We start from the raw sequence: 124649 nt of genomic DNA on the forward strand, positions 1-124649 counted from the left end.
ATGCGCATAATGCATTCCAGCAAATCATTTAGACTGCTATGCACCACTTCTGGAAGCTTTATTTTTAAAAGAACAAAAAGCAGACACCACTAGCATGTCCTCTCTGCTTTTCGTGCCACTGAATAAAATGTGCAGAACGGCAAGAAGCCATCTCTTGCAAAACTGCCAACATCTTACCTTGAAAGTAACACTCAATCTTAAGATTTCTGGCAGGAAGATAGGATTTCAATACTGCTGAGCTTCATGTCTGCAACTGAATCATGGAATTGTTTATACTTGGGTATAAAGCTTTGAAGATCACAGCACGTCTTCCCACATTCAGCTACAAATACTTTCTCAATAATCTATTAGGGCACAGGAATAATGATTGGGTGCAGCCAGCAGCTGTTGTGCACTATGGTGCAGGTGATTTCTTAGCGCCATAGTTAACAACAGCTGCTGGCTGCATCCAATCATTATTCCTGTGCCCTAATAGTTGAAACATTTCACACTGTTTTTTCACTCAATGGTTGCACAAGAGTTGACCACGCACATGGCTTACTACGTTTAAACACAGTACTGGTGTATCAAAAACAGATCTGATTTGCCTGAATCATGAGCGACCTCTGAAACACAGCATTCATTTCCCAAGAGGATTTTCCTGCAGCACCCCTGCTGACAGCTTGGGGTACAAGCAGGTGTTCAGCACGACTGAAATAGTAATGGCCCGAATCTGCTATTGCTTAATAATAGTAAGTACTACTAGACAATATAATTGAGACAATGCTTATGTCCATCTGCCGAGACTTTATGAAGCAAGGTGCATTGTTGGTGCTACGCTAGCATGTAGAGCCATAGTCCACAATTAAGCCTTTGGTGCTCGACAAACCAATACCTCAGAATGAGCAACACGTGCCGTCATTGCCAGTGCTGGTGGTTCTTATATGCATTGTACTCTAAAGCCAAGCAAAAAAATTCGAAAAAAAACTGTATGCTTGTTTGTTAGCGCATGCATGAGCAGTATGAGTTATCTTCCAGCACCCATTGCCTGATTATATTAATGAGTACCTTATTGCAGATCGTAATGTTGAACAAACACATAATTGTTTATTCATGTATTGTTTACTAAGCTGTTTTTATGGTGGAACACCCCAGAAGCTAGCCTAAATCTGCATTTTAGGGCCTGTCAAGCTAACACAGACAGTGAAGCAGATAAACATAATTTCTTCAATCCATCTGCACCTCAGCAATAACCTAGATACTGGTCCATACCAGAGATAGAGGCAGATGCATTGCACCTAATATGGTCATGTACAGCCTAGCGATTGGAACGCTCCCTAAGCCTACTGCAAGCTGGCCTCCGCTACAGTGTCATGACCATAGGTCGGCAAAAAAATTGGAGCTCACTCAGACTCACTCAAGAAATATATTTTGGTCTGAGAGCTCACTTGGACTCAGACTCGCCAAAACTTTTCTCAACCAGACTCTTTCGGACTCAGACTCAATTAACTTTTTTCTCAGCTGGACTCAGTCAGACTGAAACTCACCAACATATTACTCAGACAGACTCGCTCAGACTCAGACTCACGGCTTCACCTGAGTCTGAGTGAGCCTGAGTGAGTCGACTCATGAGTCCGTCGGAATAAAATTAGCTTTTTCGATCATGGTGTCTATCCTCTCGGTGCTCTACGACATGCCAGTGCTCTACGATATGCCTTTAGATTTTGCACCTTCAAATACGAGTTGTGATCATAAATTATATATCATCATTATCATATATCGATCAAGTAAGGATATTTCTGAAATACGCGGCTCACACGAGATAGTTTGATAAAGAACTTCCCATGAAAGGGCTTGCAGGGGGAAGTCATGGCACCGCTTCCCCTAACTCACACCTCTGATCAATAAATATTGAAGTGGCACGTGAATGCTGGTGTGCTGAGATATGCGTGAATAGACTTGAGTATAAACGTAAGCCTATATAAGGCTTATAGTAATGCTGAGGATGAGTAGGTGGGACCATAAGTCGGCAACAAAAAGTGGAGCTCACTCGGACTCACTCAAAAAATATATTTTCCACCTAGGGCTTACTCGGACTCAGACCCACTAAAATTTTCTTGAACCGGACTCACTCGGACTCAAACTCCACCAAAATATTACTCACCCGGACTCACTCGAACTCAGACTCACGGCCAGATCTGAGTACAAGTGAGTCTCAGTGAGTCGACTCATGAGTGAGTTTGCCGGCCTATGGTCATGACCAGCTATGACCGCTGGGTACATGATAACAGATTCCACAAAACACATGTTCAACCCATACGCAACACAGCCCTTATAGCACCCACATATAATACACATGCACACCAAGAATTATGCCTTACAAAGGCCCCTGCAATACTTTTCTAATGTAATCATCAAACTACCTCACTGTCCGAGTTTATTGCCTCACAAACCAACCACAAACCAAACCAACCGCAATTGCCTCACAAACCAATCGCAAAAGCAAAATCGTTGATGGGAGTGTGTCAAAGTGCATGAAACAATCATGCACACAGCTTAGTAAAGTGGCAACATTTTTCAGTGTTGCGCTTTCTTATACGGCTAGGCATTTAGTTCATTACTGTGTGACTGTGGGCCGTTGTTTTGTATTACATACAAGCTACTACGTTTGTGCATGTGTAAGAAAGAATTGTTTTCCACACTGCAACCAAGCAGAAACACTTGAGGCATATCTCATTAACAGTGGTGTGCTTTCATTAGCTTCCTTCGATTATTGGACAAGAAGCAGCAAAAGGTTAAGATAGCCACTATACTGCCTTTCTTTTTGGTTCTACATTTCTTGGTCACTGAGTAAGGAAAGCGAAAATGAGATACAGTAAAAGCTCGTTGAGTTGACACACGTTAATTCGGAAAATCAGACAATTCGGACGTGTTCTCTGTTCCCGGCCAGCGTATGCATTGTTTAATTGCACGAGACTCTCGTGAATTCGGTCATATTTGGCCGCAACCCAGTTAATTTGGACGATCCTCGGAGCAAGCCGACCGCGAAGCGCCGCGATAGTGTGACGTAACGGAATGAAAACAGCGTTAGCGGATAGCCAAAACAGCCACGGGCTTTCAGAAAGGTGTGGTCGCCACCCACAATCGTGTTGTTGGTACGTAATAAGGTATGGGATCAGAGCATGTTTCGTATTAAGACACAGGGGTCAATTGAGACGCGTTCACACTGTGAACGAAGCGCAAATGGCGAAAATTACAGCTTTTGCACTGCTGTTATGCAAAGTAATTATTGTTTTTACATATTCATTAAAAAAAGACAGTGCAGAGATGTAATATACATATTTATCATTTTCTTGATATTTTCGATAATTCGACATTCGGTCAATTCGGGCAGTTTTTCCAGTCCCGTGAGATCCAAATTAACGAGCTTTTACTGTAATGGGTCGCCTCAATAAAAAGAGCACAGCACACAGGTGGGGATACAACTACTCCAGGATAGGTGAAGCTCAGGGTACGATTACTTTCTGCGCATTTGAGGCTCAGAATAATGCGAGTGGTGTTCTGGACGTGGATGGTGCTAATCTGAGGCTGGGTACATAAGCAGCCATATGTGTGGCCGAACCCTTTCCTTTTGTTTCAATTGAGTCTGCCAGCCAATGTCTCCGAAGAGTGAGAGGGCACTTCAGAAATGGAAAGCACACTTGAAAAGCATACTTCAAGAATGTCTGAAAACGTAATGTCAACTGTTTCCCCAATTACGGTGTGGCTGGTTCACAAAGAAGCTGTTTGCATCTGTGAATATTGTCAAGCCATTTAAAGGGGTACTGACACAAATATTTTCAGTTGTCGTTTTTTTGCGTCAAATGAAAGGTCAAGCCCTCAAGAGCCTAGAGAAGTAGTGCTAAGCGCGAGTGCACCCTGAAAATGTCATTACAGTATGTTTTTAAAAGCTAGTTTCGGTTCCTACTGTACCCTGACGTCACAACACGGTATGAGCGTCTCGTCACGTGCTCGCACAATATATAGTGACGTTTCCACGGCTGCTCCGCACCGTGGCTCCGTTGGTGACGCACAAGTGGCCATTTTGGAAGTTTTGATGACGCACAAGCGGCCATCTTGGAAATTTTGGTACCTAACGTCATCACAACTAGCCAGACTGCTGCGTGAAGTCATCAGAATTTGTACTGTAGCCTGACGTCAAGCTAGTGGCGATGTCAGTAGGTGCGCCATGAAAAAATTGACTTTAATATCAAATTAAAATATTTTATCAACATTTGCTGAGCTTCACACTTGCTCAGGGCCGTCTCCGCAAACAGGAGATTTGTATTGCAGAGTAAACTCCCCTTCGAAAAAAGGTGTCAGTACCCCTTTTATAGATATGGATAGTTAGGAATATGTCACGTAAAGGCCAAAGACAAGATCGGCCTTTTGACTTTTTTGGTCTGTCTTTTGCAATATTTTATTCTTAGCACTGTGTACCAAGTAGCCCTGTGGCAAGCTCTTCTGAAATATCTGTACTCAATATCGCTGAACATTAGTGAAAAGCACCCAATAGCTTGCATTATTGGAGCCTGCCTGCAACAACGGACGCTGTAGGCACATGGTCAATCAGCTGTGTCATGTGTAAGCCAGAACTGAGCAGGCGTGACCTATTTAAGGTATTCAGAAATTGTGCATAATGAGTTCAGTGGTGCACTGCACAATGCACGCTGGCACAGCACAACACCTTATGTTTTGTACGCCTAACGTGCACTGTCCACATAACTTTGAGGCATCGCAAAACAGAGTTTTCAAGGTGTAAATGCATCCAATGTCGCATGGAAGCAGCAGAAACACATACTTGAACTAGAAGGCCAAGAAAACGATGCAAGAATGAAAAAAAAAAGCACCACACAAGCACTGAACTTATTCTGAAGTTTTTGCACTTGTCTGGTGGTGTTTTTCCTTCTTGTGTTGTTGTTGTTTTCTCGCACATCTAGTTCAGGTATGAAATCCAAGAAGCTTGCCCAAATTTTAGTTCATGTAAGCAGAAATGCGTGAAATTTCAATAGTACCTACACATGTGCTAGGCAGTCTGCTGCTTCACGCCTGCACATCTGCAACCAAGCCAGCACTGTCATCAGGTAAAGTGCATAGAAATATCGATCCAGACCTGCATCTTTAAAAAAACTGGCATGATTCAGAGGCCACTGCCGCACTGCTACAACGAACTTTGTGTACAGGTTTGGGTGGTGCAAGCGAATCAAACTGCCCTCACACAAAAACTCTTAGCCAGGCTGGTCAGTTTTTGGCAAGGAGGTTGCGTATTTCGAATCCTAGTTTTGATGATATGCGCCTACTTGGCACGCGTTTGTTGTTTCTTATTGTTTATTGAGGACTGCAGCATTGCTGAGACATGCTTACAGACCTTCTTCGTTGATTCACGAGACACTCTACAACTGTCGTTATCGTTATTTTAGGCTACTTCTAGGGCTGTTACAGGTAATGTCTATTACCAAGGATTACCTGTTCAACATAATCTAAAGGATTTCAGGGCTGGTTGGCCGAGTCATCCAGACAACGTTGTTCTCCCCTTTGTTACAATTGCTCCTTGTTGTTCTGACTAAATACAGTTTAAAAAAAAAAAAGAAAAGAATCAGTTGGTGACCACCGCTTCGTCCATCACTTCATTTACCCCTTCGTTTACGCTCTTTCGCCATAATGGACCTTACATTTTCGGGACATCCACGCTCGCAAAAACTCAACCACGCCAGCTCCGTGCCGAATGATGCTGGCACTGCGCATTTTATGCGGTCTCGGACTCCCGCAGCGCATGTGCCGTGAACGAAGTGGGTGCCCGCTTGGCGTCGTGATACACAGCAGCAGCATGCCGTTGCGGTTGCAGGCAAGAGTATCGCCTCCCCTTCGCCACTGCGCATTTGGAAGCTTGCGAAGAACCAACGCACATCGCCACGACAAGCACACCACACACAAAACGCAGTACACACTAGCAGTTAAGCTGAAAAGTCAGGGCTACAAACTTGGTCGTTTGGAAACAGTGCACTGAGAACTCGGTTAGCCCTGTCGCACGGCATCTGGAGCAACACTGTAGTTACACTGTACCGACTGTACCGGCGTTGGATACAGTGTAGTACCGAGCAGCCACGTCGCAGGCCGCCATTTTGAGCGCTCAGCTGATGATGAGAATGTCGAAAACGAAAGTGGGATGTTTGGGCGGGTTTCGGCACTGGTACGACACGACGATAACGGGGAAACGTCATTTCATGCTGTCACACAGCGTTCATCTCGCCACTCCGATGGAAATTAAAACGTACTGTACGTGCATTAATGGCGTAAGTTGGTATAATGCCTTCAAATACCTTCACTGTGCAATGTCCCTAGCTGGGTTCAACAAAGCATAAATCTGAGAACGACAAAAAAAAAAAAAAGTGAGTGGTGTGCACATTATAACTGCACTTTCCCATGCGGTATTACCACAAAACAGCCACAACGACATGGGCAACATGTTTTTTTTTTATGTTCTGTACCATAAGTATAGTACACTCTACCACAATACCATAACCATAAGTAGGAATTCCTGCAAAAGGCGCCTGCACTTGTGTTAGTGCAACACAGCCTCGTGGTGGTGAAATGGTCGAAAGAAATCACGAACGTCGTCAGCGAGAAATTTTTTTCCGGGGGTGTACGACACCCCTCTTGCGTGTTCGTGCATGTATCTGTGTGTGGGCGCGCGCATATGCGCATGAAAAGTGTAAAAATTTCGGGGCGGGTTTGAACCCCCCAAAACGTACCCCACTGCCACTGAACGTCATGCATAATCACGGGAACCGTTTAGAGCAGTGTATCGACCAAGTTCTCTCATCTGTGCAGCTCACGTGGAATATGCATGCGTGCCCAGCTGCACTGACAATCTCAGATATGTGGCGCAAATGTTCGCTTAGTGTCGACGTCACAACACCACTTTAATTCATAATTCACCATAAATGATTATTTTCCCGAATGTTGGAAATAAATGAGCGCTATCGAGCGTTGCCTCGTCGAAACTACAGCCATGCACGACGGGACGCGAAACCCGAACTCTCGCCGAACGCGAAACTTGGCGAAACAATTCGCACGAAATCGGTTTCGTGCGGACCGAGTTCGGCAACCCTCAATGGGCTTCTGCTCGAGTCCGTAATTTTCCTTTTCAGAAATGAAAAACGACGTGGAACGATCTTAAAATTTTCCCAATGACGCTTTCGTGTCCACAGATCATGCGGAGGAGTCGGAGACAATTTTGGAGGCGCTAAAAATCACGTAAATCCACGTTTTTCCAAGCTCGTCTGTCAACCGCTCAGATGTTGCACAAACTCGTCGCTAGAAAAGGTTTGCGACGGTTCTCTGAACCTTTATTCAACACTAATAAATTTCACCAGGCACTGTAACACACGCTTGACACTGGGGAACGCGTGGGCTCAGGCTCTGCATCTCAAGAGCTTTTAGTGGCGTTTAATTTTCCCTCCTTTTTTACTGTTTGTGTTCTGCTAGCGCGGTGGCTGCGGACGCTCTCGGAAAACGGCGCGTTTATTCTTAAAAAACGGGCATTTCACGCCGTTATTTCGCATCCGCGTGTTAGCAAGAAGGCCAACTTACTGGCGTATTCATGCGGAAGATATCGGAGACGTTTAACGCGAGCGATTATTCAAACATTGCAACTCTGGAACCACCGCAGAGCAGCCGCACGAAATTCGAACACGAGGCGAAATCATCGAGTTCGCTCCTCAAAGGTTCGCCCGGACGTGGCCTGACCGGTAGCAGCTTGTGGCCGCATGCGGGCGCATTCGATGGTTTGTAGCCAGGCTGCCTCCAAGACGCCTCGTAAAAATTGTCTCAAGTAATATGAGCTCGCATTTGTGAAAATCACATTTTTCGAGACTGCAGCGTGGCCACTTTCCCGCGTTCACCAATAGATGGCTGCACCATCGTCCCGAGTTCCTATAAAAACCCTGCGCGTTTCTTGGGCCGGGCTTTGCTCAAAATTCAAGAACTAGGGAGCGCGCACTTATTCAGGTCGAGAAATTGGATACAGCTATGGGGATTATTAGCAAGGCACTTATGGGACGGCAATTCTGCGCGCTGCTCTTCAGGGCTCAATTTGCATCGCCGCATAAATGCACGACCCGCAATGCGTCGACTGCTCTGGACGGTACGTATGATGCGTTATCTACCACCTCGTGATAATTGTGGGTTCCTCAAATACATGCTCGGCAGAGAATGCAGGTACGTGACAAAATTTTAACGCTTTCCGATCGGTGCCGTTAATTAAGGAAATATATCATTTCTGTTTCCCCTTATCAGTTGCACAGCTATAGCGCGTGGCTCGACCGTCATACGTCAAATTTTTTCCCGAGAAATGTGCAGAACATTTCTTGCTTCTAAAGTTATCAGCGAAGATTTTCACGTGCGCATTACTTGCCATTCGCAATCAAATACTTTTAATTAGCCTGTGATGGGTAACGAGCCGGTCAAGCACCCTAATTGTGATAACTGTACTGGCGCATAAATGAAGACAAAAATAATAATCGTGATCAGCCTTGACAGCCACACGGAGCTCGTCGCCGTCCAATCCAGAGCGCAAATTGGCACGCGTATTTATGTGCGTGTAATCAGCTAGCCCACCTTTGAACTGCAAGGCCATCAGCACCGTGCGAATAATGCGCGTGATAAGTGTTTATTTATTCCGTATAATATGGCGAAAAAACACTCGATCATGATTCGCAGAACTTTTGCTTGGCCCAATTTGCTTGCACCTTTATTGTTCTCGCCCGAGTCTCCTCAGTACCTTCCTTGCTTTTACCGGCCGGGAAAGATAAGACTGAGATGACTGAGACTGAGATGACTCCTGTCTTCCGTGCGAAACACGATTCAAGTGCCGTGCCGTCGTGCTTGTGTTACCCTAACTGCCGAAGTTGCATATTATATATATATATATATATATATATATATATATATATATATATATATATATATATATATATATATATATATATATATATATATATAATTTCAGGTTGGTTCCTTTGAGCTTCTATTTTGGCGCATTTACGAGCCATTTTTCTTATTATTTGCAGATAAACTAGCAAGCAAGCCTAAAGAATAAACATTGTTTGCAAGCTTCCTGTCGAGCGGGCTAGTGCAAACTATGCATGTAAGGAAACGCACACTGCTTATGATGCACAGCACGTGAAAGAGATGTCCGCAAGCTGAACTGTTGATATTCGATCAGGTTTCGATACTTGAAGCTCTACTGGTACTATCAGGGGATAACTCTACATAGGCGCATCTACCAGGGGGGGGAGGGGCAAGGGGGACGCTAGCCCCCCCCCCCCCCCTACCCACTGAGAAAAGTTAGGGGGGAGGAGCCCCCCCCCCCCCCCCCCCCAACTTTCGACAGTGGTCATTGTCGGCTGCACACTGGGAAACCATCAACTGAGGCGAAGTTTTACTTCTACACATCAAACACTTATTTATATAATGAAATTTACCCTGTGCTTCTGCTGTGGAGATCGTTGTCCGTGTCTCACGACCACGCACTGTAGGTTCTCTGCGCCTATGCGAAGCTTTCGCGCTTTGCGCTACAGCATTGCAGAGAAGGCTATATATATACCGCTGAGTAGGGGCTCTTAACGTTATAGAGCACTCCGTCATCATTTTATTCTGCCCTGCCTGAAATTTACATAATCGACGACGCAAATACGGGCAGCAGTAAACGTTTTACGGACCGATGAAACGGTCTTCCTGTTTCCGGAAATTCATTTTCTTTCATCGGAAAGGAATAGCATCACCGCTGCTGTATATCCAATTTGCTGTGAGTCGATGAGTTTGCAGAACTGTTGAGTGTTTTAGTTGCGCTGCGTTGGGGGATCTAAAGAATGTTTCCGCTTGAGTTGCCGATTACCTGCGTCGCCTTGCCAACGTTTTTAGATTAACCTAAAAACGTTGGCCTTGCTTATAATCATATGGTAGCTTGCAGCGAACGCGGCGGCTTGGAACAAGGTGAGAAATAAAGCAGTGGATTCGAGTACATCGAGAAGCCCAGCTTTCAAGCTTGTCCCGCAACTCATAGGCGGAGAGTACGGGGGGGCTGCGAGGCCCTCCACCGGACTGCTTCATGGGGAGCAGAGCCCCCCCCCCCCCCCCCCCCCCCCTGGCGCCGGCCCAGGATATTTTTTAAGAGCCCATGGCTTCGGTCCCCAACCACTGACGACGAACTTTTGGCCGTCCTGTCTGGCAGCTAATTCACAGGGGGCTGTTTATGGCCACTTTTTTTTTTTTCATTTCGGGCTTTTAAAATTCGGGTCATGGTCCATTGACAAGACAAACATTCACTGCGAAATTCCCCTCGAACGAATTTGTAGGTGCAGGATATGCAAGGGCGTCCGCAGAACTTTTTGCAGGGGGGTGCATACGCAGGGGGGGGGGGGGGCATTCAGCACTGGCAGCGTTTCTTTAACTGCCGTGACATGAAAGGCAAGATTAGTCCAAGAAGGATCCGTTGATGGGCGAGTTGGTACATGTCTTGAAATATACTGAGTATGTGCAGCGCAATGGTACGAAGACAAGAGAAGACACACAAACGACATAGACTGGCGCTGACTTCCAACTGATTTATTGAAAAGCACGAAGCCCGCTTTTATGCATGCGCACATGTTAGCAACAACTCAAACGCATCATGGGTGACCATACAAAACCTGCATCTCTTTGTCACTTAGATACACACTTGGCGTACTTACACACTTGCTACCAGACTTCTTAATATGAGCTGCCTCGATTATTTCTCTTTCTGTTTTCGTTTTTGCATGCTTGATAAACGTCGCGTGATCAAAGTGCGGAGTGCATTTACACTTGCTGCAGTGATCTGCAAGATGTCCGCCTGATTCGTTTTTTACATTCAAAAAATGCTCCCGTGCTCTGATGTTGAAACATCGGCCCGTCTGGCCAATGTACTCTTTTCCACAGCTGAGTGGTATCTTATATACCACTTGAGTCACACAATCAGTGTTACGATGAACATGCTTCTTCGTGCAGGATTTTTTCTTTTCTTTGGTGAGCATAGGGCAAATCTGGCCTAACTTACATGGCGCAGAAAACACCACTTTGACATCATACCTTTGGGCAATCTTTTTAAGATTGTGGGAGAATCTATGGATGTATGGTATCACCTGCGGTCTTCGTCGATCTTTTTCTTTGTGCTGGTCAGGTTCCTTTTTCTTTATGCTCTGTAAAACTGATTCACAGACAGCATTGACAAGCGACGACGGAAAGCCCGCAGCGCCTAAACGTCGCAACTGATTGTTCAGACTGTCCGAAGTGGTGTGTAGGCAGCTTTTTGCTAGTGCTGATTTCACACATGACGTCGCGATCCCCCTTTTTACAAGTTTAGTGTGCGCGCTGTCATAAGGCAGAAGGCTCTTCTTTGTCCTGGGGTTATACATATAGCAAACATGGTCATTGTTGAAGGTTAGCTTGAGATCTAAAAATTGCATACTGTTGTCACTTAGCCTCTCACAAGTAAAGGTTAAACCACGTGATTCAAAGGTAAAAACACTGGTAATCATCCCGACAATGTTTTCAAAATCTGTGGGACTCAAATCTGGTAAAAAGACTAAGTAGTCGTCTACGTATCTAAAAATACTAATGACTTCTGAATCAGCAACCCGCGCATTTACACGCCTGTCAACAGAGGCTAAAAATATGTCACAAAGTATCGGTGCGACTGATGACCCTATGCATATGCCACTTTTCTGCACGTACTGTTGTCCATTAAGAGAGATGGCGGTTGACTGGAGGTAAAATTGTAAAAGTTCTAAGAAGTTTCCACTGTTTAAGCCGGTAGAATTCTGGAAGCTGAGCTCCCCCGAATGTTCGATGATTACCAGTGTTTTTACCTTTGAATCACGTGGTTTAACCTTTACTTGTGAGAGGCTAAGTGACAACAGTATGCAATTTTTAGATCTCAAGCTAACCTTCAACAATGACCATGTTTGCTATATGTATAACCCCAGGACAAAGAAGAGCCTTCTGCCTTATGACAGCGCGCACACTAAACTTGTAAAAAGGGGGATCGCGACGTCATGTGTGAAATCAGCACTAGCAAAAAGCTGCCTACACACCACTTCGGACAGTCTGAACAATCAGTTGCGACGTTTAGGCGCTGCGGGCTTTCCGTCGTCGCTTGTCAATGCTGTCTGTGAATCAGTTTTACAGAGCATAAAGAAAAAGGAACCTGACCAGCACAAAGAAAAAGATCGACGAAGACCGCAGGTGATACCATACATCCATAGATTCTCCCACAATCTTAAAAAGATTGCCCAAAGGTATGATGTCAAAGTGGTGTTTTCTGCGCCATGTAAGTTAGGCCAGATTTGCCCTATGCTCACCAAAGAAAAGAAAAAATCCTGCACGAAGAAGCATGTTCATCGTAACACTGATTGTGTGACTCAAGTGGTATATAAGATACCACTCAGCTGTGGAAAAGAGTACATTGGCCAGACGGGCCGATGTTTCAACATCAGAGCACGGGAGCATTTTTTGAATGTAAAAAACGAATCAGGCGGACATCTTGCAGATCACTGCAGCAAGTGTAAATGCACTCCGCACTTTGATCACGCGACGTTTATCAAGCATGCAAAAACGAAAACAGAAAGAGAAATAATCGAGGCAGCTCATATTAAGAAGTCTGGTAGCAAGTGTGTAAGTACGCCAAGTGTGTATCTAAGTGACAAAGAGATGCAGGTTTTGTATGGTCACCCATGATGCGTTTGAGTTGTTGCTAACATGTGCGCATGCATAAAAGCGGGCTTCGTGCTTTTCAACAAATCAGTTGGAAGTCAGCGCCAGTCTATGTCGTTTGTGTGTCTTCTCTTGTCTTCGTACCATTGCGCTGCACATACTCAGTATATTTCAAAAAAAAAGATTAGTCAGTAGTTTGTAAGCTGCGAAATTGAATGGCAAACCTGAAGGCCAGGACCTGAGTGCGCTAATCCAGCTGTGTAGCTTATCGCAACTGCATAGAAAAATATTATCCGAAATTCCAAGGGGGGGCAGCTGCCCCCCCTTGCACCCCCCTCCGGACGCCCATGAGGATATGTTGTGTTGATGAACAACTAAAGAGATCATTTAAGCAATGACAAGTTAAAAAGTGTTTAACCGCGTAGCGACTGGTTTTCCTAACACGAAAATGCTAATAAGAATACAAGGCAATCCGACACAGTCAGTTAATGCTTTCGCGCACACCTGCCTTCCAATAAAAAAAACAAAGGGTAATTTCTTGGTCCTCTACAAATGGGTACCCTTAGACATGACTGCCTATAAAAAGTGCCGAGAAAATACGGTACGCATTTATTATTTATCAGCAGAGGGTCTTACTACCTGATCGGTGACCGAAGAGCAGCTCAAATACTCGTCCAGAAAACAACCTTTGGCGTAAGAAGTCGTAACCCCAGCTTCGCACAAGGTGTAGTGGTAGCAAATGGTATTTGCTTCCTCCTGAGAATTATTGTTGGTCATCTTAAATTGAATTCAGTGGCATAGCTAAAACTTCCTGCGCCAGCATACTCTGTCTTGTTCGGTGCGTGTTTTAACAAAATATAAGCCTGCCAGTAAAAAAATTCGTGAGATCCCACGCATTGTGGGAATCGATTTTATGCGATGCAGTCAGCGAGTAGCAGCCTATGCGCCCTTTTTCGCTATGAGCCAAGCGTTGCGAGGTCGATTGATGTCCACGTGTAAATTGAAAAATGAATCTGGAGTTTCCACTAGAGATCTTCATAATGTCATCTCAGTGTCGGTACCTAAGCGACTAGTTATATAGAATCCTTTAATTTGAAAGTCGGTCTCTATCTCTATATGTACCGGCTGTGCCAGCTAACTTGGACTAGGAGGAGGAGGAATAAACTTTATTAATTGAATAAACTTTATTATTTTAATAAACTTTAGATTAAAAAAAAAACCATGCGCTCTAGGAAAGTTCTACCTGTTGTATATTAGCGGTAGTCATGTGCACATACAACCTTACTTTTTCATGCTAAGCCTAATTATTTAGCTTTAATTAGCCAACTTTTTTATTCTTGCTCGAATCGGTAAAATATTAACTTTACGTTGTACCTCCCCTCAAATAACCCCAGAATCAAGCATTTATTTTTTGCTGAAATCTGCCTTGTTGATTTTTTCGAGAAAAAACAAAAGCGCACGAAAAAAAAATCGGCAGATCCCACCCAATGTGGGAATCGATGTAATGCGAAGCAGCCAGCAAAGAGCTCCATACATCGTCTTGTTTGTCATTGAGGCTAATGAAGTCATTCATGTCATGACATCTAGTTCGCTATATATCGCGAGATTGTCATACATGCATGCGTACACAATCTGGTATAGGCCATGCTAATGAAACATATATTCTGCTACATATATACGATGCGTGACCTGCTATTTATGTTCGTCACGCACTCCTGTCATGCCATACCAATTTTGGTACATATTCAGTTAACAAAACGGCCGCGAGTGCACCATGAGCGTGGCGTCTAAATCATGCCCTACATGACATGCATGTCATGATTTTCGTGTTACCACCCCTTATTTATGTTCGTCAGACAGTCACGTCGCGCAATACCAATTTTGGTGTATATCAAGCTGGTGAAACGGCCGTCAGCGCACCATGAGCGTGGCACGTAAGTCATGCTTTACATGACATGCGTGTCACGATTTTCATGTTAACTCCTGTTATTTGTGTTCGTCACATAGTCATGTTGCACAATACCAATTTTGATGTCGGTCAATCTAGCGAAACGGCCGAAAGCGCACCATGAGCATGGCGCGTAAGTCATGCTGTGCATGACATGCGTGTCATGGTTTTGATGTTAACTCCCGTTATTTGTGTTCGTTACACAATCCCGTCGCGCAATACCAATTTTGGTGTATATCAAGCTAACGAAACAGCCGCCAGGGCACCATGAGCGTGGAATGTAAATCATGCTGTACATGACATGCGTGTCATGATTTGCACGTTTGGACCTGTCACCTATGTTCGTCATACACTCTTGTCCCGCCATACCAATTTTGGTATATATGAAATTAGCGAAACGGCCGCAAGAGCACCAAGACAGTGGCATGTAAATCATGTCGTTCATGACATGGATATCACGATTTTCATGTTATGTCCTGTCATTTATGTTCACCATAGAGCCATGTTACGCCATACCAATTTTGGTGTACATCCTATTAACGAAACGGCCAGGAGAGCACAAAGTCGTAGGCGGCTGGATGGATGGATGGATGGATGGATGGACGGATAGATAGATAGATAGATAGATAGATAGATAGATAGATAGATAGATAGATAGATAGATAGATAGATAGATAGATAGATAGATAGATAGATAGATAGATAGATAGATAGATAGATAGATAGATAGATAGATAGATAGATAGATAGATAGATAGATACGCTCAAAGTCGCAGAAGTTCGCTAAGAAATGCTTCGCATTTAATATGCAAAATATAAAATAGACGCGCGCTCGAGCGGCGCTACTCCAGCGCTTTCAAGCGTTCTTTATTTGATACACGGCTGCATTCGTTCATCACCGCACTGTACAGGGCTTCACGCTTTATGATGGACGTGTCAGCAGCATGTTTTGATGCGCGTCCATCAAATAGCGTGAAGCCCTGTACAATGAACGAATGCAGCCGTGTATGAAACAAAGAACGCATGGAAACGGTTGAGTGGCGCACGAGCACGAGTCTAGGTGTTTCATATTTGGCGTGTTTCACGCGCTTCTGTTTTTTCTAGGAAAAATGAACCAGGTAAATTTCAGCAAAAAATAAGTGCTTGATTCTAGGGTTATTTGAAGTGAGGTATACAACATAAAGTTAATATTTTTCCGATTAGAGCAAAAATGAAAGGACTGGCTAATTAAGCCTAATTAATTAGCACTTCATAGTGAAAAAAATACAGGTTGTATGTACACACGGCTACAACAGGTAGAACTATTCTAGGGCGCAAGTGTTGTTTTTTTTAAGTCTTGGTCCAACTTAGCTAGGACAGCCGGTAGATATATATACCGGGTGTCCCAGCTCTCTTTAGCCACAGGTTAAAAAATACAATATTTGAGGCAGGCGAGTGAAATCAGTTGCAAATTGCTGACAGTCACTTTGCGCACTACATATTTTTTGTTTTGTAACTAATTAATTAATTAATTAATTTGTGAATTAGTGTTATTTGACTAAATTGCTAAATATTGACTTTAGGCAAGAAATGCGACTTGCAAAGTTTGAGAGGAGCGTTTTCTGAAACCCCCACTGCATTATTTGCGATAAAGAAAATCTCACGTATATATACCATTTTTTTCCAAGCTGCAAAGAAAGCCCGCGAAATACAAAATGAACCACGTGACCAGCGCATTTGCGCGCAGCGAACCTGCTGCTCTCAGCCGTGGTTTGAGCGACCGAAATTAGCTGCTGCCGCGACTCGCCGGCTCTGCTGCATCGGTAGGCCGATAAGTTAACGGTGGTTTCTTGGCCCGCGTCAGCCAGCTGGCGCGCGTGACGGTGCAAGTTGCGAACGCGGGCCAAGAAACCACCGTTAACTTAACGGCCTACCGCTGCAACGGAGCCGGCGAGTCGCAGCCGGAGCTGATTTCGTTCGCTCAAACCACGGCTCAGAGAAGCATTTTCGCTATGCGCGAATGCGCTAGTCACGTGGTTCTCTTTGTATTTCGCGGGCTTTCTTTGCAGCTTGGAAAAAATGGTATACGTGAGACTTTCTTTACTGCAAATAATCCATTTGGGGTTTCTGAAGACACTCTCGCACTTTGCAGGTCGCATTTCTTGCCTAAAGTCAATATTTAGCAATTTAATGAAATAGTCCCAATTAACAAATTAATTAATTGCAAAACAAAAAATTGGCTGTAGTGCGCAAGGTGGCTGTCAGCATTTTGCAACTGATTTCACTGAATATCTGTCTGTTAACAGTGAATGCCTCTGTGTAAAAATTTGTTAGCAGTGAATATGCACAATGGGGGCGCCCCCTGCCATGTCCTTGTTTAAGACGTACGCATTAAAGTCATATGCATGTGTGCCCTGACGAAGGCCGGTCCCCGGCCGCAACGTTGGCAATAAAGCATCGTTTTTCGTTCGTTCGTCCACTTCACTTCAGCATCTATAATTCTACCGAATCCAGGAAGACCTTCTATATATATATATATATATATATATATATATATATATATATATATATATATATATATATATATATATATATATATATAGTTCAGAAAGGAAGACAAAACGTGCGAAACAAGTTTTACTAACGTTTCGGCAGGAGGGCCTGCCATCGTCAGAGTGAAGGCAGGCCCTCCTGCCGAAACGTTAGCAAAACTTGTTTCGCACGTTTTATCTTCCTTTCTGGATCCACTTAACTTCATCCTCGCATGTATACATATATATATATATATATATATATATATATATATATATATATATATATATATATATATATATATTATACAGAAACATTCTGATGGGTGTGTCCAGATAAGATCGAACACGAGGTCCCGGTCACCATTCCCAATTGTGATAAAATTTACTGTAGGTCTAGGCATTACACCCAGAACATTGGTTTCGCAGTTAGTTTTGCGAGAAAAAATTTTGTTCGCCTGAAAAAAAAAATATACAAATTTTGGCCGCAAAAAACACTTTTCCGCCAATTTTGCGATTTCTCAATTTTGAGCGCACCTAGGGAAAAAACGGTGCACTTCTTCGTCACAATATTTATTCCCCTTAAAGAACAAGTGAAATACAATCTTATGAGTCTATTATTTCCCTTGCTTGTCGAAGCACGTTTGAAGAAAAAAATCACAAACTTGGCAAATCGCACAAAATACCTCTATTTGAGGAATTTATTGCTGCAAGCAAGTTAAAGTGAGGATAATAAAAATCGGTACATATTAACTTTCATACTTTCGCTCTCTTTTAAAATAATTTGCGTGGTTTTATCGCGCTCCGTTTTACTTGATAATTGGGATGAAACGTAAGTGATTTACCAAAAACGCCGAACTTTGAAAATGATTTTCTCAAAAAGGCCATTTTTAATTTTTTTTAAAGTCCCTCTGATTGTAGTCAAGGACGTCATCTACCATTGTGCAGAAAAAAACGTTGCATTATTTTGGTTGCTAACAAGTTATAGTGCGTCAAATGTGACCATGCCAGCCTAGCGGCCGCGTCGTTCGTTATGGGCTGAAACTCGCATATAAGTTGCTAAAAATACTTCTACGTGACATAATCACGAATCAGCAGCTCCATACCAACAAACCAACATACCAACGGCCTTTAACTTTCACAGTGATGCATTACTTCTCTCGTTTGTCCTCTGAGCGTAGTTTGGCGCGCAAGCGGAGCTCATCCGCAGTCGAAGCGGTACTCGTGTAATGCGAGTGCCCGCAGCATCGAGCGGCCGCTGCTGCAGGTTTGTCAAGCGGCTGATCCCAAGACAAAGCTTGATTAACCATGGCACCGGCTGCGCATTTGTTGGTATGGAGCTGCTGATTCGTGATTATGTCACGTACAAGTATTTTTAGCAACTTATATCCGAGTTTCAGCCCATAACGAACGACGCGGCCGCTAGGCTGGCATGGTCACATTTGACGCACTATAACTTGTGAGCAACCAAAATAATGCAACGTTTTTTTTTCTGCACAATGGTAGATGACGTCCTTGACTTCAATCAGAGGGACTTTAAAAAAAATTAAAAATGGCCTTTTTGAGAAAATCATTTTCAAAGTTCGGCGTCTTTTGGTAAATCACTTACGTTTCAGCCCAATTATCGAGTAAAACCGAGCACGATAAAACCACGCAAATTATTTTAAAAGTGAGCGAAGGTATCAAAGTTAATATGTACCGTTTTTTATTATCCTCACTTTAATAACTTGCTTGCAGCAATAAATTCCTGAAATAGAGATATTTTGTGCGATTTGCCAAGTTTGGGATTTTTTTCTTCAAAAGTGCTTCGACAAGCAAGGGAAATAATAGACTCATAACATTGTATTTCACTTGTTCTTTAAGGGGAATAAATATTGTGGCGATTAAGTGCACAGTTTTTTCCCTAGGTGTGCTCAAAATTCAGAAATCGCGAAATTGGCGGAAAAGCGTTTTTTGCGGCCAAAAGTTGTATATTTTTTTTTCAGGCGAACAAATTTTTTTTCCACAAAACTAACTGCGAAACCATTGTTCTGGGTGTAATACCTAGACCTACAGTAAATTTCATCACAATCGGGAATGGTGACCCGGACCTCGTGTTCGATCTTATCTGGACACACCCTGATGAAGCTCGGACCCCGTGCGAAACGTAAATAAAAAATTGCTTCGCTGCGCGTCTGTTTGCTGTTTCTGTGAATATTTCACCGGACCTAGAAGCCCTTTGTTGTTTTGGTATATATATATATATATATATACCACATGGGGAGAGTGAGAGAGAAATGTGGAAGAGCCCCCTCCGGGAAACTGATGATTTTTTGGTATTTGTTAAACCGGGTGATTTTGAAGAAAGAGTAGCAGAAGTTTTAGAAATATTTAGTAACAATAGTCAAGGGCTGGAATTCATGGTTGAGTTACCAAATAGTGACAAGCTGCAGTTTTTGGATGTTGAAATAGCTGCCACAGCTGGACATGTATGCTGGTCGTACAATCCACGAACGGAAAAACCGTTACTTAGCTATAGTTCGGCTCATTCTAAGGTCGTAAAGAGTGGCATAGCATTTTCATGTCTGAGAGCAGCACTGACGAAGTCGTGCCCAGAAAAGATTAGCGAAAGCTTCAGTCAACAAATTAGCAGGTTAAAAAATGCAGGGTATGAAAAACACGTGCTGTGTAGATCAGCAAACAAGCTGATTAGTTACGTACGAGATAACTCCAGGAACAAAATGACAACAAAAATTCGGCAGATCCCACGCACTGTGGGAATCGATGTAATGCGAAGCAGCCAGCAAAGAACTGCATACATCGCCTTGTTTGTCTTTGAGCCAAATGAAATCATTCATGCCATGGCATCTAGTCCACTATATATCGCATGTTTGTCATGCACGCATGCGTGCACAATCTAGTGTATACCATGCCAATGAAACGCATATTCTGGTATATAAATGCATGACCTGTCGTTTATGTTCATCACGCACTCGTGTCATGCCATACCAATTTTGGTATATATCACGTTAACTAAACGGCCGGAAGCGCACCATGACAGTGGCATGTAAATCATACCGTACGTGACATGCATAACATGATTCGCATGATAAGACCTCTCATTTATGTTCGTCATACAGTCACATCGCGCAATACCAATTTTGGTGTATATCAAGGAGCAAAATGGCCGCGAGTGCACCATGAGTAGAGCATGTAAATCATGCCATACATTACATGAATATTATGGTTTTTCATGTTACCACCTGTCACTAATGTTCATCATACAGTCACATCGCGTAACACCAATTTTGGTGTATATCACGCAAGCGAAACGGCCGCGAATGCACCATGAGCGTGGCATGTAAGTCATGACATTCATGGAATCCATGTCATAGTTTTCATGTTACCACCTGTTATTCATGTTCTTCATACAGTCACATCGCGCAATACCAATTTTGGTGTATACCAAGCTAGCGAAACGGCCGGGAATGCACAATGAGCGCGGCATGTAAATCATGACATACATAACCTGCATGTCATGATTTCCATGTTACCACCTCTCATTTACGTTCGTCATGCAGTCGCGTCGCGCAATACCAATTTTGGTGTGCCAAGCAAGCGAAACGGCACGAGTGCGTCATGAGCATGACACGTAAATCATGTGCATGTCATGCATGTCATGATTTTCATGTTACCACGTCTCATTTACCGTCGTCGTACAGTCGCTTCGCGCAATAGCAATTTTGGTGTACATCGAGCTAGCGAAGTGGCCGCGAATGCATCATGAGCGTGGCAATTAAATCATGACATACATGACATGCATGTCATGGTTTTCATCGTACCAACTGTCATTCATGTTCTTCATACAGTCACATCACGCAAAACCAATTTTGGTGTATATGAATCTACTGAAACTGCCGCTAGCGCATCATGAGTGTGGCATGTAAATCAGGTCGTACATGACTTGCACGTCATGATTTTTATGTTACCACGTCTCACGTTCGTCATACAGTCGTGTCGCGTAACACCAATTTTGGTGTATATCACGCAAGCGAAACGGACGCGAATGCACCATGAGCGTGGCATGTAAATCATGACATACATGTCATGGATGTCATGGTTTTCGTGCTACCACCTGTTATTCGTGTTCTTCATAAAGTCACATCGCACAATACCAATTTTGGTGTATATCAATCTAGCGAAACGGCCGCGAGTGCGCCGAGCGTGGCACGTAAATCATGTCATACATGACATGCATATCATGATTTTCATGTTACCACGTGTCAGTTATCTTCGTCATACAGAAATGTCTCGTCATACCAGTTTTCGTATGTATCCCTTCATTTAAACGGCCGCGAGCGCCCCGAGACTATGTCATGTAAATCATGCTGCACAGACATGCGCGTCATGATTTGCATGTTAGGACCTGTCATTATGTTCGTCATGAACTCTTGTTACGCCGTACCAATTTTGGTATATATGAAATTAACGGAACGGCCGCAAGAGCCCAAAGGCCGTGGAATGTAAATCATGCTGTTCATGACATGCGTGTCATGATTTTCATGATATCACCTGTCATTTATGTTCGTGATAAGGCCATGTTATGACACACCAATTTTGGTATACATCCGATTAACGGAACGGCCAGGGAGCCCAAAGGCCGTGGAATGTAAATCATGCTGTTCATGACATGCGTGTCATGATTTTCATGATATGACCTGTCATTTATGTTCGTAATAAGGCCATGTTATGACAAACCAATTTTGGTATACATCCGATTAACGAAACGGCCAGGAGAGCACAAAGTCGTAGGCGGCTAGATAGATAGATAGATAGATAGATGGATAGATGGATAGATAGATAGATAGATAGATAGATAGATAGATAGATAGATAGATAGATAGATAGATAGATAGATAGATAGATAGATAGATAGATAGATAGATAGATAGATAGATAGATAGATAGATAGATACGCTCAAAGTCGCAGAAGTTCGCTAAGAAATGCTTCGCATTTAAAAATGATAACAGGAAAAAGATGGTGTCTATACCATATGCGCACAAAATTGCACATAACTTAAATGTAGGCAATAGGTTTGACCTAGAAGTAGTGTTCTCGGCGCCCAACAGGCTTGGTAAAATATGTGCAAGATTAGACCGTAAGCTTTCCTCAGCAGAAAAGACTAACAACAACAGATGCACGATAAATCACAAAATTCACAGCATATCCACGGGGTGAATGATGATGAGTGGGGCGAAGCTACGGAGGGAATCATCTGTAAACCGTGAAACTCTTCCGTGAAATGCGCCCAGTACATAATATAAAGAGTGTGAAACATCGTGTATATATTAAACATCAAACTTTTATTGTACTGTTGGTTTACGTGGTCCCTTCATTATCACTTGTGATCGGTGAAATGCAAGAAAGAAGTCCGCTCCCGAGCGAAAGAGCGCCAAGAGCGACCGCATTCCCCGCTCGCCCTGTGCGAATTAAAGGCAAGGCTAGAGGGAAGACAGGACGCGCGTTCCACGACGCGAGGTCGGTAGCATGCCCAACGAAAGCCAACGGAACGCGATCGTGCAAGTGCTCCGGCTTCGCAACGCCTCATGGTTCCATTAGCGTCCCAAAACCAAACATATTGCTCAAGGTGTGCCTTGCGTTTTTCGTAGAAATAATTTCTTTATCATGTACACTAAGACGAAAAGTTGAAAGCTCACTAGAGTGTATCGCCCGCAAAGTATGTCTTTTAGTGTGATTTAACTCTCGTACGGCAGGGTCCTCGCGCCGTTGCCGGTCCACCTCGCCCGTTGACGATCGGGCGAGGTGGCTACATAGAACTACTACTACTACACTTTAAGAAAAACATCTGGCGTTCTTTCGTTCTGCTTTTACAAAACATCTGGCGTCTTTCGTTGGTTTATTTCATCAATCAACGGCGTTTTGAACAAAATTTTTATTGTTTAATCACGCACAGGAGAAATCTCACCAGGCACTACCTTGGAGGTAAACAATGGCTGCTAATGGCAATGAGAGACAGAAGAAGTCGGCTTTTAGCTAACACTTACACTTCTACTTCTACTAACGTTTCCTACTGGAACATGCCAATGGCTGCTAATGGGGAATGAGAGACAGAAGAATTCGGCTTTTAGTTAACGCGCACGCTGCGAATTTTTTATTGTTCAACAACGCACAGGAGAAATCTCCCACCGGCACCACCTTGGAGGTCAAAGCGTAAGACTTGTTACTCACTACTACGAGCACGACGACTACGAGGGACGAACGGGTGCCGCCTTAAGGAGCTTCGCCCCTAAAAGTAGGTTTGTTAGATGTAAATTGTCCGTTGTATATTGTTTACCCCTATCTTGTGGAAAAGTATACATCGGGCAAACGGGTCGGTGTTTGAACACCAGGCTGTCAGAGCATAAGAGGGCCTTGGAAAAAAATGATCATTCCCACATAAAGGGACACTGTTCTCAATGTGGCTGTCTGCCACTGTTTGATGACACCTCCGTCGTTTTCCATCATGTGAACCAACAGTTATGTTTTTTTTTGTTCGTTTTCTCCTTGATGTGGATTGAAGTCCCGTCAAGGAGATGATCGACGTCGATGAAGCAGGAGGCAGGTTGGAGGTAATAAAAACTTGAAGGTATATTGTAGCGAAATATTTACAGTCACATGTACATCTTGCCGAAGCACACTGATGATAAAATAGACATCAACAGCGTCTTACTCTTCTACTTAACTTTTCTTAAGTTAGAGCCTAGAACACTGTTGCTACATACGAAGAACCGAGTCTCACTGTTCGACCACCGAGTGGTTACGGCCCAGACGAAAGTTGCATCGTACGGAGTCTTACTGATCGATCAGTTAAGTGATTACAGCCTAGACTGAAGGGAAACGAATTCCGTCCAGTCTTAAGTACCTTGCGGTAACAAAGAAAAAGGGGAGGTGGCCACTGGTGGTCCGCCTCGACATTCCCTTATCCAATCCGTTTATCCTCATGTTAAGCTACTCCCTACTGGGCTGTCCCTAATCTCGACAGCAGTGTCTTTACAGTGCAGACAGGCGTTTTGGCACTCTTTCCCATCATGGCTCTCTCTTTACCCCACGCTCTCAGGAGTTCCCACGGTTGCAATACATCTGTATCGCACACCTGAGGCACTCGCGCAGTTTCTCACGCTCATCGAGTCGAACCCCCGGTGACCGTCGTCAAGACTGTTCCGGGAAGACAATTTGCGTGTCCTCGCGTTCCCGCGTTCGGACCGTGCATTGTTGCGTCTCAACCCTTCTTTGCCGTCGGCGCGCCTAAAGCGCTTGGGGGTCAAGCAGAAGATGCTTGCTCTCCTCATTTTCCCACCCGTTCGGGCTATAATCCCGAAGCCGACCTCTGAGAACGGTCGCGTACTCGGAACTCGTGGAGGAAGGAGGAGGAGGAAGGAAATGGAGGAAAGGCAGGGAGGTTAACCAGACGCGCGTCCGGTTTGCTACCCTACGCTGGGGGGAAGGGATGAAGGGATTAAAAGAAAGAAAGAAGAGGGAAGAAGGCACTGTCAGGGTACATATGCACCTGTCCATTGAATGCCTACAAGCGGTCGTTTAAGCCGGTCGATTTTAAAAACAGCAGTAATGCTCGCGTCGCTTTGGGCGCCAGCGTGGGAGCGAGCTGCCTCAATGGAAGCCGTTTGCTTTCCGTTGATAATTGCACAGTCAAAGACCATGCCGAGAGAGCCGCGAAAGAAGTTTTGTATAATGCATAGTGCCGCGCCGTCTCTTGGTACGATCGACTTATGAGCGGCAGACATAACACGTCCCCCCTAAAGAGTACGCTGGGCTGTTCTACGCTCAGTGGTACGATAAATCACTGCCGCGATTAGGTCACTGGACTTTCTAACCATACAACCGTCTACACAAACATCAAACACAATTGCGAGACAACACAACAATAAAATACAAGAAACGTAAACAAGTACATGCTAAACCATCAAGCACACCATTGCTGCTTCAAGCAGTATGATCACTAATGTCTGTTTCTTGAATTGACAATCACACAGTCCACAATATACAGCAGCAAGTGGGCAGGAACATTCCCGTCCCCCCCAGTTGGCATGGCACTTATTCTGGTGGCTTCCATAAACTATTCTGGAGTCTTGATAATGCATCAGCATTACCGTTACATACGCCCTTCCGATGTTGTACTGACACATGATATCGCTGTAACGCCAGCGCCCATCTTGTCAATTTCGCCCCGTGCGGAGTCGAAGTTGTAAGGTACGACAGCGGATTGTGGTCGGAAACGACGTTTACTATGGCACCAAAAAGCCAGTAGTCAAACTTCTTCAAGGCCCATATTATTGCGAACGCTTCCCTCTCAATGGTCGACCAGCGCATCTGGGTCGGTGAGAAGCGGTGGCTTGCAAAGGCGATAGGCTTCTCTTGCCCCTCGGCTGACATTTGCGCCAAACATGCTCCCGCCGCCGTAGCTGATGCGTCTGTGAAAAGCCAGTAGGGCTGAGATGGCTCTGGAGTGTTAAGCGCCACGGCCTCGCACAAAGATCGTTTGAGAATCTCAAATGCCGCCTGGGCTTCCTCCGGCCAGGGTATCTTATTAGGTACCGCTTTCTTTGTTAACAGCGTGAGCGGGCTCGTCACCTCTGCGTATCCTCGGACGTACTCGCGATAGTAGCCGCAAAGTCCTAACAGGCTGCGTAGTTCCTTTTTGGTGCGCGGTGGTACCAGGTTCTTAATCGCTGCTATTTTTTCAGGGTCTGGTGCATGTGTCCCTGAACCGACAATATGCCCCAGGTAATGTATGTGGGATTGCGCAATCTGACACTTCTCCGGACTGGCTTTCAGTCCCGCCTTATCTAAGGCCTTAAGAATAATGTCGAGATGCTTTAAGTGCTCCTCCCAAGTACTAGAAAAAATAGCGATATCATCAAGGTATGCCGTGGCATACATTTGATGTTGTGACAAGAGTTTATTCACCATTCTTTGAAAGGTTGCCGCGGAATTTTTTAGCCCGAAAGGCATCACTTTCCATGCGTACTGACCCTCATGCGTTACAAACGCGGTGAATTTCTGACTCTTCTCTGCCATCGGTACCTGCCAGTACCCGCGCCTAAGGTCCACTACCGTAATGAACTGCGCTCTACCTACTCGGAAAATCAATTCCTGAGGATTCATCATAGGGAACGCATCTGCTTTGGTGACAGCATTTAACGCCCTGTAGTCCACACACATGCGGATAGTCCCATCTTTTTTTCCAACGCATACCACCGGGTGTGCGAACTCACTCTCCGTGGGGTAGATCAACTTCGAAGTCAAAAGTTCGTCAACTTGCCGGCTGACTTCCTTCTTTAATAGTTCCGGCACCCGATAAGGAAACACCTTTTTTGGCTGGTGGCCCGGTTCTATTTCTATCTTATGTTCGTCTACCTTCGCTATACTCGGGGTGCCGTCAAAGAGTGTGCAATGTCTTTGGAACACCGCCTGTACTTCCGCCTGTGCGTCAGCATCAAGGTGAGCAACCTTCTCGCTCGTTAGCACTAGCTCTTCCCGCTTTATAGTGGTTGGTTGTGGAGCATATTCCACCTCCCCAAAATCATGGTCCCCAATATGACTGACCCTTGCATAGTAAGGTCGAATGTTGTTGGCGTGGACACTTTTCACCTTTCCCTCAGATGTTTCAACGCGGTAAGAGTGTTCGCGCTCACGTCCAACCACTGTGAATGGGCCTAGCCATTTAGGTGACATCTTACAATTCCGATCATTGTCGAAAACCACAACTTGGTCGCCAACGTTAAAAGCTTTGAGCCTGGTGCTGCGATTATACGCACTGGCGTAACTCTCCTGATGAGTTGCACTCATTAGCTCAGCAATATTAGCGGCAGTCTCGAGCTGCTCCTTAAGTTGCTGTAAATACTTAGCGGGGCTTTCTCTCAATATTGCCGGCACCGGCATTTCTCCCGTCCTCGTCCTCTGCAGTATTAGAAGCGGTCCCGTGGGATTCCTTCCATACAATAGACGAAACGGAGCTACTCCTGTTACCTCATGGGGAACTTCCCGATAAGCCCATAAAACCATTGGGATCAATTTGTCCCAATTCTTAGAGTCTCTGAATGACATGATACAACATGTTTTTCAGTACTCGATTCCACCTCTCTACAACTCCATTACTCTCTGGGTGTTCTGGGGTTGAGAATCTTGGTGTGCAGCCTAATTTCTCCAGCATCGTTTGCGTGAGCTGAGATTTAAAATTAGTGCCTTGATCGGAGCAGATCATCTCCGGAACGCCTGTGCGACTGAAGATCTCAATCAGTGCATCACAAGTTGCCTTAGCTGTCAAAGAGCGCAGTGGGACCACCTCTGGCCACCTCGTGCAAAGGTCCACTAAGCATAGCGCGTACTTATGCCCTCTCGCTGACGGTGTGTCCAGGGGTCCGATTACATCTACATTGACAACTTGGAAAGGGTGTTCGGGTCTAGTGAGCGGAGTTATAGGCACCCTATCCGTGCGACGCTTGTCTGAACGAATTTGACATTCATGGCACGAACGACAATGCTCTAATATCTCCTTCGCCATACCTGGCCAAAAGAAGTTATACTTAATGCAAGCTTTTGTTTTCTTTGGCCCTAAATGCCCCCCGCATAGTGACTCATGGGCTAAGTGCATTACCTCAGTACGCTTATCTTTGGGGACAATTAGCTGACTCACTCGAGTGCCTGCTATTGAGTCGCAGTGGTATAATAGTCCGTCTGAAATGAACATGCCGGATTTCCCACTACGAGCATCTTCCCAACATTTTTTTAGCGTAGTGTCGCCCAACTGCACTTTGCGGAACTCTTCTCTTTGGCCTAACGACGCCTCCCTTTCTTCATCAATTTGCGCATCTTCCCCGGAAACGTCTTTTTCCTCCAAGGTAAGATTGCAGGCCACTACTTTTGGTTTCTCTACTGCTTGTTCTGCCTCATGAGCAGGCTCGGCCGGTGCTCGACAGGGTGCCAGAGGGCTGCTGGCCTTCAACAAAAGTTTCCAATCTTCCTCGGTCAACAAACAATCTGTGCCCTCGACGAGCTCATCAGTTAACGCGCAGAGTAGGTCGACGCTCTGAGGCTCCGTAACCTCTCGCGGGCTATTTAATTTGACCGGCAACGTAGCTAGCCTTGCCTCGATCGTTTTACCAAAAGCAGACACCAATCTCACCTTGCCACGCGACTCTATTAGACTACGCGGAAGCAGACTCTCCCGAATGACGGTTATCTCACTCCCCGTATCCAAAATCGCATCTGCGGCTATACCTGCACATGATACAGGAATTAACTGCAGTTTATTTGTGCCTTCACCCTCGTGTTTCAGAGACTTCACCTTTGCGCTAAGTACTCCATCAGGTGTTTCAGTTTCCGTCTCGTGGGATAACGTTACCTTTTGTACCTTCCGCTTTGGCTCGATAGCCTTTTTGGGGTTGCTCTCCTGATCACTAGACTTCGGGCATTCTCTAGCGAAATGGCCTGAGCCGTGACATAAGTGGCACTTCAGAGCCCCTTTCTCTACTCGTGTCGCCGGCTTCTGCCCCATTTCTACAGTTGGTTGCTTTGAAGCACGCCCTTTCCCTTTCGCTTGCTCGAAAGTTTGGAGCACTTTAGCGATCTCGGTTGGCCTAAGCCATCCCTCGCCTTCCCTTAATCTCACATACTCAAGACCCTCCGTACTGAGTCCCGATTTTATACGGTCAGCAACCATGAGTTCGGCCATCACTTCTACCGTGTCGGCCTCTCTCACTTGGAGGTAGTATGAGAAATACGTTTTCACGCGGGACGCGAACTGCGCCCACGTCTCTTCCTTTCGCTTTACTGCTCTTTCAAACCTCTGCAGATACTCTGCCGGAGAAAGCTTCAGTTCCGTCAGTACTGCTGCTTTAACTGCCTCGTAATCTGCACTCTCTTCAGGGTTGAGGTTACGCAGTAGGTAACGAACTCGTTCGGTTAGTGCTGGCAAAACCAAATGCACGCGACTCTCATACGGTACTTGGTAAGTAGCAAACAGTTTTTCTACTTCCTCAAACCATAATGGCACATCCGCGTCACTCGGCAGGCGAAACCCTTTCAGCACTTTTGCACATTGCTGGACAGAATCGAAACACCGTCGCCTCTGATCACCCGTCTCCGACCCAGAGTTGGACAACGTGCCATTGAGACGTTCCGCGTTCATTCTAGTTTGCAATAGCTTTTCGTACTCAATCTGTAGATTGAGCCTTTGGATTTCAAGTTCGAGCGTTCTCGTTTCACTTGAATTCGGCAAAAACTGAGATGCCTGCTGCATCGATTCTTGCCTTTGAGCAGGCACTCTCGCCTCAGCTGATTTACCGGAATTTAGACTACCATCATTTGATGGCTCTCGATTCCGATCCACTTCCGCCACACTCGTACCCTTATCTCCGTTAAACTCCATTGTTTCAGCACCCCCGCGTGTTCTCACCCTGTGCTCTACACATAAACGGCCATGCCAACTTGAGAAAGACGTAAGAAATTCTGCTCACCCTTTGCTGAATGCTCTGTCGTTCCTGGATCTCCTCCACGGCACCGGAGTTGACTGCTGTGGGATCGTCTCGACGTTGCCGCTGGTGGCTGTTGGATGCCTTGCCCCTCGGGTCTTCTCAGCGCTGGTCCAGTGTATGGTGCTGTAGAGCTCGCCGATCCCTGTCAGACTGCGCCAGTTATGTTTTTTTTTTTGTTCGTTTTCTCCTTGATGTGGATTGAAGTCCCGTCAAGGAGATGATCGACGTCGATGAAGCAGGAGGCAGGTTGGAGGTAATAAAAACTTGAAGGTATATTGTAGCGAAATATTTACAGTCACATGTACATCTTGCCGAAGCACACTGATGATAACATAGACATCAACAGCGTCTTACTCTTCTACTTAACTTTTCTTAAGTTAGAGCCTAGAACACTGTTGCTACATACGAAGAACCGAGTCTCACTGTTCGACCACCGAGTGGTTACGGCCCAGACGAAAGTTGCATCGTACGGAGTCTTACTGATCGATCAGTTAAGTGATTACAGCCTAGACTGAAGGGAAACGAATTCCGTCCAGTCTTAAGTACCTTGCGGTAACAAAGAAAAAGGGGAGGTGGCACTGGTGGTCCGCCTCGACATTCCCTTATCCAATCCGTTTATCCTCATGTTAAGCCACTCCCTACTGGGCTGTCCCTAATCTCGACAGCAGTGTCTTTACCGTGCAGACAGGCGTTTTGGCACTCTTTCCCATCATGGCTCTCTCTTTACCCCACGCTCTCAGGAGTTCCCACGGTTGCAATACATCTGTATCGCACACCTGAGGCACTCGCGCAGTTTCTCACGCTCATCGAGTCGAACCCCCGGTGACCGTCGTCAAGACTGTTCCGGGAAGACAATTTGCGTGTCCTCGCGTTCCCGCGTTCGGACCGTGCATTGTTGCGTCTCAACCCTTCTTTGCCGTCGGCGCGCCTAAAGCGCTTGGGGGTCAAGCAGGAGATGCTTGCTCTCCTCATTTTCCCACCCGTTCGGGCTATAATCCCGAAGCCGACCTCTGAGAACGGTCGCGTACTCGGAACTCGTGGGCGCCAGCGTGGGAGCGAGCTGCCTCAATGGAAGCCGTTTACTTTCCGTTGATAATTGCACAGTCAAAGACCATGCCGAGAGAGCCGCGAAAGAAGTTTTGTATAATGCATAGTGCCGCGCCGTCTCTTGGTACGATCGACTTATGAGCGGCAGACATAACACCAACTAACCAGGGAAATAGTTGAAGCGTTTCACATTAACAAGCGAAAAGACTGCTGCATTAGTCAACCATCAGTTTCATTAAGTCATCGGGAAGTCACGTTCCTGGAAGGGCCTTAAATTGTAGGAATGCTTCTGTTGCGCCCTCATTCTTGCTCCTATTTCCGTTTTAAGCGAGTGTTGATTTCTTGTTGAACGTCTTGCAATAACCCTAGATTGTGCATGGTTTTTTATAGTGTACAAGCTGCTCGTGTTTCGTTAACTTTTGGTTTTTGTATCGCTTGAGTGTGCGCAGATAGTTTGGTCCTAGATAAGAATACATTGACTGTCGGTTTATCTTCACACGTGCATAACTTATCCTTTCACAGGAGTGTGCAAAATTTTGTCTTTAATCAGGTGATATTGAGGGTTGGTTCATTTCTGTGTCACTCGGGGGTGCTTGGGTGCATATATATTGAAGTATTTTTCCTGAAATAAATTCAGTTGCGAGTGTAGCGAGTGTCGTGTCCTTTCTGTTTCTTTTGTCCCCGTCGAAAGTGCGCTACCTAACCATATAGGCATAATGTTCTCCTGTGGTACTTGTCAAAAAGGAGGATGGAACATGGCGCTTTTTAACACGAAAGTGTTTTATGCTGGGGTTCACCAAGACTTTCATGACGCATTTCCGTCATGGAAATACGTCAGCAAAATGAACGCGATCGGATGGCAAAGAAAAAAAACTATAAGAAAAAGTTCCGCTGACAGGAGTCGAACTACCTCACCACGACCTCCCAGTCCGTGGTGATGGCTAGCGGGCGTTTAACTCATTGCGCAACCACCAAACACATGAAGGAGGTTACACGAACGTGCCTTTTATCTCTCGCACATTCCTCTCACAGTGTTCTTAATTCTCTGGGTGGTGTCGCCGTATGGAAGCGGTAGAGTGAGGTAATGTTTGGTCTCCGCGCGCCGTTGCTACGTCAGTTCTATTCAGCGCGTTTCCAATAGACCTTGTCAACGAAGGTTCCCTGGGAGCCGCCATAAGCCTCTCTGGGCTGTTAACATGCGTGACCCCCCAAAAATGCACTGCCGAGGCTGTGACATCAGCTTTTGTACTCCCGTGCAACAGTTCAGAAAAGAGGGGAGCCTTCTCTCCGTTGAAAAGGTGTATAGGAGAAGCGTAATTTTGTCAATGCTTTAACACACCGCGAGGTGGCGGCTTTAGTCCAAGCCTCATGTCACTGCCCCGTTATAAAGAGGACACTCACAGCATCCATCCATCCGTCCGTCCGTCCATCGCTCATAGCACCGATCCATATCTAAAAAAAAAAAAGAGATAGCTCTCCGACGCTCGCCTGGCTGTCGTGCCGCGTTCCCCGCTCGCCCTGTAGAATATCACGGCCAGGCTAGAAGGAAGAACGTGTTGTTGGGCGAGTTGGTGCTTGCTGAATGACATAATGCAGCGCTAAAAACACACACACCACAAAGTAAGGAACACAAACCGACGGGACAGAAGGAAGACACGCCTCGCGTCGCGTTTCTCTCCGCGTTTCAAGACGCTTTGAAGGAGTGTATATTGAGTATCAGTGTTTAATATGTGCTTGTTCATGCCACCTTTGTGCGAGATTCACCATATGCAGTGTCCAGGTATATGTTAACAACTTCAGCTACCGCAAGGATTTTAAATCATGATCATGGGCGTAAGTCGTCGGGACGGAAATGAGCCACTATGCGTCAACGTGGGTGCGTCCACATCAAGCTATGCTATATCTGCCAAACACTAAGAGACATTGTACAAGCTCTCATATTTCAAAGCTCTATAAACATTCAACTAATACAATGACACCCTTGACTTTCGTGTTATACCAATTCATGTGACAGAGGGATGAGCCATTTTTGTTTTTTGTAGATTATCGGCACCTCAACAAAATTACAAAAAATATGTTTACCCTTTGCCCCGTATTGACGACGCCCTAGACTGCTGTGCTACCTATTTTTTCAACTATCGACCTTCGTTCCGGCTACTGGCAGATAGCCGTCGACGAGATGGACCGCAAGAAGACCGCATTCGTCACTCCTAACGGTCTTTATCAGTTCAAGGTGATGCCCTTCGGTCTGCGCCGGCCACTTTCGAACGAATGAAGGCTTCAAATGCTACACCTGCTTGTGTTATCTCGACGACGTCATTGTTTTTTCGCCCACATTCGACTCACATCTCGATCGTCTATCGGCACTTCTTGGTATGCGCTTTCCGTAGGGCCGGACTTCAACTGAACTCCCCCAAATGCCACTTCGCCCGTCGTCAAATCACCATACTTGGACACCTCGTCGATGCCACACCGCCCAGATCCAGAGAAAATTGACGCCGTTACAAACTTTCCTGTTCCGAAGTCCACAAAGGATGTTCGCTGTTTTGTCGTGCTGTGCTCCTATTTTCGATGCTTTGTTAAGGACTTTGCGACCATTGCAAGCCCCCTCAGAGACCTCTTGAAGAAAGACGCCCCGTTTTACCGGGTCCCTGATCGAGCCTTATTTTTTTTCTCAACTTACGACCCTGCTTACAACGCCGCCAACCTTGGCCCACTTCGACCCAAGGAGGTTAAAGAAAAAAATTTTTGAACCTCCTTGCTTCGACCCAGCAGCTTCAACCGAGGCTCGCACTGACGCCAGTGGTCACGTTATTGCAACACCAACGTGAACATGACCGTGTTATAGTCCATGCAGGCCGACTTCTGTTTCCCGCCGAGCGCAATTATTCCATCACACAGCGCGAATGCCTCGCTCTTGTGCGGGCGGTCGCCAAGTTTCGTCCATACTTATACGGGTGCCCATTTCGTGTCGTCACCGATCATCACGGGCTCAGCTGGCTAGCCTCACTGAAGGATCCCACAGGAGTCAGGACGACTCGTTCGCTGGGTCCTACGCCTGCAAGAATACACGTTCTCTGTAATGAATAAGACAGGGCGACTGCATCAGGATGTGAATGGCTGATCCAGCTACCCTGTTGAAGAAGCAGCCGTTACTGACTCCATCGCAGACGTTTTTAATGAAGCTGCTAGTCGAACCATGAAGGCGGCAGTGGTGTTGCAGAAAACTATCAACATAAACGGGCATGTGCCACAGAATTCGGGCAAATCCCACTGCTCACCGCTCCGGCGTGGCCTGTAATAACCCTGATGTCTGATGTCTGAGAGAACGAGTACAGAGAGAGAGAAAGAAAGATATATAGCACGCGCTCTGCGATGGAGACCGTCAAACCATAAAAACTGACAAAAAAAAACTCGTCGCGCCGTTGCCTCGCAACCGCCGAGCACAGCGCGCTCTGCGACCGATGGAGACGCCGCACATAGCGCCCCACGACATTTTAAAGCCATGGGACGAAAAGACCACAGCTGGTGTGACGCCATGTAAAGCCGCGCTCTTGGGGACCGCCGCGCATAGCGTCCCATGGCAGTTTAAAGCCATGGGATGCAACGAGCACAGCTGGTGTGACGTCATGCAAAGCCGCGCTCTGCGATGGAAACCACCGCGCGTAGCGACTGATGGAGACGCCGCGCATAGAGTCCCATAGTAGAGTGTACTATTCTAGTACACTCTACTCATAGTAAAGTGATGGGACGTAAGGAGCATAGAGTTTCCTAAAATTAATTAGAGGGGACTCTGGCGCTGCGATCGTTCAGCCACCATGGGAATGATGGTATAGTACACAAATTTGCCTAGTCTTCGTACTTGCGGGCTTCAAACTCACATGTGGCTTTGTGTATTGCTGTGTTTTGGTTTTCTTTCGGATAAAACAATAGACCGTTGTGAACTTCGTGACCAGATTTGAATTGGTAAGCCTAAAAAAGTTAAAGCGGTGAAGCTGGACTGCTTACTTTTGCTGAACGTTGTTTTGCGACAAAGCGGCTGCAGGCGACGCGGAGCCAAACGGAGCCGAAAGAACGAAGTTTAGACAAATTCGTGTACTACCCATCATTCCCATGCTGGCTGAAGCGTCATGCGTTGCAGCTCCCATAGACACTAGCGCCAGAGTTCCCTCTACGGTATCTATATGAAACTCTATGGTAAGGAGTACAGCTGGTGTGACATCATGCAAAGCCGCGCTCTGCGATGGACACCGCCGCGCGTAGCGACCGATGGAGACGCCGCGCATAGCGTCCCATGGCAGTTTAAAGGGACACTAAAGGCAAATATTAAGTCGACGTTGATTGTTGAAATAGCGGTCCAGAAACCTCATAGTGCTACTTTTATGCCAAGGAAGTGCTTATTTTGAAATAAAATCACGTTTTAGTGGTCCGCATCGCGTTAGCGCACGTCAAGTCACCCGCCTGAAATCCGACTTTCATACGTCACTGCTGCCGTGCCCAACGTTGCCCGCCTTTACTGCGCGGCCGCCGACACTAGTAGCAGCAGAGCGACAGTAGCGGGACCCACAGCAGCAACAACGGCCATCGAAGCCATCGAAGCTTGCCGCCATCGCCGCAATAGATTTGGACGGAGAATTTGACAACGAGACAATGGCTCGCGACGCTGGGCTCCAATTCAGCGACTTGAGCCCCGATGAACGCGGTACGCTGCTGAGGGCTCGTAGTGCCGGCCTCGTTGCATGCGGCATTTTGTCGAACTTTCTGTCGGAGCGACTTTCACGAGCGCGCAAAACACACGCGGTAGTACGCGATACCGAAACTATTACTGAGACGCGACCGCGTGAGCGAAGCAGGGCGCCGGGCGAAGCGCAGTTCGGCGAAAACAGAACCTTTGAACCACGCCCGCCGTTCCCCATGGCAACGCCAAAGAGGTTCTTTTTTCTATGAATCAAACGGAAACGAACAAACAGCATTGTATTACGTCTTTTGATGCACGGAAGGTTCTTTTTTTATTGCTGCTAGTTTGTTTACTAGTGATTTATTGTAGGCAGACTCTCATACGTCATCGGGATCACTTCGAAAATGTCCCACTTGTGGCGCTCATCATGTGATACACTTAGCTTAATTTCTCGGTAAGTAGGGCACTGCTGTTGATAATATTGCCATCTTAGAAGCCGAGGCTCAAGTCCTATCACCCACCCCTTCGACCACTGTTGGGTGGTTATGAACAGAACAGCCGCCGCAGCGTGGCTGCATGAAAGAGGAGGCAGAGGACGTCGCTTGTGGTTGTTACTGGACTGGCACCATCTTGTACACCCTGCGCGGTCGGTGTGAAACTGCAGTGTAAATAGTTGAGTAAATGAGCTACTCGTAACAATATGAACACGTTGTACGCAAAACAAATGGAACGCTTCCTGTGAAGACTTGGCCGACTCTCGTGGTGGCGGAACAAAAGCCCTCTGCAGGACTGCGTGTGACGCCGACATGGACAGTTGCGCAGACCAGGAAAATTGATCCTTTGCTTAAAAATGTCATGCCAAACATGCATTCCTTAATTGCGATGCATTTCTTAACGAACTTCTGCGACTTTGAGCGTATCTATCCATCCATCTATCCATCTATCCATCCATCTATCCATCTATCCATCTATCCATCCATCTATCCATCTGTCCATTCATCCATCCATCTATCCGTCCATCTATCCGTCCATCTATCCGTCCATCTATCCATCTATCCATCTATCCATCCATTCGTCCATTCGTCCGTTCGTCCGTTCGTCCGGCCATTCGTCCGTTCGTCCGTCCGTCCGTCTGTCTGTCTGTCTGTCTGTCTGTCTGTCTGTCTGTCTGTCTGTCTGTCTGTCTGTCTGTCTGTCTGTCTGTCTGTCTGTCTGTCTGTCTGTCTGTCTGTCTGTCTGTCTGTCTGTCTAGCCGTCTACGACTTTGTGCTCTCCTGGCCGTTTCGTTAGAGTGTACTATCGAGTACACTCTAGTTTCGTTAACAGGACCTATACCAAAATTGATATGACGACACATTTCTGTATGACGAACATAAATGACACGCGGTAACATGAAAATTATGATATGCATGTCATGTACGGCATGACTTACATGCCACGCTCATGGTGCGCTCGCGGCCGGTTCGCTAGCTTGATATACACCAAAATTGGTATTGCGCGAGGTGACCGTATGAAGAACATAAGTGACAGGAGGTAACATGAAAATCATGACATGCATGTCATGTACAGCATGACTTACATGACATGGTCTCGGGGCGCTCACGGCCGGTTCGCTAGCTGGATATACACCAAAATTGTTACTGCGCGACGTGACTGTATGGCTAACATAATTGACAGGTGGTAACATGAAAATAATGACATGCATGCCATGTGTGGCGTGACTTACATGACATTGTATTCGTGCGCTTCCGGTCATTTTGTTAATTGGATATATACCAAAATTGGTACGGTATGACATGAGTGCGTGACGATCATAAATGACAGGTCATGTGTCGTATATACCAGAATATACATTTAATTGGCATAGTATATACAGAGTGTACATGCGTGCATGCATGACAAACATGCGATATATAGTGAAGTAGATGTCATGACAAGAATGACTTCATTTGCCTCAAAGTCAAACTAGGCGATGTATGCAGCTCTTTGCTGGCTGCTCCGCATTACATCGATTCCCACAGTGCGTGGGATCTGCAGGATCTTCTATGCGCCTGTTAAGGGGCTGTTCAAAATACCGACTAACGTTGCAAAGAAAACGCCGATGCCGACCGTAAGCAGCGTTCTGGGGAAGGCCGCAGCCTACAATGAAACTTCTTACCCACGTTATACTCCGTTTCATACGTCATGTGCAATGCTGTGGAAGCTATGCAGGAAGCTCGGTCAGCAAAATGTGTAAGTCCGCGCGTCTCGCGCTTGGATTTCGTCGTTGTAAACGCGGCCTCCGCGAGTGGCCACCGGTAGCGCGCTGCCGGAACTAGTCGCGGAGGCCGCCATACGAAAACAAAGCCGCTAAGCGATCCACAACAACCTAGTGGCAACCTTGTAAATAATGTGATTTGTATATTTCTAAGCCACAACGCTTCTTCATTTATTACTATTTGCAGAACTGCTTAACCTCTTTGAGTTTTTCAGACCCTTTTCGTATGCGTAATTCTCAGGCGCTAGTTCAGTTCCTCTCAGAGGAGAACCCCGGCTGTTGTAAAGCTTTTAGTATGGATATTGAAGACCTGTATTATTCTTTGCCGCATGAGGACTTGTTAAATTGTGTTAATGAATGTATTAACGAACAAGCGCACCAGACGGTTTTCACCGATAGATGTGGTGTTTCTACCGGGGCATTTCTAGAAATCCTTTCCATGTATTTAAAGTCGACGCTTGTAGGTTGGAAGGAAGGCGTTTATGTGCAGAAATCAGGGATATGTATTGGTTCTAAGGTTGCTCCGGTTCTTAGTGATTTATACCTTAGCAAGATTGACAATCTTTTGGAAGGCGCCTTAGGTAAATCGGTTATTAAGGTTTTTCGTTATGTGGACGATTACTTGATCTTTTGTAGCGGTGAGGACTTCGTAAAGGTGGTAACTTCCGTGAGCGAAAAATTTGAATTAAATGGAGGTGGGCTCAGCTTTACTAAAGAGGTGCCTCAGAATAATAGAATACAATTTCTAGACATTTCCTTAACGTTCCAGAAGAACCACGTGTGCTGGCAGTATTCTCCTAGATCTTCGAAACCGCTGTTAAATTTTTCGTCGAAGCACTCGAAGGTTGTAAAAAACGGCATCGCCATGTCTTGCCTTAAATCAGCCCTCACCAAGCCGTGTGAGCACAGAATGAGTGATAGCTTTAACGCACAGGTTACGCGTCTTTTAGATGTAGGGTATCCTCGTGATGCAGTGGCCACGGTTGCTGAACGTTTAAAGAAGTATATTGTGTTAAGTCCAAGCATGGTTGCAGAAAGCGATAGGAAGAAACGTGTCGTAGGTATACCGTACATTCATTGCGTATCTCACAGGCTAAAGAAAGTAGGAAGCAGATACGGCGTTAATGTTGTTTTCACGGCGGCCAATAAGCTAGGTAAGATTTGTGCCGCTGTGCAGAGGAAGAATGAGCGAGTAAAAGACAAGAAGCGAACCGATATTTGTTTCGTAAAACACACCAACAAATTCACTGATTGCCGTACGAGTGTGGTGTATAAGGTCCCTTTAGGCTGCGGTCGCTTCTACGTAGGACAAACGGGCCGATGCATTAACCAGAGATTGTTGGAACATAAGAGATCGCTAACCGGAGGCTCACCTTCTAATCTATCTTTACATTGTCGAGATTGTAAGTGCACGCCAAAATTCGATGAATGCGCAGTGTTGTACCGTCATAGAAATGAAGAAACGCGCCTGATGATTGAAGCATGGCATATCGAGAATAGTGGTAGCGCATGCGTGAGCCAACCGTCGATTAACTTGCATAAAGATGAAATAAAATGCCTTAACAGTTACCTTCCACGTAGAACGCCACGCGTGCCGGATTGATAGGATCGCCTGTTGCATGGGCATGCGCAGATAAGTTTTCGTGTCTTCTTTCTTTTCAGCCGTTGTGCGTCTCTTCAGTTGTTAGTCGGCGTTTGTGGTGTCCTGACTTCTTTCTTGTGTCCGTGTTTGCACGCCCTGTCTTTTTAGAATGAATACTTACCAACTAGCTCAGCTCTCTGTTATTCTAAGTAAAGTAGTCTTCCACGATACCAAAAACACCACGCTTTCTGCGCGAAGACGCCTAATAAGCGAGAAAACGCGCCGAAAGAAAATACAGGTGGCGACGCCACCTTCGAATTCCCGCACCATTTGCCGTGACGTCACATATTTTTGACGGCGCCTGCTTGGGCCTACGTAGTTCCTAATCGGTTAAATCGAAGTACATTGTCCTCTGAGGGGGACAGAGACTTGACATAATGAGTTTGTGGAAATTTCGTCGAGCCAGTGGTGCCAAAATACGTTAAATGCTCTTTGAAGTCTTTTACGTCACGAATTACAAAGTTCGGCGCGAAATAACTTGGTTTTCTCCGCTAATAATAAACCTATGGTGGTGAAATAAACTACGCAAGAGTTCTCCGAGCACACTTTATCAATCTAAACCAATTCATTGTTTCTCTTTAGTGTCCCTTTAAACTTTGGCCGGATGGCTGAATCGTGTGACAGACAGACGGACAGACAGACGGACAGACAGACAGACAGACAGACAGACAGACAGACAGACAGACAGACAGACAGACAGACAGACAGACAGACAGACAGACAGACAGACAGACAGACAGACAGACAGACCAAAATTTCTGCGTTCAAGTATCCAAAGAAAGACTATCGTCCTTAAAGGGGTACTGACACCTTTTTTTGAAGGCGAGTTTACTCTGCCATACCAACCTCCTGCATGCAGAGACGGCTCTGAGCAAGTGTGAAGCTCAGCAAATGCTGATAAGATATTTTAATTTGGAATTAAAGTGAATTTTTCCATGGCGCACCTACTGACATCGACACTAGCTTGACGTCAGGCTACAGTACAAGTTCTGGTGACTTCACATAGCAGTCTGGCTAGTTGTGGTGACGTCAGGTACCAAAACTTCCAAGATGGCCGCTTGTGCGTCATCAAAACTTCCAAAATGGCCGCTTGTACGTCCCCAACGGAGCCACGGCGCGGAGCAGCCGTGGAAACGTCACTATATATTGTGCGAGCACGTGACGAGAAGCTCATATTGTGTTGTGACGTCAGGGTACAGTAGGAACCGAAACTAGCTTTTAAAAACAAACTGTAATTACTTTTCCAGGGCGCAGTCGCGCTTATCACTACCTTTTCTAGGCTCTTGGAGGCTTGACCTTTCATTTGACGCAAAAAAACGACAACTGAAAATATTCGTGTCAGTACCCCTTTAAAGGCCAACTCCGGCGATTTTTCGAGGTCGATGGATCTCAATGAAATTCGCTGGGTACGTTCCTTTGCACGTTTCCGTGATTTATGCCAAATTACAGGCTTGAGACATGCGCAGATTGCTTGCAAATGAATTTTAAAGATTGTCTGCAAACGCCCTCCTGGCTTCCCACAATTATTGGCAACATTGCGTCTGTGACGTCAGTATTGGGAAGGCGGCGGAAGTGACGCAGCCGAGGGCACCGCTAACTTCGGCCGCTACAGCAAGCATCTGCTGTGCTGGCCGAGACACTGTCATTATCAGACGCGGCACTGTCAGTCGCAGACATTACAGCTGATGCGCGGCGCGCTCACCTCTCCACTGTGCGCCTGCTCGTCCCGGCTGTCACAGTTTTCATACTCCGCGCCGGCGTGACCGGCATGCCTTGCACGACTTCTGGTTCGTTTGTAACAACGCCTACGTCATACGTAGACAGTACACTCGGTTGGGTTTTGGTTTCGGTATTGCGCTTTTTTGCTTATTTAAAATTATTCTTCAATTTGCCGAGTATTTCTGCTATCGTGCCCGTAACAGGAGCGTCTCAGGAACATAAAAGCACCATTACTTTGACATGGCCAAAAAATCGCCGGAGTTGGTCTTTAAGGCCCGAACACACGTACGCGTTGCAGTGCGTCAACGCGTGGCTTTTTGACGCGGCGCCGCGCCCTCTCCCTATGGGGAGAGAGGGCGCGCGGCTACGCGAAGCTGCGCGCCCTCCCTCTCCATAGGGGGAGGGCGCGGCGACGCGTCAAAAAGTCACGCGTTGACGCGCTGCAACGTGTACGTGTGTTCGGGCCTTTAAAAAACTTGGAGGACGCTTCAGCTTCGCCTTCAACTGTAGAACGCGACAGTGCAATCGGGTGCCGTGCGCATCGCTTTCTCAACTGCTAGCCTGGCTTCAGTTCTCGGTGCATGCCTCAACCCTGCCGCAAGGAAACGAACGTCTGTGCGCGTAACATTGGTCGTTTCATGCTATACTAGAATGCCTGTGAGTATAGTTACGCAGAGCCCACTACGCCATAATTCTTCCTTTTGCGAATCAGCGAAGGGCCCACTACGCGTCCGTAAGGCAACACGCGAACCTACGCAACTGCTCACTTTGGTGATGCTTTTGCTGCTGACGATGATTAAATATGTCTGAGCGCTTTGTAATGGGTGCGCCTTTAAAACACCCACTCGTTGCGCAATTCACATTTGACGCTTGGCGCGATTCTACGCTTCTGCCACGCAATATTACATAGTGTTTGTTTTTTTCCAAAGCGGTTTCAAGAAATAGCGTGGCTCTATGGTAGAACACCTGCTTGCCACGCAGCCGGCCTGGGTTCGATTATTACTTGAACCCGAAGATTTTACTTATTTTATTTGCAACTTTCTCGATTTTTCGGTCATGGACAAGACGATGATTTTTCGCTCACAACCAACGACGCCGTCACCGACGCCGACACCGAAATTGCTGCGAAACGAGCTCGTTAACGCTATCGCGTTAAAATTGGAGAGGGGCGAAGCATGTAGAGAAGGGTGTTTCAGCTCCACTAACGTGAAATCTGGGGGAGAAGCGAAGCATGCAGTGTGCGCCGGTGCTTCGCACAGCAAAATCACTGCTAATGGGCAATGAGAGACAGAAGAAGGGCCTGTCAGATGTAATTCGCCACATTGTTTTGAGAGAGATTTCTTTGATGAGGCATTAGTGGTGCCAGGCCTGAAAGCGGGCAAGTGGGGAAGTGTGTTTTAACTCCACCAACGTCGTCGGAAAACTGCATCAGAATGCAGCTTACCCTAAGGTGCTTCTTCTTCTTCTTCTTCTTCTTCTTCTTCTTCTTCTTCTTATTATTATTATTATTATTATTATTATTATTATTATTATTATTATTATTATTATTATTATTATTATTATTATTGTTTTTTCTGTCTCTCATATTGCCCATTAGCAGCGATTTTGCCGTAAGTTGTCTTCGTGTTAGACATCGCAACATGTTACGAAGTCTGCTTTACAGGAGAAAACTTGGCACTGGAAACCAATTTTAAGATGGAATTTAACAAATTTCTGTTAATTAATGCGATTAAATCCTGGTACGTCGTCGGCTATTTGTTGGGCTAACTTTTGCCTTCTTCACGTTTAGTGGACCGGTGGCGAGTAGTGGGATTTACCCAATTTTTGTGGCGCATATCCGTTTATGATGGACCGTGACGACGAAATGACACGCCGACAAGCCGAGACCCTAAGGTGCTACGCCCCCGAAAAGATTCCTCGAACAAGTGCGCGAGAGCGTCATGCAGTCGATCCGCTATGTTTCCCCTGCTAGGCTGCCATGTGAAATCTGATTTGGCAGAAATTAAGGGGACGTTACGTGGCGATTAAGTTATTCGGATTAATTAAGAAACTAATTGCTATAACCTTCATGCATTATACGAGGTTACATGATTTTTCAGCTTTTGATTGGGAGACTCTGCAAAAATGAACATGGAGAGTATAACCTCAATCTCGTGGAAAAGAAAAACCGATAAGATTCGTCCGCTTGGAGCTTTTTCGCCGACAGCGAAGCGTTTTTGCTATCTGGTCTGAAGCGTAGCAATTTGTTTATCGCTCCTCTATACACTCGTGACAGGCGCGTGACAATCAGGCGGTTTCGTGCTGTTTTTTGTGAGAGCAGTCATTCCACTCGAGTATTAGGCACAACAGAAAAGTTCCGGCAGAGCACAGGCGTCAGTTTTATCGAGAACGAAGAGTGCGCTACGGTGCGATGATGCGGATATCACAATCAGCTATCGTCGGCGTATTCCTCTGGGGCTGAGTCATAGGAGTACATATTGCCACGTGCGTGCTATGAGAAAGACGAAGACGACAGCGAAAAGGCTCATACGCGTTTTACAGGAGCCAGAATGAAGAAAGAAGAGGAACTCGCTTGCGCGCGGTATTAAAAAGACCGACCTGCTGTTCTCTCGATCTTGGCGTTACGACCTCTCTCTTGACGTCGCGACACTGGTGGAGGTGCTGGGTACTGCAACCTGATGCAGGAAAGCCTTATTCGGACACGTACCCCCAGTCCGGAGACTCAGCCTCTCGTCACGACTCCAGTCCACCGATTCAGCCGGCGTCCCCTAGGCCTAAGTCCGGAGTTCTCGACTGTTCCTCCTCTTCCCAGCACGGCCGTTCGCCCAAATTGGAATGGATTTCCTGGGCCCATTCCCAACTTCTACTGCAGGGAACCGATGGATCATTGTCGCCACTGATTACCTTTCTCGCTACGCGGAGACTAAAGCTATGCAGAAGGGCACAGCAGCAGAAGCGGCTCACTTCTTCATCGAAAACGTCGTCCTTCGGCACGGCGCCCCGAGAGTGGTCATCACCGACAGAGGAACTGCCTTCACGGCGGAACTTTTGGAGTCGGTTCTCAGGCTCAGCGGTACAGCTCACCGGAGAACGACTGCGTACCATCCCCAAACAAACGGACTAACGGAGCGCCTTAATAAGACCCTCGCAGACATGCTCTCCATGTACATCGACACGGAACATAAAACCTGGGACGAAATCTTGCCTTACGTGACCTTCGCCTATAATACCGCTCGACAGGAAACTACTGGAATGACACCGTTCAGTTTAATCCATGGTCGCGAGGTCACGACAACGTTGGACGCTATGCTGCCGCACGAGGGTGACGACATTGATACCGACGCCGAAGAATTTACTCAGCGCGCCGAGGAAGCCAGACAGCTTGCCCGCGTACGCATCTGTCATCAGCAACATAAAGATGCGAAACGGTACGACCTGCGACACAAATTCGTTACTTACACACCCGGCGACAAGGTATGGGTCTGGATCCCAATACGTCGACGCGGACTTTCTGAAAAACTGCTGAGACGATACTTTGGTCCCTACAGAGTCATCCGACGCTTGAACGACGTGAACTTCGAGGTCGTTCCCGACAGTGATTGCGGTTCCAGTCGCCGGAAGCATTCACCCGAAGTCGTGCATGTCGAGCGGATGAAACCGTACCTGTCCAGCTAACTCTGGTTGGGTTTCAGTGCATATGTGCGCGCTTTTCTAAGTAGAGCGCCTGGGCTGCGCATCGGGACGATGCGTCTTTCGGAGGGAGGCAAATGCCACGTGCGTGCTATGAGAAAGACGAAGACGACAGCGAAAAGGCTCATACGCGTTTTACAGGAGCCAGAATGAAGAAAGAAGAGGAACTCGCTTGCGCGCGGTATTAAAAAGACCGACCTGCTGTTCTCTCGATCTTGGCGTTACGACCTCTCTCTTGACGTCGCGACAATATTCATCACATATGCGGTCTCGTGCTCGTGTGGTCACCTTCTCGTCATGTGGTACTTTTCGCAGAAGCTTCTTTCTGAATACACAGGGCCCTACCGCGTCATCCGCCAATTGACTCCCCCTATGGTCAGTCACCTTCACCCTCTGCCATGGCGCCAAGTGACATCGTACGCGTCAGTAGGATCAAGGATTACTGCAGCGATTCTGAATCATTATTTCGAAAGCGTTGCTTTTACCGCCGGGGTAGCGTTTTACCGCTAGGCGTAAAGTTAATCTCAATATCCGCCCTGTCTTTTCCTTCTTCTGGTTGGGAGAGAGTGCATGCACACACGCGCGCTAAGGTACCTGGAAGAAGACGAGGCCACTTGTATGACATTTTTTAGCGCAAGAGAAGAAGAACACGAGCGCTAACTACGCTAAATGTCGTACGTGATAGAACACCATCTGCCCAACAGGAAGTTTTATTCAAGTACACTCGTATAATTGCTGGCACTCCGTGTTCAAGGATTTTTGAAAATTGCTATGACGTGACCCGAGTGCACCAAATACCTTCATCAAGGCGCTCGAAGAGGAAGAAAACTTCTCTTTGGCGCGCTCAGATGGCTGTGCATTGCCTGCGTTACGCCAAGCTACGACGACAGCATACGATCACAGCCCGGTCCCCAAAAGTGCTCCGCACTTAAAGCATAAAAAACAGGTCGTAACTTGAACATAAAGACATGAATGTTTATGTATGGTATGATTCACATTACACGGTTTTGGTGCCCTCGCGGCATATACGAAAATTGGTATGGCATGGCATGAACGTATGACGAACATAAATGACAGGCCATGCGTTGTACATAGCAGCATATACGTTTCTTTAGCATGGTTATACCAGACTGTACGTGCATGCATGCATGACAAACATGCGATAGCGAACGACATGTGATGACAGGAATACCTCGATTTGTCTCAAAGCCAGACAGTGCGGTTTATGCAGCTTCTCGCTGATTGCTTCGCATTACATCGATTTCCGCAGTGCGTGGGATCTTTAGCACAGCCAAGCTGCATTGGCTTCTGGCGGATCGCGTTCGTGGACAGTAGAACAGCTTCGGCGAACTTATATTGTCTCGACTAATCCGGCGTTTTACAGTCGAAAAATGGACATGGCGTACAAGTAAACATACGGGTGTATGATTTCGCCGACGTGGCAGAATGACGCGAACAATTGTGCCTCAAAGGTAAGACCACTTGCATAACAAACGAACGTTTGCACTATCGAAACAACGGGCTTCTTATGCACAACAGGATTTTATTCTGAGACCGCCATTGTGTGAAATGCGCAAGGCAAACACCGGGATCTTGGAGTCCGTCTCTTCATTCGCGCAATATAGTCAATAATGATAATATATGAATTCACTATAGCAACATTCATTACACCATAGTGGCAGCTTCGCTGTCGTGTGCAAGGTAGCTAGCTTACCACGTACTGGCTAACCTTCCTGTCTCCCTCTCTCCACAGGGGCTCTAATTTTTTTTTTTAGGTTGGTCTCTACCATTTTCTCACTGACACTTTTGCGCTAACCGTAACATTTGACAAGTCGGTAGTTAACATTAGCTATGCATTTGGCAAAATGCAAAAATTGATCTGATCTGCTCCAAGCGACAGCATTGCCTTGGCTATTTCTATAGCTTCGAAACAGTCGCTTGCTTTCAAACGATGGCACAAGTTACTTGGAACACCCTGTATATTATATTAAAAAAATTATGGAGGCACTGCTTTACACTGCATGTATACCATAGCTGCACATTCACGCTGCCTTTGGCTGCATGAACCAGCATGATGTGGCAAAGTACCGCTACAGTACTTGCAGTGTGTTCGCTGAGATCCATAGTAACGTGAATTACTCACTGCTTTTCTGCCATGCGCAGCAACCATTGGTCTCAGCGAGGAACAGATCCAAATGCAAAAAACTGCGTCCGACTTTGCCGAAAAGGAATTCCTGCCACACATGCAAGAATGGGACGAAAAAGTGAGTTTAGTCGTATTTTTACAAAGTCTATTATGTAAATAATATGGTGTTTATAGGTTTCTCCTACCGGTTAATGACTGATTTAATGATAGCTCGAGATGATCGATTGTATATAGAAAGAGTTTTACGTACGAAGCATTTACTGAGAGCCAGACACTTTGACCATGTACACACACACACGTATATATATATATATATATATATATATATATATATATATATATATATATATATATATATATATATATATAATGAGAACTAACAGACAGTAATTCCCAGGAAAGTTCCTGCCGGCGGCGAGTTATCTTTTCGTCCGCTTTACTTCACATTTACATCCTAATTACTACAAATAACATCCCCTATACCTTCCTTGGCATTATTGTCTGTTAGTTCTCATTAATATTGCGTCTAACAAAAAAAGACCAGCCCTTGTCATATATATATATATATATATATATATATATATATATATATATATATATATATATATATATATATGCGTATACATACAGTGAAGCTTCACTTCAACGAACTTCAAGGGACTCCAGGAAAAAAGCTCGTTAAAGTGAAAGTTCGCTGAACTGAAATAGCTTTGTTGCAACTTGTTATGAGGAGCTAAAGAAAACATCAGTTGTTGAAATGTAATTTGAACCCTTTTACTTTCAATGCTGCTTACTTGAATATGAATTCCTGCTTATTTAGTACGTTTTGAAAAATGTAGTAATCTTTTGCTGCACTTGTGCGTTTAGGACTGCAGTGTGTCCAAGCTCTCATAAACCTTCTCTGGCACTCTGCTGGGCACCGAAGGATTTCGCTTTGTCCAAGTACATTCTTTAGCTGAAATTCTTGGTGCTTCCTCTACAAGGGGTGCTCCTTCCTGAGGTAGTGTTTTGCAACGTGTTTTGTTAAGTGATCCTTCCTGAGGTAGGGCGCTCATCTCTTCTGTAGACAGAGTGGAGCATGTCGCAACGCGAGAGTCACGGGTGACATAGTCCTCAAAACGCAAAGCGCATGTATTTACCCAGTCTTGATGAGGTTTTGCGTGAAATTACTACGATATGAGCGCAAGGCACGCCGTCTGGATTAATTTTCATTATCTAGGTTCTTTAACGCGAAAATCAATCAAAGTACACAGTTGTTTTTGTATACATTTCGCCCCAAGTTAACATAGCGCCCGGTAACTCAGTTTGGTCACTTCCGTTTTCTGTTCTTTTGGGGGGCCGATTTAAGCACGGAAGTGTCAGACTTCTCTTGACAGAAATATTTCTCTGCAGTGGGACCAGGACCGTGCTATAAAAGGCCATCTTAAGCACAACCGATAAACGACCGTCACGCACAACAAGTGTGGTGCGCATTTTGAAGTGCATGACTTAGAGCCCTGTTTCTGTTTATAACTGAGTCGTTAAAACGGTGAATTCATGCGATATTTAATACTCCTCGTGTTTAGGACGACGCTAAGTGGACTTTGCGATGTGCTTGATTCACAAAAATTCGGCATATCCCACGTACCGTGGGAATCGATGTTTTGCGAAGCATGCGCGGGATGGTGAGTGTGGTTAATTTTTCACATTGAGCGAAACGTTACGGAATGACGCTAGAGAAATGTGGAAGTGGCATACGCACACTCATATGGTGAAGAGTCGCATATGTATTTTATAACCAGTTGTTTACGTGCAGTTACGTAACGATGCCAACAGCAACATGGGTGTTACCAACACCAGACGCGGTAAGATGATATGTAGTGCTTACATTCTTCAATACTGGATAGCGCGAATCCGAAGAAGACAAAGAAGGAACACAGATGCAGAGGACAGGCGTTACTCGCAACTAAGCTTCATTCCGGAAGGTTTCCCTAGATATATACACAGCCGAGTGGCGCGCGCAGGCGCACTGCAAGTACGTTACATTCACAGTTGCAGTTGCTACAGTTGTTATCCTTATACTTGTCGGTTATGACGGAGAACGCGCGCACGTTTCACGAACCCGCGTGCATGTGTGAAATGGGTTCCTGACAGTTCTTGAACAAGGTCATCATCACCGTGATCAGTGAGCCCCAGCAGCTGGACCGGACTTGTTAATCGGATCCGTTCGTGATCGCGGCTACGAGGGGTCTAAGTGCAGTGAAGTGCGAGGTATAGTACAATTAGTGTAAATTCTGGATGCCTCTTACGATGAAATCATCTATGATGTCTCCTGTCCTACATGTGGCAGCGAGGTCTTTTGATGTTCTGTCCACATCCAAGCCGTCTGTCACGCAGTATAAGGACCAGGCGTTGTTGGGTCATGATAAATCAATGTTGAAGCCACCAGTAATGATAAGAGGCCTGGTTCTCTCGGCATATTTATTATAGGAAGCATTGATCCCGGTTTTTGCGTAATGCTCGTGGTCCACGTTCCGGACCATGTGGACTAGTGGATGGCAGATGAGCGTCTTCCAGGGGTGTTCTGTCTTCAGCTTCCTCGCTTTCCTTGAGTCCGCCGCGGTGGTGTAGCGGTTACGGTGCGCGGCTGCTGACCCGAAGGTCGCGGGTTCGATCCCGGCCGTGGCGGTCGAATTTCGATGGAGACAAAATGCTAGATGCCCGTGTACTCTGCGATCTCGGTACAGGTTAAAGAATACCAGACGGTCAAAATTTCCGGAGCCCTTCGCTACAGCGTCTCTCATAATCATATCGTAGTTTTGGGACATAAACCCCAAGAATTATTATTAGCACTTTCCTTGCGTGTCAGTGTGTGTGTCTTCGTGGTTACTGTGTTGGTTGAGACCCTGTATCACCTGTGGCACATACCCGCACAACATGAACTCTGGTATGCGGGTATGTGCCACACGTGACTGAGAGAAAAGGTTTCATGACGTACGCGACAGGTATGTTGCGTTATTCATGTCATGACCAGTGAATCGTGTTCGTCATACACTGATCCCCGGCTATGCCAATTGTGGTATATTACAAGTTATGGAGACGACCAGGAGAGCGCCCAGATGTAGGCGGCTAGATAGATAGATAGATACGTAGATAGAAACGGCCAAAGTGCCTGAGGTTCGCTAAGAAATGCTTTGCATTTAACAAACTTGGAGGACGCTTGAGCTTCGCCTTCAAGAGTAGGACGCGATAGCGTAATCGGGCCCCGTGCGCATCGCCTTCTCAACTGCTAGCCCGGCTTCGGTTCTCGGTCCATGCCTACACCGTGCCGCGAGGAAACGAGCTTCTGTGCGGGTAACATTGGCTCTTTCAAGATATCCTAGAATGCCTATGTACTGCAAGTACAGTTGCGCAGCGTCCACTACGCCGTAAGTATTCGTCTTGCGAATCAGCGAAGGGCCCACTACGCGTCCGTAAGGCAACGCGCGAACCTACGCAACTGCTCACTTTGTTGGTGCTTTTGCTGCTGATGATGATTAAATATGTCTGAGTGCTTTGTAATGGGTCTTTAAAACCCCCACTGGCTGCGCAATTCACATGTTTTGACGTCTGGCGCAATTGTATGCTTCTGTGACACAATTTTTTAATGCGTTAAGGAGACTCCTCCCACTACAAGACATTCATATCGTGTTTTTTTTTTTCGACGCTGTCTAAAGAAACTGCTGTCTCTGTGATGTATCTGAGACAATAGATCATTGCTTCGTCAGCTACAAAGACGCCATTCTATTCAGGGATGTCTTTCAACGAAATCTGCAGACAAATTTTGCAATTAATGCGTACACTGTTCGCTATCCTATGCCAACATCTCTTGATGAAGTGCCCTATCATATGTTTTTCCTTATTGGTATGCACGGTTTGTGGAAGACGCGTATGCAAGACCATCAAGCAGAGCCGACCGCCTCTTCACACATTTCATCCGAATGGATATTAATAATAATAATATCTAGGGTTTAACGTCCCAAGACCACGATATGATTATGAGAGACGCCGTAGTGGAGGGCTCCGGAAATTTCGACCACCTGGGGTTCTTTAACGTGCACCTAAATCTAAGTACACGGGCCTCAGACATTTTCGCCTCCATCGAAAATGCAGCCGCCGCGGCCGGGATTCGATCCCGCGACCTTCGGGTCCCGAATGGATATTCGTTAAAGGATGTTTACGATGAACTTGACAACAGACCGCACTGGTTCTTGGTGAGGTGCTTAGCCTGGCAAACTTTCCTGTGCAGCACGTTATGAAGAACTCTCCCTCGAATATAGAACTTTAAATTAGCCTTCGAGTTTCTTTTTTAGCAATGCTTGTATACGCTTATCGTCGCTATGTAACTGCAACACTAACTTTGTGTGATACTGCATGTGCTATTTCCTCTATGCGCATTCTATTAAATACCATGATCAAAAAAGATCCCTCTGTCAGATGAATCGGTATAACACGAAAGTGAAACGTGTCGTCACAGAAGTAGTTGATTGCTTTAGTGCATTGGTATATGAGAGCTTGTATAATGCCCATTGTTGTTTGGCAGATGTAGCACCGCCTGATGTGGACGCACTCACGTTGACGCCTAGTGGCACATCTCCGTACCGACGACTAACGCCCATGATCACGATTTAACCCTTGCGGTAGCTGAAGTTCTTCACATATACGTGAACACCGCATATGGTGAATCCCGCGCAAATATGGCATCAACAAGCACATAATAAACACTGATACTCGGTATGCACTCCTCCGAAGCGCCGTGAAACGCGAAGACTTCCCTCTAGCCTGGCAGTTAATTCTCGCAGGGCGAGCGGGGAACGCGGTGCGACAGCCCGGCCAGCGTCGGAGAGCTATTTTTTTTTATATGGATGGACGCTATGAACGAGGCTTGGGCTGAAGCCACCACCTCGCGGTGTGTTAACCGAAATTACACTTCTAGTGGAAACGCGTCGAATGGGACGGTCGCAGCAACGGCGCGTTTTTGTTTTGTTTTTCGAGCCTGGTGGCACAAATGTCACCACCCCGTTATAAAGGGGACGCTCACAGCATCCATCCATCCATCCATCCATCCATCCATCCATGCAAGAGCACTGTGATAGGAAAGTGTGAAAGATAAAAGGCGCGTTCATGTCGCCTCCGCTGTGTGTTTGGCGGTAGCTCAGGGGGCTAAAAGCCCGCCAGCCATCGTCGCTGACCAAGAGGTCATGGGTTCGACTCCTGTCAACGGAACTTTTTCTTATAGTTTTCTTTGCCGTTTGATGGTGTTCATTTTGCTGACCTATTTCCGTCACGGAAATACGTCATGAAAATCTTGGTGGACCCCGGCATAAAACACTTTCGTGTTAAAAAAAATGGCATGGGTCTGGGGGTAGAACACCTGCTTGCCACGCAGAAGGCCTGGGTTCGATTGTCACTCGAACCAAATGTTTTTATTCTTTGTTTTATTTGCATCTTTCTCGATTATTCGGTCACGGACGACGCTGATTTTTTGCTCACAAACAACGACGCCGACACCGCCGCTGACACCGGAATTTCCGCGAAACGAGCTCTTTAGTGCTACCGACTTAAAGGGACACTAGAGCGAAACAATGAATGATCGATAAACTGCGCTTTCAGAACTCTAATGTCGTTAATTTCACCATCATAGCTTTATTAATAAAGGAGAAAATCTAGGTCAAAGTCTCATTTTTAAATCTCGCGCCGAAATCTCCCCGCATGACGTCACGGATTTCAAAGTGTATTTATCGTATTTTGGTGCCAATGGCTCAACAAAATTAGCCCAAACTTGGTATGTTAAGTCTATGGCCCCCTCAGAGGGCAATGTACTTCATTTTTACCGATTAGGAACTACGTAGTCCAGTAGGCGCCGTCAAAACATGTGACGTCATTGCGAATGGTGCGGAAACTTCAAGGTGGCGTCGCCACCCACATTTTGTTTTTGCGTGTTTTCTCGCTTACTAAGCGTCTTCTCGCAGCGAGCGTGGTGTTTTTGGTATCGTGAAAGAGTACTTTACTCATATGAGGAAAATCGTTTTGCTCTTCAGTGTCCCTTTAAAACGGCACCCACAATGAAATGATTCTAGCGAATGATGCTGTGTACGACAACCGCACCCAGCATTCTCGACAACCACACTCACTGATGTTATTACAGTGTGTATACAACCTAGCAAGTCCACATGCTTCTGTATACATCATGACAGGTATATACGTACAAGCAGTTAAGGTTGGGCTAACACCACGGAAGAAGCCACCCTCGGAGGACGTGCACGACGTAGAGCACTGGCAGGGGCCCGGCCCGGCCCGGCCCGTGGGCCGGGCCGGTCCGTCCGAAGCGTTTTCCGGCGGGCCCGGGCTGGGCTCGGGCTTGAAAGTGCGGGCCTGGGCCGTGCCCGGGCTTGAGGCTGTGGGCCGCGCCGGACTCGGTCCCGCTCATTAAAATGCCTATATAAGTAGGGCCTTCGAGCACACGCGAACGTTATGCATTGCATGGTCTAAGGCATTCTGTGCCAAGCTGAAGTGACACTTGCAAAGAGCTGGCTCTTAGTAAAGCTTAGCAAATAAAATAGAAAAATAGTTGAAGTTCTTTTTTTTTTCACCAGTACAGATATATTACATCTATACTGGTGCGTTTATTATTGCGATAGCAATTATATGGACAGTCCCGGCTGATTTCTGCCGGCGCCGCCGTCATGCACGGTATATATATATATATATATATATATATATATATATATATATATATATATATATATATATATATATATATATATATATATATATAAAGCCACAAAGAAAAATAACTCAAAATCTTTTCGACGCGCGACCTCTCGCTTTGCAGCGCGCGGCGTTAGACTGCTAGGCCACGAACAGTACCGTCTTTCAGCCTGCTAACGGCGAGCTATTTATATAAACCATTTACTTCAGCATGCTTTCTTGGTGACCACCGAGATTGCGCGAAGAGCGCGTGGGGGCGCGCTTATCGTCACCCCGCTCCTGCAAACACCGTTCCTCTTCGCCCTACAGGGCGTGGTCGCCTTCGTGCGCTTATTTCGAGGAAAGAGGCCGGGAGGGGGAACGGGGGGTTGTGCGTCTTGTGCTTTCGCCGCGATGTCCGCGCTGAAGTCACACAGCGTACGAAGGTCACTTCGCTCGCTGCAGCGGCCGCGTTTGCGAAAGGAGCGCGCTGTTCAAACAGGAATAAGTAACCACTGTGACAGTTAGTTCGCGCTCGTCTGTGTGTACGTGTTCGTTTCGTGCGTCCTGCTTTATGTTTGAGCAGTGCGCTTCAAGTGTCGAGCTGTGATGTATGATAGTTCGCGCTCGTCCTGTGTGCGTTCTTTTCGTGCATCCTTTGGGCTCGAGCGACGCGCTGGCAATTTCGAGCTGCTTTCCGTTCTTCGCGTTACATTCCACTTTATTGCTATAGCATTCATTGCTTCGATGGCGAAACTGTGACTCTTTATATATATATATATATATATATATATATATATATATATATATATATATATATATATATATATATATATATATATATATATATATATATATACACAATATTAATGAGAACTAACAGACAATAATGCCAAGGAAAGTATAGGGGATGTTTTTAGTAATAAATGTAAGGTAATTGTGAAGAAAGAAAAGTGGACGAAAAGATAGCTTGCCGCGGGCAGGGACCGAACCTGCGACCTTCGCCGTCATGGCTACTGGCGGCGCTGACTGACGCTCCCACGTTTAAATGCACACATATACCCTAAAAAGTGGACGGGGGGATGGCCGGCGCGGTAGCTCAGTTGGTAGAGCATCGGACGCGTTATTCGAAGGTCGCAGGTTCGGTCCCTGCCCGCGGCAAGCTATCTTTTCGTCCACTTTTCTTTCTTCACAATTACCTTACATTTATTACTAAAAACATCCCCTATACTTTCCTTGGCATTATTGTCTGTTAGTTCTCATTAATATTGTGTATAACAAAGGAAACGAGCCCTTGAAATTAACACTTCTTTCCTTCATTCATAGCGAGGGTCTCGTTCTTGCAGACTTGATGCTTTCAGGTGGTATGCGAGGGATTATTGGTCAGCTGCCAGCTCGTAATAAGTTCACGTGCTACGTGACGCCAACAAGGCAGAAAAAGAGTGTTCCACACTCGCCGTCATGGCTACTGGCGGCGCTGACTGACGCTCCCACGTTTAAATGCACACATATACCCTAAAAAGTGGACGGGGGGATGGCCGGCGCGGTAGCTCAGTTGGTAGAGCATCGGACGCGTTATTCGAAGGTCGCAGGTTCGGTCCCTGCCCGCGGCAAGCTATCTTTTCGTCCACTTTTCTTTCTTCACAATTACCTTACATTTATTACTAAAAACATCCCCTATACTTTCCTTGGCATTATTGTCTGTTAGTTCTCATTAATATTGTGTATAACAAAGGAAACGAGCCCTTGAAATTAACACTTCTTTCCTTCATTCATAGCGAGGGTCTCGTTCTTGCAGACTTGATGCTTTCAGGTGGTATGCGAGGGATTATTGGTCAGCTGCCAGCTCGTAATAAGTTCACGTGCTACGTGACGCCAACAAGGCAGAAAAAGAGTGTTCCACACTCGCCGTCATGGCTACTGGCGGCGCTGACTGACGCTCCCACGTTTAAATGCACACATATACCCTAAAAAGTGGACGGGGGGATGGCCGGCGCGGTAGCTCAGTTGGTAGAGCATCGGACGCGTTATTCGAAGGTCGCAGGTTCGGTCCCTGCCCGCGGCAAGCTATCTTTTCGTCCACTTTTCTTTCTTCACAATTACCTTACATTTATTACTAAAAACATCCCCTATACTTTCCTTGGCATTATTGTCTGTTAGTTCTCATTAATATTGTGTATAACAAAGGAAACGAGCCCTTGAAATTAACACTTCTTTCCTTTATATATATATATATATATATATATATATATATATATATATATATATATATATATACGTATGCTAGATGACCTGATAGGACAAAATCGTACGATCAAAGTAAATACATGTGCACTATAGCGTAAAAATATCAGCACTAACAATGGGCCATATCACGGTTGTTCCCATGGGAGGAATAAAGCTTTCAGTCTTTTATTTGAGCTTGACACATACGGTACACTTCATTTATATTCCTTGGTATTACATGCCGAAACCACGATATCATTACGAGGCACGCCGTAATGGGGACCGGATTAATTTCGACCACTTGAAGTTCTCTAACGTGCACCCAACGATAAGTACGCGGGTGTTCTTGCATTTCGCCCCCATCAAAATGCGGCCGCCGTGGCCTCGGGAATCGCATCCCCGTCCTAGGACTTAACAGCGAAACAGCTTAACCGCTGAGCTACCACCGCGGGCAAAGCAACATTTGGATACATGTACACACCGGAATTTCCGCCCGATCGCCCGCTACAAAGCGCAAGGCATCATTAATAATCATCATCAACAACTAATATCCTCTAGCAGGCCCGGACCGGGCCCTGGCTTGGAACCACGGGCCCGGGCTGGGCTCGGGCTTCATAAAGTGGGCCGGGGCCGAAAAATCAGGCCCGTGCAGTGCTCTAGCACGACGTACGCGCGCATGCAAGCACGCCGCGGCTAAGCAGAGGACGCAGGGAGCCATCCACACTTGGCGTTGTTCAGCCCGTAGCCGCCAGGCGGCTACTCCGATCGATCTCGCGGCTAATACTATGCAAGGCTGTGCTATGCTCTGCTGGCGTGCCTGGATAGCCGAGTGGTTACGATTCTCGCCTTCAGATCGCGGCTGCGCGGGTTTGAATCCGGCCTCGCCAAGAATTCCTCTCTCTCTCTCTTTCTCTCGTCTGTATTCGTTCTCTCGGCCATCAGAGTTATTGCATCCCACGCCGGACAAATCGGCGCACGCGTTCTGGGAGCCAAGCAGAAGAAGAGGACGAAAAGAGCGCGCGCCGGGTCATGATGATGATGATAGCTTTCTGTCGACGAATAACGGCAAAATGAAAAGCTTAACAGCTCTGCTGTAAAAAAAAACACGATCCGTGATGTCAATATGATGTTACATGATGACGTCATCAGTAACTTACGTTACACCACTGCACCGAAAAACCGAGCCCGGCCCCACGGGCCGGGTAAAGTAGTTTTCACGGCGGGCCCTGGTCGGGCTCGGGTCTGAAGCTCCGGGCTTAAGGTCGGGTCCGGGTTTGAAGTGGCGGGCTTGGGTGGGGCCGGGCTTGGACTTTGCGCTCAGCTCGTATTTTATCTCGAAAAGAAAACGCTGTTTTTACGTGGGGCAAGTTTTATGAGGGACAAGTACTGAACTTGTTTTGTTTATTGCATGGAGCCTTTATGTGAAACTGGCGAGCTATAAGTAAATAGACCAGACATTACCATCTCACTGTTCTGTGACTTAATGCATTCGTTATTATTTTATATCCGAAATGCTATTTTGTAACCGCTGTACTATATGTAACATCATGAAATTGTACCTGTAACTTATTACCGCAAGAGCGATCACAGAGCTCCAGAGCGGGGAAACGTTCTTTGAAGTTCAAGCCGCCCACTGAAACAAAAGGTCTGCGCGGAGCCTCGTTACATAGAATCACAAAGGTATATGTAAACTGGTAGCGATACTTCCATAGAAGCCCATGAGTCAAGCAGTTGGCGGCTCGTTGCCACCGTCGCCAACTACGTATCGCGGGAACAACTAACAGCAAGCAAAAAATAAATAAAATATGACGTCACAACCGGAGGCGGTGGCGAAGTCGCGCATTTGCACTATATGGCGCGAAATTGAATTTTTTTAAATTTCTGACCTCTTACAAGCTTTTGATAACTACGCCACCTTATTGCGTCTGTATGGCTCGCCAACTGCGTGTGCGAGAGAAAAAGATCAACAAGTAAGGTTGGGAAAGAAAGATTCAACAAGAAATACGCCAAAATGCTTTGCAGATGAAGTTATGATACAACGGCTCACGAGCAGAATAGCACAATAGTTCGAAAACTCACGTTGGCCAATCGAGGAAAACCACTGGAGCGAGACAGTAGCCTGGAGGGTATCACTTTGGCAACCTTACAGTACAGCGTTCCTTCGCTTAGCATGCCGCATTCATCGCCAGATTCGTCACGGAAGGCGAGAGCACGCCGGCCGTGCGCCAGCGAAAGCATTCTGCTGTTACAGGAGCGGTTATCTACACATTCTGTGAGCTAGTTCAGCTTCTCTGAAGTGTCACGCCAGGAAACAACACATAAGTAAATTATTAACCTACGGAAGGTACGCACGAAACCAGTGCACGAAAGTGAGCGACGCATCGTTGACCCAGCCATGCGCCGAACTAGAGTAGCCGAACTAAACACAAGCCCACACAGACTGCGTGCATACGCCCCCCATTTATGGCGCTCGACCAAAAAAAAAAAAAAAAAAAAAAAAAAAAAAAAAAAAAATGAGGCAATGAACGATTTAGCCAAGTGTCAGATAAACCGTAAAGTAAATTTCTAGTTTACTTTGGCATATATAAAATTAAGAGAATTCGAAAAAAAATTCCATTGAGTTTTTGGTTTTTGTCCCCTTCCCACCTAGTCGCGCCTCAATCGTTCGGTGGGCGTTGATGCCTGTGGCAATAGGTTTTCGACCACTTAAGTTTCGCAACCGATACCTTAGAATCACTCCAGAGATGATGATTATGAAATAAACTTTTAATTTGCCAATACAGTGTCCCCGAGCTCTTAAGCTTGGGGTCACTCTAGGTGGGAGGGTCCCTTAGTCCAGGAATCCTCTGGCCGCGATCGCCTCCCGGGCCCTGGCGACGAGTCCTCGTTGGTCGTTTAGGTCCCGTGCGGAGATCTTAGCCTCCCACGTCTCGGCGAGGAGGTTGTTGCAATTCTTTTTCCGTGGCTCCGTCACGGCTCCCAGTGGTCGTGTGACGCGAGATGGACATGTGCTTGGTGTGCCCACGTTGTTGACGTGTGTGCTTTCGTCTTATTCCGCAATGTGGTACGAGAGCTACGTCCCATGTAGCACAAAAGGGATAAATTACGTCTTTTTCACCATTTACTCTTCCCGTGGCGTCTTTAAAACGTCGAAATTGGTTTAGAATGTTTTATCCCGTCTATCCCTAAAACCAACGTTTTGTACACCATATGTGCTAACGCACCATATGTGCGTTAGCACATATGGTGTACAAAACGTTGGTGTTCAATATGGTGTACGATATGGTGTACAACGTTGGTGTACAATATGGTGTACAACGTTGGTGTACAATATGGTGTACAAAACGCACCATATGTGCGTTTTGTACACCATAATGCCGCAAAAGCGCTGCAATGTGGCAATAACCAGTCAAGAAGACGCCGCACAAGGGATAGAGGTGACACACACAACGACTGGTGTGTGTCACTTCTATCCCTTGTCCGGCGTCTTCTTGACTGGTTTTTGCCTCAGCGTTATGTACCAACTGACCCAGACTTCGACCTCGTTACAATGTGCATGAATCGTATAGGTCTAGCAAGGAGTGGGGAAAGTATATTCGCTTGACCAAACATTTGGCCTGAAAAAAGATAGTTACGAATTCCGATGTCGCTTTGCCGCACACCATATGCACCCAATAAGTAGCGTCGATAAGCTTATTGGCACCTTTATCACGAAAATGGAACGAACTCCGAAAATAGATCGAAATCTGCTTTGGCAGAGTGTAACGTTGGGCGAGTTGGTACATATACCTTAACGAAATATTTGTGACGCGACTGAGAACGAGGAAGAAAAACGAGAGAAGACAGGATGGCGCCATATCCTGTCTTGTTTTTCTTCCTCGTTGAGCCACAAATATTTCCTTAAGATTGAAAACTCTTCGTTCACCTCCTGCCAGTAATACTCGCGTAGTCCAATGGTCACATATTACCTGTACAACATCGTTGGATATGCATACAGCTTTAAAATAGCGATAGAGAAAAAAAAAAGTGTGGCACAAACCGTGCATAATTGAAACCTGCAACGAGAATCCCACAATACACAATCCCACATACGGAATGACCACTGTTTTTCAAATTGGGCTCTTTTCCTGACGACTATTCAGTTTTATTGGCTGTTTTAAGTCTTCTAGAAGGCCTTCGGCTTTGGAACACAATAAGTTGTTCGGGTAGCCGGTAACCGATCCTCTTGCCGATGAAGCAAGCCGGTGTCTTACGCCAAACTTCCGTCATCAAGTCGCTACGCGCCGCAGATCTCAAGCTGCTTCAAGCAGACAAGGAGGGTGGATTTGTCCTCGCTCCGACAGCCGTCTACAGAGAGAAGGCGGATGCCGCTGTCACAAGCAACTTCCAGGTCACGAATGTCAAACCTTCCAAGGTCAAGGCAGCGGCGGCCAAACTTTGTGAAGAGGCTGGACTTGAGAAACTGGCGTCGTCAGTGCGGTCGGTGAAGGGCTTGAACCTTTCGGTGTTATTTTCGGCAAAGACGCATAAGCCGGAGGTTCCCTTCCGCGTCAATGTCTCGGAACAGGGCAGCGCCTTGTGGGAAGTTTCTTGCAACGTTCCCTATCCGTCTTTGATGTGGAGGAAGAAGACTTTCTTCAGCAAGGGTGTCCTTCTCAAGTGACCTTCTATTCAGACTTATATTATTCCTTCGCAGGTGTAACCACTCTGACGCTCGCCGATCGAATTGTTGAAGTGTTTCGCTCTTGCATGAGCAAATTGCAACTAACCACTGAATTTCCCACTGGTAACAGACTTCGGTTTCTTGACCTTGAAATGTTTTTATCCGATCATGTGTGCTGGCAGTACGCTCCCCGCTCCAAGAAAAGCTTGTTACCTTACAGTTCTGCGCATTCCAAACTTGTCAAGCGAGCGATTGCGAAATTTTGTCTAGGGGCAGCGTTGTCGCGATCATGCCATCACACAATGTGTACTAGTTTTGACTCGCAGATTCGCAGACTGCGCATGGCAGGCTGCCTGTACAACTTACTGTGCTCCATAGCCGAAGGACTTCTAGAAGACTTAAAACAGCAAAAAAAAAACTGAATAGTCGTCAGGAAAGGAGCCAACTTTCAAAAACAGCGGTCATTCCGTATTTGCATAGGGTGACGCATAGTTTAAAAAGGGTAGCACAAAAAGCAGGCGTCAGAGTTGTCTTTTCAGCAAAAAATAAGTTCAATAAGGTGAACAGAGAAGACAGAGGGCCTCGCGTGTGTGATAAGAAACACGCCAAAAAGTTTGTTGAATGCTGTCATAACGCGCTTCCCCCTCTCATGTGGTCGCTGCTACATCGGCCAAACTAAACTTGCCGGTGTGACCGCCTCAGGGAACACCGCAATCTAATGCGGGGCTCTGTTGGCAGCCACCTAGCTGCGCACAGCTCCGTATGCGGCTGTCATGCTATGTTTGATAAATGTCAGATACTTCGGCGATACAGTGGTCAACGAGCACGTGAGAATTATGAGGCGTGTTGCATTGACAACAAAAGGTTATATGTGCGTGAGTGTGCCTTCGTTAGCGCTCCTCACCAGGGAAATTGCGCATCTGTCAAGTGAATGATGTTTTTTTACATTTTTTCAGAAGCTTACATAGAATTCGTGAACAAAGTTCCACGTCACTGTTCTTCTCTCCTTCCTTTCATGTTGCGTGTGCCATATACAGTAAAACCTCGGTGATACGAATCTCGCGGGGTCGCCAAAAATATTCGTATCATCCGAAATTCGTATCACCAGAAAACATGCAAAATTACTCTGCGACAAAAGAAAGCTGGCATCCGTTTTCATTTATTGTTTCTCATGGCCGTAACAACGTCATGAAGCGCTCTGAAGAAATTCCAGTAAAGTTTTAAACGTGAATGATCATACTCGTACTCGTAAACATACGCTGCTTGCGCGCGTGATGAACCAGGGGTGATGTGACCCGTGACAGCTACTAGCCCCTTCCTATTCTTAGTATGCTTTTCCGCATGACAACTGAGTATTGCGACGAAAGTGACTTAAGGAGCGCTTTGCACGCGATGTATGAAGGCCAGAAAATTTGTCAACCGCTGTCCTTTGTTTTGACTCTTTTGTTATCGCGTTGGCGTTGGGGATGTTTTTCGGGATATTTACGGCCGTGCCCGCACAATCGGGAGGTTTGCTCAAAAATCGGGAGTCTCCGGTGCAAATTGGAGAGTTGGCAGGTGTGCGAGCCCTCAACAAACGTGCATGTTGACGTTGCGAGGACTAGCTTCTTCGCCAAGTCCGTCCTCTTTCGGCCCTCGTCCACCTTTACCGGGATGTCTGATTGCGAGGACATGGCTTGCATCGGCGTGGCAGGCATGTGCAAACACAGTACAACGACGCTGCCTCGAGCACAGCAGCACTCGTCAGCGCGCTAAAAAAAAAAAAAACGCGACGCCAACGTCATATGTAATCTAAACACGAAGGCACACAAACGCGCATTAAGGCTTTCAAGATTCTCGTGCACAATCTCAGAGGCTACGACGCGCCGCTGATGGCCAAACTGACGGCGCGGCGCGCGGCGCGCTGCCCGCGCTTGGGTTCCTGCGGCCGCGCGATTGGCGCGTCTTCCGCGACAGTGCGGGCAGCACCTGTTCGTACCTGCGCGGTAGCGTACGTTCGTATCAAACGTCGCGGGTTGAAAATCGGTTCGTAACATCCGTACTCCATTACATTGCAAGCTAAAGGGTCTTGGCCAGGACCACAGAAAAATTCGTATGACCCCGAAATTCGTACGAGCGGTGATCGTATCACCAGGGTTCTACTGTATACCCCCATGTACGGAATAAAAAACCTTGGTTGTAAGTCAGCGCTTCGTCCGTCTCATTCACTGTCCCGTGTTTCGCGCTGTTTGTCGTATCGTTGATTATGAGCTTGTTGATGTCATATTTACGTGGGATTCACGATTCGCTGTGTCCAAATACATGTTCACAACTTCAGCTACCACAATGGTTTAATCATGATCATGGGCGTTAGTCGTCGCGATGGAGACATGCCACTAGGCGTCAGCATGGGTGCATCCACGTCAAACGGTGCTATACAGCTGCCAAACACGAATAGACATTGTACAAGCTCTCATACATCACTACGCAATAAGCACTACTTCTGTGAAGACACATTTCACTTTCGTGTTATACTGAATCCTATGACGGAGGGATCGACCATGTTTTGTTTTGCTTTTTTTTTTTGCTTCCGGCGGTCCATTCTTATTTCGGAAAAAACGCGTGGTAACCCGGTTCGTTGTAATTTTTATCTATGTTAGTGTATTTACAGCAAAGGTAATAAATTGGCTTTACCCCTCCATTTCTCTTGCTGTGGTAAGGTGCTACTGCGCTGAAGACAGGCGCTACAAATGTAGTAGTTTGTACGGTTGGGTTTTTATTAGGGGTGTGCGAATATTCGAAAGTTTCGAATATTCGTCGGATATTACATTCGAAATATTCGTATTCGATTCAAAATCGTGTATTCGAAATGTTTCGAATATTCGATAACTTCGAATATTCGAAAAATTCTAATATGCGATTCGATTATCATGCATAAAGTAACTCGTCTTCCACATTTCTGCTGCGTTCGTATCGTTAAAAACGTTGCCGAGAGGAGCGATAAACATCGTAAGTACACGGAGGCACGATATCTGCCTGCGACGAGCGCCGCAATACGTATGATTTATTGCTGGTGCATCTCCGACGTGCAGCGTTGTTGGCGATCATGTAAGCGTACATTTTCTATATTATGCGGCCGTAACGTGCCGCACTACCACTCGTTCACTATGCGGGACCACTTCTGAAGAAAGACAGTGACCCACGTGACTGGTGGCGGACTGTAGGCACCTTCAGATACCCCAGTCTGGCAAAGCTTTGCCCCATGTAACTCTCTATACATACCAGCCACTTCTGTTCCAAGCGAGCGTGCCTTTGCAGTGGCAGGGGGGGGGGTGTCTCTGTTACAAGGGAGCGCCTGCTGCCTGATCATGTGGAGCAACTCATATTTCTTCATGATAACATGTAGTCATTACTTTCATTGTGCCGTGATATTTGCTTGTGTTGTGATGTGCATTGTGCTAGCCTGGACATTGTGTTCGGGAGATAGCAGTGTATGTTGTGTTGCCAGTCAGGCTGTTAATGTTTTTTTTTTTCATATAGCTACATGTTAAATAAAATATTGTTACTGTGGAAGCATTTTCCCTTTGATATTCGATATTCGAAGGTGGATATTCGTATTCGATTCGTATTCGAAAAATTTGATATTCGCACACCCCTAGTTTTTATTGATAGTGCATGCTTAAAAAATTATTTCCATAGACTCTAGAACAACTTGTTTTTGGGCGAGTAGGTGCCTTAGTTTGCTGAACATATCGTAACTGGCGCGAGGCTAGTAACATGTCTCTTTCCTCCGACCTTTTTTCATGTTTCTAGCTTCGCGCCAGTTGCGATATGTTCAACAAGATTTCCATAGAGATCGCAACAAACATCGAAAGGGAACAAAGCGTTCTGTTCTGTGACCCGTATGTTGTATTGGGCTTCCTACTGATACTGAAGACATGCCTCAAATCACTTTCCTTGGTACAATATCTGCTACAAAACGCTCTCGGCGGTTCCCATCTCTATTTGCAGAAAAAAATAGGTACAGTATGCCGCTGCCGAACAAACGTTCATGGCACCCGGTATGTCCACTCGGCTATTTCGACCGTGAAGCGCTTTTGTACAAGTAATTACTGTAGGTTAACGTATACTTGTTAGCGAAGCATGCCTCAGGAAAACGTAAATATTTGCTACTTAAAACGGCCTGCTGTCGATGACATGTCCGGGCAACACCCCCTATAGATTACTGGTTCGGGCCGGGCCGGGTAGGTGAAATTTTTTCTCGGTTTCGGGCCCTGTCCGGGTCTCGGTTTGAGTGACCGGGCCGGGTTCGGGGGGAGAGGGGGGGATGAACTTGAACGAGTTCCGGGCCCGTGAAGTTCTCTAACCTAGGTCACGCCTACCGCGTTTCGCTTACGGGACACTTTCACCCCCAAAAATTGTTATTCATTAAATTATTTTGACGTTCCATTATTGCGCCAGTGAAGCTTTGTGCACCTCGCCCGTTGTTGCACGGCCTCCCGGATCGCCCACATTTGACGAGGCTACGATACTGCGTGATGACGTCATCATCATGACGTCACAATTTGTTGTAATATGTGACGATGGCGCGAAAACATGACATCAGTGATAACTTCATGCGACATTTTTGCCCAGGTCTCGCGATGTCCTCGCAACATGCCGCAATGCCTCCGCAGGTTTCGCGAAGTATCGTCATGCCTGTCCAAACCTCTCGACTCATGAGACATATGAGGCCTTACAAAGTTATTTGACGTTGTTCGGCAAAGAAGGAGGGCATAAAATGTGGCGATGACGTGCAGGAGATATTCCCGGTCGAGGCGATGCGCAAGGCCGGCGAGTTGGGCTTCGGCGGCGTCTACATATCGGACCAGTACGGAGGAGCGGGACTCAGCAGGCTGGACGCGTCGGTCATCTTCGAGGCTCTCGCAAAGGGATGCGTCAGCACTACCGCCTACATCACCGTGCACCAGTGAGTCTCGCAACCAGCGTTGCTGGCTTGGGCCCCTCTGTGCCCAAGGAAGCTTGCCACGTTCTTCTTCTTTTCCTCAGTCGGTTGTATCGCCCGGACGCTTTTGCATATCACGTGGTTTTGCGGCGCCTCCGTGATCGGCTCACCTTTGACCAAGCGACGATGTTACGTGATGACGTCTGACGTCACGTTGTCCCAGCACAACGACGTCACGAATGACTTCGTGGGGTGACGTCACCACATGACGATTTTTTTGCATCACTCGCGTTGATGCCTCCGACTTTTCGCGTTTGATGATGATGCATCTATGGCCTTGGCAATGCTGCTTCGCTTCGTGCAGCAGATTTATAGTTTTGTGCAAAACAGCCTGATGTCATGGCGTAGCAGCTGAAAGTGTTGCCTGCTGAGTTCGAGGACGTGAGTTCGATTCCCGGCAGCATTTTTAGGCGGGCAAAAAGGCACTTAAGTTTAGGTATGCGTTAAAGGTGGTCCAAGTTAACCCGGAACTAAGGCGTGCCTCATAATTTTAGTGCGTAATATCCCAGAATTTAATTTTTGTTGTTGTTCCAAATCGTGTTCGGTTTGTTCTGGAGAGCTTAGCAATAACGAATTGCGTTGGTGATATTTACGAGGCATCGGCGGATAACTATGCCGTGATCTACGGCATTCCACTTTTGCGATGGCGCAAGGCTATCACGAGTCTTGATATTGTTTTCATAATTTAATAGCGATCCTGAAATTTCGCTCAGTATTTAACGCTGATATAATTGTTATGATGACCTGGCTAAATACGTTAAAACACGTCCATTACAGAATGGAACACATTGCGCTCGCGTGCTTTCTCTCAACGTAGTATGCTCGATTTAAAAAAAAAGAAACACGCTTTGTGTGAAGTTCATTGTTGATAACGCCATATTCTCGACTGTGCTTTGACATTTCTTAAACGAACGCCTGATGCTGGCTTTATTTTCTTTGTGTGGTTCATATTTCGGAATACGTACAGTACTCGCGAATTCAAATGCGACATTATTTTTTTTTTGGTATAACGACTTGTATGCGCAATTGCTCGAGTTATAAACACATCGTGTCGCGACGAATCTGGCCTCTAAAGATAATGTTGGCTCTGATCTATGCGTTCGAGTCGAAATTACGCCGATATGACCCGAACTGAAAGACAGTGGAAACGAAGGTATGTGCGTTACACAGCCCTAAATTGTGCTGTTTCAATCCGCGAGTACTGTACATACACAGCTTTTGCTTCCAACTTAGTTCATTCGCAAGCTACAGCTGACGACTGTGCTTGTTTACCTGTGCTCTTCTTTGCGCGAAAATGTTTTGTTGTCTTCGCGTCGTCCGTTCTTCGACCTTCACAGTGCGCGGTTTGCCTGTTTTGCTGCGCTCTGCATGCAGCCCCGTGGACTGCCGCGAGTGAACATAAAACGCATTGGCCGCGGAGCGAAGCGAAACAGGCCGCCCGTCTAGACCTCAGGTGACGACAACCGCGCTAGGTGGAGCGAATGAGTTACGCTGTGAAGCTGCCGGCCAGGTTGACTTTTTCTCGCCTCGTAACGCGCGCTGAAAATATGTTAATGAACACAGTGTCTACACAGTGTGTACAGTGACTCATTGTGCCATACCGTAGTGACCTATCATCACACCTCTTTCCCCTTACCCCCGTGAGGAGTAGCAGGCTAGAAGCCCACTTCCAGGCCGACCTCTCCTCCTTCTTGTCATTAAAACATCTTCTTCTTTCTTGTTAATGAACATTTCTTTTTCTTGGCTGGACTATCTTGAGGATGATGTCCAATTCTGCTAATGCAACATACCCCCATAGTAAAATTTTACCGCCAATTTTACCCCAATACTAATATTTTGAAATTTTAATTAACGTATTCAGTCAATTAGCGAACTAATCAAAGCAGTCTACCTCTAATCTGGCGCCCATTAGAGCCTCAGGGTAAAAACAAACCTAAAGCAAGTCACCTTAAGTCCTTTAAAAATTGCGGACCTTCTAAGAAAAAAACACCCGGTGCATATACAGGGTCTTCAGCTAAGAAGCATCAAGTATTAAAAAAATAAACACAAGCGCAACGCGTCTCCAATTAGCGCAGTCTTGTTGTGAGCCATATAGAGCACGTCAGAATATATTTCCCATCCGCCAAGCTCGGCAATTAGCAAAGATTGCTTAATGAACTTTTTAAATAGCAACTCTAGAGAACAATCTTCAATACAAATGCAAAAGTTGCAGCGCTTGTTCAGAAACATCGAATTTTGCAATCTATGGTAAGGTTAATTATGCTTAATTTTTTCCGGAATTTCTTTAAAGCGCGCGAATTTAAAAACAATACCACGTGACTGCCACCTAAGGCGCGCCACTTTTAGTTCGCTCAAATGTAAGTTGAACGAATTATCAATCGACCTCCGCGCACGGAGGTCGATTGAACAGGCTATCGGTGACTGCGATGGACGTTAAGCGACAAAATGAGCACCACGTACGTTTCAACAACAAAAAATTCACCGACGATTACGATACCGCCTAATGCGAATTCTGAGCGCAGCTTCGTGTTGGGGCAAGGCCAACTGTGTTTGAAGTTTTGCTTTTCCGCAAGGTATCAACTATGCCATAAATCATATTTTTTGTGAAGTAGGACAGCACCCACTACGCCATTATTCGTCTTTCTGCGGATAAGCGAGGTACCCGCTGGATCCTGGGTATTTTTTTAACACGAAAGTGTTTTATGCCGGGGTCCACCAAAACTTTCATGACGCATTTCCGTCACGGAAGTACGTCAGCAAAATGAATGCCATCAGATAGCAAAGAAAAAAAAAACTTTAAGAAAAACTTCCGTTGACGGGAGTCGAACCCATGACCTCTCGGTCCGCGACGATGGCTGGCGGGCGTTTAGCCCATTGAGCTACCGCCAAACACATTACGGAGGCGACATGAACGCGTGTTTTATCTTTCACACTTGCCTCTCACAGTGCTCTTGGATGGATGGATGGATGCTATGAGCGTCCCCTTTATAACGGGGCGGTGACATCTGTGCCACCAGGCTCGAAAAAACAAAAAAGAACGCGCAGTTGCAACGACCGTCCCATTCGGCGCGTTTCCAATACAAGTTTAATTTCGTCAACGCTTTAACACACCGTGAGATGGCGGTTTTAGCGCAAGCCTCGCTCATAGCATCCATCCATATCGACTAATAGCTCTCCGATGCTCACCTGGCTGTCGCACCGCGTTCCTTGCTCGCCCTGTGAGAAGTAACGACCAGGCTAGAGGGAAGACACAACGCGCCTAGCGTTTCTCTTCGCATTTCACGACGCTTTGTAGGAGTGCTTATCGAGCATTAGTGTTTATTATGTGCTTGTTGATGGCATCTTTGCGCGGGATTCATCATTTGCGGAGTTCACGTATATGTTAAGAACTTCAGCTACCGCAAGGGTTAAATCATGATCATGGGCGCTTGTCGTCGGTACGGAGATGTGCCACTAGGCGTCAACGTGAGTGCGATGCGTCCACATCAAGCGGTGCTATATCTGCCAAACAACAGTAGACATTGTACAAGCTCTCATATACCAATGCACTATAAACAATAAACTATTTCTGTGACGACACGTTTCACTTTCGTGTTAAACCGATTCCTATGACGGAGGGATCAACCAACCATCTTTTTTCTCATTTTATTAAATGCGACGCATTTCTTAGCGAACCTCAGGCAATTTGGCCGTTTCTATCTATCTATCTATCTATCTATCTATCTATCTATCTATCTATCTATCTATCTATCTATCTATCTATCTATCTATCTATCTATCTATCTATCTATCTATCTATCTATCTATCTATCTATCTATCTATCTATCTATCTATCTATCTATCTATCTATCTATCTATCTATCTATCTATCTATCTATCTATCTATCTATCTATCTATCTATCTAGCCGCCTACGTCCGGGCTTTCTTCCGGTCGTCTCCATAGGTTGTAATATACCGAAATTGGGAGGATCAATGTATGAACAACGCGATTCACTGGTCATGACATCAATAACGCAAAATACCTGTCGCGTACGTCATGAAACCCTTTCTCTCAGTCACATGTGGCACATACCCCAATACCAGACTTCATGTTATGCGGGTATGTGCCACAGGTGATGCGGAGTCTCAATCAACACAGTAACCGCGAACATACACATTGACACGCGAAGAAAGTGATAGCCAACTTTAGCCAGTATTTAAGCAGTGTATTTCGCTCGTTGCCTTATGTCCTGTACTTTTTCGTTTGTGTCGTTTGTGTTCACTAAGCGCACCTTTGAAGATGAAGCAGTGTTCTTCAACGTGCACTGACACCGCATAGCACACGGGTCTTCATCATTTCACCTCCATCGAAATGCAACCGCCACTGCCGGGATCGAACCCGCGACCTTCGGCTCATCAATCGAGCACCGTAACCGCTACAACACCGCGGCGGACGCAATGAAATTGAGGGAGCTGAAGACAGAACAGCCCTGGAAGACGCTCGACTAACATCCACTCGTTCACGTGGTCCCCAACGTGGACCACGTGGATTGCGCAAAAACCGGGGTCAGTGCTTCCTACAACAACTCTGCCGAGCGGACCATGTCCCTCATCATTGTCGGTGACTTGAACAATGATTTATCAAAACCCAACAACGCCTGCTTCTTACACTGCATGAAAGACGGCTTGGATGTAAACAGGGCATCACAAGACCTCGTTGACAGGGCCAGGAGAGGAGGCATCATTGATCATTTCTTCGTAAGAGGCATCCGCGATTTCCACCAGCTGTACTATACATTGCACTTCACTACACTTAGACCCCTCGTAGCCGCGATCATGGACGGATTCGATAACAAGTTGTGTCCAGCTGCTGGTGAACATTGCTCACGGTGATGATGGCCTTGTTCAAGAACTGTCAAAAACCCCTTCCACACATGCACACGAGTTCGAGAAACGTGCGTGCGTTGTTCGTCACAAGCATAACAACTGAAACGCAAGTGTTACAACTGTAACTGTGAATCTAACGTACGTGCAGGGCGCCTGCGCGTGCCACTCGGCTGTGTATGTGTCTAGACAAATTTTTCTGAAGAAAGCTTAGTTGCGCGTAGCGCCTGTCCTGTGTATCTGTGTTCCTTCTTTGTCCTGTTTGAATCCGTGCTATCTAATATTGAAAAATATAAGCACTTCATATCAGCTTCCCGTGTTATATCAGCTTCCCGTTATCAGCTTCCCGTTGGTAACACCCATGATGCTGGTTGCATCGTTGCGCAACTGTAAACAACTGGTTATATAACAAATGTGTGACTCTTCCACATATATGTGTGTGTGTATACCATTTGCGCATTTCTCTAGCGTCATTCCGTTACGTTTTGCTCAATGTGAAAAATTACGCCACAGTCACTTTCCCACGCATGCTTCGCATAGCATCGATTCCGACGGTACGTGGGATCTGCCGAATTTTTTTTTTCATATCTATCAATTACGCCACCGACGGCGACGCCGCTCAACGTAGGAACGGGCGCCTGAGAGCTGCGCTGTAAAAAAATTCATCGAAAAAGCGGCAGCCGCGGAGCAAATGCCACACGAGACCGTATGCAGCATTTGATGCAGCGGAGGCATTTTTTATTTTCTTTTCGCACCAGTGAAGGGGCGAGGGTGACAGCGTGATGACAGCGTGATTTTTTTAGACGGTGCGCCCCTACCATCATTTAGCGTCTATCGCAGTCACCGATAGCCTGTTCAATCAACCTTCGTGCGTGGAGCAGCCTTTGATGATTCGTTTAACTTACATTTGAGGGCACTAAAAGAGCCACGCGTTAGGCGGCAGTCACGTGGTATCTTAGCGCAGATGAAAAAATCCGATGTTTCTGAACAACTGGTACAACTTTTGTATTGAAGATTTTTCTCCAGAGTTACTATTTGAAAGTTCATTAGGCAATCTTTGTTAATTGGAGAAGCGTGGCACCTATGTTTAATTTTTAAATACTTGGTGAAACACCCCTGCACATATATATATATATATATATATATATATATATATATATATATATATATATATATATATATATATATATATATATATATATATATATATATATATATAATTGTGTGTGTGTGTGTGTGCTTACTCCGTAAAATGAACCACACAAAGAAAAAAGCTAGCGGTATGCGTTTATGGGCCAGCTCTGCTTCGACGATAAGGAGTGACGGCACAGTGAACACTAAGCAAATGAGGCTTTGATATTCTTGTTCGTCGCAGCATGGCGTTGTGGATGATCGACCAGTACGGCACCCACGAACAGAAGCAGAGGTGGCTGCCCGACCTGTGCTCCATGGAGAAGTGCGCCTCGTACTGCCTCACCGAGCCAGGTGCGTCCCAAAATGGTTTCTTTCCAGCTTCTCCGTTTAATATTGCGATAGCAATTATATGGACACTCTCGGCTGATTTTTGCCGTCGCCGTCATGTCCCGTATACGTATGTATATATCAGTGGTGGGAATGCCTTCCAGCATTTTGGAGCAGAAATTGGAGCAGGCAAAATCTGCTTTTGGAGCAGCTACCCCTACGTTTGGAGCAGGCACGGGCTTTTCATGAAATAATCAGATGAAAACCTAGCTTTAATCATGAATGAAAATAGCGTGAAAAAATGTAGGACGATCATGAATCAGAACGTAGGATTCGTCATGAATTACAAATTAATGATGAATCATGAATTCATCATTTATCATGAATATGCGTGTGTGTATGTGTGTGTAGCGGTGTGGTGCGGTAGGGGTGAAGGAGGAAGATGAAGTGTTTAATAAACACGTTGTCATGGATCTTCGTACAACCATGTCTCCTGCGTTACACACACACACACACACATTATATATATATAAAAAAAACTAAAACGTTGTTACGACGTGTTCATCCTATGCCTACCGGTTAGTGCGTGCATTGCGTACTGCGCATAGGCGTGCGCACGTAGGTGGCCGGAGGGGGTGGGGGGCATCCGCACCCCTCCCGATCACCGAAGTGGGGCGCAAGGTCTGCCTCATACGTCTACTCAGTCAAACCTGTTCCGCCATTCTTGATAAAGCAGGGTTACGGCCACGCATATTTTTTACGATAATGGCGGCCGAAGGCCCCTGATGTTACGTTCCAAGAACTGTTTACCTCCCATCTTTACTCCCAGAAAGCCAGGGACCAAAGGCAGGCCATTGTGAGAGACACGTCATCGCTTCATTTTCATTTTTCATCCATTGTGGAACATCTCTTTAGGTCTTTAGGACTCGACCAAAGAGCTGAAGGGGGGGGGGGGGCGCTGCCATGAAACCTCTCTCCCCTCCCTAATGAGGAACCCTGCGCACGCTTATGGTACCACGTATACCTTTGCGCCATAAAAGTTTACTGCACCGCTGAACTTGCTGGCGCCACAATTTTTTCTCTCTTTTCGAGAAGTGCGGAAATCGGTCGATAAATGATTCCTACTTCCGCTCGATTGCGGCGATGCCTTTGTGGTTAAGCATAGTGAAAGGACGAATGCGAGGTGGCGGCCACCGACGAACGCGCCAGTGTGACTCGCTGACAACCTTATCGCAATAAGCACGGCCGCTGCATTAAAGTTTTATGTAGTGACCGTGCAAGAAGTATCTTCAGGTGTACATTCTCGGGCACGCGTGTCGCGTAGCGCTACTTTAAGCCTACTGCACGATTTTAACCGCCGATCGCTGCTGCTCGTTGTGCGGGATCGCGTTCAAGCGCGCGCCGCTTTGTAGAAACGAAAGCATCTCGCTGTTGCGGAGTTGAGCGTTGCGAGCCGTGCATCTGGAAATCACGCTGCGTTGGCGCTATTACGATAAACGCATGCGTACGGCACAGCAAGCGTAGCGCTGTGGTAACCATACTGCGCGCTTTATTTGCGCTAAGTCTAGTATTGCGCTAAGTGTTATTTTGCGCTAAGTTTAATAATGGAACCCAAACGCGTCTCCATCCGCTGCCAGGACCGCTAGAGCATTGAGGAGTTCGCATCAGTGCGCATCGCTTGCAAAAAGTTAACGTACGTACGCTGGAGTTACAGCGTTGCCACTGATATTGAGTGGGACTGCATCGGCTGTCACAACGGCTGGGGCGCAAATGCAGCAGCGCAAGCGTAAAAGATGGCGACCATGACGTATTACCGCTCACGAAACGCGCTGTCCGCGAAACATTAGTTTCGATTGCAAAACCACGTTGTAGCGCAGTAATGGCGCAAATTAGGCAAAAAAAGACCCTTTTGGAGCAGTATGGAGCAGCAATCTCCAGTTGGCGCAGATTGGCGCAATTTGCGCAGTTTTTCCACCACTGATATATGCACAAAAGCCACAAAGAAAAAGAATTCAGAAAGATTTTTTCCTAACCGCGGAATCGAACGGGCGACCTCTCGCTCCACAGCGCGCGGCGTTAGACGGCTGGGCTATGAGGTATACGTCCTTCAGCATGCTAACGGCGAGCGATTTATATACACCATTTACTTCAGCGTGCTTTCTTGGTCACAAGCAAGATGGAGCAAAGGGCGTGAGGGGGGCGCTTTAAAGGGACACTAAAGGCAAATAAAAATTTATGTCAGAGTGAAAGATCAATGTATGACAACGTCTAAAACATCAATACTATCAACATCAGTGCTCTACTTACCGAGAAAATAAGCTGAATGTATCACACGATGGGTGCCACGAGCGGGACATTTTGGAAATAATCCCGATGACGTGACAGAGTCGGACTAAAATTAATCACTCGTAATCAAACTAGCTGCAATAAAAAAAGAACATTCCGCGCATCAAGAGACGTAATAAAATGCTGCTTGTTCGTTTCTGTTTGATTCATGGAAAAAAGAACCTCTTCGGCGTTGCAATGGGGAACGGCGCGCGTGGTTCAAAGGTTCCGTTTTCACCGAACTGAGCTTCGCCCGACGCCCTGCTACGCTCACGCGGTCGCGTCTCAGTGGTAGTTTAGGTAATGCGCACTGCCGCGTGTGTTTTGTGCGCTCGTGAATGTCGCTCTGACAAAGTTCGACAAAATGCCGCATGCATGTGATGTTGCCGGATGCCCGAATGGTGCACGCCGCTAGTGCACTCCGCCGCGCAGTAAAGGCGGGCAACGTTGGGCACGGCAACAGTGACGTCAGAAAGGCCGCTTTTAGGCGGGTGATCTGAAGTAGAGCACTGCACGGGCCCGAGCCGGCCCGAAAGCCCGGCCCGGCCCGCGGGCCGGGCCGGGCTGTCCGAAGCGTTTTCCGGTGGGCCCGGGCTGGGCTCAGGCTTGAAAGTGCGGGCCCGGGCCGGGCCCGGGCTTGAAGCTGTGGGCCTGGGCCGGGCCCGGGCTTGAGGCTGCGGGCCGGGCCGGACTCGGACCCGCTCATTAAAAGGCGTAAGTCGGGCTTTCGAGCACACGCGAACGTTATGCACAGCATGCATGGTCTAAGGTATACTGTGCCAAGCTGAAGTGACACGTGCAAAGAGCTGGCTCTTAGTAAAGCTAGTAAAGCTTAGCAATAAAAATAGAAAAACAGTTGAAGTGCTTTTTTTTTTTCACCAGTATAGATATAGATTGGCACTGTATATTTTCACTAACGTTTCGTCTGTGGGACCAGACTTTTTCAAAGTAACAAGTACATCGTGGTGGGTTTCCTTATAAACACGCCAGATCACGTATATATATATATATATATATATATATATATATATATATATATATATATATATATATATATATATATATATATATATATATATATATATATATATATATATTAACAGCACTAACATCGGAGGAATAAAGATTTCGGTATTTTATGCGATTGACACATACGGTACATTTCATTTATATTCCTTGGTATTACGTGCCAAAACCACGATATGATTACGAGGCACGTCGTAGTGGCACCGGATCAATTTCGACCACCTCGAGTTCTCTAACGTGCTATATAAGGCCTCGTGCACTGCTGTTTCAAGCCGAGGTGACAGCGCCCCCTCCCGTACGCAGCGGAAAAGTTAGGATGGGAGCCGGTTGCCCGGGGGCGCGCCGGGACGGTAAGCGGGTCGCTGAAGTCCGGCATTTTCTCTTACTGCTGCGTGCATGGCTGTCACAACAGCTGCAGGAACACCGTTGGCAAACGACCGCCTGTAGAATTCTGCCGGTTCCCACAGAAATTACACGAAAATAAAGAAGTTAACTTTCCACTAGAGCTGAGCGGCGTGTAAACAACTCGTCGAACTTCGTCCATAAATGATCCCACTTTCATTCAACTGTTATTATTTGTTTGATTTGTGTACACAGACATAGCAGGACAGAGAGAAATAAAGAAGGAGCAGGCTGCATGCCGTCTAGAGAAAGCCAGCGTATTTCGCTCTGACGCGTGATCTAGTCGTGTCTGCCCGAACGGCGAGCACTGGCAGTCAGTGCGGAAACAGACACGCATTTGCAACGTCCCTGAAGAGAAACAAAAAAATAATAATAAGCTCACCGCCACTCGTACGTCGTAGTCCACGATTTTCATTTGCACTATATGCGCTCCTTGACGATGTGGGAAGTCTCCGTCGCGTTCAGGAATTTCTTCTTTCATGCCGCACAACTTATCCCACTCGCGTACAACTTCGAGCAAAGCGACAAACAACTCATTGAAGCACCTGTCCATATCTTCAATCCTACGACAACCGCAGAACAAACAACACACGATGGTTGCTTCTCGCAGTCATGCTCACGCGAGAGCCGTCGACGCGCTCTTCTAGCAGACGACACCCAACAAGAGATTCATGGGCGCTTCGCACGGCCCGAAATGGTGTGTGTGGTCCGATGGGCTCCTAGTGCGGTTTCAAAGGGACGTAGCAGCACTAATTGTTTCTCGTTACTGCTGCACGCAGCTGCGTTTTTTTTTCTCTCTGCGGAAGGGTGCGCTCATAGCTTGGTTTTCAGCAGTAAGCGGGATGAAGACGTCTCTTGCCTTTCTCGGGTGACACCAACTCGCTGAACGGGTACGTTCAGCGAGTTGGTGCATATAAATATTTGTGGCGTAACTCAGGACGAGGGAGATAAACGAGAGATCCTATCCTTTGTCCTGTCGTTTTTCTTCCTCGTTCTCAGTAGGGCCACACATGTTCGTTTAAAAAAAGGGGGGGGGGGGGGGTGAGGGGACTTAGTTGAATGCCGTCCAGAGTCGCGGAGAGGCCGGCTTTAAGAAAGTGGTTTTTTGGACTAGATGATTGAAGCGCTAGCAGTCACAACGGGACGTCCGTGTCCGCTAGCGCTTCCACCATCGCGCCGGGACGCCCCGTTGTGTCTTTCTCGTCCGTGCCTGCTAGCGCTATGATATCTTTTGACAGGCTGCCTTTCCACGGATACGTGAAACACAAGTCAGCGTGAGTCAGCACGGTGTACTTATGCACAAAAAGGCGAACAAAGATTGCTGTTTTAAAAGAAACGCTGCCGCCGCAACCGCCACTGCCGCGCTGAAACATGTAAGCGCGCACGGGCGCGCACGTATTCTCCCAACCTAAGAGTGCACCGCTCGCCCAACAGAGGGCCGGAGCAGTGGCGCCACCATACCAGGTCTCTAGAGTGTTCTTGCATTTCACCCCCATCAAAATGCGCCCGTCGTGGCCGCGGGAATCGCACCCGTGTCCTAGGACTTAACAGCGAAACAGCTTAACCGCTGAGCTACCACCGCGGGCAAAGCAACATTTCGATGCATGTACACACCGAATTTTCCGTCCGATCGCCCGCTACAAAGCGCACGGCGTCATTAATAATCATCATCAACAACTAATATCCTCTAGCGGGCCCGGGTCGGACCTGGTCATGAACAAGCGCGCCCTGGATTAGTTTAGTAATGAACGCCGGGCCCAGGCCGGGCCCGGGCGTGGAACGACGGGCCTGGGCCGGGCTCGGGCGTGGAATGACGGGCCCGGGCCGGGCTCGGGCTGGGTTCGGTCATGTAGGCCCGGGCCCGGGCCGGGCCCGCGCTTGGAACCACGGGCCCGGGCTGGGCTCGGGCTTCATAAAGCGGGCCCGGGCCGGGCCCGGGCCGTAAAATCCGGCCCGTGCAGTGCTCTAATCTGAAGTGCGCTAACGCGATGCGGACTACTAAAACGTGATTTTATTTCAAAATAAGCGCTTCCTTGCCACAAAAGTAGCACTAGGAGGTTTTTGGACCGCTATTTCAACAATCAACGTCGACTTAATATTTGCCTTTAGTGTCCCTTTAAAGGTCGTCGCTCTGCTCGTTGCGATGCACGCGTGCCTCCTGCCACGCCAGGTGCACTTTGCCCTACAGGGCATGGTCGCCTGCGCGCGCACTTATCTTGTTAGGGGGTGGATTGCATATCTTGTGCTTTCACCGCGATGTCCGCGCTGATGTTAGAGCGTACGAAGATCACTTCGCTCGCTGCAGCGACCGCGTTTGCGAAAGGAGCGCGCTGTTCAAACAGAAAGAAGTAAAAACTGTGACAGTTAGTTCGCACTCGTCCTGTGTGTGTACCTGTTCGCTCGTTTCGTGCGTCCTGCTTTATGTTTGAGCAGTGCGCTTCAAGTGTCGAGCAGCTGTGACACTTGATAGTTCGCGCGCGTCCGGTGTGTGTTCTTTTCGTGCGTCCTTTGCGCTTGAGCGACGCGCTCGAAATTTCGAGCTGCTGTTTTCCGTTCTTCGCGTTACATTCAAATTTGTTGCTATCGCATTCATTGCTTCGTCGTTGCGGCGAAACTGTGACTTTTTTCAAGCGAGAATTCAATCGAGTGATTTTTTCCTAAGTCGTTTCGCGGGTACAGTCATTTACCTTTTAAAAAATATTTTGCGCTCACCGCTCGTGCTGGAATATTGTAGAAAGGCCCACCTCCCGGCGTGACTTCTTACTTGCCTAGAAAAAACTGGGAATTTGTCTTCGTCTGTACCACTGAAACACCAACCAACCACTTTCTAGAAACAGATATCGAAGGCCGCAATTCAGTGCACAGGCGTGCGGAAAAAAAAAAAACAGTGACACAATTTAAACTGACCCGCTTACGTAGCCGTCCGCATGTACCACCACGATAGACACACTGCGTTTGGCTGGGCAATGCTTCTTTCATTCGCGTCAGATGTCGTAATTTATGGGCAGCTGCACGAGTATTGAATCGCAGGTAGCGGCAGCGACGCGGCGTCCATCAGCACGACGGCGAAACGCGACGGTGACGACTACATCCTGAACGGCACCAAGGCGTTCATCAGTGGCTCGGGCGCCAGCGAAGTGTACGTGGTGATGTGCCGCACCGGTGGACCGGGACCCAAGGGCATCTCCACAGTGGTGGTGGAGAAAGGCACTCCCGGTCTGAGCTTCGGCAAGAAGGAGAAGAAGCTCGGCTGGAACTCGCAGCCGACGCGCATGGTCATCTTCGAGGACTGCCGCGTGCCCGTCTCTCACCGGCTCGGCGAAGAAGGCCAAGGGTTCACCATCGCCATGGAAGGTCTCAACGGAGGCCGCATCAACATCGGTGAGGCCAGCTACTTTGCTGTACAAACATGCGAGATGAAAAAATCCGTAAACAGGGGGTGGGTGCTCGAGCCAACGTTTCGACAAACTTGTCTTCTTCAAGGCTGGAACTGATTTTGCGAGATGACGCTCGAGCGGAGGGCAGGGATCTCGCCTGCACTTCTTTGCGCCCTTCACTTTTCTTCCTTTCTTTTTTTTCACAGTTTTGAACAACTTCAATAAATGACAATTCTGCTTCTCTTATCGACGTGAGTTGGCGTCACGTCGCACAGAGGCGTTCCATCACTCGGACGGGCTATCTACTCGACTGTCTACAATGCCGTCCAGAATGACGAGGTAGCGACGCAGAAAGCTCCCGTTTATCGTGCTTGTTTACGGTGCCACAATATCCACGGCGACGTGTTTTGTCGTTACAGCGAAAGCTGTTACCAGATCACAACAGAGGCCGATTTTGGAGGCGTCCGCCGCCGGTGTCCGTAACCGATATCGCGCACAATAAGATAAAAATATCCACGATCGAGCGGGATTTGAACCGAGGCCCTATGCGTGGCGGTCGAGCCACAGAGCCACCTTTGATGAAGCGACGATGTCATGCAATGGCGTCATGAGATGACGTAATGTTGACGTCGCAAATTTCAGTGATCTGCGACCACAATAGGTCATTGATGACGCTTCATCCAAGGGGGGCCGATCCCGGGGGTAATGCAGCGACGGCTGAGGTGCAGAATTAAAGCTTCGGGGTAAATGCAATCGACTGAGAACTTCAAAGGTAACTCCTCGAGTACCTCCTCTTCTCCCCTCAGCGTTAGCTAAAGGAAGCTGTTCAAGGCGGCCGGCAAAGCTATCATCATCATGAACACGGGTACGTGCCGCAGAATTTGGGCAAATCCCACCACTCACCGCTACAGCGTGGCCTGTAACAACCATATGATGGGTGAGGGAACGATTACAGAGATAAAGAAAGAAAGAAAGAAAGAAAGGTTCTTCACGAGGCGGGATTCGAACCCGCGTACCCTCGATCCGAAGGCGAGCGTGCTAACCACTTGGTTATCCATGCACGCTAGCAGAGCATAGCATAGCCTTGTGTAGTATAGTGTAGCCAGGGGATGGGAAATTGAAGTGAGCGTAAGGAGGAAAGATGTGATGGTGAGGAGGAGGGGAGAGAGTAAAGCGTAGCACAGAAAGAGAGTGAAAGAATTAGAGTGAGGGATCGAGAGAGAAAATGATAGGAAGGAGGAGGAGTAAAGAGAGAGAGAAAGGGATGAAAGAAAGAGCAGGAAAGACAAAGAAATTGAGAGAGATATAGATAGAAATAAACAGAGGAAAAAAACGTAGAGAAAACAGAGAGAAGAAATAGAGGAAGAAAGAAAGAGAAAATTTGCAGAACTTGGGAAAAGAGTAAAAACCAGGAGTATACATAATCTTCACTGCGTTTCCAGTGCAAGCTACGCTAGTTTCTTCTCTCCTGTGGCATTGCGGCAAATATGACATCTTCTCATTTGGACTTCTCAGCATCAGTCGTTCTGCGAGTTCCATACGTGAAGCGCGATACACATTTAGACCTGCGAACTGTGTCACTCCGAGCACTGCTCAATTCACTGGTCACAGCAGTCGGCCACATTCGAGTGATTAGTTCCTCTGTTGCAGCCTCTTGTTCAATGGGAGCCGCCGCTGCAAGCATCGACATCGTCACTGAGCACATGAAGGTTCGGAAGCAGTTTGGAAAGCCTCTGGCGTCCTATCAGGTACGCTCCACACATAATGAGATGCATATTTTAATTAGCGAATCAGGTATGCCGTCATTATATTCGCTTAAAGGGGCGCTAAAGAGAAAAACGATTTTCCTCGTATTAGTAAATTAAAATTTCACAATACCGAAAACACTGCACTTACCGCGAGAATGCGCTTAGTAAGCGAGAAAATCCGTAAATAGAAAAATCACAGTTTCACCGCAATGGCGAAGCAATGAATACGATACGGCACGTAGAAGGGTACACGAGCCGTCGACTAATATGCCTCCCGAGATAGCGCGCCCTTATAATCAAAATTCACAGTTGCTACTCAAGCGACACATCCCCCCCCCCCCCCCCGGTGTTTCTTCATGATCCTTCAAAACGGGCGGGACGTTTCCTTTCTCGACGGCAGGCCTCGCACACGGGATAATGTTATCGCATGCGCCCTCCGTGCGACGGAGATGGGCCCAGTGGCGTAGCCAGGGGGTGACACACCGGGCCCGTGCCCCCCCACCTCCGAAATTTTTCTCCATGGGATACAGAGCACAAAATGACACTCGACCACACTTATCTGAACACCCCATGTCGGCTCAAGGAGGTGCACCCCACCCCCCCCCCCCCGGAAAAAAATTTCTGCCTACGCCACTGGATAGGTCAGCGCGTTTCATTTCTGCTTCAGCCGCATTTGTCACCCCCGCTCGCGCGCTTTTACCCGCGGGTAGAACATACAATGGCCGGGGGGATGTTATCAATTTGGACTTTACGCGGAACATGACGGCGACGGCGACCGCAAAAACTCGTCGAGAGTGTCAATACAACTGAAAAAAATGGCTGGCTCTTCCGTAACCGAGGGTAGATGCAAGCATGAAATTGCTACCGGCAAAGCAGATTGGTTGGAGATGGTACTAGCCACAATCTCCACGCATCGCGGTGCGCCGCACGCAGCGTGTAGCCATCTCTCGAAGGAGTAGGCATGGCGCTAGCGTAGGCATGGCGCTAGCGCTTAAAATCGCAAGTGAAACGTCAGCGTACTACAAATTACACCTTCAGTGATCTTGTCAACAGACATTACGAAGAACGCGTAAGCAAAGCTTCTGCAACCTGCGTGGGCAGTGACTAGCGCGTCTAATGCGGTCCTGTACAAAGCGTTCGCGGATGTCATGTCTGGCTCGCGCGACGGTGCCCGGATGATCTCGTTATGTGCCCAGGCGTTTGGCTCAAGGTCATTTGTAGATTGGTGGCAACGGGAGCTAAAAGCATTTCGTGCTTAGTACAGGTGGCGCCACCGCCTTGAAGTTCTCGCACCAGCTCGTCGTGATGTCATAGATCTTGACGACGTCTGCTAAAGTCTACGTACTTGCTTACAGGTGAAAATTATTTACGTTGTATTTTAAGGGACACGATGTCTAAACATAGCAAGCTTCAGAAAATTTGGCCACAATGCGCAACAGAACTCTGAAATTCGTGACGTCGCATCGACGTTCACGTGCTGAAGTTTCAGTGCGAAATTCAAACATGAAACTTCGATCCTCATTTCCTCTTATAATAATTGTCCTACGACGGCGAAGCTAATGAGTTCTGAAAGAATAATTTATCTGTATAAACTGATTTAATGTTTCGCATTTAAGGTGCACGCACATTTTCCATTTCATCCTTGTAAAAATGCCGGAAGGCGCACCCTCGCGTGCGTAGCCAGCAACGCAACACAAATCGTGTTCTTGGTGCCAACGTAATGCCTAATTCTGATTAGTGCAGCAGCTGCCGACGATACGCGCGAGACGAGACACGAGATACGTGCAGTTGACGAGACACGTGAGTTCTTTATGGAAGTTCGGCGCTCGGACTGAAGCTTTGGTTTTGCACTCTTACAAGTGATCTATGCAGCCCTGCATGCTACACGAAGTTTGTCCCATATCCACAGACGTGTGCGCCGGGTTCCCCTTTAGTGGGGGGGGGGGGGGGGGGGTCGAAGGTTCATCTCCCTATTGAGTCAATGTATGGGGCAGACTTTGCGCCCCCTTTGCGCCCCCCTCTTCTTATGTGAATAGGGGGCGCACGCCTGTGCCCATATCTCATTGATAATGTCAAACAGCAGTTCGTGTTGTTTTTGCAGTAGGTTACGAAGCATGCACTATGTGATTTTATCTGGCCCAGAGGCCACATCATTGCGCGTTCCCTTAGCGAAAAAAAAATCATATTCGCAGCTCTGAGGAAACCGCCGCTGTAGCTTAGTAGGTTGTGTCGAGCTGCAAAGCTCGAGGTCGCGGGTTAGATTCTCAATATTTCTATGGGGGGGGGGGGGGGGGGGGCGAGATGCAGTAACAACGGTGTGCTTATTTAGGTTCAATAACCTTAGGTGGTCAAGATTAATCCCCACTCCGGCATGCATCGCCATCAAATTGCTTCATTAAAGGAATTTATTGCCTCACGAATCGACCGCCGCAATCTTTTTTTTTTTTTTTAAGAATCCTTCAGTTACGAGTGGAGTCATTTGTCCCACGCTTTCCTCTCCTTTCGTACCAGTGGGCGCGCTGAAAGCTACGCAGTGGGGACAAGGGGGCAAGAAGCTAATCCCTTCGTCAGCGCGCGTCATGACCTTGAGTATATCTGAGCTATCCTTTCTTAATGGACAGCTTACGTGATGACATGTTTGACGTCACTCTTTCACGCATCTGCGCATGCTCGGAAGTTTTCTTGATTTACTGCCTTTGCAGTCAATAAACTGTTGGTAGCTTGGCGCTCCTCTCTCTCTTTTCCCTGTCCTAACTTCACGTTTCAAGCATAGCGCCAGAAATAACATGTTTAGCAAACTTAGGCACCAACTCGCCCAGCAACGAGTTCTTCTAGAGTACCTTGAGCACTTTCTTTTCTTTCTTTTTTCTTCGCACGTGTGCGCAGGGATCCCCATCAGGGAGGGGCGAAAGTTCATTGCAGCCCCCCCCCCTCACTAACTCAAAGTATGAGCCAGACTTCGCCCTCCCCCTGTGCACATGCCTATGCGTGTGGCTTACTTCCAGTGTGACCGCGAGCGCGCGGGCACGTCGCGGCATCCCGCGGTAACTATGCAGCTCTCGATGCTCAAATCAGCCAATGGCCGTGGACTTGGTGTCTATCGCGCGGTCATTTGGGTTTATGACATCATTTGTCGAGAAATGAGCGAGCGATTTCTAGCTGACTTTGATATTTCATTTTAAACTCCAGGGCGCGCTAATGTTTGGCTCACATGCTCTCAGGAACTTCGACTACCTGCGGCAGCGTTTTCTAAGCATGCTGAAAAAGTGTTCAATTTGGTCAAACTTAGGACGGGGCACGAAGCGAAACAAACAACTAACAACAACCTCTCATCCTACACCCCTAGGGGCTACCAATGGAACAACTAAAAGCCATGAATAACGGCACGCTAAGGGGTCAACAATGAAACAGCTATAAAAGCCATCAAAAGATACACGTAACAGGCCATGAAAAAACCATGCAAAAAATGCACGATGTGCTGCGCTGAGATTGTTAAAAAGGCTGAATTTCATTCTTCAATAAACCCAGTTATTAGACTGCGCTCGTTTGGCTCACTTTTTTCTTCGTGTCCCGTCCCACTGCACAGTTTGACCATAATTAATCCTTACCAACTTGCCCAACTTTCTACGGTAAAAAGTTTTGCAGGGCTCCTTTAAAACGGCGCAAATCGTTTGTTGAACGATTCAGTAGGTTTACTATAATTGTATGCAGCACAGCCAGTTCTGCCTGGCGAGGATGGCTACGAAACTTCAGTCTGCACGGCTGATGGTGCGCAAAGCGGCCGAGGCCATCGACCAGGACCGACCTGAGAAGGTCACCATGAGCGCCATGGCCAAGCTGCACGGCACTGAAGAAAGCTTCAAGGTGACTATACCGGCTATAAAAGAAAGCTTCTTTTCTTGCGCGCGTTTTGAGCCTACAAATCGGTCGTCTTCCGAGTCGACCGAGCGGGTCATACGAAACTGCACTCTCTGGAAGGACAGTCGAAACACATCAGAAACTGCTTGTCAAATACCTCATTAAACGCGAAATGGTGGCAAAAGACGTCATGCTGCTTGCTAAAGAGAGCAAACATAAGGTAACTTTTGCAAATATGACATTTTCAATTTTCTTCGTCAGAGCTCCTTAATGTGGCTACGAAAGCATTCACTGAGAAATATATAACTTATAGCTGATGCTTGGTGAACAAAACAAAAATTAATCCACGATGCGCATAGAAGGAAATGGCTCCATTATCAGAAAAATGTGTGCCTTGGATAACTGAAATCGAGAATTTGACGAAATCTCTTCTGGTAGGGACGTAATGGCATGGTAGAAATAAGAACACTGAACGCCGACCAAAAAGGGTTTGTTTAAAATATAATAACGTTTCATTGGTCAGGTTGATGACTCCGAGCGAGACGAGGCCCGTGCTATCAGCATTCTCGCCAAACTCCCGCGTTAACAGCACTCCACCACCCGAGCAGCAAAACGTGACTGTTGGCAGGAATCACGATATCAACAGGCGAATGCCACAGTTATTATATGAACACCAGCGACTAGGATGTCGGACCTCGTGTCAAGATAGCAGCACGTATACGCCGTCCTCTCAAGGCGGAGCGGCAATTGGCGAGACTTGGTTATTCACCAATGCTATTCACCGCGTGTTTACAGGAGGTTTTCAGGGCCCTAGATTGGGAAAAATTAGGGATAAAAGTTAATGGAGAGTATCTCAGTAACCTGCGATTCGCTGATGACATTGCATTGATGAGTAACGCGGGAGACGAATTACAGCTCATGATTACTGAACTGGATACGGAAAGTAGAAGAGTAGGTCTGAAAATTAATATGCCTAAAACTAAAGTAATGTGGAACAATCTTGGCAGAGAACAGCGCTTCGCGATAGGTGGCGAGACGCTGGAAGTTGTAAAGGAGTACGTCTACTTAGGACAGGTAGTAACCGCGGAGCCGAACCATGAGAGTGAAATAACTAGAAGAATAAGGATGTGATGGGGCTCATTCGGCAAGCATTATCAAATCGTGAATGGTAGTCTACCACTATCCCTGAAGAGGAAGGTATATAACAGCTGCATCTTACCGGTACTTACCTACGGAGCAGAAACCTGGAGACTTACAAAGAGGGTTCAACTTAAATTGAGGACGACGCAGAGAGCGATGAAAAGGAAAATGATAGGTGTAACCTTAAGAGACAGGAAGAGAGCAGAGTGGGTCAGGGAACAAACGGGGGTTAAGGATATCATAGTTGAAATTAAGAAGAAGAAATGGATATGGGCCGGCCACGTAGCACGTCGGCAGGATAACCGGTGGTCATTAAGGGTAACTGACTGGATTCCAAGAGAGGGTAAACGCGTGAGGGGAAGACAGAAAATTAGGTGGGTTGATGAGATTAAGAAGTTTGTAGGTATAACGTGGCAACAGAAAGCACATGACCGGGTTGATTGGCGGAACATGGGAGAGGCCTTTGCCCTGCAGTGGGCGTAGACAGGCTGATGATGATGATGATGATGATGATGATGGTTTCCCGCTTCGCAACACAAAAGTCACTTTATTTTTCGCTTCTTTGCCACAACGGCTCCGCTCGGGCACTTCCCCAAAATCCGTAAATGTGGAATACGACCCATTGTGGATTTCGAGTTACCTTCACTGCTGGTTGTAAGTGACCCCACGTTCATTCGCAGGGCTTCGTTGACAAGGTATATATGATGACGGTGTCTTTTGACGTGGTTTCTCTTTTAGGGGCAAAGCTCCTTAAAGCGGCACCCGTTCGTCCCTCGTAGTCGTAGTGCGTAACCAGTCGTAACGCTAGTACCAGATCTTGACCTCCAAGGTGGTGCCGGTGGGAGATTTTTCCTGTGCGTTGTTGAACAATAAAAAATTCGCAGCGTGCGCGTTAAAAAGCCGAATTCTTCTGTCTCTCATTCCCCATTAGCAGCCATTGGCATGTTCCAGTAGGAAACGTTACTAGAAGTAGAAGTGTAAGTGTTAGCTAAAAGCCGACTTCTTCTGTCTCTCATTCCCATTAGCAGCCATTGTTTACCTCCAAGGTAGTGCCTGGTGAGATTTCTCCTGTGCGTGATTAAACAATAAAAATTTTGTTCAAAACGCCGTTGATTGATGAAATAAACCAACGAAAGACGCCAGATGTTTTGTAAAAGCAAAATGAAAGAACGCCAGATGTTTCTAAAGCAAAACGAAAAGACGCCAGCTGCTTAACGAAAGACGCCAGATGTTTTCTAAAGCAATGGTTTTCTAAACAATGAAAATTCACAGCGTACATGTAAAATTAAAGTGAGCTGCAAGTCGTCATAACTCTCATCGAACCTTTAGTATAAACGCGCCCGATCTCACGTCGGTGATGATGTACTGGGCAGAATTCACGGAAGATTCACGGTTTACCGATGAACCTCCGCAGCTTCGCCCACTCATCATCATTCACTCCGTGGATATGCTGTGATTTTTTTACTTGTGTTCCTTCCTGTGAGCGCCTGCAAATAAGCTGCCCTTCAGGCTGATGAGAAACTGTGTGAACGTACGGCGGTTGATGTGCAGGATCTCGCAAGATTACAGGATGTTTGCTTGAAGAATACCTTCCGCGGTGTCGTATACGAGCAAGTGCACAGAACCCCTTCGATTTCTGTAACCGCTGCAAACCTGGCTACGGAATCCGTGGAAAGCCGGGCTCTGGCTTCCTTCGATTCTCCTCCGAAGCAATTTTTCCGCTATATTGACGATTGTTTTTGCATCATAAAGAAAGACGCCCTGGCTGCATTCGCAGATCACTTTAATAGCATTGAGGAAGCCACAAAATTCACCGCAGAAGAGGAAAGCTCTGGACATTTTCTTGACGTATAGTTGTAGAGCGGGACCGACAGAGTCTGTTGTTCACAGGAATAAGCATCACCTCCATTTCTCTTCCGTAAACCCTGTTTGCCACGAGCGGTCTGTGGCATTCTCTTTGGGCCCAGAGAATTTGCCAGAAGGCTTGGATATGGCCTGCATTCGACGCGAGCTCAGCGCATGCAACTACCCGAGAAGTTCTCTTGCCTCTTCCGAGCCCTGCGTCCGACTGATTTCCTCAGCCAGCGTCGCGCCGCCGTTCCGTACGTTCCCGGCATCAGCGAAGCCTGCGGGGATGTAATGCGCAAGTCGCCCATGTTCCGAGCCATACGTCAAGCACAAATTAAGTTCCCTGGCGTTGTACACAAGATACCATTCGCGGACTGCAATTATGTCTACGTGGGTGAAAGCGGGAATTTCGGTGAACGACGTCAAGAAGAAAAGTCGTTTCCATGCAGAAGAAATGCATCATGAATTCAACTGGGACCAGGCCTCGGTTATCGCCTGGGAAAAGAACTGGATAAGTAGTGGCAATATCTGGAAGCGACGGCAATCGCAAGATGCTTGAAGCGATTATGGACGCGGCTGAAAGCTTCGGCCTCCCAGCTTAGTGAACAAGGCTTCTGTGTGAAAAAGGAAGTAAAACTTTTAGGTCGGCGTTCAGTGTTCTTATTTCTACCATGCCTTAGATAACTGACTGATATTCTTTGGACAGCAGTACCATTCAGGGGCGTTACCAGAAACTGTTTTGTGCGGTTTCCGCACCCAGTTTATGTGTATTTGTGCGTGTATTTGCATGAGTGCGCGTATGTATTATATACACATGCGAAATGTAAAAACTTTCGGGCGTGGGGGAGAGGTTAAACTCTCCAAACCGCTGCCCTGGCTACGCCAGTGTGCAAAGCATTATGCGTTCTGTTACAGATCACAAACCAAGCACTGCAGATGCTGGGCGGATACGGATTCATCAAGGAATACCCGGTGCAGCAGTATATGCGAGACCTACGGGCCCATATGATCATTGAAGGTGAGTATTAGGAGAGAGATTTCGCAGAAGCCTCAAGTTATTTTTACTCCTTCGCAGGAACGAACGAAGTCATGCAAATGGTGATTTCCAAGGACATTCTACGAGGACGATAAAAGGTCGGCCCCTCATCCGCTGTATACAGCGACTGCTGCATGCTGTGTTCTTTATGACTGCTCGCGGATTTTCGCAACAAAAAGTGATTAACAAGCATTGTACGCCCAAGCAACATTCCGCCTTACCGCGTGGGGAAGACACATCCGCTGCAATCCAGTGAACATGTCCGGATATTGCAATAGTTGTTTTTTTTTTTTTTTTGAGCGCTGGAACAGCCTGAAAAGAAAAAAAAACACTTGGATTGGGTCGCGTCCCTAAAAACGTCCCTGAAACGTCTTTTTTTTTTTCATTTCTGTAAGCGGCTCACCATCAAATCGTTCGCACCATAACTTTGTATTAAAGGCGCCAGGGGTGCTTACTACAATGGGCTACAACATCTGAGGGCTTTTCTTCCTCAAAGGAGGCGGAGGACCAACACAAGCCTGCACCAATGGGCGCGCACACTCCAGGTAGACGTCATGACGGCCGGTGCCACGAGCGTGGGACTAGATCACGGAGGCTGCCGCGCTTCGTTCATCTGGGCGGAGCCTCTCCTGACTTCTTAAGCCGTAACCGACTATTGCCCTAATTGGCGCGCCTATTGGTGCAGGCTTGTGTGCATCCGCCTTTGACGAGGAAATGCCGCAGACTTTAAAACTTTATTGATTCCAGCATTCCATCATTCGGGAGGGTAAGACTCGTTCGAGCTGGAAACGAGGGGCAAAGCGAAGACAGACAAGGACGTCGCTGTACCAATAACTGAAAATGTTTTTAGCAGCGAAGCTGTTCTAGCTCGGCGTAAAGTGTGTGGTCGTGCCCGAAAGCTATCATCATCATGAACGGGTATGTGCCACAAATTTTGGGCAAATTCTACTATTCACCGCTATGGCGTGGCCTGTAATAACCCTGATGGGTGAGAGAACGAGTACAGAGAGAGTACACGCTCTGCCCACCCTACATGAAAGCCAGCAGCGAGATCAGGCGCATAGTCGTTTGCGTGCCATTTCTAAGGAGCTTCGCTCATCGGTTGTATTCGTGCACGGAACAACTGCTAGTTTTTTTTTTTTTTTTTTATAAAAGAGCGAAGTCTACTTTAAATGAAACTGAGAAAAACGCACTTTTTTGCTACTGACGATATGGTCGGGCCTGCTCCAACAATTTTTTGTCAGTGTGCCCATGTCGCCAAAATACATCAAATCTGTATGTCGGCTAAAATCCACATAGCCCTCTATCCTCGGCATTCAGGAGTAACGTTTGGATTTGGCTCTTATAGATTGGAACATTTCACAGTTTGGGCATGAATTAGCTCGATCCAGGCCCGTAGCCAGGAATTTTTTTCGGTGGGGGGCACTTGCTGAAAACGTCGACTATTTGAGAAAAACACGTATTTTTATTATTTATTTTTGGTGGAAGCACCTACTTTACCAAAATTTCAGGCGGGGGGGGGAGGCTAGCCCCCTTCCTCCTGGCTCGATCGTAATACAAGTCCAAATCGCAGCGAATGAACGATATAGCATTATTTTGCTACAAAGTTAACACCATCCCTGTGCTTCAGTCGGTGCCGTCCTTTGTTGAATGGGCATAATGGCGATGACTAGTCTCGTATATATAAGGCGCGTTCACACTTGGCCTGGAAGGGGGCGAAAGCGGCAAAACTCACCGGAAGTTCACTCGCTGCGCCGCCGAAGCGGCCAGAAAACCAGTCGGCGAGCCCGACACGAGAAAATTACACCATCTCCCACTAAAGGGAATTGTGTGGAGATTCGAAGCAGCTCATGGGTTGACTTAAAGTTCCGTTCATCACGGGCACCTTGCCCGATGTTAACGCGTCCTTGCAAGTGGAGCACACCACGAATTCACTGTAGTTGCTGTTGCTGTTACTCGTCCCGAACTCTTGTTGGAGCACGCCACTCGGGTTCACCGCGCGTCTGCAGAATCTCGTTCCCCGACGCCATCACGTGATTGCTGAGAGAGTGTAAGGGGGAGAGGCCACAGCGTCTTACCCAGCCCCTTACACAGGCACGAACGCGCTAGCGCGCGCCAGCACACATGGTTTTGTCTCCGTTACGCCAAGCTAGGACAACATACGGCAGCCCAGGCCTCTAAAGTGCTCTGCACGTATCATCATCAAGGCGGTCGAAGAACAAGAGGAAGAAGACTTCTCCTTGGCGCGAGCGCGCGCTCAGATGGCTATGCTAGGTGGAACGGTCGCCAATGGAACTACGGACACAGCCCAGCGCAAAAGCTGTTTCGCATCTACGGGCAACCATGGTGGGATGCGAAAGCATCGCGGGAGCTGCGCATCGAGATTCCGTTTCTCTTGTGTGACTTATGAGACGGTGGTTGCCGAGGCGTTCTAATTACCGGTTGCCGACACTGACGCTTAAGTTCGGCTTCCCGAGCCTTGCTCTGCTCCGCGGTGGTGGCGCTGCCGCATAGAGTTAATAACATAGATTTAATCAATGTAGATAAGGTATTAGGCCAACATGAAACAAGAAAGCTTTTTTTTTTTTCTTTGAGCCTGGTGGCAGACATGTCACCGCCCCGTTATAAAGGGGACGCTCATAGCATCCATCCATCCAATATACTGACTCTAGAGGAAAGGCTCTCCATAGGGTCCATGCATTGAAACTATAACCGCATGGGTTCCGCCATGATGGAACAAATGAACGTTGCCAGACCCTGAAACGCTCGCTATATTTGACGGTAGTAATCAGTTTTAATCTACCGACCTAAGCCAGCTACGCGCTGTTCATGGAACATCAGCTGTGTTTTGATGCGTGAAGCCGTGTGTTAGTGTAGCGTTGTCTGTACAGCTGTCCCGATTGATAACAGTTCACATTTCCACCTGTTTGTGCATGGTTTTTACTAGGCATGCCATACCAATAATGCATAACGAATAAAGTTTCTCCGTTCGCTGGCACAAGGGTCACTCGACAGATTCGCAGCTCGAAGCAAAGTGCGTAGGCCGTGGTCGTGGGTGCTTCGACTTGCAATGACGAGACACCTCCACGTTCTTTTTCAGCTCATTGCTGCCGTACTTCAGCGCAGAGAGCCATAAAGCAGAAAAATAAAATGTCGATTGCAGCATGCAGCGGCGAATGTGAGTGAGACGTCACCCGAAAGCTTCAATTAAAGCTAAAGATACACGGCACACGAAATTGTATCGCCCTTAAGAAGACTAAAAAAAAACTTCGGTTGCGCCTAGTTGGTACCTAACTTTCAGTGCTTGTGTCATCTGTTTGCCGTCCGTCCTGGTTTGCACTGAAGTTTTCAGCTTGAAAGAAAAATAGGGCTGTCACATGAAGTCGAGTGGTACGTGGCAACAGAAAACGCACACGACGGGACACTGTGACAACTACGAGATACACGACGTAAGCGAAGTTTCAGGGGCTTTTAAGCCATACGATGCGACGTGCGGCGTCGGATATGGTCCGGCATACGGCGCACGACGATTGAGCTCACATGGAGCGAACGAGCAATGAGCCCTAGGCTCCGCCCACATAGGGCGCCTTGGCATGCACACTCGGAAGACTTCGTATCCTCGTAATGAAGCACAAAACAAACAGCTTTGCACAGCCACGCTTCGTTCTATAAAAAAATAATGACTAAATATACGCCTTCGCGAACGACAAGCACATCGCAACAGTTCGCCGTCACTCACGACTCTCATGGTAGGCCTAGCATGGCGGACTGCACGGGCCCGGCCCGGGCTGGGCTCGGGCTTGAAAGTGCGGGCCCGGGCCGGGCCAGGGCTTGAAGCCGCGGGCCTGGGCCGGGCTTGAGGCTGCGGGCCGGGCTGGACTTTGACCCGCTCATTAAAAGGCGTAAGTCGGGCCTTCGATCACACGCGGATGTTATGCATTCCATGGTCTAAGGTATACTGTGCCAAGCTGAAGTGACACGTATATATGTATATATTAACAGCACTAACACTGGGTCAGATCACGGTTGTTCCCATGGGAGGCATAAAGATTTCGGTCTTTTATTCGAGGTTGACACATACGATACATTTCATTTATATTCCTTGGTATTACGTGCCAAAACCAACATATGATTACGAGGCACGCCGTAGTGGCACCGGATCAATTTCCACCACCTCGAGTTCTCTAACGTGCACCTAAAGATAAGTATATACACGGGTGTTCTTGCATTTCGCCCCCACCAAATTGCGGCCACCGTGGCCGCGGGAATCGCACCCGCGTCCTAGGACTTGAGCTTAACCGCTGAGCTACCACCGTGGGCAAAGCAACATTTCGATACATGTACACACCGGATTTGCCGTCCGGTCGCCCGCTACAGAGCGCACGGCATCATTAAAAATCATCATCAGCAACTAATATCCTCTAGCGGGCCCGGGTCGGGCCTGGTCATGAACAAGCGCGCCCTGGATTAGTTTAGTAATGAACGCCCGGGCCCGGGCCGGGCTCGGGATGGGTACGGTCAAGTACGCCCGGGCCCGGGCCGGGCTCGGCTGGGTTCGGTCATGTACGCCCGGGCCCGGGCCGGGGCCGCGCTTGGAACCACGGGCCCGGGCTGGGCTCGGGCTTCGAAAAGCGGGCCCGGGCCCGGGCCGTAAAATCCGGCCCGTGCAGTGCTCTATGGCGGACGCCGGCCGTCGCCTCGTTCGCGATCACACGCGAGCTCGTCATAGAGCGCTTGTTTTTGCCAACATGATTAAGTTTTGTACTCGCTTGTAATGTGTTAGCATACGCTACTAACTTTCTCGACGTCATCGATGTGAAGAGCAAAGGTGGAAGCGAAGCGAGCCGGCTCGCCGAGACGACGGTGTCGCTGTGTTTACCTGCGAAATGGCCTAGCATCGCTGCTCGCGATCTCGCTAGTGGTTTGGAAACGGGCACTGTCTTGCAGAAATGGCACACCTCAAACATCGCTTTCTTCAATAAGGAATTATTTCACGTCACAAACAAAATGTACTCGACGTTTATAACGCCGCCGCGAGTGGCGATGCCGGCAAATGCTCCGAGGCTAGACTCCACCGACTCGATCGCCTCTTGGCCACGGAGCGGCGACAGGGAGAGGGCGCCACCAGCGGCTTGACGTCTCCCGAGCTGTCATTGGCTGCGGCCGTCCGACGGTCCGACGAGGCGACGAAAATATCTGCCCGGTTGAATACACGCCGGACATGCGATGCGGCGATCCGATGCGATGAAACGTCACGAAACGTCACCATTCCGGCTGCCGCATCGCCGCGTCGGACGTCGCATCGGATGGAAAATCGTACCGGCCGTAACGCGCAAACCGACGCAATCGGCCGCAAGCGCACTCTCGAGCGTTGGTGTTGATATGGTGGCGCCGTCTAGTAAACCAGCCTGCAAACGCTCTTTTCCACGCACAGTAAATTGCATAAATAGCCGTCGTATTCTTTCGTAAAAGTATTCAAAATAAACACAAAACAATATCTGCGCGTTTTTAATTGTGCAAATGCTTCTTTAGGATTGATATGTGATGGCAAGAGTGACAACGTTCCAAGATGTCAGCGTTGTTGTGGTTAGCGGTCTCACGGCCCAGCTTTTCCTCTAGAGTCAGTATATTAACTCTATGCGCTGCCGCTGCAACTAGCGCCGACGTTGGCGTTGTTCATGGCGTTTCGCACACCGTTGCACAAAGAAAGAATGACGGAAGCACAGCGAACGCGCGCTTTCGCAGCTTCGAGATTCGCTTGCCGGCGTTGCCATTTACGTTCAGCTTCGCGCCGTTGCGAAGGAGAGTGCAACGGCAGCGAGCGCGCGCCGCATTATATACGAGTGCACAGCTGTGGCGGAGAGAGAGAAACGGGAGAGGAGAAACGAAGTGGAGGCAGCGCTCACGTCACCCCCTCCCACCTCCTCGCGCTCACGCGAGGAGAGGGGGACAGTTGGCGCATGCGCAGTATGGGTGCGGACGCCGCAGAACGGACACTACCTCGAGCATAAGATGCTTTCGCATCTAAAATCAGCGAGTGGTCTATCCAGACAAAGGTGCACCATTCTGGACTCTCGGCAGTGTTTTCTCGTTCTTAGCATCCATTGAAGACCTTGCTTGCTTGCTTGCTTGCTTGTTTGCTTGCTTGCTTGCTTGTTCCTTATATCTGGCTTTCACGAATGTTAATGACGATGATGATGATGTGCCTCTACACGTAGCTCATACCCACGCTGGGGGATTGGCCGAGAATTGTTTATAATGAAGTTTTAAAGTTTTAACTAATGATTAAACACAAAATACAAGCAAACATATAAAAGAACGAGTGCAATAATTATTTGTACATTTGAACTCTTCTTCTTCCTCTTCTTCTTAGCTCCTTTTAGGCCGCGCCGTTTCGGATCACTACTTCTTCAAGGGATAGATCGGTGCCCAATATATTCATTTCAGTTGTCTTCTATATCAAATATACCATCTTGGAGTGAAACGATATGATACTGTAGCGCAAAACTCGAAAAGAAACGCTAAAAGGCAGAAAGGGGCAGGAAAGTCGGCCTCTTATTCGAGTCTGCCCTATACAACATCATGCCCTTCAGCATGTACCAACTCGCTACCCCTAAAAAACTAATTGGTGAACGAAAGGACGATAGGAAAGCAACTAGGACACAAATGAAACGGACTGAATGCGGCCGCGTTGGTTGTTTGGGTCGCGATTTTAGACGCAGCGCTGGTTTAATGGATCTGGCTCAGTTTGATTCAAACAGATGCAGGATTTAGCTCATTTTTTTTTTTACGAAACTGCCTTTTTCAGTTCACATTGCTATGAGGAATCGCTCCATTTTGATTACAATTGTTTTAGAGTGAAATTACTTAGGCGCACTTTCCGCTTCCGTGAAACTTAGCCCAGTTTCGGTTTCTGGATTTGGCTCTTTTAGAAAAAAAAAAAAAGAAAACAGCAACACATTCTTTCAGCAATATGTGTGATGCTTCTTGCGGTAACTGCATCAATGAAATACTTTGTGCCTGTATTGCCATGCCAGTTCAGTACTGAATCGAGCCACTTCTACACCGGCCTTATAGGATGCATTAAAAGCGTTTTTGGAAGACTCTTGTAGACTGGGGCGAACGCACTTTGGGTGTTGCCAACTCTTTTTACAGCGTAGCATCGTTCCGTGATTGTTCCAAGTTGTGCGCCTTATTTGTGCTTGCTTTCTTGTTTCAGTGCCAACAGTGTGCCAGGCCATGGAACTGCGACCGGCCTCGGGCCATGTGCTTCACTCCGCCTTCTTTCGTGAATGCCGTTTACTGTTAGTGCATAATATGCGCCAAGAAATTGCAGCTGCACAAGAAACATTGATTGAAAACGTGCGTTCAAAAGCTCCAGAACAATGACTCGAAAGTTTAATTCTATTTTAAATGCGCATCATCGGCCATTTATGCAGCGCTTGATGCGTGTATCACGCCCAGCCTAAAGGCGGAACAGCGCGTTTTGTGCCTCAAGGTTTTCGCCATGCAGTTGCGCGGGGACCACAATGGGCGTAGGTGAGCAATTCAAATGAATAATGAACCAGATGACACAAATAGACACCATTCAACGCATCTGTCTATGTTATTTGAATTAGCTTTATTTGCGATCTCTCGTGTTTCCAGCTAAATGGGATTGTAAATATATATAACGGCTGCATGGGTGAGCTGTACACCCCTTTGCAGCCAAACAAAAATAACCGTTCCTCAGCTGTTACGCAAGTTTGACGCACTGGGCTGTATATATTCCCCAATTTTTCGTAATAAACCAGTTGGTAGCGAGCGCTCGTTCCGTATTCTTGTATGTCTTGTCATGTCTTCTTTTTTTATGCGCTCTGCTTTTATTTTAACGCCCCACCCTACTGGCCACGTCGCTGCACAGAACGACGACATCGCCCAACTTTCCACTTTACTGAACATCGTTTGCTATCTCTGGCTGCGCTGTGTCATAGAACCAATATCTTTAGAGATGTCAGACAGCTGCGATATCGGCTCACTGGACAGCTATAGCTAGAAGACATTGCCGTTTTTGGCCCAAATAGAACCGATGTCTTCAGTGGCGTATCCAGAAATTTTTTTTTCGGTGGGGGCGCTGCAACTCCAAGTCCTTCCGGTGCTGCTTTCATTTAAAGGTGTTTTGAAGCGAGCTCGTTGGCAAAGATCCTTGTAAAAAAAAAAGAAAAAAAAGAAAAAAAGCGCTATATTGCACACGGGCAAGGCAGTGTTGTCAACCAATTTTTGGAAAATACCCTACGTCACGGTAGAAATTACCCTACTTTACCCTACAGAACTTTTTTTTATTACCCTACATTTTACCCTACGCCAAGAAATAACAGTGTGGCAATAATATCATGCAGACTATACTTCACTGCACGTCATGCAGATTTCAGCGGTCTGAAAATTAGTTTCGAAGAGGGACTAAGTAACAGGTGAAGAGAAAGTGTTCCGGTATTTGTATAGAGCATTGAGTCGCACTTCGAAAAACTAACCAGGAGACTCGTCATTATATGTATGCGGCTGGCAGTGTAAGCGACATGGTAACAATTAGGGGGGCGTTAAGCGAAACGTCATAGAGGCAGGGAACGTGTGGTGGATCTATTGGAACCGGCTCTGAGCAACTACCGAAAGGGTCGAGACGAAGTAAAGCAGGATACATTTTACGATAATTTAAGGGAAAGCGCTTTGCTGTTTCAAGCGAGGTATGGTTGCGCTAGAACGCGTTGTCATAAATCGAAACTAAAAGAAGAGAAATGTACATGCGTGGCGAAGGTAAGGAAATGGCGGAGCATGTTTTAATTGAATATTGAGATATACGCTCGCGTGGGCGCTAGCCTGCATGAATCCTTGGGTTTTATGGATATCATTGCAAAGGTAAACAGGTCGGCGATTGAGATAAGTAAAAGACGGCGGCAGTAAAGTGGTGTGAGAAAGAACAAAAAGCAGGAAAACTAAGGTTAATCGGCGATTAGGCGCAGAAAGTTGGGCTGTGAATTTACAAGGTTTATATATATATATATATATATATATATATATATATATATATAGGAAGAGAACCTTGATTCAGCTGGACAAGATTAGGCCGTGTATGTAATAATAATAATCGTAATAACAATAAAAACAAAAGTTTGAGCTTCAGCATGTCTTCGCCCCATTATAAAAGGGACGCTCTTTCATCCATATCTCCCCACTGTCATTGAAAAAACTCGCATGGTTCCATATGCATTTCCCTGAGATCACTGGAAGGCCAAAGCCATTTTCTTTTTAACACGAAAGTGTTTTATGCCGGGGTCCACCAAGACTTCACTGACGTATTTCCGTCACGGATATGACGTTCTTAAAATGTACACGAACATAATACAAAGAAAAAAACCAGAAGAAAAAGTTTCACAAACATGGAAAATTTGGGAATCGAACCCACGACCTCTCGGTCCGCGACGATAGCTCGCCGAGCGTTTAACCCATTGCGCCACAAACGCACTTGCAGAGAGCTACACAGACGCGCCTTATATATCTAACACTCCTCCGTGTACCCGCGCTCTTGCTCGAGGCGGTGCCGCCGCCTACGAGCAGAAAAGAGAAGTACTGCATTATGACACTAACGCGCACCGACAGTGAACGCTTCGGTGGTCTCAGCACTACGACGCCTCGATGCCAGCATTCGAAGGGAGGCTGGCATCAAGAACCTTAATCAAGAAGCACTACCAACGCCACCTAGGTGGTGTTCGCCCTACTCAGCACAGCGGAGCGTGGCCTCCGCAATCAGCTCTGAAAATGTTTCTGAAGTTGATTGCGGAGGCTGCAATTGCGACGCGCTATACGCGCTGATTTGACTCGGTGACGATTCAGTTACGTGCTTTGTCTTTCGCGTTGTATTAGTGTGTCAGTTACGTGCTTGGTCTTTCGCATTGTGCTAGCGTGTGCAGCGTAATGCAGCTTCCATATGCACAAACGGTGTTTCTCCGCTGTCTACTGATACGAGTGTGATGGCACCGACTACGAGAACTGCGGCAATAAGCGCCGTCGAAAGACAACCGAAATGATCGCACCTTCGCCGAAGCGACCCGCCAGCGGGACCCCGCTCGACAATACGACGCAGGATGCCCAGCACACCCACAGGATGGTCTACGACCCGCAAATCATGCACCCTTCGCTGCAGTGGACCGCGAGTTGACCAAACGATTCAGTGACAATCCGTTCGGTTTCGCCTGCACGGTTTGCGAACGCCTGTGGTTCACGTGTGATTTGCGCGATGCTCCGGCGTGTCCAATGCAGTGTCTCCGGACAATGTATCCCGGTCGCGAGTCTTTCAAAAACTTCCTCTTATGTGCCAACTGTTTCACTTTCGTGTTCTATACCGATTCCTATATCAGAGGGATCAACCACATTTTTTTCTTCTTCTTCTCAGTTGATCTTCTTCTCAGCCCTCGAAATATTTCTGGACCCAGTGTGGTTTGGATTGCCTCCAGGATCGAAGGCATTGCAAGCTTTCTGAACTTCACGTACGTGCCTCCGTGATCGGCCCACAACCAAGTGACGATATCATGTGATGGCGTCACTATTTGACGTCACGTTGTGATGTCACAGTGACGTCACTACGACTTCATGATGACGTCACAAATTCTGGCGATATGTCGGTCACTTTTCGCGCTTGATGAGGCCTTAATTACTGGAACCGACCGCCGTCGCAAAATTTAAAGGCCCTTCCAGGCAACGAACGAATGGGAGACGAAATAGAGGAAAAAACTATCGATGAGAAAAAAAAACAGTGCCAGCACAGGGATGTGTGACGTATTATTTTTCGTCTCTGCCCTATGCTGGTGACATGTGAATTAAGACAGATTTCGTTTTCGGATCTATTTAGGAATGTAACCTTCGGATCGCTGATCGATGACGAGCAAAATGAGGAGATTACCCTACGTCTTATAAGAAAATCGTATTACCGCCCTACTATCCCACGCTGTCCGAAAAATTTCTGAAATATCCTACAAGTACCTTACGTTTGCAACCCTGGGGCAAGGAAACGGCACACGAGGACAGCGCCCGTCCTGTTCCCTTGTCCGTGTGTAAAGTAGCACTGTTTCTTTTTACTTGGTGTTACTGTTGCGGAGCATAGGTCGGCAAAAAAACTGAAGCTCACTCAGACTCACTCAATAAATATATTTTGCTCTGAGGGCTCACTCGGACTGAGGCTCACCAAAATTTCCTCAACCGGATTCACTCGGACTCAAACTCACCAACAAATTACTCAGCCGGACTCCCTCAGACTCAGACTCACGGCTTGAACTGAGTCTGAGTGAGCCTGAGTGAGTCGACTCATGAGTCCTTTAGCACCAAACTAACTGTTTGTAATGGTGTCAATGCTCTTTAACGCCAATAACTCCTATAATCGGTGCTCTTAAATACGCCTTTTTGATATTTGACCTTCAAATACGAGTTATCAACGGTTTTAATCCACTAAGAACATTTTTATGAATTGCGCGACTAACACGAGATAATTTTATCAAGAACTTCCCATGAAAGAGTTTGCGGGGGTGGCCATGGCAACCCCACCCCCCTCCCTAACTCACACCTCTGATCAATAAACATTGAAGTGGCGCAAGAACGCTAGTGTGTTGAGATATGTGTGAATAGACTTGAGTATAAACGTAAGCCGATAGAAAGCTGATGCTAATGCTGAAGATGAGCAGATAGGACCATAGGTCGGCAACAAAAGGTGGAGCTCACTCAGTCACACTCATCATATATATTTTGTGCTTAGGGCTCACTCGAAGTCACACTCGCCCATATTTTCCTCAACCGGACTCACCCGGACTCAGACTCACGGCTCGATCTGAGTCTGAGTGAGTCGACTCATGAGTGAGTTTGCCGACCTATGTTGCGGAGTTACCACCCCGGAATTGGAATGACTCCGGGATCATTCCACATTTTCGCGACCCCGGGATGGAATAGCGACCACGCTTGGAGGGATGGATTGGAATTAAACGCGTTTTCCCCGGAATATAATGGGAATGTAATCACGCCTTTTTCCGAAAATAGAGCGCTTTTTCGTCTACGCGCTGTTTTTTGTCAGAATATGCCGAAGAACCAAACAGCCCACGTTCAACTATTAGTAAGTCAGAGCCTCGAATTTAGCAATAATATGGGCACTCTCGGTGGATTTTTGCCTCCGTCGTCGCCGTCATGTCCCGGATATGTATATGTATGCATATATAAATAAAAGCCACAAATAAAAATAATTCAGAAGAAAAAATTCTGAAGCGCTCGACCGGGGTTTCGAACCTGCGACCCCTCGCTCCGCAGCTCCTTGCCTTAGACAATGACGCCATGCCTCATTCGTTCTCCGTGATACTAACGGCAGAATACAAACGCACACGGCGTTGATTGAAACGTGGCGAAATTAAAATTATGTGAGACGCGGGACATGCTGCATCGTTGCCCGCGCTGCGTTTGCGTCGTATTGCTGGCGACCCACGCTAGTTTTCCATTTTGGGGTTGTAGCGCCATGCCTCTCGTGGCTAGTCGGCCAAGGAAAAAGAAGAGCGTCCCGTGGCTCGTGGCGGCGCTAGCTAGTGGGAACGCTTTGGCTCTTGTAGACTTATGCCACAGGAGGTCGTGCGCTCTGCGGTTTTGTTTGCCGCCCAAAGGAAGGCGCTGCAGGGTCTTGGGACAACGCGAGCGCAAGAGTCATGATCAGAGAGTGGCTTGCGTTCTGCGCATGCGTCCTGGCGGTTCGCAAATTTTTTGGGTCCCCGACTCTAAAACTGTCTAGTGTTTCGCCGGAGTTGGGATGTGCGCCTTCGACTTGTGCTTCGACATACAGGGCGTGGTCGACCGTGCTCGCGCGATTATCTCTTGAGGGGGAGTTTTGTACGTCTTGTGCTTTCACCGCAAAGATTGCGTTGAAGCTACAGACCACACCAAGGTCACATTGCTCGCTGAAGCGGCCGCGTTTGCGAAAGTAGTTGTCTACTAGCTAGAAGAGCCAAAGTAGGGGTTAGTTGAAGTAACAACTGTGACAGTTCGCGCTCTTCCTATGTATACCTGTGCGTTCTTTTCGTGCCTCCTCCATTGTGCTTGAGCAGCGCGCTGCAAGTGTCGAGCTGCGACAGTTGTTAGTTCGCACTCGCCTTGTGTGTGTGTTTTTTTCCTGCGTCCATTGTGCTTGAGCAGCGCGCAGCAAGTTTCTAGCTGCTTGCCGTTCTTCCTGTGACATTCAAATTTCTTTCTATCGCAATTCATTGCTTCGCCCTTGAAGCGAAACTGTGCTTTTTTTTTTTTTTTTTGTACGAATGCTCCTCTCCGCCTGCGAGAGGGTAGTTTTCTTTCAACCCACCGAGTCGGCTATGGCGCTCGGTATCGGCGAAGCGGGGGTTTCTCCCAAAGCTCCCTTCAGCCACAGCTCTCTGCGCGGACTGTTTCATGTGGTTCAGTGTTTTGTCATGCTCGAAGTTAGCGGTGCCCTCGGCTGCGTCACTTCCGCCGCCTTCCCAATACTGACGTCACAGACGCAATGTTGCCAATAATTGTGGGAAGCCAGGAGGGCGTTTGCAGACAATCTTTAAAATTCATTTGCAAACAATCTCCGCATGTCTCAAGCCTGTAATTTGGCATAAATGACGGAAACGTGCAAAGGAACGTACCCAGCGAATTTCATTGAGATCCATCAACCTTGAAAAATCGCCGGAGTTGGCCTATTTAAGGCCAACTCCGGCGATTTTTTGGCCATGTCAAAGTAACAGTGCTTTTATGTTCCTGAGACGCTCCTGTTACGGGCCCGATAGCAGAAATACTCGGCAAATTGGAGAATAATTTTAAATAAGCAAAAAAGTGCAACACCGAAACCGAAACCCAACCGAGTGTACTGTCTACGTATGACGTAGACAGGGTGTCGGAACGAAATGTTTTTCGTTTCGGTTTTAGTTTCGTTCCACCACAAAAAGTTCCGTTCCGTTTCTGTTCCGAAACGAAAAAAAAAAATGTTCCGTAACGGTTCGTAACGGTTTTTTTACGCAAAAATTTGAATGTAATCATAAAAAACATTGGATCTGTGATGTAGTGCCTTGCCCTCCTCTTTGGAAAGTGGTACAAGGGTAAAACACGTTCTTCAGAGGAGCGGAAGCAACTCTACCACGAATTTCTACCAGCTCGCGCAAAGCAGTATTAATTTTAAAGTCATAGTACTTATTTATTTTCTCAAAAGGCAAATACGATTTTTTAGTGGGCTCAATGCTTCGTGTCAAGGGAGCGAGCACGATCTCAGAAACAGCACGTCACTGAGTGTACTCTCTGATGTGCGAGACCGCTGTTCTGATAAAAGTATCCCCAGGCCTGCGCGGAACACGCAGCACAGTCACGGCGAAAGCTGGAAGAGCGGACTTTGTAGAGCCCGTTGTAGATTCTCTTGAGGAAACTAATACAAGTACACATGCAAGGTACCCACTACGTCATAAATCATCGTAATTTTTCTCAAGTAGCGAAGTTCCCACTATGCAATTTTTCGTCATTTTTTGGAGAAACGTGGTACCCCCTACACATCTGTAAGGAAGTGCACTTTGTGCTGTGGCTGATGACGATGAGGCACTATGGCTGAGCACTTCGCAGTGAGTGGGAAGCAGTGTTGCGGAATGGGAGCCTCCATACCATTCCAGTTCCATTCCGGGGAATTAGGACTTGCCGCAATTTAATTTGTTTCAATTTCTCGGAATGTAAAAACTTAGCCCACTCCCACTCCGGGAATGGCCTGGCAGTTCAATTCCATTCCTGCAATTCCTCAAAGTAGGAAAGGCATCTTGATTCTTTTATCAAGTTAAGAATGAACGCTCCATAAAGCTAATGCCATCAGATGCATTAAGAACTGCAAAAGTGCGCAAAACACGTTACCAAGGTCGAGGGATAGTAGTTTGGTGACATCTTGTGCGGTACAACAACCGTACTAATTCCCATAGGGGCAGTTCTTCCGGTACCTATAGTATTTGCATGGTCAGCATGTTTTAACGAATGGTGGTGTTTTAATAATGTTTAAGCTTAAGTGCGATTAATGCTAAAATGACGACATAGCATATTTTTATGCTGAAAAAAGTGGTATTCAAGAAGACTAAGCAGTTTTACCACGCGGCTGGAGCGGTCGTGAATATGGAGAAACCTAAGATTTGATTAATGGGGAACAAAACCCTCTAGATCTACTGGTATTAGTTGGAACAGTGCACCTCTCGGGCACCTTGTGCCTTTGCATCGAATACGGAACACTGGGCCGCACTGCTCGCCAGCACTCACGCTTGTCAAGCGGGCCTGGCAAGGATGGATGGGGTGAGAACTTTCTCTGTTCGCCTGTGCGCAGTTATGCAGTGTCTTCCTTGTCGCAGAGGTTATTTACGTGTGTCACGTACTAAACCGTTCGTGAGATAAAGATCAGGCTGTGCACAGAGTATTCGCTACTTTCGTGGGGGGGGGGGGGGGGGTATCAATGCGAACCAACGCGCAGGAGTAGTTTGCTTCTCCCTTCAGTATTTGCTGGGATAATGCATTTGTTTGTACACTAACTTATGCCTCTGTTTGTAGTAGGCGCGTTGCTTATTAGTGTACCGTGCTTGTAATCAGCGAAGCCATTTTAAAGATACTGCTTTATTGTTAAATTCGAGGCTCTGACTTACTGATGTTCTAAGTTTGAAAAACAGCGCTTAGACGAAAACGTACTCTATTTTAGGAAAAAGACGTAATTCCATTCCCATTCCATTGCGTGAAAATGCGCTTAATTCCATTCCCATTCCATTCCTCCAAGCGTTGTCCCCATTCCATTCCGGGATCGCGAAAATGTGGAATGATTTCGGAGTCATTTCACTTCTGGAGTGGCAACTCCGCAACACTGGTGGGAAGCATTAAACGACACACTTTGCGCTATTAGCATTGTGTCATAGGCGGAGAGTACGGGGGGGCTGGGGGGCTGGGGGGCTTGGGCACCCCCGGACTGCCTCATGGGGGGGCAGAGCCCCCCCCTGGCGCCGGTCCAGGGTACTTTTTAAGAGCTTGGCTTAGGTCCCCGGGTCGTCCTCTCTGGCGGCTATTTCACAGGAGGCTGTTTATGCCCGCTTCTTTTTCATTTCAGCCATTTAAAGTTCGGCACATGGACCAGTGACAAGTCAAACATTCAGTGGAAAAATGCCCCTCACACAGATTTGTTGTGCTGATGAACAACTGAAGCACAAATTAAAAAATTCACCGGCGATTACGATACTGCCTAATTCGCTGAGCGCAGCCTCGTGTTTGGGCAACGTCAGCTGTGTTTGAAGTTTTGACTATCCGCAGTTGGTAGCAATGTAACATTCGTTACATACTGCCACAGAAACTGCCAGCGCTCGAGTGCTACGCACACTATATACTCTGTGCATTGCAGGTGTCGCGAACCAAGTGAAACGCCCACAGCCCCGTTACGACAAGCGAAGCCAGCCGCTGTGCACGTGCCAGCCCTGCATGCGCACGAGCGACAGAGGAAGAAAGCGAGGTTAGAGGCCATTATCTCGTGATATCGACAGACTCCGCGTTCGCTCTCTCTCGTCCTCGTTCGCGCTATCGGTTACACCGCCGACGCCAACAGCGATGCCGCTCAACGCAGGAACGGACGCCTAAGAGCTGCGCTCTAATTGTCTTGAACCCCGTAGTGAATGGTTTTGAGAACACAAATATGATACTGAGAATACAAAGCAATCCCGACACAGTCAGTCAGTGAACGCTTTCGCACAAACTTACTCGCCAGTAAAAAAACGGGTAATTTCTTGGTTGCCTACATATTGGTACCCTTCGACATGCCCGCTTATAAAAGTGCCGAGAAAAGATTGTACGCAGTTTTGATTTATCAGTAAAGGGTTTTACTAAAAGTTCGGCCACCAACGAGCAACTTCATTACTCGTCCAGATTCATAACCGCAGCTTCGCACAAGGTGTAGTGGTAAGCAAATGGTATTTGCTACCATCTCAGAATTACTTTCGGTCATCTTGAATTGAACTCACTGGCATATAATTAAAGCTTCCGCGTGATAGCGTTAGCCTACTCTCTCTCTCTCTCTCTCTATATATATATATATATATATATATATATATATATATATATATATATATATATATATATATATATATATATATATATATATAGGGAGAGTGAGAGAAACTCGGGCCCCCGCCCCCTCCGGTAAAATGAAAACTCTCCACCTATGCATTGTGTGATGACTGGTTGTAAATTTACTCTTCTGCCACGCTATAATACATATGTTAACACGATTCCTTGCCCGACAAGACACCTGTATAGAGTATTTTTGCGAAGGAGTTACAAGCACCAGCGTGCTACTGTGGTGAAAGACCCGACTGCCACGCAGAGGGCGCGAATTAAAATCCCATCCTACCCTAGAAATTTGTTTCTCATTCAATGTTTTCTTATTTCACCCGCTAGCGGTCATGGACATCGGTGGCGGCGGACATCTATGGCGCCAAAATCAGCTGTTGTGATCTCATAACAGCTTTCGCTGTAACAAATTTCAGCGCCGACAATGCCCCCTCCCCTTTGGCATGCGTGACAAGCGCGCAAAAGTCAACTTGCGTTAATATGAACATCTCTGGTTGCCACTGCTTTTCGTTTTTCGCACAATTTCAACATATCTTTGCTTTGGAATTCCTGCCTGAGGAACGCGCTAATACTGTACCCTGAGATATGTTCACATTGCACGAGCTCAGTTGTTCCGGATCGCGAAGTTTTCTCGTGAACCGAAAAACGATTGAAATAATTTCGGTTTCGCTCCGGAACGAAATAATATATAAAGTTTTGGTTACGTTTTCATTCCGGTCAAAAATATCGTTTTTTTCGTTTTTCGTTTTCGGTTTTCGTTCCGTTCCGACACCCTGGACGTAGACGTTGTTACGAACGAACCGGAAGTCGTGCAAGGCATGCCGGTCACGCCGGCGCGGAGTATGAAAACTGTGACAGCCGGGACGACCAGCGAAGCGCCGGCCAAACCAACGCTGTCTGTCGCCTTGTGCACAGCAGACGCTCACTGTAGCGGCCGAAGCGCCGAAGTTAGCGGTGCCCTCGGCTGCGTCACGTCCGCCGCCTTCCCAATACTGACGTCACAGACGCAATGTTGCCAATTATTGTGGGAAGCCAGGAGGGCGTTTTCAGACAATCTTTAAAATTGATTTGCAAACAATATGCGCATTTCTCAAGCCTGTAATTTGGCATAAATGACGGAAACGTGCAAAGGAACGTACCCAGCGAATTTCATTGAGATCCATCGACCTCGAAAAATCGCCGGAGTTGGCCTTTAAGACGCTCTCATGAACAGGCTGCAGTCACTTTAGCTGGAATAGAGGTAAATCACTGGCTGAGACATACTAGCGCAAAAAATGAAATGACAAACACAAGAAACAAGACGAAGACAAGAGCGACTCACAAATGCTTATTCCGTGTATATATATATATATATATATATATATATATATATATATATATATATATATATATATATATATATATATATATATATATATATATATATATATATATATATATATATATATATATAATCTTTTGTCACGAATGCGCATAAAGGAATAAAATAACACGCGTATATCAGAGGCGGTTGCGCTTAAATTCAAACTCGGGGCCCAGCAATGCGATAGACGGCCCACTGATAATTCGGCCCTCTTTGCTGGACCCCTAATTCGAACTTACCACCTCTGATCTACATATGTTACTTTATTCGTGTATGTGCATGCGTGACAAAACGATATATATCTGGAGTTTACGTTTTCTAAAAGAGCCAAGTCCACTGTAACTGAAAGAGAGAAAAGAGGAGTTTTTTGCTACAGACAAAATGGTCGGGCCTGCTCCAACAATTTTTTGCCACTGTGCTAAGTCACCAAGATACCTCAAATCTATATTGCGGCTAAAATCTACATAGCCCACTATCGTCGGTATTCAGGAGTAAAACTTGGATTTGGCTCTTATAGACTAGAACGGTTGAATTAGCTCGTAAAAGAAGTCTAAATCGCAGCGAATGAACGATATAGCAATATTTTGCGACAATATTAACACTATCATTGTGCTTCCGTCGGTGCCGTCCTTTGTTGCTGGCGATGACCAGACCTGTAGAACGAGTGCTCCTTCCAGGCAAAAGGCCCACCACTCTGAACTATCGGCAGCGTTTTCTTGTTCTTGGCATCGATTGAAGGCCTTCAAAAAATGTTTCAGCTCTTTTTCTTCTTAGCTCGTTTCAAAACCTGCCGTTTCGGATCACTTCTCCTTCAAGGAATAGATCGGTGCCCAATATCCTCATTTCATTTGTCTTCTATTTCAAACATACCGTCTAGGAGCGAAAGAAGGACATGATACTGCAGCGCAAAACTCGAAAACAAACACTAAAAGGCCGAAAGAAGCAGGAAACTCGGCCTCTTACGCTTCACGTTAGAGTTTTGCCTTACAACATCACGTCCTTCAGCAAGTACCAACTCGCCGAAGAAAAACTCATTGTGGAACGAGAGCACGATAGGAAAGCAACTAGGACACAAATGAAACAGATTGTATGCGGACACGTTGGTTGTCTTAGTCACGATTGTTGATGCAGCTTTGGTTTAATGGATCTGACTCAATTTGATTGAAACAGATGCAGGATTCGGCTCACTTTTTTTATTCGAAACTACATTTTTTTAGTTCACGTTACAATGAGGAATTGCCCCAGTTTGATTACAATTGTTTTTTTTTTAATAAAAGATACTTAAGCGCTTTAAGCTCCCGTGAAATTTAGCCCAGTTTCGGTTTCTGGATTTGGCTCTTATAAAAAAAAAAATACCACGTATGTGGAACCCTTCCTTGCATGTACACATTTGTGGGTAACGCATCGCCTTCTTTCTTCTTATTTTATTGTGACATATACACTTTTAAGGCGTAATATTTTCTGTGTATATATCTATTAGATGTCAGCCGTTAGACGGGCGCTGTGAATGAAGTGAGCCAGTGCCTAATATGCTTGCTGTAATATTTCCAAGCCAGTTATACACGACCAACGAGCCCAACAGTTAATTCTTTTAGAGGTAGATGATTTTTCACACATACGCGAGGAACCACATGATCCTCGTCTTGCTCTCGCTCGTACGGCAATCAACATTGTATGATTAAAGCGTAGTGACTCCGACTTCAATGTCAACGAAATAGCTGAGGTTAAGGTATATTTTAGTTATAAAGGTACTGAGCGCATTTACTTGCACGTCGTGACGTATTCATTTCCGCGACATACATATGAATCGGACAATTATCAGTAATGATTCTTCGCAAATAGTCTTCAGATACGCATGATTTATTACTCAAATCATTCCGTTTAAGGGTGTGTCCAGATAAGATCGAACACGAGGTCCCGGTCACCATTCCCGATTGTGATGAAATTTACTGTAGGTCTAGGCATTACACCCAGAACAATGGTCTCGCAGTTAGTATTGCGAAAAAAAATTTGTTTGCCTGAAAAAAAATATACAAATTTTGGCCGCAAAAAACGCTTTTCCGGCAATTTCGCGATTTCTGAATTTTGAGCGCACCTAGGGAAAAAACGGTGCACTTCTTCGTCACAATATTTATTCCCCTTAAAGAACAAGTGAAATACAATCTTATGAGTCTATTATTTCCCTTGCTTGTCAAAGCACTTTTGAAGAAAAAAATCACAAACTTGGCAAATCGCACAAAATACCTGTATTTCAGGAATTTATTGCTGCAAGCAAGTTAAAGTGAGGATAATCAAAATCAGTACATATTAACTTTCATACTTTCGCTCTCTTTTAAAATAATTTGCGTGGTATTATCGCGCTCCGTTCTACTTGATAATTGGGCTGAAACGTAAGTGATTTACCAAAAACGCCGAACTTTGAAAATGATTTTCTCAAAAAGGCCATTTTTAATTTTTTTTTAAATCCCTCTGATTGAAGTCAAGGACGTCATCTACCATTGTGCAGAAAAAAAAACGTTGCATTATTTTGGTTGCTAACAAGTTATAGTGCGTCAAATGTGACCATACCAGCCTAGCGGCCGCGTCGTTCCTTATGGGCTGAAACTCGGATATAAGTTGCTAAAAATACTTGTACGTGACATAATCACAAATCAGCAGCTCCACACCAACAAATGCGCAGCCCGGTGTCATGGTTCAGCAAGCTTTGTCTTGCGATCAGCCGCTTGACAAACCCGTAGCAGCGGCCGCTCGATGCTGCGGGCATTCACATTACATGAGTGCCGCTTCGACTGCGGATGAGCTCCGCTTGCGCGCCAAACTACGCTCAGAGGACAAACGAGAGAAGGAATGCATCACTGTGAAAGTTAAAGGCCGTTAAGTGCCAACAAATGTCATAGTATGCAACGAAAACTCTGCCGGCAATTTCCCAGTGAGCGCCTCCAGTAGTGCGCTCATGTGTTGCTTTCTCTCTTCTGATGGCCTAAAGATAATTAGGTTCATTCTATGAGCAACATATGACACAAAAGAAAGCCATTGACATCTAAAGAAAGCTGTCATACGTGCTTCCGATGGTCGAGCAACTCAAACTGCAGTTGTTCACCTCGTGCCAGAACACTTGTGTCAGCCGGCTGTGAAAAGAATTGTGTGTCCAAGTCCATTACTTCATTAAAGAACCGCTTTTAGAAAACTGCATTGTTGTGCGTCCGCAGATAGAATATTCAACGCAAGTCGAGCGTTTATCACGATATTATGCGGCTTCGGGCATAACAGCAGGGAAAAAATATATCCGTGCTGTATTGAAGGCACTCACTGGGTAATTGCCGGCAGAGTTTTCGTTGCATATTATGACATTTGTTGGCACTTAATGGCCTTTATATTTCACAATGATGCTTTCCTTCTCTCGTTCATCCCCTGAGCGTAGTTTGGCGCTCAAGAAGCTCATCCGCAGTCGAAGCGGCACTCATGTAATGTGAATGCCCGCAGCATCGAGCGGCCGCTGCTACGGGTTTGTCAAGCGGCTGATCGCAAGACAAAGCTTGCTGAACCATGACACCGGGCTGCGCATTTGTTGGTGTGGAGCTGCTGATTTGTGATTATGTCACGTACAAGTATTTTTAGCAACTTATATCCGAGTTTCAGCCCATAAGGAACGACGCGGCCGCTAGGCTGGCATGGTCACATTTGACGCACTATAACTTGTTATCAACCAAAATAATGCAACGTTTTTTTCTGCACAATGGTAGATGACGTCCTTGACTTCAATCAGAGAGATTCAAAAAAATTAAAAATGGCCTTTTTGAGAAAATCATTTTCAAAGTTCGGCGTTTTTGGTAAATCACTTACGTTTCAGCCCAATTATCGAGTAGAACGGAGCGCGATAATACCACGCAAATTATTTTAAAAGAGAGAGAAAGTATGAAAGTTAATATGTACTGATTTTTATTATCCTCACTTTAACTTGCTTGCAGCAATAAATTCCTGAAATACAGGTATTTTGTGCGATTTGCCAAGTTTGTGATTTTTTTCTTCAAAAGTGCTTCGACAAGCAAGCGAAATAATAGACTCATAAGATTGTATTTCACTTGTTCTTTAAGGGGAATAAATATTGTGACGAAGAAGTGCACCGTTTTTTCCCTAGGTGCGCTCAAAATTCAGAAATCGCGAAATTGCCGGAAAAGCGTTTTTTTGCGGCCAAAATTTGTATTTTTTTTTTTCAGGCAAACAATTTTTTTTTCGCAATACTAACTGCGAGATCATTGTTCTGGGTGTAATGCCTAGACCTACAGTAAATTTCATCACAATCGGGAATGGTGACCGGGACCTCGTGTTCGATCTTGTCTGAACACACCCTTAAAAATAAAACCCTATTTTATGTTATCGTTATTATTACTCGCTGTATTTGTTTTGCTTTATGTATGTATGCATTTTTGTTCCCACCCCGCTCTGTAATGCCTTTGGCCTCGAGGGGTAAAATAAATAAATAAATAAAAAGTACGTAGATTTCGCAAGCGGAGGACTTTTTGCGGGAAAGTGGTTTCCGAGAAAGCCTGAGTATGTTTTCTAGCGATCTGTAGAGATCTCCAGCCCAGTTAGCCAAGAGTGGCCTCAGCAGCTTTTTGATAAAGAGATTGAATTTTTAAGCCTAACGGCCGTCGAGGAAAAGAAAATGGCACCGCATGCTGACCGCACGACGGCAGTACACGACGTTCGCGCGAGGCGGTGCAAGGGCAGCGCCCTTCCCACCCGTCGTGGCCAGTCAGTCAACTTTCCCTTCACGCACGCTCTTTTGTTCGGGAAACGAATCGGCAGGCCGCACCAAAGGAGGGAGCCTGAGTTCCGAAGTTTGTATCGATTCTTGACGACGGCTGCGGCACTGGCGTAACCTTCCAAAATATTTCTGGCTACGCCCCTGAGCGAGTCTTGCCTTGAGCAACGGAATCACCCCCCGCTTTCTTTGCATCTTTCTTTCACTCGGTTGCTACGACTGGGCACCTGCCCGTGTTCGAATCATGTACTTGGGACTGTGCAAGGTGAACATATATCACATAGCAACGTTCGGTGGACTAGTTCTCCGAACGATGGAAGTAGACAAGGACCCGCATGAGCTAGGAATCGCAGCAAAAAACAGAGAAGTTATCGCAACAACTAGCTGCAAAGTGGGGTAAGATGTAGAGACCGCAATGGGAAGTTTTACCGGACTCCGACTATCGCAATGCGACAATGAACCAACTAGCCCAAACCAAAGTACTGCTCCAATGAAAGCTTTAATGTGCAACATTCTTTGGCAAGTTCTCCAGCAATCTTGTTGCAATATCGTGTCTACAACGCAAAGGCGTGGCACCTTTCCGACAAGAATGCTTATGGCTCCGTAGAAAACAAATAAGGTTGGGATGGGACGGCTTGAATTTGAGAGTCTATCAGCCTATTTATGGGGTCGATATGGATGTGGGCAACATGTGGGCCAGCTTTCGGGGTAAAGGCGTCATCAGCTGGCCAGCGTGCACGGGCGAGCGTCTCAATGAGCGCTTTCTGCTACACCAAACATCCATGTTAAAGATACAGGGCGTGTAAACTCCTGATTCCGGGCGCGCCGGTGTTTCCACCTCGGGCGGCAGCGCGTGAACGGCGCGGGTTTCATCGGATCGGCGGCGGAGTGGCGCGCGCCCGCGTGTGTGTGTGTGCGCGCGTGTGTGGAGGGCGGGGGGAATGGATTCGAGAGTCGGTGGGGAGAGAAATTTGTCCCTCGAATTTCGAAATAAACCTGTTTCAACGAAAAAGCGGAGCTGTGAATGCGATAGCAACACGTCCTAATAATGTTATGCGAACCAACTATGCCTAGCAGCTAACTTTTAAAGACGATAGTCTTTCTTGGGGAACTTAAACGCAGAAATTTTGGTCTGTCTTTCTGTCTGTCCTTCTGTCTGTCTTTCTGTTTGTCGGCACGTCCCTCGACTCAGCCACTCGGCCAAAGTTGAACCACTTGCCCAAGGGCCAGCCATCGTGAACGGCTGACTAGGTTCATACTTGTGTACATTGTTGATCAAAAAGCAAACATTACGCATATCTGAGGCGCAACATCACTAGGTAAGTATTAGGCGGTGTGTTCCTTTAAAGGGACCGAGAACTGCCCAGAACATGAAATGAGATGACTGCACTGATGGAAAGATTGTCCGTCGCATTGACTCAAACCAACCCTGTTTATCTCGTGAGAGGTGGATTTATATTTTTATTTCTTCATTGAAAGTCGCGAAAAATGACATTTGGCGCCTCTGGTGGCAAAATCATAAACGGTCCGATGAAGCCGGTCACGTGACCATTGATGGTGTATGCGTTCAATGACTTTTCTGTTAGTACTGAAATATTGTTCATTTCTTTATATTAAAAGGCATTACTCCATAAAAATGTACATGTAGGCCTGCGTTAGTTGTATGCAACAAAGTGGCGCTGCCTTCGCTTGGCGTAATGATCCCATGCCGGGACAAACCATCCAGGGGCGTAGCCAAGGGGGGGGGGTTGGGGGGGTTCAAACCCCCCCCGAAATTTTTCAGTTTTGCTTGCGTATATATACACGCACACATACAAACACACGCACGAACATACACAAAGTATGGTTGAACCCCCCCCCCCCGAAAAAAATTTCTGGCTACGCCCCTGAAACCATCCATGACACAGGCGCAGGCTACCTTGGGTGCAAGCGCACACAACGCTGTACAAATACTGAGAAGGTGTATAAAGCCACATCATCTCATTGTAACAGCTTGCTATTTTCAAAAATGGTTGGAAAGCTCAAAATAAAGGTGGTTAAGCATAGCTACAGTAACTTCTGCGAAAGCAGAATAACGACAGCTTTCACAAGGACTAGCGGCATCGCTATCAATTCTCAGCGTTGTTGGAGCAAGCCTTCATGCGTGTTTGGAGCCTTTCAGATCGAAAAATACTGCTTATAAAATAATTACGTGCTTTTAGGATAAACCACTGCAGCTACAAACGCTACGAAGGGTAAGCTTCCTGTCGCGCTGTAAAAAACTGGGTCGAGAAAAATCAGTTGACGGTCCCTTTAACAGAAAATACATAGATACGCAATTTTAAAGACCTTGATGGTATGCGTTTAACGTTGAGACAGTAACGCGTTTATTAAAAGATTGCCACAGCTGAAGCGATCAGCGGTCCAAGCCGAGCAAGCGCGAGCGCCAACAACAACCGTCTTCGTCTTCTTTCGCAGGCGGTCTTGTCTGCGCCCTACCATGTTACAAATCACTCCCCCGCGGAAAAGGATCCATCCTGACGACCTAAGGAACAGGTACAACTGGTGGGTCATTATGCGGCTTCAGTCGATCGACGTGAACAGTCCGTAGATGATTGAAAAGGCTCAATCATATAGTTAACTGGGGATGCTTGACGTAGGACGCGGTAGGGGCCTTCGTACTTAGGCAGTAGCTTTGTGGAAAGGCCAGGAGCGGAGGAGGGAACGCGAAGCCACACCAACGTTCCAGGCGAATACGACTGAGGAGGCAGGTTTTCGTCGTGACGGTCCTTCTGGCCCTACTCGACCTACAATGTTACAACCCTAGTTTCTTAAGGTGCGCTGAAAATGCGACTGCGCTGAAACTTGTCTTCCTCCGTGCCCTCTGCACAAGCTCATGTTGTGTTTCGGTTTCGGTTCAGTATTGCATTGTACGAATGACAGGGGGCGCCGCTCTGGCATTCCTGTTTTAACCAGGCGACGTCTAAGTAAGAGAGTTTGTGGTACTCGTTGAGTGCGGACGTTTCTTCTCCTTCGGCGCATCGCGCCAAACAGCGTGTTCGGGCTGGCCGGCGTCCCCACCGGTCGCGTTGGTCACCGCCGGTCTTCGCCTGCCGCTGCGCCGGGACTACCAGCCCGCAACACAGCACTCGTGTTTCCCGACGTATTGCCAGATGGCGTCCATATCTCACGCAGCGCCTCTTCTATCATCTTTAGGCGACATTTTTTGATCCGATCTCGCGCAACCCTGCAAAACGCTGGTGTATTGGATTACGGCCGTTCCCGGGAGAGAAGCGGTTTTCGTGCTCTTTGTCGTATCATTGGTCACAGCGCGTAGAAGGGTATATGTCATGAGTAAAGTGGCACGGGGCGCGCGCCGGACAGCGCAAGGCGTCGATGGTGTGCGGGGAATGGAAAAATACCCGATGGTGTGCATCCCCGCCACGTCGACGCAAGCCATTGGCCGGAGGAAGGCGCGTGCCACGTGACCCGAACTGAGGTGCGGAACCCCAGAGGATCAAGCAGTCATTGTTCGTTGGAATCGTCAAGGAGCAAGGTGTTGCAAGCCAGCGTCGCACCCGCGACGAGAGCAGTAGGGCTCCGTTCTGGGGGCAGCAGCAAGAGAGGCTCGGGAGGGTGGCCGTCGACCTTGGTGTTATCCAAGTGAGGCTCCCCGGGCTTGCAGCAGCCCCGTCACAGCAGTTCGCAGGGCACCTACGGCACTCCCACAGCGCGGCAAGACGACGACGACCCACGGACAATCACCAGAGAGCCACATCGGCAGTTCGACCCGGTGGCACCAAGGGGAGGCCAGGAGTTAGGCCTAACCGGACGAGACAGATGTTCTCGACAAAGGACCGGAGGATCGGCGACGAGGACGAATAGCAAGGCGGCGGATCGACGACGACGACCCCAAGACGTCGACAGCAGCAGCGACGACGGGGCCGAACGCCGAACGTCAACTTTGGCGCTGGATCAAGGCGACGAGCACACCGAAGTAAGAACGTTCGATTCGCGTAGCGAGACTGGGACGCCATAGTGGCCAGACTTTCGGGCCACTCAGGCCGAGCTTAGTTAGAAGTGTTTGTTGTATTCATTTGTACCGCTGGGCATTTTTGAATATGTTACTTCTAATTATCTAGCGTGTTAATTTTGTCGTTTGCAGTGTTGTGGTTTATAATGGGTTCATGATGACTGAGGGGCGCGAAAAAACGGCACACAAAGAAAAGAAGTACACGGGACCGCTTTGTGTGCCGTTTTTTCGCGCCCCTCAGTCATCATGAACAAATACCAACTCGCCCAACTTTTTACTTTAGTGATTATAAAGGGTGTTTGCAGTGACGCCACGGTCTCCCGCCTCGCTCACTCTCCCAACTCCATCACACTTTGCAAGCGCTCCCGAGATACGTGACAGTATACAAGCCGTTTGCTGATGTCTGCCGATATAGTGCGTGCGAAGCTTTGCCGACCGCGCCCTAATAGTGAATGTTCAAACTTGCTATTCGAGACACGCCGTCACCCCCCCCCCTTTCCCGGCGTCCCTTCATGCTCCTTCGCTGCGCGGAACGATGTTATCGATTTGGACTTTATACGGAACATGACGGCGACGGTGAAAATATGTCCAGAGTGTCCATGTAATTGTTATCGCAATTAAGAAATATATACAAACCGTGGATGCGAGCTCGCCTTTTTTTCTGGAGAGCTGCATTGAAAGAGTTCGTCCGTTGAAAGAATCAAATAATGCGATGCATTTTCCATTGGTTTCGTTCTCGCCTTCACTACCCTTGTTACAGGCTGTATCTCCTCGCCACTTATTACAGCGAAAGCTGTTATGAGATCATTTCACCGGCCGTTTTTGGCGCCGTAGTTTTCCGCCGCCGGTGTCCGTAACCAGTATCGCTCGAAATAAGAAAAAAAAAACGAAATAAGAAAAAAATTCCAGGATGGAATGTGGTTCGAACCTGGGCCCTCTGCGTGGAAGCCCAGTATTCAACCTCTGAGCCATGCCGGTGCTTGAAACTGCTTTGCAAAAAGGTCCTATAGAGGCTTCATGTCGGGAAGGAACCACATTAGCATATGCAATATAGCGTGGTAGAAGAGTAAAATAAGCACCAAGCGTCGCACAACGCGAATTCTGTAACCAGGCGTCACACAATGCGAATTGCGCAACGAGTAGGTTGTTGAATGCTTCCAACCCATTACAAAGGGTTCTGCCATAATTCTTCGTCGCCATCAGGCACAGCATCAACAAAGTGCGCATAGTGCCTTACATGCGTTTAGCAGGTACCACGGCTCTGCGTAGAATGACGAAATATGGCACAGTGCCTGCTGCACTACTTCTCAAAAATTACAATTATTTATAGCGTAGTGGGTTCCTCGCAAGTGCCCTTGTATTGGTTGCCACGGAAGCCCATAAGCGCATGATCCATTTCCTCGGGGTCTCAGTAAAATTACCATGATTTAGAGCGTAGTGGTTTCCTCGCAAGTGCACTTGTATTGGTTGCCAAGGAAGCCCATAAGCGCATGATCCATTTCCTCGGGGTCTCAGTAAAATTACAATGATTTATAGCGTAGTGGGTTCCTCGCAAGTGCACTTGTATTGGTTTCCAAGGAAGCCCATAAGCGCACGATCCATTTCCTCGGGGTAGTAAGACAGATAACTGGGCAAGTTGGTATGGATCCATAATTTAAACTTTTTTAGCGCGCACAAAAGACAAGGACAAGCAAGAGACACACGAGCGCTAACTCTCAACTGTTTATTTTTTCAAAGGAACGATACATATAAATACTCAAAAACCAGCATAGAGCATGTGCGGCGCAAGTCATGTGACACACTGTCAGAAGGGCCCTTCTGCTGTGCCCTTTTTGGCAAGCCGGCTATGCCGGGGGCATTCCTGTCCACTCCTGCATCGCCCTGTCGTCTCCCTGCGCCTGGCTCTACCGTGCCATCAGCCTCTTCCTGACCAGCTGGCCTGCTGTTCCCTGGTCCTTCCTGCTGTGGCCTGGTTCCTGCCTTCTGCCCTGCAGCCACCTCCACGCTGCCTAACCCACCTGGCAGCTTCAGCAGCCGCCCCCGGCGGCTGGTCCGTCCACTCAAGCTGTGGCCCAGGCCCAAGCGTGGTCGCTCCGGCTTCCGTTCCTGGCTGCCTGCTGTTCCGGCCTACCGTTCCCGTGTGGCCCCCGTCCCCGCGACTTTCGGCGGTTGGCTGCCGCACGCAACTGGCAGCCACGCCTCGTACGTTCCCGGCTGCCAAGCTCTCCAGTCCGGCGAACTTCAAGCGGGCTGGCTGCCCGCCCTTGTGCAGTCTTCCCCGTTCCTCCTGGGCTGCGGACCTTCTCCCGGCGGTGGGCTCTCCCCGGTGGTGGAACTTGTGGTGAAACTTTCGGTGGAACTTTGGCGTGGCCATGGCCGACCTATGGACTTGTACCTTCGGGAAGACGACACTCCCCTGTTGGACTTTGCCCCGTTGGCCAGCCCCCTTGCGGCTGAGCTGACCTTGCCACTTGGCCTCGGACAGCCTCTTTCACAGGCTGGCCTCGGTCTTTAGGAGGGGGGAGAGAAGAGGGAGAAAGGAAAGACAGGGAGGTTAACCAGAAGCAGTCTCCGGTTTGCTACCCTGCACGTGGGAAGGGGTAAGGGGATGTAAAAGAATGAAAGAGAAGAAGAAGAGTTTGTGACGACAGCACGCGACAAAATACAACAACAAAACGAAACAAAACAAAACGAAGTCATAACCGCAGTCCAAGTACTACACAGCACCATTTTCTTCCAGCAGTCACAGTTTGATGTTAAGTCCGGTTGCGTGGAGAAACCTCAACAACGCCCTCAGAGCGGCTTGCGCTGAAGACCGGGTAGGCCAGGGCCCTAGGATTTTGTTCTCCGTGAGAGGGCGGTTGTCCAGCTGGCCTAATGCGGCTGAGAGGGCCGTTCTTTCGGAACTGAAGCGGATGCACTCACAGAGAAGGTGCGCGACTGTTTCGCTGCACCCGCAGACTTCACACGACGGGCTCTCAGCCATTCCAATAATATACGAATAGGCATTTGAGAAGGCCACTCCAAGCCATAGACGGACCAGCAGGGTAGAGTGACGTCGTGATAAGGTGGACGGGATGCGTAATTCAAGATCAGGGTCCAAGGCATGCAGCCGTGCACTTGTAAATGTAGATGATGACTTCCACAAGTCCAACGTTATGCGACGAGCTAGCATACGAAGTTCTCTTGCGGCGTCCGATCTTGACAGGGGAATGGTGACACTGCTGACACCGTCATGAGCGGATCGGGCAGCTGCATCCGCTTGGTCATTTCCCTGAATGCCGCAGTGACTAGGCAGCCACTGGAATACTACTCGGTGCCCTTTTTCTATTGCTTCATGGTGGATTTGCCTGATTTCCGCGACGAGCTGCTCATGTGCGCCATGACGTAAAGCGGAGAGTAGACTTTGGAGGGCTGCTTTGCTATCGCAGAAGATAGACCACGAATTAGGTGTCTGCTCCATGACAAATTGAAGAGCAGCACGGAGCGCTACTAGTTCAGCAGCTGTAGTGGAGGTTGCGTGAAACATTTTGAGCTGTATTGTGATAGCTCTTGCTGGAATGATTACGGCGGCGGTTGAGCTTGTAGTCATAACTGAACCATCAGTGTAAATATGGGTGTGAGCAATGTACACCTCATGTCAATACAGTAGTGCAGCCTGTTTAAGGGCAACCGATGACATTCTTCTTTTCATCGTAATTCCTGGTATGGTAAGGCGCACTTCGGGTCGATGTAGGCACCATATAGGCGAGGATGGCCTTGCTGCAGGCGTATAGTTCGATGGCAAAGAAGTACTATGGGCAGCAATAGTGCGGCTGAATGTTGTATGCGGCCTTTGTGCAGGTAAAGATGCGAGATGGTGCGAAGGTACCCGGGCAAGGTGTCGAATATGCACCCTGAGGGTATCAGTGGTCACGTATGTTGACACAGGATGGTCTCCTGCAATGACGATTGTTGCCGCTGTAGACGCACATTTCGGAAGACCAAGGCATGTCCTTAGAGCTTGAGCTTGCAGGCCCTGGAGTTCGTTCAAATTTGTTTTGCAGGTATTTCCCATCACAGGAAGACTGTATCTTGCAAAACCGAGAAATAAGGCATTATAGAGCTGCAGCATAGACCTTACTGATGTGCCCCACGACTTTCCACCCAGAAACTTGAGAAGGTGCGCTATGGTAGCCAGCCGTCTCTTCAAGTACAAAACGTGTGGCGTCCATGATAAATCGCGGTCGATGATTACGCCTAAAAAGCGGTGCTTCCGGTCGTGGACAACTGCTTGCCCATTGATCGTTATTGTGTACTGCCGCATTGTCTTGCGTGTAAATGCGACAAAGCAGCACTTCTCCGGTGACAGTTCTAGATTTTGATTTTTCAAGTACAACGCGGTCAGCGTAGCTGCCTTTTGTATCCGGGCTCGTAGTTGTAGACGTGTCACTGCAGATGCCCAGATGCAGATGTCGTCTGCATATATAGATACATGGACTGTATTGGGCAAACATTTCGTGAGACCGACGAGCACAAGGTTGAATAGTGTCGGGCTCAACACACCACCTTGTGGCACTCCACGTCCTGTCTGATGGTAAGATGTGGCGCCTTCCTCAGTGACCATGAAAAAACTTCTACCAGTCAAATAGCTGCGTATCCACTCGAATGTTCGGCCGCCAATTCCGACTTCAGTCAACGCGTCTATTATTGCGCCATGCGTTACATTGTCGTAGGCGCCTTTTATATCGAGGAACAATGCTGCTGTGAGGCGTTTCAGGCGTTTCTGATGTTGGACAAACGTGACTAAGTCAATCACGTTGTCAATAGAGGAGCGCCCCCGTCGGAAGCCTGCCATAGAGTCTGGGTAAACGCTGTACCATTCCAGATACCACTCCAAGCGTGTCAGCACCATCCTTTCCATAACCTTCCCAATGCAGCTGGCTAGAGCTATGGGTCGGTACGATGACAGATCTAGCGGCGATTTGCCAGGTTTAAGAAGCGGAACCAAGCGGCTGCACTTCCATTCCGGCGGAACCAAACCCTTCCTCCAGGACTCGTTGTACATACTTAGCAGCACGTGTCGCGCCTTCTCTCCAAGGTTTCCGAGCGCTGAATATGTCACGCCGTCAGGCCCCGGAGATGATGAGCGCCTGCAGCTTGCCAGGAGGGGGGACTGTGGGAATCGAGCGCGCCCTCCCCTTTGGCGCCTCGTTCCCCAGCTAGCGCGTGTGTTGGCCCCGCGCGGCTCGAGCGCCGGGGACCGCCGTTAATCGGCAGCGTCAGGCCTCTTTGTCTCGTGCGAGCCATGCGTCGGCTTCCCGGCGGGCGGGCACGCGTCCGGGCATGCCTCGACATGCTCACATGCTCACGCCACCAAGCTAGCTTACGTCACTGCGCAACGCCTGTCCTCATTGGCCGCCAGTGACAACCCCCTTCCCCCTTGAGCTCACTTCTGTCTGGTGCGGGCTTTCCCGCGGGAGATGCCAGCGCCTCCTAGCTTTGGAGATGCTCTCTGGCTAGCACGAGAGGTTGACGCGCTGCTCTAGCAGGCGGCTTCTCGTTCGTGTGCTCGACTGCTGCCCTTTGTGTGATAGTCGTAGCGCCGCTGGCAAGCGTACTCGGTCGGTCTTGCGGAGTTCCCTTTACGGCCTGCAAGCCCGTGACTGTCGTACCATGGCCGCTGGATATGGTCGTACTGTGCTGCATCTTGGGTTAATAAACCCGTTGTTGTTGTTACCCTGCCTCGTGCGTGGTTTCTGCTCCGTGTCGGAGAAAACGACGAACCCGGCCGCAGCGTCGTCGCACGCAGCGGCAGTGGAGAACGTCGCGTCCCTACACGGTCGCGTTCGTAGGTAAGCCTAGTGCAAACCTATCTCCACAAGCGAGTGATGGAGGGATGCGGTTTCGTGCACGGTATAGATATCTTTACAGCGATCAGTAGATGACGCATCCATTCTTGCGTGCTTTTTGATAAGTTGGCTTGGCGATTCGTTTTCGAACGCGGAGGTATGGACAGAAGCTTGTTCCAGGTCAACCTGCGGCACAATGTGAAGGCGATCATCTTCCACGGAGACGTCATCTCTCAAGCGGAGGCCGTGCTCCGGGCGGAGAAGCGCGAGACGGCCAACCTCTTCTTGCTGGTGATGTTCTTCGACGAGTACCTCAAGCTGGTGACCGACTCGCAGAAGACGTACGAGGAGGCCCTCAGCTGCACGCTGCTCGGTGCCAAGCTGTTCCCGCCGCAGTACGGCGCCTCCGAAGCGGCATTATTCTACGACCAAACCGCGGCGAGCGAGCTGCGTGAGATCTTCGAGAGCGCCAAGGTGAGCGCTGTTTCAGAAGAGGGCTGGTTTAAGTTTCTTTCTCTGCCATCCAGCTGCTGGCTTGCCCTTACAAGCACTATTCGCAACTTTCAGCAACTATAGGGGGCGCCACAAGAAACCCAATATGGCTGTCGATGCGGTGATCACCCGTACACACGGAATGTTCACCGCATGTGTTGTCGCTGGTTGCTGCCGCTTGCCGGCTAGGATAATTTTCCACCGCATTGAACTTCCCATGCATGGTGTGGCTCACGCTTGAGAGCATAAACTGCGAGACACACGGCACGATTCTGCATCCGATTTGACGTCCTACGCGCTTGTGTAGCAGCCGGAATGATGTTTCGCCGTACGGGGTCGCCGGATCGGGCGTCCGGCGTGCGTTAAACTCAGCAAGCGGCAGCAGCACGGGAGACAGGCAACCTCGTGCCGCTGCTCGGTTTCTTACCGCTCCCATCATCATGTCCGATGAGTGCCGAAGGTAATTTGCCGGTTACGCCGCTAAATCGGTGGCATAAAAAGATGTGCTACAATTATTTTATCATGCAAACTAATTCCCAATTCACTAATGCGGTGTCTTCCAGTAGTGGCACTAATAAAAAAAAGCACCGCGGCTCCACACCTCCACTCGCGGAGATCGGTAACCACGATGCGAAGGGGCACCTGCGATGCATTCGCAGATATAGCAGTGACACTGCAGCCGTCTTACTTAACCGCTTGCTTCGCTCCACCTTTGCTCTCATATTGAGGCTGTCGAGAAACGATTGCGTATGTAGACGCCTGACATAAGAGTAAATACATCGTGTTAGCAAATTTGCTCACTCAACGGACTGCGCTCGATCTCGATGGCAGCGCTCTGCCTAGCTCCGCTGCCGTGTCATTGCGCAGGCTTTTCTACTCTCACTGTCCGGTGTGCGTCGCCGCTACGGGGTAAAAGATGTGCAATGGTTTATATGCAAACTCATTCCATGTCACTAATCGTGCATCCAATGTGGCCATATAAGCAGTGACACTGCAGGCCGTCTTACTTAACCGGCTTGCTTCGCTTCCACCTTTGCTCTCAATATTGAGGCTGTCGAGAAAACGGATTGCGTATGTCGACGCCTGACATAAGAGTACAATATCAATCGTGTTAGCAAAATTTGCTCACTCTATGGCGTGCTCGCGCTCGATCGCGGATGGCAGCGGCGTCTGCCTAGCCGCCGCTCGCCGGTGTCAGTTGCGGCAGGCTGTTTTGACCGCTCCCATCATCATGTCCGAGGATGCCGAAGTATTTGCCGGTATCGCCGCTATCGGTGGCATAAAAAGATGTGCTACAATTATTTTATCATGCAAACTAATTCCCAATTCAATAATGCGGTGCTTCCAGTGTGGCACTAATAAAAAAAAGCACCGGCGTCCACACCAATCGCGAGATCGGGAACCACGATGCGAAGGTGCACCTGCGATGCATTCGCAGATAAGCAGTGACACTGCAGGCCGTCTTACTTAACCGGCTTGCTTCGCTTCCACCTTTGCTCTCAATATTGAGGCTGTCGAGAAAACGGATTGCGTATGTCGACGCCTGACATAAGAGTACAATATCAATCGTGTTAGCAAAATTTGCTCACTCTATGGCGTGCTCGCGCTCGATCGCGGATGGCAGCGGCGTCTGCCTAGCCGCCGCTCGCCGGTGTCAGTTGCGGCAGGCTGTTTTGACCGCTCCCATCATCATGTCCGAGGATGCCGAAGTATTTGCCGGTATCGCCGCTATCGGTGGCATAAAAAGATGTGCTACAATTATTTTATCATGCAAACTAATTCCCAATTCAATAATGCGGTGCTTCCAGTGTGGCACTAATAAAAAAAAGCACCGGCGTCCACACCACTCGCGAGATCGGGAACCACGATGCGAAGGTGCACCTGCGATGCATTCGCAGATAAGCAGTGACACTGCAGGCCGTCTTACTTAACCGGCTTGCTTCGCTTCCACCTTTGCTCTCAATATTGAGGCTGTCGAGAAAACGGATTGCGTATGTCGACGCCTGACATAAGAGTACAATATCAATCGTGTTAGCAAAATTTGCTCACTCTACGGCGTGCTCGCGCTCGATCGCGGATGGCAGCGGCGTCTGCCTAGCCGCCGCTCGCCGGTGTCAGTTGCGGCAGGCTGTTTTGATGTGGCTTTCGCTCGCGAAGGCATAGTTTTATTGACCGTCGTCTTCTAAATTAAGCAAAAAAAAAAAGAGAGAACTCGCCTGCTGTCTCCCAGGACCGTGGTAGCGCAGTACCTAAGGTGTTGCGATGCACGTTCACGCGGGTTCGATTCCCGGCCACAGCGGCCGCATTTCGATGGAGGAAAAATGCAAAAGATGACCTGCGTGCTTAGATTTAGGAGCACATTAAAGAACCCCAGGTGGTCGAAATTAATCCGGAGCTCCTCACTACAGCGCGTCCCATAATCGTATCGTGGTATTGGCACGTAATATCCAAGGAATTCAGTTGTG

The 124649-nt window shown here is 47.3% G+C and overlaps 1 protein-coding gene across 2 annotated transcripts; it reads left to right on the forward strand.

The window, feature by feature from the left end:
• The first annotated feature begins 7965 nt into the window (after positions 1 to 7965).
• LOC119401262 (isobutyryl-CoA dehydrogenase, mitochondrial) lies at positions 7966 to 96392 on the forward strand. Of its 2 annotated transcripts, XM_037667943.2 has the most exons (10): positions 7966 to 8164; positions 46939 to 47039; positions 65297 to 65466; positions 71743 to 71852; positions 78612 to 78962; positions 80609 to 80706; positions 84418 to 84570; positions 88468 to 88570; positions 88628 to 88686; positions 95808 to 96392. In XM_037667943.2, exons 1-9 carry the CDS (start codon positions 8050 to 8052, stop codon positions 88681 to 88683), a joined length of 1257 nt encoding a protein of 418 aa, XP_037523871.1. In that variant the 5' UTR covers positions 7966 to 8049; the 3' UTR covers positions 88684 to 88686; positions 95808 to 96392. The 2 variants fall into 2 exon arrangements, with proteins under 2 accessions (XP_037523871.1, XP_037523872.1); XM_037667944.2 differs by lacking the exon at positions 65297 to 65466.
• The last annotated feature ends 28257 nt before the right edge of the window (positions 96393 to 124649 follow it).

This window comes from Rhipicephalus sanguineus, chromosome 8 (assembly GCF_013339695.2).
Source record: "Rhipicephalus sanguineus isolate Rsan-2018 chromosome 8, BIME_Rsan_1.4, whole genome shotgun sequence".
NCBI classification, from domain to species: Eukaryota; Metazoa; Arthropoda; class Arachnida; order Ixodida; family Ixodidae; genus Rhipicephalus; species Rhipicephalus sanguineus.

Bases quoted from the DNA above. Each gene is read 5' to 3' on its own strand.
- LOC119401262 (XM_037667943.2), top strand. From the start codon at position 8,050: ATGGGGATTATTAGCAAGGCACTTATGGGACGGCAATTCTGCGCGCTG. The intron at 8,165-46,938 runs GTACGTATGATG...TGCCATGCGCAG, and splicing joins TGCGTCGACTGCTCTGGACG to CAACCATTGGTCTCAGCGAG. The intron at 88,571-88,627 runs GTGAGTATTAGG...ACTCCTTCGCAG, and splicing joins GGCCCATATGATCATTGAAG to GAACGAACGAAGTCATGCAA.